This window comes from Ammospiza caudacuta, chromosome 3 (genome assembly GCF_027887145.1).
Source record: "Ammospiza caudacuta isolate bAmmCau1 chromosome 3, bAmmCau1.pri, whole genome shotgun sequence".
Lineage (NCBI taxonomy): Eukaryota > Metazoa > Chordata > Aves > Passeriformes > Passerellidae > Ammospiza > Ammospiza caudacuta.
Genome location: NC_080595.1, coordinates 90,955,680 through 91,057,909, shown reverse-complemented (window position 1 = coordinate 91,057,909; position 102,230 = coordinate 90,955,680). Strand labels below are relative to the sequence as shown.

General features: G+C 42.3%; 6 protein-coding genes across 7 annotated transcripts; 5 read left to right on the top strand and 1 right to left on the bottom strand.

The window, feature by feature from the left end:
- Window positions 1-9,804: 9,804 nt before the first annotated feature.
- On the top strand, window positions 9,805-20,276 carry LOC131555205 (glutathione S-transferase-like). The gene is made up of 7 exons (XM_058801031.1): window positions 9,805-9,863; window positions 14,148-14,264; window positions 14,945-14,996; window positions 18,121-18,253; window positions 18,565-18,706; window positions 19,717-19,848; window positions 19,991-20,276. Exons 2-7 carry the CDS (start codon window positions 14,178-14,180, stop codon window positions 20,111-20,113), a joined length of 669 nt encoding a protein of 222 aa, XP_058657014.1. The 5' UTR covers window positions 9,805-9,863; window positions 14,148-14,177; the 3' UTR covers window positions 20,114-20,276.
- A 3,310-nt stretch (window positions 20,277-23,586) lies between these two features.
- LOC131556129 (glutathione S-transferase-like) lies at window positions 23,587-29,006 on the top strand. The gene is made up of 6 exons (XM_058802546.1): window positions 23,587-23,921; window positions 24,569-24,620; window positions 26,345-26,477; window positions 27,357-27,498; window positions 28,156-28,287; window positions 28,605-29,006. Exons 1-6 carry the CDS (start codon window positions 23,835-23,837, stop codon window positions 28,725-28,727), a joined length of 669 nt encoding a protein of 222 aa, XP_058658529.1. The 5' UTR covers window positions 23,587-23,834; the 3' UTR covers window positions 28,728-29,006.
- Window positions 27,427-37,669, top strand: LOC131556128 (glutathione S-transferase-like). Of its 2 annotated transcripts, XM_058802545.1 has the most exons (8): window positions 27,427-27,498; window positions 28,156-28,287; window positions 32,011-32,123; window positions 32,724-32,775; window positions 34,976-35,108; window positions 35,972-36,113; window positions 36,771-36,902; window positions 37,263-37,669. In XM_058802545.1, exons 3-8 carry the CDS (start codon window positions 32,037-32,039, stop codon window positions 37,383-37,385), a joined length of 669 nt encoding a protein of 222 aa, XP_058658528.1. In that variant the 5' UTR covers window positions 27,427-27,498; window positions 28,156-28,287; window positions 32,011-32,036; the 3' UTR covers window positions 37,386-37,669. The 2 variants fall into 2 exon arrangements, with proteins under 2 accessions (XP_058658528.1, XP_058658527.1); XM_058802544.1 differs by lacking the exons at window positions 27,427-27,498; window positions 28,156-28,287 and adding an exon at window positions 30,862-30,927.
- A 10,684-nt stretch (window positions 37,670-48,353) lies between these two features.
- Window positions 48,354-55,047, top strand: LOC131555217 (glutathione S-transferase-like). Its single transcript, XM_058801058.1, has 7 exons — window positions 48,354-48,421; window positions 49,503-49,615; window positions 50,207-50,258; window positions 52,460-52,592; window positions 53,454-53,595; window positions 54,288-54,419; window positions 54,737-55,047. Exons 2-7 carry the CDS (start codon window positions 49,529-49,531, stop codon window positions 54,854-54,856), a joined length of 666 nt encoding a protein of 221 aa, XP_058657041.1. The 5' UTR covers window positions 48,354-48,421; window positions 49,503-49,528; the 3' UTR covers window positions 54,857-55,047.
- A 2,169-nt stretch (window positions 55,048-57,216) lies between these two features.
- LOC131555229 (glutathione S-transferase) lies at window positions 57,217-67,953 on the top strand. The gene is made up of 7 exons (XM_058801090.1): window positions 57,217-57,383; window positions 61,148-61,254; window positions 62,644-62,695; window positions 62,930-63,062; window positions 63,680-63,821; window positions 66,596-66,727; window positions 67,444-67,953. Exons 2-7 carry the CDS (start codon window positions 61,168-61,170, stop codon window positions 67,564-67,566), a joined length of 669 nt encoding a protein of 222 aa, XP_058657073.1. The 5' UTR covers window positions 57,217-57,383; window positions 61,148-61,167; the 3' UTR covers window positions 67,567-67,953.
- Window positions 67,954-69,176: 1,223 nt separating this feature from the next.
- Window positions 69,177-80,128, bottom strand: TMEM14A (transmembrane protein 14A). Its single transcript, XM_058802524.1, has 5 exons — window positions 79,991-80,128; window positions 78,615-78,700; window positions 76,906-77,007; window positions 70,793-70,877; window positions 69,177-69,795 (listed from the first exon to the last, which is right to left on the bottom strand). Exons 2-5 carry the CDS (start codon window positions 78,688-78,690, stop codon window positions 69,756-69,758), a joined length of 303 nt encoding a protein of 100 aa, XP_058658507.1. The 5' UTR covers window positions 78,691-78,700; window positions 79,991-80,128; the 3' UTR covers window positions 69,177-69,755.
- Between the last annotated feature and the right edge of the window lie 22,102 nt (window positions 80,129-102,230).

Genomic DNA, 102,230 nt, shown 5'->3' with positions numbered 1-102,230 from the left:
AAAAATTCTATGTTTTCCACAGACAGCTAGACAAAGGAATTTAAAATTGTTTCAATCACTTTAAAAAATGGCACTTAGTTTATGAAAAGCTGCTCTGCAGGATGTTACCTTGGTGTTTCATATTTGTTACTTATGGTTCTACATTAATGACATAGCTTACAAGAAAAGACTTGTACTCAATCTCTGATTGCCCTGGTTTATTCCCTTGTTAGCTGTGGGTTGAGAAATAATATGCTGCTGGACACTCATCTGATATCTGATGAACAATTCCCCACTTCAGAGCTCGTCAGACTCCTCAGCTTCAGCAAGATCGAAGTTTTCAGTGCTACAAACACCTTCCCCTCATTGCCAGGTATACAAAGTTTGTATTGACCTACAGTAATTTATCAGCTAATGTAGTGTCAATTGCAATTACAGTTCAGTCCTTGGTTTAATCTCAGATTAGTTCATTGGAAAAGTTTGGAAAACACTGTAGTTGTTGATCACAATTCCTTTGCTAAGTGAACTTTTTCTCCACAAAATGAGGAAAGTTGTTGTGTAATGCTGTTCAAGAGTTCCACCATCAAAGATGCAGCAGATGTAGGAGGTGCCTCTGCCAGTACTTGTTGGAGATAAGCCTAACAGCTGATGGTTATTCCTATTAGTAAATAGAGTGGTACAGCAGCAATGACTGTGAGCAGAAGAACAGCTGGCACTGAAGCCTTGTCATCAAGACTGCATCTCTTTGGAACAGGGCTAACTTCAGCATAACTGAGGGGTGGTTGTGTGGATTGAGTGACACTTAAACAGCATTTGGTGCACTCTTGAAGCACATTTTTCAGTTTAATTTCATCCAGAAAGAATCCAGTTTGTACACTCCAAGATCACACTATGATGGGAGCCGAAGCACAGTTAAGAAATTAATTTTTAAAACATTCTCCTGTTCCAGACCACTAATGTAGACATACCCTGTAAGGCTCCAGGTCTGGCCCAGGTGATGGTTCATTTCCTGATATTTCAGTAAACTGTTGATAAGAACTTCCAATTTTGTTTCATTATTTTTTTACTTATCTTCTTGGTTTGTTTTGAAATGAAAAATACTTAAAGGTGTTTATACATTGTGAGGACTTAATACAAAATCTACAGCCATGTTTGCTTATGCAAGGCTACCCAGTGCTGTGGGTTAACTCTGTCTGATAACCTTATTTTTATATTCCCACGCACGTTTGTCAATTTACTTTCTAACCTGTAAAGAGCAGCAGGTTTACAAACTATTAGTGTGATCTTCCATATTCTGGGTAAACTAAGGATGAAATCGGCTTAAATCTAAGCCTTTTACAGAATATCTTTTTTCACTGAGCAACCTTGAGCCCCAGTAAGCACTCTAGCAGTAATTATTTACAGTGTTAGCTGACTTCAGTAATGCTTTTACAACACATAAGAGCTCTTCAGTTCTATTACCAACCTTCAAGACAGTGGTAAACAACTAAAATGTACAGATGTTTGTAGCTGTTTCTTCTATGTCTCTCAATGTTGCCCAATAATTCCTGGCTAAATATTACTTAACACACAGTAACCTCAAAATTTGTTTCACTCTTACCTGTCACAAATCACTTAGGTGTTAGGCAGTTTTGATGTGTTCTCCAAGAAGGATGAGGGGTTTTCTTCAACTCTTGCTCTGGTAAGACCTATTAATGTACAAATCAGTCTGGGCATCATTCTGATAGCCAAATAAATTATGTTTGGTGGAGGTAAGGGTTGTGATCCTATACAACCATTTTTGGTTTAAAACAGTCTGCCAATGGAATGACAAGTTCATTTCCATTGAAAACACTGGGATAATTCTCACTGATCAACTAGTGAGTACAGGATATTTGCTTTAGTACAAGTTATGGTTTCTGATGACTGTATGGGATCTTTACTTGTACTTGCTGATGTTTTGGTAGATTGCAGTTAATTCCACTGGAATTCTGCTATTTGTTTAAGCACATCTGAACGTGCAACAGAAGCATCACCTATTCATAGGAATTTTTCAAGTCTCCTGCATGGTTCTTATGGCACTTCTTCTCACCTGACTATAGCAACACGGAAAAAAAAAGGCAAGATGCCAGATCCAGGGAAAACTAGCCAGGTCAACTGACCGGAGGACTCTTAACACTGCTTCTAGCAGGCACGTGGCAGATATTCCTATGTTTACTATCACTTACCAATTGCCACCATAAGCAAAACAGACTTGACTTGGGGAAAATTTCTTTATTACCAATTAATATAGTTGGTGAGAAAGAAAAACAAAAACTTGAACACCTTCCTCCCACTCCTTTTCTTCCCAGACTCAATCTCCCTACTTTGTTCCCGACTCCTCTGCCTTCTCCCCTCTTGTTCGTGTGTTCGCAAGGCACCTTCTCCACTGTTTTCCCCTGGCACTCTGCCGTGCAGTGTTTGGCCGCTTGTTAAACTCATTCCCCACTCCCGCCCCGGCCGTGGCTCAGCCGGGCCCTGAGCGGGAGGCGGCTGTGTCCGGCGGGAACCGCTTGTGGCCGGCTGGAACCGGCTGCATCCGGCTGAAACCGGCTGTACCTGGCTGTGTTCGGCGGGAACCGCCTGTGGCCGGCTGGAACTGCTTGTGGCCGGCTGGATCCGGCTGGAACTGCCTGCGGCCGGCTGTGTCCGGCTGGAACCGGTTGTGCCTGGCTGTGTTCGGCGGGAACCGCCTGTGGCCGGCTGGATCCGGCTGGAACCGGCTATGGCCGGCAGGGGCAGCCCCGGCCTCCCCTCACGGAGCCGCCGCTGGAGCCGATGCCCCGCACAGCCGTGCCTGGTTTAAAAGGCTGGTCCCTCTGCGGGTTCCCAAGCGGGTCGCGGGGATCACCGGGCCCTGCTGGTGCTGGCCACGCCTTTGAGGTCCAAGAGAGAGTTCGCGTTCCAGAGCGTGCAGGACGTGGTTCCAGGACGCCTGGACACTGTTGGTGCAGAGGAGTTCTCAGGAGGCTGCACTCGGAACCCAGCCTTGCTCCTAGGAAAGGCTTTTTTATTTGCTGCTAGGGAAAAATTTGAGTCGTAAACAACTCCTCGGCGTATCCCCGGGTTCCCTTTAAACAACTCGGGAGCTCTGGGCGCGGAATTAGCCTGCCATTACTTTTCCTGCCCCCAGGTGGGGCCCTGCGCTTTCCGCAGGGGCCCTCGGTGGGGTCTGGCTGGAGCGAGGCGGTGCAGCCCGGAGCCATCCTCAGCCACAGAGTCCCAAAAGTACACCCGCCTGGGGGACAGACCCTGCTGCAGCAACCTATAAACACCAGATGCTCGGTTTTAACATGTGACGCTTTTGGAGTCCGTGGCAACAAATAATATTATCAGAATGCAATTTATGTGTAAGGCATGGTTAACCTCTGAGTGCCTAAGTGGAAGCACGTCTGCAAGCCGCCCTGGAGTGCAGGGCAGAGAGAAGGATGTATACACACGTTTCCAGCAGCTCCTTCCGGGCTCTGTTTCAGTGCAGATGTCTGTTGGAATTTCTCGTGCTGCAGCCTGTGCCTGTTGCCTGTTCTACTTGCACTATGGTCCTCTGAGAAGAGCCTGGTCCTGACCCCTCTGCAACTACATATTAGGTAGGTGAAGAGAGAAACCAGCTCCTTGGCACTTCACTATTTTCACATTTTTATCAAAGAGGTAAAAGAAAAATTAGCACATTTCATAGCAGATATAGTAAGTAGGAAAGTTGAAACTCAGTGATCTGAATTAATAAACCAGAGGCATTTAGTCTAGTTAAATGCAGTTTGCCTAAATTCCCTCTGATATGAGAGGCAGGAACTCAGAGGAGGAGGAGCAGTATTCACTGAAGAATACAGTGAATAATCAGCCATATGCCAGCTCCCAGTGTGCCACTGACACCTGAAAATGCTTATGTGACCTTGGTGTATAGTGGAGATAGCATCATTGTATGTTTGACTCAGATGCCAGAGCTTAGTACATATGACTCCAGCCCTCCCAGCCTACTTGGATACACATTAGTTCAAGCAGAGAGTATCCTTCACTTGCTTTCTCAAGGATGTAGTTATCTTATTTAACTCTTGCTATTATTCAGCAGACAGTTTTGCTGCAGAACGTTAGTCAAGGGGTGATCTGGGAGACAACTCTTCTGGATTCCTTTGAAAATCTGATTGAACAGTTAGTTCTGAGAAGTTTCAGAATGGGTTGCACAGAGACATCTTTGAAATAAGCAGTATAACTTTGATACTTTTCAGAGCATCGTGTTCTGCATTCTCCCAGAGTATGCCCACAGAGCAAAACACAGCTATGACAGGAGTGTTTGTGTCTTAATTAGACAGGCACACTATTTTTCTAGTGCCATGGTGCTTTTTTGCTAATAGTAACAGGTGCTAAAATGAAGGCAGTGTAGGGCTGAGACTGGAGAACATGTATCTGCAGGATCTGGGGGTCATTTTTACCCTTACCATGTAAGACTTCACTAGTTGGGTAGTGTCTTGTCTCTCCTTGAAGAAAGAGGAATGCCTCTTCAAAACTGACAACTGAGCTGTATAGGTTTGGGCCCCAAAGATGTTTGTGTCTTTTCTGCTCGTTCCAATATAGAAGATTAGGAATCTCCACTTTCAGCAATGAAACATATCCCCATCAACACTTTTCTAACATGAGTGTACGTCCTGTATTTTATTATTACAACTTCATTACCTTTTGTATAAAGACCACAGGCAGTTTCAGCATGGTTCTTAGGCACACCCAAGCCATCTTTCAGTATTGGTGCTGTGGTAAGGACCGTGCAGGTCTCTGTGTACATCCATTCAGTTTAACCTCTCACCCTGCAGGCTGATGAAGAGAGGCCTCTGTGTAAGGGAGCTGTTCCTTTGTGAACTGGGCACTGATAGCAGTCCATAGTGCTGCTAACTAGCTGGGCAAGATGAACCAGATTCCTGTTCCATTATCAAACTTGCATTGCGAACTTCCCTTTGAGAACAAGAGAACAAAAGCACATGAAGGTTTGAAGCATCTGACTCAATGCACTTTTCTTTCCCTTCACTTTTTATGTATCTTGTACTATACTGCCAATTTCTTCGGATATATTTTTTTCCTTTGTAGTTTTTATGGAAATGTAACAACTGTTGTACATGTGCAACCTACAGAACTGACTAAGGATGCAGAAATAAACCTGAAATGAAGGTTTAGATTGTTAATAACTGCATTGCCTCTGTTCTGGAGCAAAACTCAGAAAAGTCATTAGGTTTTTAATTCCTGTAAACATTTTTCCTCTTGAATCAAGCTGGTTACAATTTTTCATATCTGTCAAACTTCTCTGGACAGAAATCCAGCAATTGGTAGAAGCTGTCCTGATGGTAGAAGAGAAAGTGCCCTCCATTCTCTCCAAGTTTCCTTTTCTGCAGGAAATTAAATCAAAGAGTTATGCACACATATACATTTTCAGTTTTGAGGAAGACAGAATGTTTGGCAGTTTCTTGCACTCTTACATAATGCAAATGTAATAAGAGAGAATCAGAAAATACAACCAACAGAGTAAAATACAAAGAATACAGAAGGAAAAAAGCAGAGCTGGGAAATGCATGTGACAAGTGAATTACAAATCAAATCATTACAAAAATTATTAGATGATTTATTTTTTATTTCAGTACGAGAGACAGATAAGGGCTTTCATCTCTCCTATCTTATGATAGAAGTGGAAGAACACAATTAAATAAAAGCAGAAAAATACAAGCAAATAAAAGCAACATTTTCACACTAAGACAGTGGATCTCATTGTTAGAGGATGTCATTGATGCCAGGAATTTAAATGGATGAAAGTAATGTGAAGGATATCATGAACACAGTGAAATCTTGAAAGATACTGAACATTCAGGAGCTAAGCAGCTCTCCAGTGCAAAAAGATTAAACTGTGAAAGGCAGGTTAGCCCAGTATTGATCACTGTGTGGTTTTAAACCTTATGTTGTAGGCTTGTACCATCTGACTTGGATCTGCTTTTCTCTGAAGTTGGACCATCTGCTCTTAGGAAATTGCCTCCTCCCTCATCATCAGCCCTGAGCCACCATCTGATGAAGCTGATTTCACAGGCTTTTGTTGGCTTGATTAAAGGTTTTCCCACCCTATTCTTAGTAGTAGAAAATAAAAATATTCTTTAAACCTTAGTTTAGGTTATTAGTAGTTTTAGTTGTAATAATGCACATAAAGTGAGAGTCTTAGAAAGACCCCCACACCCCTAGACCCCCAGAACACAACAGACACCAAATAGAGGAAACATACACTAATACAAGTTTCTACCAAAATATGATGTAATTACAATACACGAGCTATTTAAGTTAAATATTTTACAATTACATTTGTAAAATATACTAAAGGTCTGTTTCAGTTGTCTTTGAAACCTTGATCTTGCCTATCTCACGCCTTGATAAAGCAGCCCTTTGGCCATGTTGAGACAGATCAATAAAGACTAAACAATCCAAATAACAATGTACTAAAAACCAGATCTCCATTTAAACTCTCCTCACAGCACTACAGTAGGTGTAAATTTACAGTGGGTGTAAATCAGAATTAGGGTTATTGTTTTCAGACTTTCCCATGCCAGTGGTCCAGCTGAGAGTCAAAGAGCTCAGGGAAATATGTGTGAGGGTTACTGCAGGCTTGGTTAACCTTGGTTTGGGCAGTCAGTAAAGCTTCCTGCACAGAACCAGAGCAGTCACTGAAGGTTTGCAGCAAGGCTTGAGTGATTCATGATTTGTTCAAACTATTCATGTGGACTCAAAGTATCTTTATCACAGTGGTGTTGTGTGTCAGCAGTTTAGGAGCTTGCATGTTTAGGAGTGCAATGAGCAGCATGAGGAGAATCCTCCTACACTTCTATGTTTAATTCTTTGGTGGCATTTAGTGTTGTACCCTGTGCTCACCTCTGAGAGGATGCTACACTCAGGCATCATTCCCCAGGCAGCTGCTTGGTGTTTCGTGAGGATTGCAGGGAGATACATTTTGAGAAGACTTTGAACCTACCTCATCTACAGCACAAGGAAGCATGTCTGCAGAGCACAGTGGGAAGGTGACATGCCAGGGCATGGAATGCTCACTAGTTAAAATCTGCCTTTGCCCAAGCCCAGATCCCTTCAGCAGCACCTGGGCCCCATGCCTGCTTCTTGAATACTCATGGGTGTGACTTAACAAATCATGTGTAGAAGAAACTTATTTTCTTTTCTGCTCTAGAGATTTACAGAACACCCATTCATGTTATAGATAACAGCAACCTCCTTGATATGATTACCTTCAGGTTCCAAAGGAGCTTTGTAATTACATTATGAAAGGCTGTGCTGGAAGCAAAATAAAAAGAGAGCAAGGGAGAAAGTCTTTCTGCCAAACAAGAATGGGTAGAAGGGGAACAACAGACAAATCTAGATGTGGCCATATGTAGTGAGAGTCCCTACAAAATCTATGTGTTGGATAAGTGGGTCCTAGTTATTCCAGATGAGCCACAGCTGTGAAGTCCTTAGTTGGGCAGCAGCTGTGGCTTGCAAAGATAACTGGGATAAAAGGGGGGTGGGTTGAGAGTCCAGGAGGAGCACCTGTGAAGCCATGAGGAGCTGCATGTTAGAAAACCAGCTAGAAGGTATGGATTTTAAGAATATCATAACAAGAGTATGGGACTCTAGAAATATGAAGTACAATAAGATAGCAACAATAATTGGTGACCCTGATGTGATGGGGGTATGCAGCCTGAAGAGCTGTGGAAAATAGGACAGCCTGAGAGCTGTAGCAGCCTGAAGAGCTGTGGAAGATTGTGTATTGTACTTGTGTGGTGTATGAGGCCTTTGAGTCATGGGATAAAACATGTATTGTAAAGGAAATGAATATATTGTACTTGAATATCTATAAATAGAAAAAAGGGGGGAAGTGTAGTGAGAGTCCCTACAAAATCTATGTGTTGGATAAGTGGGTCCTAGTTATTCCAAATGAGCCACAGCTGTGAAGCCCTTAGTTGGGCAGCAGCTGTGGCTTGCAAAGATAACTGGGATAAAAGGGGGTGAGTTGAGAGCCCAGGAGGAGCCCCTGTGAAGCCATGAGGAACTGCACAGCAGAGAGGAGCTGCATGGTAGAAAACCAGCTAGAAGGTATGGACTTTAAGAATATCATAACAAGAGTATGGGACTCTAGAAATATGAATACAACAGCCATAGTCAGCAAATCCAAAAAGTATCAGAATGCTTTGCTTGACCACTCAGTCATCCCTGACCCTTAAATTAGGGACCTCTCCCTCCCACTCTTTGCCACCAAGCCTACTGCTGTCCTTGGCAGCTTTTGCGACTGCAGAGCTACAGTTACATGCATGCTCTTCTGTGGTGTCTGTTCCACACACTCAGGTGCATGCTGATATTAAACACCTCAAAAACAGGACTAGATTAATCTTGATTCAGTACTGGATAGGTATGAACAAATGCTCCTTTCCTACTCAGCTATTTCTGTGTGTGCTGCATTCCTACTGGAGCCACATCTGTATTACACGGGGATCACCGTGCCCGTGCGTGGTAGAGCATGCATTTACATAATGTTCAGGTAGTCCAAAACAGGGTACCTATTCTGCCGGCTGGGGATTGTTCTGGGCCTCTGCTGGACTTCTGATCCATATTTAGGAATTTTCTCTAGGGTAGCCTGCTAGTAACTGGGTTTGACATAGACAAAATACAGACACATGCATTTAATGTCATGCTTTACTCAGTATACTATGAACTTATGAGAGAGTTAGAAGTAGGCAAAGTGTAAAGAACCACTATACAGTTGGGTTTTGCTGACAGCATCAACCTCTGAAGCACATAAATTACAAATTTGCAGGAAGCCTCTAAGGGAAGTGCATCCTCTGAAGAAACTGTGAGCAATTACCAGACAGAAAAACCATTACAAAACTCAACCTGAGAGGAAAATGTTACCTGGAGACTTTTGTCCTGAGATTCCCCATAGTGAGGTGCTGTGTTAGTAGAGCCATGGCTGTAGACAGACAAATACAATTTTGATAGCAGTGTGGGTTCTATGAACAGATCATCAGATTAATTGTACTGATGTTTGCTGCAGGGGTGTAAAGCAATGCCCAACATCACATGTGGGTCTGTGCTAGAGGAAAGAACCTTATCTTGGCACCCAAATCCCATTTTCCATTTGCTGTGCTATCCTTGTGTCTGTTCACATCCACTTTCAGTTTTGGGATTTTTAGCTGAAATACAGATAGAAAAGCTGAAACAATTACTTCTCATGGGTAAGAAAATTATCATTTATTTAATCTTTGAGTGTTAGCCATGTACATTCAATTTCAAAAATTAGTGCTATTGCCTTGAGACATAGGGTGGGTTGTGACATAAACTGCTCGTCCATTTTCTATATCAAGTAAGCTTGATACTGTATTTCAAAGTAATTGGGCCCTATTATTCCATACTTTGAGTAACTTCTCTATGCCATACAGCAGCAAAAATAAAGACCTGCCAAATAATTAAATAAGCCTAGAAACTTTAGTGGTTTTTCTTTAAATGATTACTATTACCTTAAATATGACCCAGGAAACATCTATAATTTTCTCAGTGTTTTCAAATGTCTTGCTCTTGTATTTGGGTAAAATGCCCCCAGAATTCCAAGAGAACAGTTAGAATAGATGGCTACCTTAGAAACTGTGAGGTTGGTGTCATGGTGTAGTCAAATCAGCAAACAAAGACTGTCTCTGCTTGGGTGTCAGTTTTCAGACCCATACCTCTTTAAACTGGATAGTGTCAGTTTAAGAGCATTGGAAGGCTTTTTTCTCTTATTGGGTATGGCTGGAAACTCCCCCAAGCTGCAGAGTTTAAACAGCCCTGGGGAACCTGCCTCTGCTGGGTGGAGTCTGAGTTAAGGTCAGAAGGTAAGAACTTAAAAATTCCTTTTTCTTAAAGTGTTTGCATGACTATTTTAATGTGACACAACTAAGTTTTTTAGGGCATCTGCTGGTCTAATGTAAATTCTCTGCTTTCCTTAGTTGGTCTGTGTGCCAGGTAGACTAAAAATTGCTTGAGAGTTATTCACCAGTGGAAGCTGCAGGAGAGAAAATGCCAGAGAAAGGTGTGTTTTAATCAGGAAATTAATTCTGTGGTGCAGTCTAGAGCTGACAAAGGCAGCCATGAAACAACTGAGAGGACAAAGTGCAAGTCTCGAGCACTGTGTTATTTCTTCTGGGTTTGAGCAGGAGAGCTGGTCCATGGGATATGCTGGACTAATCTCAGCTCCAAGGCTAAACAGCACTTCATGCTGAGTGCTCCTGGTTTTGGAAGATGATGATCTCTTAAACTGTTCTTGCGTCCCTGAGATGTGTGCTTACAGAAATTCTGGACAGGCATGTTACTGAGGCTTACAAGGCAGTAGGAAATGGGATAGAAATATGGATTTTAGACAAAAACAACTAAAAAAATTGTATGTAGTCAAATTTTGTGTCGAGGCTTTTGCTAGATGTCAGGGCAGTGTATGCAAGATGCAATTATTTATTGTACTGCAGCATAAGTTCATGACATGAACCAATTCTTCAGCAGTGTCTGGGTTAGTGCAGTAGTCCCCACATGTCCTGAGTAGTGTTTTGGCTATAGGGATCAGATACTACTTAATTAAAATTAGAAGGGTTTCCATGCCTGTTCTCAACAGTCCCTGGACATGTGGCCATTTGTACCTTTTGCAAGAGTCAATTTTCTTCAGCAGGAGAGGTCAGACCTAGCTTTTCAGGAGCAAGAAACACCAGTTCATATCATGGACTACTTGTAAGCCTGGTGGTTTGTACTGTTGTTATACAGTATATGTTAGACCATTTCCTATCTCTTTTTTTTGTCCTCCTGCCATATGGTCAGGCTGATGAATGATAATGCATTTCTGTGACAACTGTAGAACTTTAACAGTTCAGTCATTCATGGAGCATTTGATAATTTCTTCCACAAGAAGTCATAAATCCACACAGCTTCCATAGCTGCCCACTGGCACAGCACACTCCAAATGCATACTGAGAATCAGCATAAATATTTACAGACTCAGAGCAGCTTATAGATCTTTGTTAATGCAATTTATTCAGCTGCTTGTGTGCTCAGCTTTGGACTGAGTGGTGGAGTTTCTGCTGCTTCATTCTCAGTAGTTAGTCAATAACCTGTACTCCAGGTTAATAGTAATGTGACCACCCACAAATAACAATTCCAGATTGGTATTTAGAAACAGCACATCTGTTACATCTGCTTGAGCCTTTTAGGGTTTATGGCTGGTTACTGCACAGCTGTGATGTCATTCCTTTCCCAGGTGGAAGGAGTAGTGTAGTGGGATTTGGCATGTCAGTTACTATCCCAGAGACTGTTTCTTGACCTTCTCGTGCAAACAAGGTGAATGATTTACCACAGTGTGGCAGTCCCAGGACAACTGCAGCTAGCTTCAAAATCTTCAACACGCAGCCTTGTGTGTTGCCCAGTGAGTGGGTCCTTCATCACCTTAGGTTATCAGTATCAGGGGTTTTCCTATTTCCTTGGAAGAGCTGTCTGGCACTGGCAGAATCCTACAACTTCTGAACAGTGTTAGTTTTAATACCTGGTCTTGGAATGTTTTGAATTGTTTTAATATGATTTTCAGATAATAGCTACTCATCTTGCTGAATGTTGCACACATATTCTGTACTTCCCTTACACAAATTGTAACTTATATAGAAAGGCCCAATGACCATTTTTAATTAAGGCAAACAATGAGGAATGGGTGACAGCTATACAAGATTACTTGGCTACTAATAAAGTATCAAATTATTCTATCAAAAATTGATCAACTTTTTTAAACAGTACATCCTGAAAGTCTCTTAGTAAAACTAGAAAAATAGCGGAGGTCTGAGTGAAATCCTGAGGCCTTGGCTTTGTAGGCTGTATCTTTCCCCAAATAAATGAAAAAAAAGTGTTGAGAGTCTGGATGAATAGGTTTGCTTTTTTAACGTAGAAGTTGCCAAGTCTCTAGTTAGTTGAGAGTTGTATCTTCTGATCTTTGGGAATCTCAGGTGTCAGTACTCACAGGGGAATAAGCAACTAATCTGAGCCCACCAGACAGGACTCAGGTCCAGACCCATGAACTGAAAGTAGCTGCCTGTATGTGAGCTACAGGTGTCAGCTCCTGTATAGTCAGTGGAGATGCATTCAGCAAATCTAAAGGTTAAGGCGACTTTTAACCAAAATGCAAGAGGGTTTTTTTGTTTGGTTTTGTTTTTTAGTTTGTTTGTGGGGTTTTTTTTCTTGTTGGTGGGTTTGTTTGTTTGTTTTTGTTGGGGTTTTTTTTTTCTGTGTTGGAAGCTTAAGGTAGGTAAAATCCACTCAGAGCTGACAGAGTTTTTTTAGTTTAAAAAAAAATCTTATGGCAAAATTCAATTCTATGTTTGTCATTGTTCTTCTCACATAATTTAATGCCACATAAAATCTCTTGTTCATGTGAAATGGTAAAATGATACCTGAGGCTTCTTACTCATACTCTTCTTCTGCAAACAAAAGATAATGTTTCCAGGAGGATTGAGGTTCATATACTTGTTATTTCAGTCATTGGCTTTTTTAGTTAAAGGAAAGGTCTTATTTACTGTAAGTTTCTGTGCGTTACAAGTTGGGGCAATGTGTGTTGACATGATAGAGATGCAACGAAGCTGAAAAATGTGATAATGAAAGAAGCACTAGCTAGTTGTTGTGAACTATATTGATAAGCTGCCCTACAGTGAAAAGTAGTTTCTGCATCACACAAGATGCAGAAACGAATAAAACACTGTCCCTAGAGCCAGACATTGTAATTAGGAACAGCTATTCGCACTTTAAAACTGAACATACTTTTTTTCCATCATGTGTATTTGGATTATGTTTATTAAATTACCCCAAATATCCCTATTTATTTTAGTAGCATGACTTGGTTCTTACTGGAATTGCTCAAGGGGGAACTCTCAATCTTGTTTTTTATTTAGGTGAAGTTTGGGCAAAATATGTTCCAAATGTACTTTGTTTTAAGTACATCTACAAAGCGCTGTGGCTTGAAGAAAACATACCACTGGAGTGTACTAGGCCTGATTCAAATAGAAAATGTCAAGTGGATGCAAGGTGTCACAGATGTAATGCTGCAGCTTTGGCTTTAACTCTGGGGAAAACTGGAGTCATCTGGAAATTTTATTAAGTAAGGCACTCTGAGCCATTAGGATATGATTAGAAGATCTGTTTTAAAGGGTTTTGTTCCTTCTGATAATCAATGTATGATACAAACATCTTTGAAGGGGAATGCTATTTGTGTTCTTTCAGTAATTAAGGCACGAAGCACAGAGCAATGAAGGCCTGGCTGTGGAAGTGCTCATGCTGACATCTGAGCACTGCCATCCAGCTGCTTGCCCCGGGTATGCAGCAGCGCGGTACGAACACGCTGTCTCTGCCGTGCTCTGGGAGAGGTGCGGGTACAGCACAGCAGTGACAGCCTCCATGTGCCAGTGCCCCTGGAAACACAGGGCCCCCGTGCCCAGGGGATACTTCTCAGACCACAGGGAGCCAATGCAGCTAGGTTCCACATCTGGCTTTGAGGGACACCTCCATATACAGCAAGGAAATGGGCTGTAGCAATGCAGCTGGCTACAGGAAGATGGCCAAGGAAGCTCATCCTGTTTCATGGAATAAAGGGAATATCAACAATTCATTTACCCCTATTTGAGGAAAGAAATGGACTGCCTATGAAGCTGCAAAATGCACGTATGGCAAACAAAGCTAGACAAATTTCAGCCTACTGGTAAAACATGTTTTCCTTTTCTTTTCAATTATGATGATGGGCAATGAGGTTAGGTGAGTAATTCCCTGAGGATGTGGCAGGATTTTCAGTAGCTTTATATAATTGTCTTCATACAGCAGTGTTGCCCCTGTAGCTAGGGACTCATATCACTTGTTTAAACAGGTCTGTGTTTGCTTACAGTCATAAGAAACCTCCCTGGCAGCACTGGGGAAGGCTTTACAGATTCACACATCTTTCCTTTCCTAGCACTGGCTGTGTGGTGACACTGGCCTGTCTCTCATTTTATGTTTTGAACCAAATGAAATTTAAGCTCCAACAGGTATAGCAAGAATAAAAGGTGCATCTCCTCTCAAAATAACGGTGCTTAAAACACCAGTTTTATGAGATACTGTTTTGTGCTTAGTATCTTTCAGGGAACCAGGAGCTCAGGATCATGTCAGGGAAGCCCAGGCTTACCTACTTGAATGGAAGGGGCCGGATGGAGCCCATACGATGGCTGTTGGCAGCAGCTGGTGTGGAGGTTGGTTGACATTTCCAGTAGAGTGTTACAGACTGGTGTTCTCTACTTTCCTCAGTTGGGGACAATTTAACATGCATGTGGCAAATAAAAGCTGCATGAGGGTGGCTAAATTCTTTTGTCCAGTAGCACTGCACATTTGTAAGTACCTTGTTCCATGGTTGATACTTGGGATGCAAACTCAGTGGCATTTAGAGTTTATTAGAAGTAGTAGCAATCTCCTGATGTAATTAATCGTAAGGGGATAAAATGGGGATTTATTTAAAGGGCCTTTATTAATCATAAGTTATCTAGTTGTGCTAGCAGTCTTATTAAGTTTGCAGTTGCAATGTGTGTATGCTGGGGTGGGGTTAGAAATATTTGATGTGCAATGTGTTTCCCTTGGCACTGGCTCCAACCTGTCTTGTTTCTGTAGATTCCTGCACACTGTTTGAGCTTGGTCTTCAGTTATTTCTGAATCAGTGCACTGATGCAGAAGTGTCCAGGCCCTCCTTCTGCTCCCCATCAGCTGCCAGGGTGTGTGAGGGATCCTTGGGACATCTGCACCTAAACAGTGCAGCTGCAGATCTGGCCCATTACCTTTTGCTTGACTCAGTAATTCTGGGCATGGTTATGTGCTATCACTTAACAGAAGAAAAATGTCCAAATACAGCAGCTTGACACAATTCTCACTCCTTTTTCAGTTTGAAGAAGTTTATTTGGAAACAAAAGAGCAGTATGAGAAGTTAATCAAAGGTAAGATTCCTAACACCTAAGACTTAGTCCTTCAAAATAATTGTCCAGCCTAGCTAAACTTATGGTTTGAAATAATTTACTTGAACCAGTGGAAACTTCTGGGTGAACACCTTGAATAGTGCAATATTAGCTTTGAGAAACCTGCTATTTCCAGTGCCAAATAACTGGTATAAGCTAAAAGCCAGAGCTTCTGTGATTGTGTTTATTCTAGTACATTAAACAGGCAAACACTTCTACTTAATACAACTTACTTACCTATGCTGTTGAAGTTTTAGCATGGTACCTGGCACAATTTTGGTCCAGGGCAAATAGAACTTCCTGAGCCTGAGGTGTGAAGCTTCTCCTAGTTAAAAAGCATGGAGCCAGCAGGGAGACCTGTGGAAAGCCTGGCGTGGTCAAAGCAGCATGCCACAAAGGCTTCATGCCAGCCTTGGGAGCAAGACCAGTTCTTCCCGCACACCAGTGCAAACCCCTAGCCACTGCTCTTGATATCTGGTCAGAAGAAATCCAGCAGTGAACCCCTCTACAGACACCCTGGAAAGAGAAGACCTTCCTGCCAGAATGGAGAAGGAGTTGGGACAGTGAGGAGCAGCAGAGAGTGCATGTGCCCCACAGTTTACCTGCTGCCCAAGACGAGTGAGAAAAACCTCGGAGCAGGCTGGGCTTGCCAAGCCATACAAGGAGGCTTGGAAGAGGTCTTGCCTGCATTGTGGCTGAGCTCAGAAAGAAAAAGCTGTGTCTCAAGAAATTCGGTCAGGGAAAACTAAATTGAACAAAAATAAGATAGAAGTGGTATCAAGTAGATAAGAATTAAATTTGCAGGTCCAGATTGCTGGGACTCTCACAATGTGGGAGGACAGTGTAGTGTACACAAACCAATTATAGCTCCAAATGTAAGAGCACAGGTGCTGAAAGCCCAAATCTCTATATCCTTCACAAGAGTGGGTTATCTAGAAAGAGTGATACTGTAACCAGGATTGTATCTGAGCTTATTGATATCCAGAGAGAAGAATTAAATGGTTTTGAAAAGGCTAGGGAAGTTTTATAAGGAAGATCAAGCATTTTATGTCTATATATTGAGCTTAAGATGGTGAGAACACAAAGAAAAAGGTGTGGTTCAATAGAATGGGTTGAAGAAAGATAGATAAATTAGTCATCCTGATAAAGGGGCCTCTGGAATGTTGCCAGTTGTGCAGGGCAGGACTCAACAGGAGGAACTCTACATTACTTCTCCCTTAAACTTTTTTTCTCTCCCTACCAATATGATTTTTGACAGTTTCCTGTGTTTAGACACTACTACATCATTAGACTGGCCCAGGCATGACTTTTGCCTGTGCCAGCTGATGATCCTCCAGGCAATGCCCCAGCAGTGGTGGCATTGTTCCCAACAGGCAGCTTGCAGAGAGACAGCTCTTTTGGAGGCAGAGAGTTAAATACCCTTGGCCTGTGCAGACCTGTACCTCTTGGCCTGTGGGATCACTAACCTGCTCAATCTGTGCAGCCAAAGATTGCCCAGGTGGTACCTGGGTATCAGTGAGCTCTGCTGCTTGGTTACAAATAGCAGGTGATTGTTTTTTAATGTGTGCTACACAGACCACCTTTGGAGAGCACAGCCCAATCCCTGGAATTACTGGTAAGCTCCTTTTAATTCTGTATATGTATTCTGTGCTGTGAAGCAGTTCTCCCTACAAAATGAGGGAGGAGAGGCAGTCCACTACTGATTTTAAGAGGGACTCCTCTTTTCTGTATATAAGAAACAAATGGTGTATTCAGGCATATTTGCTGCATTGCTTTTTGTCAAGGGCCAGAAAGACAAATTATATTTTTCACTTCACATATTTCTGCTGAAAAATATTCTTCCGGATCTATTAGTTTTCCTATTCTATTGCTCCCTAGATGGGTACCAAGTAATGTTTCTTCCTTAAGGTGCAGAGATGTGTTCTGGAAAGACAAGAACACACATGATCTTTCTCTGAATGTTTACAAGATGCAAATACAAGCTATTTGTTGCTGCAGAGATAACTACTCTTTGAATTTCAACTGTAAATTAATAATGTAGAATGAGTGAAGAATATTAATTCTAGCCCAGCAAGTTATTTTAACAGCTTTGGAGAAAAAGGCAGGCAGATGTGCCTGTTGAAATGAACCTTCCTATCTGAAAGAAGGATTCACCAAACAGATATAAATTGAGCAATTAAAAGAAATGATTGACTTTGAGCAATGCAAGTGGCTGCTGCCTATTTTGTTCTGGAGTTCTGCTGTGATTATAAACAGGGCAGATTGTTCTCTAGATACCATTAGTGTGTAGATGGAAGAGGGAGTGTCTCCAAAAACAGTGAATTAGTCCAGCAGAAAACTGGTCTAGAATAGACTGACTTTGCAATGCTAAATCTCTGTGTGTACTTAGCTCTCAGAACTGTCTCACTGAAAGCTCAGACAATTGCTCCTACCAGCACCAGCAGAAAATGGGACTGTAAAGATGTTTCTATATAGGCCTAAATTGCTGTAGAATGGCACTGAGACTAGGCCTGTAAAATCTATGGGGACACTCAAACTCTGGTCCTGAAGTGACTGTGTGAAACTTATTCAAACACCAACAGCTGTCACAGGCTCTCCTTTAGCTCTGTAGCTTCAGGATGTTTAAAGTGGCCTGACCCTTTCCTGTATTCCTGCAGCTTGGTCTTGCTGCAGTACTGCCCATGTATGTCCCTGTCAGTGAATTGATCTGCATTCAAAAGAATTGGATTTTTTTAAAGTTCAGATTTACTAGGTATCTTCATTCTCCTCCTATTCCTTGGGTTGGAAGTGCTGGTTCAGGCTTTTCCTGCCAGCATGAGGCAGGCTCCAGAAGTGCAGAGGTGCAGGCAGGGCCAACTTCCACCAGCCAGTGAAGCTCTGTCAATGCTGTCAAGCCCAGGGACCAGCTGTGCTGTGGTGACTTTGCTACAGGAGTGTGATGCAGGCTGTTTTATCTTCCCCACAATGTTAGTTGTCGTGTGAGTTGTACAGTTGGAGCAGGACATCAGTGGTCTCCTACACTGCAAGAGAAATGTGCTCAGTGTCTCACTCTCCTGTACACCTTGCAGGAGGAACTAACAGGCTTTCCTTCACCTCTCCACCCTAGATGGATTCCTGCTCTTCCAGCAAGTTCCCCTGGTTGAGATCGATGGGATGAAGATGGTGCAGACCAGAGCCATCATGAGCTACATAGCAGGGAAATACAATCTCTATGGGAAAGACTTGAAGGAGAGAGCCCTGTATGTAACAGCTCCTACCACTAACACAGCAGTCTGTTATTTGATAGCTACATTATATAAGCCAAATTCAATCCTGTAAATCCCATATAAAGGCATCAAAAAGGCTAACAATAAGATTTAACCACTGCTTCTGAAATGCTCCTATCAGAAACAGGCTTCTTTTCTTTTAGAAAAATATTCAGGTTTCATTCATGGCTGTGAAAATTGGCACTATATTGGTGATATAAAATTCCTGTAAGTTGACTTAGTTAATTGGAAAACAGATGAAATAACTTATGTGCTTTTTTCTCCCATCTTCTCCTGACCAATAGGATTGACATGTATGTGGAGGGAATATCAGATCTGATGCAAATGATTTTGATGTTTCCTTTCTCTCCACCTGATGCAAAGGAGAAAAATCTTGAGTCAATTAAGGAGAGAGCAACTAACAGGTACTTTCCAGTCTTTGAAAAGGTAAGTGACAGCAAGTATGTGTCTATCAAACTTGCAATTATCCAAAAAGTTTCTGCAAAATAAGAATGTGTTTGTAGTGTAGGTCAGTTCCCAATCCTCAGCTTTTTTGGCTATCAGAAAAGGGGAAATACAGCAACACATTTTCCTCTCTTTGTTTGCTTGTGTTGTCAGGACTGTGGTATTTGAATATCTGTGAAGCAACATGTTCTCAGCTGTACAGAAAAACTTTTCACTAAAAGTTTTGTGATTATTTTTCTTGAAGGAGCACGTCTATGCTTATATTTGTTTGAAGTCCATCTCTCTGCCATACTTAATTTCATTTGGAAAAGTTTCACTGGAGGAATGCAAAAATCCCTTGTACACAAATCCTGTAGAGAGGAGTATTTTAGTAAAACTACAGTCACAGATTTATAAAACAATAAACCCAACCTATATGATTCATGCATCTGGCAATATTTCCCACTTTTGTAATATTGATCTAGTTTTCTTGCAAAACAATAATAAAGGCTGAACATCACACAAGTTCTTAGCACTAAAATAGTCTGTTCCCAAAGGCAGGGATTTTCTTTAGTTAGTTGTTGCAATTCTGCATTTCTAAGTTTGCTTCTTGATATCAGCATTGGACATCACTTCACATGAAACATCTAAATGGGAGTTCTATGAATTCCTTAAATTGCTTGTTGCTTCCTCCATTGTCCCTATTTTTAATTCTAGGACTGTTACTAGTCTACTGAGGCATGTGGTTTTGTTTCTGTTCCTAGTGCCCATCATCATTCATTATTACTTAGTGACCAAAGTTTGTAGTCTGTGTACTAGAGCACGAAATGAACAAAACTTCATTTTTTTCCCAGCAATAATGAAATTTAGGCTCAGCTTCAGCTGAAAAGTCCACCATGAAATTTCAGATAGAATTGCTGCTCAGCTCTGCAGCTGTGCTGTGAGGTTTAGATGCCAAGGATGCCCATATGCCCCACTCTCATCTGCAGCCCATGTTTTCTTGTCTTCTCCAGGTTTTGAAACAACATGGCCAAGACTTTCTTGTGGGCAACAAATTCAGCTGGGCAGATGTTCAGCTAATGGAAGCCATTTTAGCAGTGGAGGAGAAAGTTCCTGATGTGCTCTCAGGGTTTCCTCAGTTGCAGGTAATTTAATTACTGAGCATGCTGTATTCAGGAGCTAGAGGTCAGTCCTGAAGTAATCATCTCCCCATGCTGGGTAAATCACATTTTTGTGGCTGGAATTCCTCTCTTGCTCTGTTTTTTAATTATTTAATTTTTTTTTTAGGTGTTTAAAACCAAAATGAGCAATATGCCTACAATTAAGAAGTTCCTGCAGCCTGGCAGCCCAAGGAAACCCCCACCAGATGCCCATTATGTAGAAACTGTGTTGAAGGTTTTTAAGAAATGAAAGCCTTGCCACCTTTGGTGAGACCCAAAATGCTGGGAGAGCAGCAACCCCAAACCCTAAACCAAACGAGAAGGAAGCTCAGCAAATTAGTATTGTTTTAGTTAAAGCCAGTACTAGAGGAACAAAGCAACCCATACCAGAAATAAAGCATTCTGTTACGCTGGCAATGTGACAGCAGCTTTTTCTTTATTGATATCAAATGCTTGGCAAAACATGAAAACAAAGGGGTATGGAGGCAAAGAACTATTTGTAGGGTTGGGAGTTTACTAATTTTATAAAAAACAACAATGCAGTGTTAGTATTGGCAGAATACAACTTGTTGGAGAAGATATTTTCTACATTAAAAGAAGCTCAGAGTAAGAGCTGTGGAAGAGAAGAAAGAGAGGACTTGCAGCACCACTTACCCTTTAAAGAAGTTATTTCAAATTTCCATTATCAAATTTGAAGCTTGTGGGTGAATTGGATTTTTAAGGTCCCTCAGTAAAGTTTTTGCAAAACTGATTACTTTTGTCTATAAATCAGGTATTTCAAACCTGAATGATCATACCAGCTACTCCCAAGGTGCTTACAAATATATTACGTCTTGAGAGCAAAGTGTTGTGAAAGCAAGGTGCAGTCTGCTTTGCAGACTGTGGCAAGGCAGAGGGGGTTTATTTCTACACCTTTGGGACAGAACACAGAGCAACAGATACTCACAGTCCATTTAATTTCAAATAAAAATATTACAGCAGACAATAAACAGCATTGTGAAGTGGCCTGATGCAACAGAGAAGCTGCTGCTTAGAAGGAAACTGTGTTCCAACAACTGTCAGTAACCAGATCTGATGCTTAATAGTCTATGACATGAGTGAAGAAAAAAAGAAATTAGAAAAAATATGGAAAAATGAACCTGAGGGAGAAAACAGAAGAATAATATTTCCCAAAATACCTCAATGAAGTGACATTTCCGAAAGTCAAGTTACGAGACAGACTATATTGAACTTAGTTGCCTGAAATCTCAATGGATACTTGTGACCAAACAAGAAATGTCAATGTTGGCATTAAATCACCCTCTGAAGGGGGTGCTCCTCTCCCCTGCCTCTAAGGGGAGGCTGAAGGGACTGGCTTCATCAAAACTTCTAACTATCTCAGTTGAGACACAATCATTTTTGAGTGTTCAGCTGTAACTGAAGAGCATGCTGAGGGATTCCTCCTGAGTATGGACCTATTGGAAAGAGACTAGACAGCTAAACCAGATGTAGATGTCTACAGAGTTAGGTGAGATGGGTTTTCCTAAGTTGTCTACACTATCATTAACTTTTAGGCTTGAACTCATGTTTCCCTACCAGGTGATCACTAGACTCGGGATGTCTCCTAGAGTTTATCAGGGGCAGGCCTACAAATGGTGAATCCAGACAAGTTTCCTAAGAGAGGTTTGGGTTTGTGAAGCAGCCAGATGAACCTTGGTGCACATGTCACTGCATGGGAACTTCAATCTCCTACATTATTCTAGATTCTGTGTCATAAGTCATATGTGTCCAAAAATATGGGAAACACTGTTTCCAGCAGTGTCAGAGGCTGGATGGAAGACCTTCCCAAAATGTAAGGAGGGGACAGAGGGACATAGAGTCCTAACCAGAATGGGGAGCTGCAAGAGGTGCTGCCAGTCAGGGGTCTTCTTCTGTGAGGCCTGGCTCTCCTTATGTACCAAATGGGATAGAGAGTGTTCCACATGGGGACTAGACACCTCCTAAAAGACAGTACATTGCAGTGGTGACTTTTTTTTGATGCCTTGTCCTTCTGTGATTCTACCTCTAAATAAATGATTAAGCTTATTTTATTGTCAAGCATGGAACACAATGATGTAACAGGTACCAACAGTAAAGATTGACAAGATGAGGATCATTTTCGGCTACCAAGCAATCAAGTATGCATACAGGAAGGACATGAAGGTGACAGCCTGCTGTACTGTAACTGCAGGTGATGGCTACAACACTATTACCCAGGTAGGTTAGATAGGCAGGAAGGTACATGGGAATGTATGCTGTATTTGAATGTATGACTTTTTGAAATCTATTGAGTTGTCCAAAGAACGCAGTCAGGACTGCGGAGTGCAGTTTGCCTTCTGCTGCCACACTTCATTTACTGTCTCTTTCAGCTGTCTTTGGTGTGTTTTTTCACTGAGTCAAATTCAGGAAATATAAAAAAAAACAAACCAACCCAGATGTCCAGAGAGGATTCAACAGAAGTCACCTGAAGGAATATGCACTAAGCAAGGCATAGAAGCTTGTGAAAGATTTGAGCTGAATTAGTTGATGTGATTTATGTAAAACGACAATGTGTAAAAAGTAAAAAAAAAAAACCAAAACAAATTAAAAAAACCCTAGAATAAAAGTGAGATTGCCATAGCAGTATTCTTTTAATATGAGTGAGCTTTTCAGCTGTTATAATTATTTTTAGCCAGCATGGTAACAAGCAATATAAATAGGAGGCATATAACCATTTTGTGCTAGCATACGTTTCCAAAGATCATAACCTCTGATTTATTTTACATTTCTACATAGTCAGAATTAGTCAGGAATTTATTTTCTGTAGGTCAGAAGTAGCTAAACAGAGATAATAAGTTTTGTTTGCTCAAGAGACAGAAGTTTCCTGTTTGCAGAGAGCTGTTTGGAACGCTCAGTGTAGGAGGCGCTCCAGAGTTATATAATCTTAAGGCAGAACTGCTGTAAGTTTAGAGTGGGTCACACTGTGCAAAAGGTAAGGAAGTTTTTTGCTTTAGTTTTCCCTCAAATGCAGGGACTTGCACATGAAACTCAGTAATTAAATGGGTTTTATAGAATAAATGTGTGTATGTATTTTCTGTACTAACATGGTTATGTGCACCAAATGTTAATTCTCAATCAGCTGCTTTTAAGGTGTAGAGAATTAAGAAGTACAGATAACAAAAGTGGGGAGTGTTTCACCGCCTCCTTCCTACTCCAGAGAAGCTGACATGTTATTTACAAGGGGAATATGGTGGTGATTTGGCCGTTTTCCTTTTGCTGCTGTTAAAGCTTCAGCTTTGTTGCTGACAGGGTGTCACAGTTCTGAGTGGGGTGGGTGACACTCTGCCTAGAAACTGTTGTTGCTCGAAATTCCAGCAGAGTTGGAACTGGACCAAGCAAGCATTGCCCTGAGGCTGTGCCTGTGGTAAAGGCAAATCTGATGTTACCAGAGGCAAAATTAATTTCCATTTTTTAGAGGTTTGTCTAAAGACATTTCAGAAGCATGGAGTGTTGTAAAAGGGATTGACTGATGGAAAGGATTCCTTCCTGGCTGGTTATAATGGAGCATAAATGGCTGCTGGAGAAAGCAGAGTAATTGCTGAGTTTATAGCATGTATCTGATTAAACAGTAACTGTGTTCTGAGATAATGCCAAAATACACAAATAGCACATGCAGCTTTCTGGTCAGAACAAAACACATTGTGCGCAAAGATTAAAATACTTTAAAATCCTCTGTCTGGGCCAATTCTAAGTACAGAATTGTGCTTAAATATTCTGCATGTAAAGTAATACTTGAAGGCAGAATGATACATGGCAGTCTCTCAATATAATCTTGTACCTCCGCTGTTGATTAATTAAAGTCTTGAACCATAAATCAGTGGTTCCAAACAAGACAATTTGAGAGCCAGTTAGAGATCCAAAACTGTAACCCTGCTTTCTTCATTGCAGATACCAGGGAATCAGGAGGTGGAAACATGTCTGGAAAACCCAAGCTGCACTACTTCAATGGACGTGGCCGCATGGAAACAATTCGGTGGCTCCTGGCAGCAGCTGGGGTTGAGGTTTGCTTCTGGTCTTTTATACTGCAATCCTGTGACAAATATGTGCTTCTACTGCTCCTTCTGAAAAGTGTGACTGAGCAGCAGTTTCAAGCTCTGCCTTCAATGCATTGTTGAGCAGGCCAACAGGGACCATGAGCTTGCCCTAAGCAGGGGGCGAGTTCCTGTCTGACTTGCATGCATCGTGTGCAAAGCCTGCAGGTAGCACCAGAAATGCTCCTCCCCTGTAGCTAGAGAGAGAAGAAATTTAGAACCCCAGCAGCAGAACCTGGCTTCTTAATCTTCTGATTACAGAAGTCAAGCACCTGCAATTCTGAGTGCCTTCAGTTAAATTCCAATGTCCAAAACAGCAAGAGATTATTATTGCTGCCTCGATGTAGTTTGCCATTGAACGTACTGGATATTGTAAATCACAAAGTAAATTTATTACCTCTGACAGATTCTGATGGTAAACCTGAGATGGTGTATGGGAATCTGTGTGTTTCAAGATCCAGGGGTTTCTGTCACAGTTATGGCCAAAGTGCCTGACAGCTTTCAAATATTATTTATGTTTTAAAAATATAATATTGCCCAAAAGACATCTCTTTAGGCCTTCTTTACCTAAAGGCGGAGAGGCTAAATCATGGCAGGAACTTTTCTCCTTCCTGCAGTTTGAAGAATCTTACCTGGAAAAAAAGGAGGATCTGACAAAGTTACAGAAGGGTAAGTTTCCTTCACTTTTAGATAACAACAGCAGCAATAGAAAAATAGGAAGAATCAGAATTGAAATTAGAATTAGAGTTACTTGTCTGAGAACACTTAAGAATTGTTAAATCTTAGTGCCTTAAAAAGAAAGTCTCTTAACTGGATTTTGTACATGAGCTCTCAGGGGTGCCGAGAGAGGTCCTGCAGTTTGATAGCTGATATCATCCACCCAGTTGCTTCAATCTTCACTGAATGCCAGAAGGTCTGAGGTCAGAAGAGACCTCTCAAGATTGCCTAATCCACCTCCCCCACTTCAAGCAAGGCCCCCTCCAGCCACTTACCCAGGACCATGTCCAGCTGGGTATTGCGTATCTCCAAGGATGGAGAATGTACAGCTTCTCTGGACAACCCACACAGTCAAAGAGCCTTTCTTGAAGTTCAGACATTTGACTCTCCTGTGCTTCAGTTTGTGTCCATTGCCTTCCATCCTATGGCCATAGCGACCTTTGTCTTCAGATCATCTTGAAAGTCATTAGCATCTTAGGTTGCCTACAAATTGTTGCTTTATAATCCCTTTGAAAACAGAGTTCCAGATTTCCGAGTTTACCTGTTCCTCTGCTGCATTCCTGCCTCCCAAGGCAACAACCCACTGTGCTGCTTCAGCTTCTGTCTTTCTGAACATGATAATCATGTTTCTTCCCAACCAAATTGCATGTCTGTGCTCTTCACCTGGCCTGTGAAAAGCAACCTGAGCTTGGGTTAGCATTTGCAGTCCTGCTGTCCTGTAGGAATAATGACTTGGTCCCTATGTAACAGGCTGCCTTTCAAAAAGTATTTTAGGACACAAGCATAAAGCTAAAAAAAATGTACACTTACAAAAGGGACATATCATTCCCTAAGCAAAAACTCTTGCTGACTCTCTGATCTGATACCTCTCTTTCTGGAGGTATTTCTTCTTGCTAGGACAAGGCTTCTGCATACTAGCAGAAGAATTGCATGGCTCCAGCCTCACTCCAAGTGATATTTGGGTCTTGCAGGAATCTCATGGAACTCATTTGTTGGTCTCACTTCATGCTTGTATAGATTGGATGCCATTTATAAAGTCAATAAAGTTGTCACAAAGATATTCTATGCATTTCTATTCACTATTATTTATATATTCATTGGTATTCACATTTTAAGTCAGCCAGTGATTAGAAAGTCCAGATGTATTTAGCAAAAGATGACAGAAACGGACTGGACAAGGTTTTTCAGTCCTTCTCATCTCTGTGAACCTCCATGAAAATCACCTGTGTTAGAGCCATGCAGTGCATGTGTTTTTCAATGTGTGACAGCTGTCAGATCTGCATTTGACTGTTGTCTCAATCTGCAATTCCCACAACTTCATTGCTATAGTATTAAGTTATTAACGTGTCACTGCTGCATGGTGAGCATTTTCCACACCTTCCTGTAAGAATGAGGAAGGTTGCTACCAAAAGGGTTGTCAAGAATTGGAACAGGCTGCCCAAGGAGGTGGTTGAGTCACTGCATGTAGACAGACGTGCACTTGGGGAGAGGGTTTAGTGGTGGAATTAGGCATTGCTGGTTTTACAATTGGATTTGATGATCTTGGGATATTTTATCCAGCCAGATTGATTCAGATTCTAAATAAAAATGAATACGTTTGGTTTCTTTGCCTAACACATGTGGGTGGTTCTCACTGAGGGACTGAACTTCTCCTTGTGTTCTTCCCCTTGGCCTAGATGGATCCCTGCTCTTTCAGCAAGTGCCAATGATGGAGATGGACAGGATGAAGCTGGTGCAGACCAGAGCCATTGCCAACTACATATCAACCAAGTACAACCTCTACGGGAAGGACGTGAAGGAGAGAGCCCTGTACTGTAACAGTACCACTTTGCTTGTTAGACCCCAGCTCACCCAGTAGCTCAGGGAAACACAAGGGTATCCAGCTCCCAGCTCGATTCAGTGGGAGAGGGCAGCAGTGCACGAGATCACTGTGACTGCAGCTGATGTCTGCAGCAGAGAGAGACAGCTGGATTCCATAGGGCAAGCGAGCCCAGGAATCATCAGTCAGAGGTCAATGCACTTACCAGAAGAAAGCAGTCAGGGGGGCAGACTGTCCCACTGATGCTGCATTTCATTTTCTCCTGCAGTTGTCAGCAGCATCATTTTACCCTCCTCACATTCAGGGCAATGTCTTTTAAGGGAAGAAAAACCCTTCTCTCTCTAATTACCAGGAATTTGTGCAGATTTCATAACAGTTTATTAAAGGAGAGGACTCCTGGGGCTCATGTTTTCACCTGAGGTATTTCTGAATGCTTCAGTATAATAAGTCCTGGTAAACACATGTGTCACGATATTTGCTAGAAATGGTATGGAGCTGCTGTTAAACTTAGGCTGTCTTACTGGATTTTTAACACGAGTCTGGATGGCACACATGAGAATTCTGTAGTCAGGTTCACAAACCCATATTCCAGACAATAATCAGTCCCAGCAAAAAGTGGGAGTCCTACAGTCTTTAGGTTTCCCTAGGAATTTTGCATTTGCCTTTGGCCCAAGCTCCCCCCTGCCTGGCCCCAGTGCAACTGCATTCCAGGGGGAACTTTGCCAGGGTATATGTGTGTGTGTGGGAGACAGAAGAGGCAGGGATTTCCCAGCATCTCAGTGAGGTTGTGCCAGGAGTTAATTGTGCTCTACGCTTGGTCAGGTCACTACTCTGTGTGTGACCTGACCAAGTGTATCTCTTCCTTTCAGAATTGATATGTACGTGGAAGGAATGTTTGATCTGAATGAGTTACTTATGACATATGAAATCCAACCAGCAGACAAAAAGGAGCAGCATTTTGCAAATATGATGGACAAGGCTGAAAACAGATACTTCCCAGCCTTTGAGAAGGTATGTGGCAAAGAGCTTGTAGCTCAATTGATGCTGTTACCTTGAAGCTCCATCCTGGAAGCACACTGGTTTAATGGAGGAAAACAGAAGAGAAGCTACCCCTGGAAAACCAACGCTCTGGTTTCAGTGGTGCTGGGATTAAGGTGGAGACAGGATACTACAGAGGGGACAGAAGGCACTTCAAATCTGGGAGAGATGTACAGCTGCAAAAACCCAGCACACACAGAGCTCCCCAAATGTCCATGTTTCAGTGTGTGTGTTGTTCAGACAAAAGACTCTACAGCACCAACTGTGACATCAAGGTTCCTACTAAAATGTAGATGGCCCTGTACCATACATGCTGTGTAAAAGCATTGCAGTTCCTCCTGTATCTCATACAGCTGAGCCTTCAGTGCAGCTACAGCAGGCAAGGCAAGATGAGCCCAACTGAGCTGCCAGACAGGAATGTAGAAGTGAACGACCTGATAGATGATGCCTAGGGTGGCAGTGCCTTCAGATCATTGTTTGTACTTCAAGTGTTTGAACTGCATTTCCTTCTTTCACTGACAACTCTGTGCAATATGTGACCCTGCTTTGAAGATATCACATTATTTATGAGAAAAGAACTGATAAAAGAGAGAGAAAAGACATCATCTGCTTCTGGTTCTCTGTTTTTAGGTTTTGAAAGACCATGGAAAAGACTTTCTGGTTGGCAACCAGCTGAGCAGGGCAGATGTTCAATTACTTGAAATCATTTTGATGGTAGAGGAGTGGAAGCCTGATATCTTTGCCAAATTTCCTCTCTTGCAGGTAAATGAATGGGCAATTTGAATGGAGAATGAATTTTAAAGAGCACTGATTTAAAGTGGCTGGGATATTTGTGGGAGTGAGATGGTCAGAAGTGACATGCAAAATAATAAAATATCCTAAAAACTTTTAGCTGGCCCCACATCCTCATTGTTGTTGCCACATTCTGTCACTACAACCGCAAAAGCATAAGAGGGGAAGTGTATAGTTTTTTCTGCAGCATCAAGCTGTGATGTGACTTCCAGAACATGGATAACGTTGAAATGGCTGACAGTTGCAATGATTCTTAAGCACTGTGCTGTTTTGGTTTTGTTTTGTAGAGTTTCAAAGCAAGACTAAGCAACATCCCCACAATAAAGAAATTCCTGCAGCCTGGCAGCCAGAGGAAACTGCCATCAGATGACGATGTTGTAGACAAAGTGATGAAAATTTTCTACTCCTGAGCCACACCCTAAAGCCACAGAAACTCTGTTTCATTGTATTTGCAGATAGTAGGAAGGTGAAATTAATGAAAAGAATGGAAATGTCAAATTAATGGAAAGAGTGAAAAAATGTTTTTGATCTTTCCTTACCAACAGGGCTGGTTTTAGCCTACTGCAGACACTTCAGTGTTAAACTACATGAGTGTACCAGAAAAGGAAACAGTTCACTAAATAGGGTGTATATGGGACAACACAAAATGTCTTAGATAACTAAAAAGCTACCTGAAATAAATTCTTACTATTGATACTCAAAACCCAGCTGTTCATTGATTTCTTGCTGCAACTTCTAGGCCTAAGATCTGTCTGGTTTTGTTTTTCTGCCATTCCCAACAATTGTTGCAAAATTAGGAGAGATTATCCCAAATAGTAGGCCATGTTTTTTTTTTTTTTTTTTTTCCCTAGGAAATTCATAGAAAAGCCTGCATGTTCTGGCTAGATGAGGTAGAATGTTTGGATTCAGCTTTCCTCTGAGCTTAACTTGGAATATCCTGGGACCAGAGCTCCTAGTGTGCCTCTGCTTTGCCACTAGACACTTGAAGTCGTGTAATGCAGCTTCAGCAATGTTTCCTTTATCAGGAGATCTATTGCAGCAGCTAAAAGCCCTTTGCAGACTCTGAGAAACAAATGCTGGTCAGCAGCTTAAAACTTGTTAAGGAAGGATTCAGGATGGTGTCAGGTCTTAATGAGACCCTGGAATGCAGGAATCAATATTGACTTATATCACTGTATATTAAACCAAGTTTAATGCAAGTTGTACTGGAGTTGTTCATTTTAATCACTTAAATCCAGCTCCACTAATGAGGTTATCAAGACTGTTGAATTTTGATAAATATGTGCATTTATGTAGTGAAATGTGTTCCTGTCCATGGCAGGAGGGTTGGAACTAGATGATCTTTAAGGTCCCTTCTACCCCAAACCATTCTATGGTTCTGTGATACTAATTAAACATCAAATAAACCAAGTTTGTAAATGAAAGAGTCAGTGCCCTAAATCCAGCTACAACTAGAGCACTGTCAGTTTTCAGCTGGGCAAACTCAGGGCTCTGTAGCTCTTGCTAAAGCCAACAGTTTCTTCATGAGAAATGTCATGCTGCTGGAACCAGTTTTTTCATTTAAAAAGAAAATAAACCCATGTTTTTCATCAGCAGAAAAGCATGCTAAAAGATGCAGAGAGTTGTTGCTGGAGCTGTTTCTCTCCTGCTTCACTGGAGCATTTGGGCAACACTTGCAGCTAGTGTCCAGTAAGGATCTGAGGGACACAACCCCTCCTACTGTAACAAACCAATTGTTTTGTGTGACACACTGCAATTTATACAACCTCCCTGTGTTACATAAGTGAATATTCCTGCTCACTGCTATCTTTAGGGTAATTCAGCCAAATTCTCATGTATTTTTGGACTTTGACTGCAGGTACTGCCGACATCAATATTAACCACGTAGATTAGATCGGCAGGATGGAGCAAGGAAGATTATTCTGTACTAACTGTCTCAGATCAATACAATTCTATAATGTAAGTACTCAGGAGTGCAGAGAGCAGTTTGCCATCTGATACCACACTTCATTCACTGTCTCACACAGTTCTCTTTGGTGTTGGTGCATATTTCTACTGAGTCAAAGTGAGGGTAACATTTTTTACAGAAAAAAATTCAAAACCAACCCTGCTGCCCAGAGATGAAATTGAGCAGAAGTGTCCTGAAGGAATATACACTTAGCAAGGCATAAAAGCTTGTGACAGATTTGAGCTGAATTAGTTGATGTGATTTATGTAAAGTGGCAATGTATAAAAAGTAAAAAACTAAAAGCCATTAGAATAAAAGTGTGATTGGCATTGCAGCATTCTTTTCAACTGAGTTTTTCAGCCATTGCAATTTTTTTAAACTAGCAAGAGGAGGCACATAACCATCTGTGCTAGGACAGATATTTCCAATGACCATGACCTCTCATCTACCTTACATATTGACATTGTCAGCATTAGTCAGGATTTTATTTTCTGTAGGTGAGATGTAACTTAATAGAGGTAATTGATTTTGTTTGCTTAAGAGAAAGAGATTTCCCATTTGCAGAGAATTGTTGGCAATACTTGGTGTGGGAGGGGCTATAGAGATATATGATCTGAAGACAGAACAGCTGAGAGCTTAGAGTGAGTTCCACTGTGCACAAGGTAAGTGGGTTCTTTTAGTTTGGACATGCAGGGAGTTGTTGTATGTGAAACTCAGTCATTGAATGGGTTTTATAGATTGAATGTGTGTATGTACTATCTTTAGTAACATGGTTATGTGCACCAAATGTTAATTCTTAATCAGCTGCTTCTGAGGTGCAGAGAATTAGAAAAAGAAGTGCAGATACAACAAGTGGGGAGTGTTTTCTCTCACCTCCTCCTTCCTACTGTCGAGAAGCTGACATTTTATTTACAAGGGGAATATGGTGGTGGTTTGGCCATTTTCCTTTTGCTGCTGTTAAGGCTTCAACTTTGTTGCTGACAGGGTGTCAGTAGCTGTGAGGCTGGTACAGGCTGGGCACTGTTTGGGTGTGTTTGTGGCTGATGTGCACACATGGTTCTGAGTGGGGTGGGTGACACTCTGCCTAGAAACTGTTGTTGCTTTAAGTGTCTAACTAGAAACTGTTGTTCCTCGAAATTCCAGCAGAGTTGGAACTGGACCAAGCAAGCATTGCCCTGAGGCTGTGCCTGTGGTAAAGGCAAATCTGATGTTACCAGAGGCAAAATTAATTTCCATTTTTTAGAGGTTTGTCTAAAGACATTTCAGAAGCATGGAGTGTTGTAAAAGGGATTTACTGATGGAAAGGATTCCTTCCTGGCTGGTTATAATGGAGCATAAATGGCTGCTGGAGAAAGCAGAGCAGTTGCTGAGTTTATAGCATGTATCTGATTAAACAGTAACTGTGTTCTGAGATAATGCAAAAATACACAATGAGCACATTCAGTGTTCTGGTCAGAACAGAACACTTTGAATGAAAACTGTTTTGGTTGACTGGTTTTCTCTCTGGGCCAATTGCTGTAAGTACAGAGTTCTGCTTAAACATTCTGCATGTGTGAGTAATATTTGAAGGCAGAATGATACGCGACAGTCTGTCAATATATTCTAACTTTTACCTCCACTGTTGATTAATTCAAGTCTTGGACGATAAATCATTGGTTTCAAAAAAGACAACTTTGAAAGCTAATTAGAGAGTTGAATCCAGGATTGTGAATGTTAATTGCTCAACCCTGCTTTCTTCATTGCAGATACCAGGGAATCAGGAGGTGGAAACATGTCTGGAAAACCCAAGCTGCACTACTTCAATGGACGTGGCCGCATGGAACCAATTCGGTGGCTCCTGGCAGCAGCTGGGGTTGAGGTTTGCTTCTGGTCTTTTGTTCTGAGATCCTGTGACAAATATGTGCTTCTACTGCTCCTTCTGAAAAGTGTGACTGAGCAGCAGTTTCAAGCTCTGCCTTCAGTGCATTGCTGAGAGGCCAACAGGGACCATGAGCTTGCCCTAAGCAGGAGGCAAGTTCCTGTCTGACTTGCATGCATCGTGTGCAAAGCCTGCAGGTAGCACCAGAAATGCTCCTCCCCTGTAGCTAGAGAGAGAAGAAATTTAGAATCCCAGCAGCAGAACCTGGCTTCTTAATCTTCTGATTAATCACAGAGGTCAAGCACCTGCAAGTCTGAGTACCTTCAGTTAAATTCCAATGTCCAAAACTACGGGTTTTGTTTTTTTTTTTTTCCTCTGACAGATTCTGATGGTAAACCTGAGATGGTGTATGCGAATCTGTGTGTTTCAAGATACAAGGGCTTCTGTCACAGTTATGGCCAATGTGCCTGAAAGATTTCAAACATGATTTATGTTTTAGAAATATAAAATTGCCCAAAACATATCACTTTAGGGCTTTTTTACCTAAAGGAGGAGAGGCTAAATCATGGAATGACAATAGAGCTTTTCTCCTTCCTGCAGTTTGAAGAATCTTACCTGGAAAAAAAGGAGGATCTTACAAAGTTACAGAAGGGTAAGTTTCCTTCACTCTTAGATAATACAAGCAGCAATAATAATAATAAAAATAATCAGAATAGAAATTAGAATTGCTTGTCTGAGATCTCCTAAGAATTCTGAAGTCTTAGTGCCTTAAAAGAAAATGGCTTAGACTGGATTGTACATGAGCTCTCAGAGTTGCACACTGCAGTGTTAGGTGATATCATCCACCCAGGTGCTTCAACCTCCACTGAATGCCAGAAGGGCTGAGGTCAGAAGGGACCTCTCAAGATTATCTACTCCACCTCCCCACTTCAAGCAAGGCCCCCTCCAGCCACTTACCCAGGACCATGCCCAGCTGGGTTTTGAGTATCTCCAAGGATGGAGAATGTACAGCTTCTCTGGACAACCCACACAGTCCAAGAGCCTTTCTTGAAGTTCAGATGGGTGACTCTCCTTTGTTGTATTGCACTAAATAGTTCATTTAGTTGTTGTTTTGCACTGGGTGTCTGGTAAATTGCACTGGTCACATGGTCTGTCTCCTTCTCCCCTTTGCCCCCTAAGCCCCAGTAGCAGTGGTTTCTCCCTGGTCTCCTCCTCTCCTCTCTCCCTCCCCACTTGTATCCCACTGCCTGTGGTTCTTTACCTCCACCCTCCATTCCCCGGTTTAAAATCTCCCACCATCAAGCATTCCTCCTCTTTTCCCCTAGGGATGTTGCCTGGATTTCCAGGTGACACGTCTCAAGGAATAAAGTAGGGCTCTGGTCCTGAGGAGAAGAGAGCCTCGAGTCTTTTCCTTTTGTCCTCGTAAAGGCTGGGATGGGTGGGGGTCCAGAGCAGCTGGATGGCACCGAACGGCCCCAGAGATCAGCCCCTACAGTTGGCACCCAGGGGTCGTCTCCCACGAGGTCTCACTCCTTTGCTTCACTTTGTGACCACTGCTTTCCATCCTATGGCCATAGAGGCCTTTGTCTTCAGATCATCTTGAAAGTCATTAGCATCTTAGGTTGCCTTCAAAGTTGTGGTTTTATGATCCCTAAGAAAAAAGAGTTCCAGATTTCCGAGTTTACCTGTTCCTCTGCTGCATTCCTGCCTCCCAAGGCAACAACCCACCATGCTGGCTTCAGCTTCTGTCTTCCTGGACATGATTATCATGTCTCTTCCAAACCAACTGCATGTCTGTGCTCTTCACCTGGCCTGTGAAAAGCAACCTGAGCTTGGGTTAGCATTTGCAGTCCTGCTGTCCTGTAGGAATAATGACTTGGACCCTATGTAACAGGCTGCCTTTCAAAAAGTGTTTTGTGACACAAGCAGAATGCTAAATGCACCCTTACAAAGAAAGACATATATGATCAATCATCTGAGTCAAGAAATATGATTCCATCAAGCAAAAACTCTTGCAGACTCTCTGATCTGATACCTCTCTTTCTGGAGAACAATTTTTATGTCATTCAGGCTAAGATAAGATTTCTCTGTGATAGCAAAAGCGTTGCATGGCTCCAGCCTCACTCCAAGTGATATTTGGGTCTTGCAGGAATCTCATGGAGGTCTCTCATTGTTCCCACTTCATGCCTAGACAGATGAACTGCCATTTATAAAGTCAATAAAGTTGTCACAAAGACCTTTTTGCTTTTCAATTCACTATTATTTATATATTCATTAGTATTCACATTATATGTTGGCCAGTGCTTAGAAAGTGCAGATGTATTTAGCAGAACATGACAGAAACTGGCTGGACCAGATCTTTCAGTCCTTCTCATCTCTGTGAACCTCCATGAAAATCACCTGTGTTAGAGCCATGCAGTGCATGTATTTTCAGTGTGTGACAGCTGCCAGTTCTGCCTTTGGCTGATTCCTCAATCTCAAATTCCCACAACTTCACTGCTATATTATTAAGTTATTAACGTGTCACTGCTGCATGGTGAGCATTTTTCACACCTTCCTGTAAGAATGGGGAAGATTGTTACCAAAAGTGTTGTCAAGCATTGGAACAGGCTGCCCAAGGAGGTGGTTGAGTCACTGCATGTAGACAGACGTGCACTTGGGGAGAGGGTTTAGTGGTGGAATTAGGCATTGCTGGTTTTACAATTGGATTTGATGATCTTGGGATATTTTATCCAGCCAGATTGATTCAGATTCTAAATAAAAATGAATACGTGTGGTTTCTTTGCCTAACACATGTGGGTGGTTCTCACTGAGGGACTGAACTTCTCCTTGTGTTCTTCCCCTTGGCCTAGATGGATCCCTGCTCTTTCAGCAAGTGCCAATGGTGGAGATGGACGGGATGAAGCTGGTGCAGACCAGAGCCATTGCCAACTACATATCAACCAAGTACAACCTCTACGGGAAGGACGTGAAGGAGAGAGCCCTGTACTGTAACAGTACCACTTTGCTTGTTAGACCCCAGCTCACCCTGTAGCTCAGGGAAACACAAGGGTATCCAGCTCCCAGCTCGATTCAGTGGGAGAGGGCAGCAGTGCACGAGATCACTGTGACTGCAGCTGATGTCTGCAGCAGAGAGAGACAGCTGGATTCCATAGGGCAAGCGAGCCCAGGAATCATCAGTCAGAGGTCAATGCACTTACCAGAAGAAAGCAGTCAGGGGGGCAGACTGTCCCACTGATGCTGCATTTCATTTTCTCCTGCAGTTGTCAGCAGCATCATTTTACCCTCCTCACATTCAGGGCAATGTCTTTTAAGGGAAGAAAAACCCTTCTCTCTCTAATTACCAGGAATTTGTGCAGATTTCATAACAGTTTATTAAAGGAGAGGACTCCTGGGGCTCATGTTTTCACCTGAGGTATTTCTGAATGCTTCAGTATAATAAGTCCTGGTAAACACATGTGTCACGATATTTGCTAGAAATGGTATGGAGCTGCTGTTAAACTTAGGCTGTCTTACTGGATTTTTAACACGAGTCTGGATGGCACACATGAGAATTCTGTAGTCAGGTTCACAAACCCATATTCCAGACAATAATCAGTCCCAGCAAAAAGTGGGAGTCCTACAGTCTTTAGGTTTCCCTAGGAATTTTGCATTTGCCTTTGGCCCAAGCTCCCTCCCTGCCTGGCCCCAGTGCAACTGCATTCCATGGGGAACTTTGCCAGGGTATATGTGTGTGTGTGGGACAGAAGAGGCAGGGATTTCCCAGCATCTCAGTGAGGTTGTGCCAGGAGTTATTGTGCTGTTCAGACCTACTGTGTGACCTGACCAAGTGGATCTCTTCCTTTCAGAATCGATATGTACGTGGAAGGAATGTTCGATCTAAATGAGTTACTCATCATGTATGTTATCCAACCAGCAGACAAAAAGCAGGAATATTTTGCAAATATGATGGACAAGACTGAAAACAGATACTTCCCAGTCTTTGAGAAGGTATGTGGCAAAGAGCTTGTAGCTCAATTGATGCTGTTACCTTGAAGCTCCATCCTGGAAGCACACTGGTTTAATGGAGGAAAACAGAAGAGAAGCTACCCCTGGAAAACCAACGCTCTGGTTTCAGTGGTGCTGGGATTAAGGTGGAGACAGGATACTACAGAGGGGACAGAAGGCACTTCAAATCTGGGAGAGATGTACAGCTGCAAAAACCCAGCACACACAGAGCTCCCCAAATGTCCATGTTTCAGTGTGTGTGTTGTTTCACACAAAAGACTCTACAGCACCAGCTTTGACATCAAGGTTCCTACTAAAATGTAGATGGCCCTGTACCATACATGCTGTGTAAAAGCATTGCAGTTCCTCCTGTATCTCATACAGCTGAGCCTTCAGTGCAGCTACAGCAGGCAAGGCAAGATGAGCCCAACTGAGCTGCCAGACAGGAATGTAGAAGTGAAAGACCTGATAGATGATGCCTAGGGTGGCAGTGCCTTCAGATCATTGTTTGTACTTCAAGTGTTTGAACTGCATTTCCTTCTTTCACTGACAACTCTGTGCAATATGTGACCCTGCTTTGAAGATATCACATTATTTATGAGAAAAGAACTGATAAAAGAGAGAGAGAAGACATCATCTGCTTCTGTTCTCTGTTTTTAGGTTTTGAAAGACCATGGAAAAGACTTTCTGGTTGGCAACCAGCTGAGCAGGGCAGATGTTCAATTGCTTGAAGTCATTTTGATGGCAGAGGAGTACAAACCTGATATACTTGCCAAATTTCCTCTCTTGCAGGTAAATGAATGGGCAATTTTAATGTACAATGAATTTTAAAGAGCACTGATTTAACGTGGCTGAAAAATATGTGGGAGTGAGATGGTCAGAAGTGACATGCAAAATAATCAATACCCTAACAATTATATAATACTAGAATTATTATATTATAATCAAATACTCTAGCAATTTAGCTGGTCTCACCTACTCAATATTATTGCCACGTTTTGTCACTACAACCCCAAAAGCATAAGAGGGGAAGCACATCATTTCTTCTGCAGCATCAATTTGTGATGTGACTTTCAGAGCATGGATAACATTGAAATGTCTGACAGTTTCAATGATTCCTAAGCATGGTGCTGTTTTAATTTTGCTTTGTAGAGTTTCAAAGCAAGAATAAGCAATATCCCCACAATAAAGAAATTCCTGCAGCCTGGCAGCCAGAGGAAACCACGAACAACAGAGGAAGATGTCGCCAGAGCAATGAAAATATTCCGCTCTTGAGCAGCTGTCTGAACCTATACAAGCTGTATGGGTATTTCATTGTATTTGCTGATACTGGCAAAATGAAATTAATGGAATTAATGAAAAAAAAAAAAAGAAGTTTAATCTCTCTTTCCTTAGCTACAGACTGATTTCAGCCTACTGCAGACACTTCAATGTAAAGCTACATCAGTGTACCAGCCAAGGAAACAGTTTGCTAAATATGGGATATATTGGACAACACTGGGTGCCTTAAATGAGTAAAGACAATACCTGAAATAAATTCTTACTATTGATACTCAAAACCTGGCTCTTCATTGATTTCTTGCTGCTACTTCTACGCCTAAGATCTGTCTGGTTCTGTTTTTATGTCATTCCCAAGAATTGTTGGAAAATTAGGAGTGATTATCCCAAAGAGTAGATCTTTTTTGCAATACAGCTAGTCTGTAGCTGGACAAATAAGTCTGGCTAGAATATGAAACCTAATTTGGCTCTTCTGGTTTGATAAATAACGCCCTAGTTGAAGAGTGATAGGATAGATTTGAACTCAAACAGAGCACCCCAACTAATCCCTCTCAACTATAAATGCAGAGATATTACTAGTCAGAGTGCTGGGCTCTGTTAAGACCCACACCAAGCAGCAGCTGAGTTCCAGTAGTTTAGAGCTGCCTATAGAAGAAACTCTGAACAATAAAACACGCGGCTTGTTGAGGAATGCTCGGTGAGTCCCTGTTGTGTGTCTGCCTCCAACTAAGCACCCATATTGTAAGAGGTCCTGTATTTTTTTCTGGGAAATGCCAGGAAAAGCCTGCAGATTCTGGTTAGCTGAGGCTGAAAGTTTGGATTCTTCTTTCCTCTGAGCTTATCTTGGAATATCCTGGGACCAGAGCTCCTAGTGTGCCTCTGCTTTGGCACTAGACGCTTGAAGTCATGTAATACAGCTTCACCCATATTTCCTTTATCAGGAGATCTATTGCAGCAGCTAAAAGCCCTTTGCAGACTCTGAGAAACAAATGCTGGTCACCAGTTTAAAACTTACTGAGAAAGGAGGATTCAGGATGGTGTCAGGTCTTAGTGAGACCCTGGAATGTAGGATTTCATGTTGAGTTACATCACTTTATATTAAATCAGATTTTATACTAATTGTAGTCAAGTTGTTCATTTTAATCACTTAGATCAAGCTTCACTGAGGCAAAGTGGAAATTTTCCAGAATAGAAATCCATTTTGATTTAGGTGAAATGTACATTTTTGAGTTGAGTCTGTGGTTAGAAACCGTAGTTATTTAGCCTGACTGCAAGGCCTAAGCTCAGTGAAGTTACTTCAGTGAAGGACAGAGATAAGGGGGGGAGACAGAAGATGATAAAGAGAGACAGAAACTGTTATGGGAGCAGGTCAACCTGACCTAAGAATTCTTTCTGATAAAAAAGAAATAGCGGCAAATGTCATGCGAAATTCATAAAAATTAATATGCATGGACCTACTGTAAAACTGTATGCATATGTATTTGAGAGGGAGATAAAAAGAGACCTGAAGTTCTCAGAGGTACGCATGCCTTTTTAAGGAGAGCAATCTCTGCATGCGTCCAGCGCTGCAATAAAACATACCATTCCAATAAAACCCACAATTTGTGGGGTTTTCTTCTTTTCTCTGCAAAACATTATGGCGAGCCAGGCAGAAGTTCTCTATCCCCGCAGGGGCAGGGGGAATTGACGGACCTCCAAGGTGCACCCTAGGATTTTTTTCCTGGTGGGGCTCCACTCGTCTCAACTTGCCTCCTGCGAGGACAGACAAGGACCTGCTGGCCAGCAGAGGATACGGTATGTACTGAGGGGCCCCTGGGAAAAAAGAGAGATAGGGAGCAAATCACTCAGAGATGTCTGGGTGCTCGGCCTGTGGATGCAGCTGATGGAGTAGCTGGATTAGAGATGAAGGTTCATTGTCTGATAGGGCAGAGTGCTAGCGACCCTTGGGGGTGGGTCGAGTGAACCTGTGTGTGTGTGTGTGTGTGTGTGTGTGGTGTCCGGACACTCTATCACTGTATGGTTAATATATTGTGTGGTTAATTTTATTGTGTCTGTAATCGTGCGAGTGTGTGGTGTATGAAAGAGAGAGCAAACAAGTGAGTTCACCCATGGCGCGGGGCCGTGAGTTCTACCTGTGTTTGAAGTGGCCGGGTGAAGCTTGAGGCGCCGGCTGCAGCAGGCTCTGGGGGCAGGGAGTGCCCTGCAGAGAAGCGGAACGAGTGGAGAAACATCAGTGATGGTATTTATTGTGTTTAAATGTAGTGATTTGTGTAGATTTGGTACATTTTAACTGTGAGTACGAGCTCAGAGAGTTCCTTTGCCCTGGATGTTTGGACTTGATCTCTGGACTGTGTGCTGTAATTTTGATTGTGTCCAGGGAAAGCTGATGTTAGTAAATGCTGAATTATGGTATGCTGTGTTGTGTTGAGAAAAGTAGGCACTTTGAGAGATATGCCCTTTCCCAGTGATTTTGTCTGGTGATTTTCTTCCACTGCATTGTGGTAATTTGATTCTTGGATTGTATAGTGGTGTTTGTGGAGATTTTAGGATTTTGTTTGCAACAAGAGTAGGATTTTACACAGAAAAACTATGGTATGGTGATTTATGTTTAACTATGGTAAAGTGAATTAAAGAAATTCCAAGAATTCTCCCCGCCACAGCAATTCAAGCCTTGGCTCTAGTGAATTTGAGATAAAGGGGGGGGGTGCATGTGTGTCTGTGTCTGCGGGCATATCAGAGTTTGACAAGCACAGCCTTTTTGCAAGGCAGTAAAATGAGTGTAAGTAGACACAGTGCTTATTAGATTGTGCAAGAAGAGAACTAGAAAAGACTGATATTTTGTAAAACAGAGTTTAGATAGAAGAGATGAATGAGTTTATGAGACTTCAGCTGGTACTATAGTAAGTCTGGACTGGGAACAGCCTGCTGTAGGGGATTTAGAGTTCCCCATAATAAATGGAATAGCCTGCCTCTGCAGACAATTCCTGAAGGCCATTGGTACATCAAGAGGCTGGCACGCTGCTTTGGTATTATTGCAGTGCGGAGTTTGTGAGAGATGCTGGTATTGCTGTTCTTATAAGCATCAGGGCACATGCCCCGAGTGTAAATTAAAGTTTTCTGATCAAGCTGATTCAGAACCTAAGATCTTAAAGCTCGTGTGTGGGAAATGACATCTGATACCTGCCACCTGGAGCTGTGTGTGGGAGTGTGGGAGGAAGACTGGGAAACTACTGTGAAGGACATAATGAGAACTAACCAAAGCAAAGAGGTTCCTGAACTAGCCCCTTTTGGGAGAGCCTCACTGGAATAAGGCTGCCAGTAGAGGCAGCTCAGAAAATAAAAAGTTTTATAATACCTCATTGCAATTAATACTGTTTTAAAATGGGAAGGTAAATGGGATGAGGTTTTGTATGCTGATATGTTTTTTGTTTTAAGAAATCACCCAGAATGGCAAAGAGACTGTGGGATCAGACCGCACTCTGGTCTTGGCCCTTGAAAAGGAAAACAAAGCAAGGAGAAGACAAATCAAACGTGTTGTTCAGCATGCAACATAAGATAGCAATGTATGAAGTCAAACAAAGATTATCATGCTGAAATGCAAAGCGATTACAGTTCACAAAATAGGTACATATGATTTGTTAAAGGCTCCTCCTAAGGTAAGGGAGGAAGGATAAAGATGACCTCCCCAACAGGGAAGAAGACTTAGGCTCCAAAAGCATACCCACTCAAACTCATCCCCCTCCTGGCACTTCAATTGCATCCAGAACTAGGATGTAACAGACCCCTCTGTGAGAGGCGGTGAGATCAGAAGAAAGAAAAGGGTGGAATTTTAGTTGATACAGGGGCCATATATTCAGTTTTAAAGCTTTAGTACCTATGGAGAATGTTTATGTTGTAGTATGGGGAACAACTGACCAGCCTGAGAAGGCATACTTTTGCAAACCTTTAAAGTAACATTTGTACTTAGAAGTTTTTGTACAATTCTCTAAACATTCTCAAATGAGAAAGATTACTCTGGAGGCAAATGATATAAAGATGTTAGGCTTAATATTAACAGCCATTGAAATTAAGAAAGACATTGGTAAAGAGATGTTAGAATAAGTAAATAAGTATTTTTGGGGGTATGGGCCTCTGCTGTACCAGGGAGGGTGAAAAATGCCCCCACATAGTAATCAAGCTTAAGGAAAGAGCACAACCAGTGAGAATTGAGCAGTACCCCCTCAAAAGGAAGATAGGAAAGGAATCAGCCCAATAATTGATAGTACTGGATTGAGGGCTGTCAGTAGGATAACAAAGAATTTATACCCTGTGGTAGCAAATCCATATACTTTACTAACTTGTTTAACACCTGAGCTAACCTGGTTCACTCTTTTAGGCCTAAGAGATGCCTTCTTTTGCCTCCCTATCCACGAAGCCAGCCAGAAAATTTTTGCATTCAAACACAGTTCACATGGTCCATGTGCCTGAAGGCTTCAAAAATTCCCCACTCCGATTGGAGAACAGCTTGCAAAGACCCAGAGTCCCGAGAAGCTCCACAAGAGGAAAGGAGGCTGTTGCAGTACATGGATGATCTTCCAGTAGCCACTCGGACGAGGGAAGCGAGAGAAGCCTGGACGGTAAGCCTTTTGAATTTCCTAGGACTCCAAGGATGCAGAGTGTCAGAGAAAAAGGCACAGGTAGTGAAACAGAAGGTAATCTACCTGAGGTAAGAAGTGAATGCTAAGCAGCAGACTTTAAGGCAGGGAAGCCATATGCCAAACCCTGAAACCCCAGACAACGAAGGAACTCCGAACCTTCTTAGGCATGGCAAGGTAGTGCCAGCTGTGAGTTTATAATTATGGACTGCTCGTCATACCCCTCTATGCTCTTATTGCCGAGGGAAACCGAGATCTCCAGTGGACAAAAGAAGCCACACGGGCCTTTCACCAGCTAAAGAGTGCCCTCATGTCAGCTCCAGCTTTAGGACTTCCAGATGTAAGTAAACCATTCTTTCTATTTTTCCATGCAAGGAATTGCCCTGGGAATACTGGCTCAGGACTTGGATCCATACCAGAGGGCAGTTGCTTACCTCTCTAAGCAACTAGATGCAACAGCCAAGGGCTGGCCAGGTTGCCTCAGAGCTGTAGCAGCAGTCGTGCTGAATATTCAAGAGGAACCCAAGTTTACCCTGGGACAAAAATGACTGTGCTAGTGTCCCGCACAGTGTCCGCAGTACTGGAAGTAAAGGGTGGCCACTGGCTTTCACCACAGAGGTTTCTGAAATACCAGGCCATCATGGTAGAGCAAGATGATGTAGAGATAGTGGTGACTAATATTGTCAACCTAGCTTCCTTTCTCAGTGGAAATCAAGGAGAAGCAGTACACCACGATTGCCTAGAGACCATTGAAGCTACCTACTCCAGCTGCCCAGACTTAAAGGACACTCCTCTGGACAATGCAGAGACCTGGTTCACTGATGAGAGCAGCTACATTGCCAGTGGAAAGTGACATTGCAAAGTACACAGTGAATACCTGCAGAGAGGTAATAGAGTCTGGACCCTTACCAACAGGTACCTCTGCACAGAAGGCTGACCCATGTCTTAGAAACAGCAAAAGGAAAAGGAAATAGACATCTATACAGACTTGAATTATGCATTCAGAGTCGTGCATGCACATGGAGCCATCTGGAAGGAGAGGGGACTGCTGACCTCACAGGGAAAGAAGAGACAATCCAGCTGCTGGAAGCATTGCAGCTGCCTGAAAAGGCATATTAAGGCACACCAGAGAGTGAGCTCAGAATTGGAGGAAAGAAATGAGCTGGCAGATGGAGAGGCAAAGAAAGCAGCAAAAGGTGAGACAATTATGGGCAGATTTTCCTCAAAGGTAAGCCAGAATACAATAACATTAATCAAAAGAGACATACAACCACAAGGGGTGGGCTACCATTGAAAGAGAGCTGGTAATCCCTTCCCATTTTCATGGTCACTAGTGAAGGAAGGGCACTAGAAAACACACTGGGGCCTAACTACTTAAAAGCTTTTATAAAGTGTATCTCCTTTCCCAAAATGACCAAGGCTGCCAGTGATACAGAGTGCATTGAGATGAAGTGTTGACTTTGAAGTAGTAATTTCCACAGGCTTTCTAGAACACACGTCTGATTGAAAGAATCGTTGTCAGGAATTTATATGCCACTATCACTCAGGTGAGCCAACAGAGTGATCCTTGCCTCCAGACTAACCCCAAAATACCCCCGGCCAAAACTCGGTCAGACTGGGAGAGGCCACTGCCTGTACAGCAGTGGCAAATTAACTTTTCAGAACTCCCAAGGAAAGGGGGGTATCAGTATTTACTGGTATTGATAGATACATTTTCAGGGTGGCCAGAAGCATTCCCCACCAGAACTGTCAAAACTCAAGAGGTGACCAGGGTATTATTACAAGAAATAATACCATGCTTCAGAGTTCCTGCCACAAAATCCTCGGATAGAGGATCACATTTCATTTCTAGAGCAGTGCAACAGATTAGTAGCCATCTGGGCATAGATTAGGAACTTCACACTCCATGCTGCCCCAATCAAGCAGCCAGGTAGAGAAAATGAATCATTCGATTAAGCAGCAGATTGTAAGACTGGGGCAAGAAGCTAATCTACCCTGGCCCCAAGCTCTTCCACTGGCACTATAGCAAATTCAAACTAAATTCAGGCTAAAGGAAAGCTGAGTCCTTTTGAAATGCCTTATAGAAGACCGTATGGAATACAAAAGCAAATGTCCACCCACTTTGGGGAAGTAACACTGGCCACCTACATGGTGGCTTTAAGCAAACAGCTCAGAGAAATTGAGAAACATGTGGCTGGAACTTGGAGCAGGGAGTTAGATAGCCTGGGGATGATGTATATGTTAAGTCTCTTACAGAGAAGACTTTGGAACCACAGTGGGAGAGACCACTGCAAGTACTTCTCACCACCTTCACTTCAATCAAAATCAAGGAGCAGAATGCCTGGATTCATCACTCTGGAGTGAAGAAAGCCCTAGAAGTCCCTTGGAGAGTGACACCAGGAGACAATGAACTGATACTAAATCTTACTCGGGCAAAGTGAGTATATTGCAGTCGGGGGGTAGTTCATACTTTGGTTTACAGAATTGTTTTGTACGTAATTATAACTGAAGTTTTAGAACTAGAGAGTACCTCTATCCAAAGAAATGCTGAATGGCCTTGGTCCCAGGTGTTTAATCAGTATACTGGATCCATGGGAGAACCTTCTGAGGTAAAAGATTTAAATCTATCCACTGTAGTAATTCATGGAGATCAGGTATATGAGGAGCAGGAATGGCAGGAACAGGAACTGTGGACCCTTCAAAGGATCAGACGAGAAGAAATCAAGGTAGGGTGCCGGATGATAAATGGGACGACTTACGAGAGACCAGATGCAATTAGTGTTGTAACCTCTCCTGGTGTACGAACACCAGGAAGTCTGTGATAGCCAAAGTGAATCAGACTGTTGGTGTAATTTCACCTTGATACAGCCTGTAGAAGTGACTTGCCTTTGGGCTCAGGATGCTATCGGACTTTCATTTAAATTCAAAGTAGGCACTGCACTTTTTACAACAGCAGGGCCTTATACAACCCATACTAGGACTCAAATAGTTCATACTCAACCCAAACTTGAACCTGAAGTGTATGAAATAGCCCCCTACGTAGTGAGGAATGTGGGTGAACACAACTATTATTCAATCCAGAATGGTCTCTCAAACTGTTGAGTTGCTAATGCAAATTAATATCTCAAAAATCCAACCACCCTGCTCCTCCTTCCTAAAAACATCCTTTGAGGGCTGGACAACATGGTTACAAAGACAAGTATATCTCAGGAGCAGAATAAGAAAGGATCTAACTGGGATATTAGGGACAGGATTAGGAGTTTTAAATGGAATTGATTCAGAAATACTGATGAATAAGCTGGCCACTGCAGCAGGTGGCCTAACAAAATTGAAGTAGCCTTTACAGTCATCTCTATTGGCATTAGGAACTAGCCAGTGGCAGATTTCAAAAGTACTGCCAAAGTAAGGAAGTACGAAAAGGCCGGGGAGCAAGACCAAAAGTTAATAGTAGAAGCACTTGGTACAGTTCAAGATAATGTGTCTTTAGCTTTCAGTTGTATACAAGTACAGTTATAGATGCAAGCAACAGCAGCTCTGATCATACAGAGAGGAAATGAAGGAAATTTTCCAGCTGAAATTCAGAAAGTTGTCTGGGATAATGCGATTGATCTTGAAAAGACATTTCAATCCTGGTGGACTATGGTAAATTTCACCTACGATCCTGCTTCTAATGTGACCACTGCCTTTGTGCTTACCATATGTAATGACACTGTTTATGTTATCCATCCCATCATTGCACTAAGATTAAACCATGAAAGAACAATACTCTACCCTTGAGAACATAGAGTATGGGCACAAAAGATGAATAAAAAGTGGCAGACAATAAACTTGGAATCCTGCATTACTAGACTAACAATGAGATTCATTTGTGAAAGCAATACTATTAATGCCCAGAATGTGTGTCTAGACACTGAACAGAGTATTTGCCACTTTGAAGTTCATCCAGTCACTGACCAGAGAACTGTGCTCGTATATACTGGAAAAGAGTGTGTGTGCCTGAGAACTGCCTGTGCTGCTGTAAAAATTGATAGCGATGATGTTATTTTGTCTAGTAGAAATCATTCTAATTTCTGTATTTGTAATTTTGTTAAGATTATAGAGTGTGATTTTTCGTACTTGGCCCCAGTGACATCCCACCAGATGATTAAAACCAATTATACAATGTATCATGGGCTATCACCTACCCCTATTGGGAGGGACCTTACATTAGTAAAACAATTAATTAAGCACCAAGACCTACTAGAGATCTTGAAGGAAATCCAAGAAAGTGGAAAGAAAACCTTAATTACTGTCCAACATGACAGAAATTAAATAACTAGAATTCTGCCAAGAATAAAACAAAATGCAGATCATCACTGGTGGGATGTGGTCTTTGGGTGGTCACCAACTTCAAATGGAATCTCTAATAAGTTGCGTCATCCTACTGTAGTTTTGTTAATATTAGTTAGAATAAGTTTAAGATTATCCATTAACAAATGTTCAGCACTGAAGTACACTTGTTGTCAAAGGAATTTGTACAAAGTAAAAGAATTTACTTCCTCCTTTTAGGAAAGGGGGAAATGAAGCAAAGTGGAAATTTTCCAGGATAGAAATCCATTTTGATTTAGGTGAAATGTACATTTTTGAGTTGAGTCTGTGGTTAGAAACCGTAGTTATTTAGCCTGACTGCAAGGCCTAAGCTCAGTGAAGTTACTTCAGTGAAGGACAGAGATAAGGGGGGGGAGACAGAAGATGATAAAGAGAGACAGAAACTGTTATGGGAGCAGGTCAACCTGACCTAAGAATTCTTTCTGATAAAAGGAACTAGAGGCAAATGTCACGCGAAATTCATAAAAATGAATATGCATGAACCTATTGTGAAACTGTATGCATATGTATTTGAGAGAGAGATAAAAAGAGACCTGAAGTTCTCAAAGGTACGCATGCCTTTTTAGGGAGAGCAATCTCCGCATGCGTCCAGCGCTGTAACAAAACATACCGGCTTTACAATTTTCACAGAGTTGAGGGGTACTTTTTCTTTTCTCCGCAAAAAATCACTACTAAGGTTAACAAGACTGTTGAACTTTGATAAATAGGTGCATTTAAGTGGTGAATTGTGTTCCTGTCCAGGGCAGGAGGGTTGGAACTAGATGATCTTTAAGGTCCCTTCTACCCCAAACCATTCTATGATTCTGTGATACTACTTAAACATCAAATAAACCAAGTTTGTAAATGAAAGAGTCAGTGCCTTAAATCCAGCTACAACTAGAGCACTGTCAGTTTTCAGCTGGGCAAACTCAGGGCTCTGTAGCTCTTGCTAAAGCCAACAGTTTCTTCATGAGAAATGTCATGCAGCTGGAACCAGTTTTTTTCATTAAAAAGGAAATAAACACATGTTTTCAGCAGCAAAGCATGATGAAAGATGCAGAGAGTTGTTGCTGGAGCTGTTTCTCTCCTGCCTCACTGAAGCATTTGGACAACACTTGCAGCTAGTGTCCAGTAAGGATCTGAGGGACAAAACCCCTCCTACAGTAACAAATCAATTATTTTGTGCGACACTCTGCAATTTATACAACCTCCCTGTGTAATTTAAGAAGAATAATCCTGCTCACTGCTATGTTCAGGGTAATTCAGCCAAATTTTGCATGTCTATGTTGACCTTGACTGCAGGTACTGCCGACATCAATATTAACCACGTAGATTAGATAGGCAGGATGGAGCAAGGAGGATTATTCTGTATTGACATTTTGAAATCAATACAGTTGGCAAAAGAAAACAGTCAGGAGTGCAGAGGGCCGTTTGACTTCTGATACCACACTTCATTGTCTCTCGCAGTTCTCTTTGGTGTGTATTTACACTGAGTCAAATTCAGGGAAATGTTTTTGACGAAAAAAATGTAAAAACCAACCCCAATGTTCTTTGATGAAATTGAGCAGAAGTGTCCTGAAGGAATATACACTTAGGAAGGCATAGAAGCTTGTATCAGATTTGAGCTGAATTAGTTGATGTGATTTATGTAAAGCGTCAAGGTGTAAAAAGTAAAAAACAAAAAAAAAAACATTAGAATAAAAGTGTGATTGGTATAGCAGTATTTTTTAAATCTGAATGACCTTTTCAGACACTATATGTATTTTTAAATGGCAAATAGGAGGCATATTACCATTTTGTGCTGACACAGATACTTCCAATGATCATGATCTCTCATGTATCTTACATTTCTGCATTGTCATCATTAGTCATGAATTTGTTCTCTGTAGATGAGAAGTAACTAAACAGAGAGAATTGGTTTTGTGTGCTTAAGAGAAAGAGGTTTCTCATTTGCAGAGAATTGTTGGCAATACTTGGTGTGGGAGGGGCTATAGTTATATAATCTCAAGGCAAAACAGCTGAGAGCTTAGGGTGAGTTCCACTGTGCACAAGGTAAGTGGGTTCTTTTAGTTTGGACATACAGAGAGTTGTTGTATGTGAAACTCATCATTGAATGGGTTTTATTGAATAAATGTGTGTATGTTGTTTCTTTACTAACATGGTTATGTGTACCAAATGTTAGTTCTTAATCAGCTGCTTTTGAGGTGCAGAGAATTAGAAAAAGAAGTGCAGATACAACAAGTGGGGAGTGTTTTCTCTCACCTCCTCCTTCCTACTGTCGAGAAGCTGACATGTTATTTACAAGGGGAATATGGTGGTGGTTTGGCCGTTTTCCTTTTGCTGCTGTTAAAGTTTCAGCTTTGTTGCTGACAGGGTGTCAGTAGCTGTGAGGCTGGTACAGGCTGGGCGCTGTTTGGGTGTGTTTGTGGCTGATGTGCACACATGGTTCTGAGTGGGGTGGGTGACACTCTGCCCAGAAACTGTTGTTGCTTTAAGTGTCTAACTAGAAACTGTTGTTGCTCGAAATTCCAGCAGAGTTGGAACTGGACCAAGCAAGCATTGCCCTGAGGCTGTGCCTGTGGTAAAGGCAAATCTGATGTTACCAGAGGCAAAATAATTTCCATGTTTTGGAGGTTTGTCTAAAGACATATTAGAAGCATGGAGTGTTGTAAAAGGGATTGACTGATGGAAAGGATTCCTTCCTGGCTGGTTATAATGGAGCATAAATGGCTGCTGGAGAAAGCAGAGTAATTGCTGAGATTATAGCATGTATCTGATTAAACAGTAACTGTGTTCTGAGATAATGCAAAAATACACAAATAGCACACGCAGCTTTCTGGTCAGAACAGAACAGTTTGAATGAAAATTGTTTTGGTTGACTGGTTTTCTCTCTGGGCCAATTACTCTAAGTACAGAGTTCTGCTTAAATATTCTGCATGTGTGAGTAATATTTGAAGGCAGAATGATACGTGGCAGTCTCTCAATACATTCTAACTTTTATATCCACTGTTGATTAATTAAAGTCTTGGACGATAAATCATTGGTTTCAAAAAAGACAACTTTGAAAGCGAATTAGAGAGTTGAATCCATGATAGTGAATGTTAATTGCTCAACCCTGCTTTCTTCATTGCAGATACCAGGGAATCAGGAGGTGGAAACATGTCTGGAAAACCCAAGCTGCACTACTTCAATGGACGTGGCCGCATGGAACCAATTCGGTGGCTCCTGGCAGCAGCTGGGGTTGAGGTTTGCTTCTGGTCTTTTGTATTGAGATCCTGTGACAAATATGTGCTTCTACTGCTCCTTCTGAAAAGTGTGACTGAGCAGCAGTTTCAAGCTCTGCCTTCAGTGCATTGCTGAGAGGCCAACAGGGACCATGAGCTTGCCCTAAGCAGGGGGCGAGTTCCTGTCTGACTTGCATGCATCGTGTGCAAAGCCTGCAGGTAGCACCAGAAATGCTCCTCCCCTGTAGCTAGAGAGAGAAGAAATTTAGAACCCCAGCAGCAGAACCTGGCTTCTTAATCTTCTGATTACAGAGGTCAAGCACGTGCCATTCTGAGAACCTTCAGTTAAATTCCAATGTCCAAAACTACAGGTTTTTTTTTTTTTTCCTCTGACAGATTCTGATGGTAAACCTGAGATGGTGTATGTGAATCTGTGTGTTTCAAGATACAAGGGCTTCTGTCACAGTTATGGCCAATGTGCCTGAAAGATTTCAAACATGATTTATGTTTTAGAAATATAAAATTGCCCAAAACATATCACTTTAGGCCTTTTTTACCTAAAGGAGGAGAGGCTAAATCATGGAATGACAATAGAACATTCTCCTTCCTGCAGTTTGAAGAATCTTACCTGGAAAAAAAGGAGGATCTGACAAAGTTACAGAAGGGTAAGTTTCCTTCACTTTTAGATAATACAAGCAGCAATAATAATAATAAAAATAATCAGAATAGAAATTAGAATTGCTTGTCTGAGATCTCCTAAGAATTCTGAAGTCTTAGTGCCTTAAAAGAAAATGGCATAGACTGGATTGTACATGAGCTCTCAGAGTTGCACACTGCAGTGTTAGGTGATATCATCCACCCAGGTGCTTCAACCTCCAATGAATCCCAGAAGGGCTGAGGTCAGAAGGGACCTCTCAAGATTATCTACTCCACCTCCCCACTTCAAGCAAGGCCCCCTCCAGCCACTTACCCAGGACCATGCCCAGCTGGGTTTTGAGTATCTCCAAGGATGGAGAATGTACAGCTTCTCTGGACAACCCACACAGTCCAAGAGCCTTTCTTGAAGTTCAGATGGGTGACTCTCCTTTGTTGTATTGCACTAAATAGTTCATTTAGTTGTTGTTTTGCACTGGGTGTCTGGTAAATTGCACTGGTCACATGGTCTGTCTCCTTCTCCCCTTTGCCCCCTAAGCCCCAGTAGCAGTGGTTTCTCCCTGGTCTCCTCCTCTCCTCTCTCCCTCCCCACTTGTATCCCACTGCCTGTGGTTCTTTACCTCCACCCTCCATTCCCCGGTTTAAAATCTCCCACCATCAAGCATTCCTCCTCTTTTCCCCTAGGGATGTTGCCTGGATTTCCAGGTGACACGTCTCAAGGAATAAAGTAGGGCTCTGGTCCTGAGGAGAAGAGAGCCTCGAGTCTTTTCCTTTTGTCCTCGTAAAGGCTGGGATGGGTGGGGGTCCAGAGCAGCTGGATGGCACCGAACGGCCCCAGAGATCAGCCCCTACAGTTGGCACCCAGGGGTCGTCTCCCACGAGGTCTCACTCCTTTGCTTCACTTTGTGACCACTGCTTTCCATCCTATGGCCATAGAGGCCTTTGTCTTCAGATCATCTTGAAAGTCATTAGCATCTTAGGTTGCCTTCAAAGTTGTGGTTTTATAATCCCTTTGAAAACAGAGTTCCAGATTTCCGAGTTTACCTGTTCCTCTGCTGCATTCCTGCATCTCAAGGCAACAACCCACTGTGCTGGCTTCAGCTTCTGTCTTCCTGGACATGATTATCATGTCTCTTCCAAACCAACTGCATGTCTGTGCTCTTCACCTGGCCTGTGAAAAGCAACCTGAGCTTGGGTTAGCATTTGCAGTCCTGCTGTCCTGTAGGAATAATGACTTGGACCCTATGTAACAGGCTGCCTTTCAAAAAGTGTTTTGTGACACAAGCAGAATGCTAAATGCACCCTTACAAAGAAAGACATATATGATCAATCATCTGAGTCAAGAAATATGATTCCATCAAGCAAAAACTCTTGCAGACTCTCTGATCTGATACCTCTCTTTCTGGAGAACAATTTTTACGTCTTTCAGGCTAAGATAAGATTTCTCTGTGCTAGCAAAAGCGTTGCATGGCTCCAGCCTCACTCCAAGTGATATTTGGGTCTTGCAGGAATCTCATGGAGGTCTCACATTGTTCCCACTTCATGCCTAGACAGATGAACTGCCATTTATAAAGACAATAAAGTTGTCACAAAGATATTTTTTGCTTTTCAATTCACTATTATTTATATATTCATTAGTATTCACATTATATGTTGGCCAGTGCTTAGAAAGTGCAGATGTATTTAGCAGAACATGACAGAAACTGGCTGGACCAGATCTTTCAGTCCTTCTCATCTCTGTGAACCTCCATGAAAATCACCTGTGTTAGAGCCATGCAGTGCATGTATTTTCAATGTGTGACAGCTGCCAGTTCTGCCTTTGGCTGATTCCTCAATCTCAAATTCCCACAACTTCATTTCTATATTATTAAGTTATTAACGTGTCACTGCTGCATGGTGAGCATTTTCCACACCTTCCTGTAAGAATGAGGAAGGTTGCTACCAAAAGGGTTGTCAAGCAATGGAACAGGCTGCCCAAGGAGGTGGTTGAGTCACTGTGTGTAGACAGACGTGCACTTGGGGAGAGGGTTTAGTGGTGGAATTAGGCATTGCTGGTTTTACAATTGGATTTGATGATCTTGGGATATTTTATCCAGCCAGATTGATTCAGATTCTAAATAAAAAGGAATACGTGTGGTCACTTTGCCTAGCACATGTGGGTGATCCTCACTGAGAGACTGAACTTCTCCTTGTGTTCTTCCCCTTGGCCTAGATGGATCCCTGCTCTTTCAGCAAGTGCCAATGGTGGAGATGGACGGGATGAAGCTGGTGCAGACCAGAGCCATTGCCAACTACATATCAACCAAGTACAACCTCTACGGGAAGGACGTGAAGGAGAGAGCCCTGTACTGTAACAGTACCACTTTGCTTGTTAGACCCCAGCTCACCCTGTAGCTCAGGGAAACACAAGGGTATCCAGCTCCCAGCTCGATTCAGTGGGAGAGGGCAGCAGTGCACGAGATCACTGTGACTGCAGCTGATGTCTGCAGCAGAGAGAGACAGCTGGATTCCATAGGGCAAGCGAGCCCAGGAATCATCAGTCAGAGGTCAATGCACTTACCAGAAGAAAGCAGTCAGGGGGGCAGACTGTCCCACTGATGCTGCATTTCATTTTCTCCTGCAGTTGTCAGCAGCATCATTTTACCCTCCTCACATTCAGGGCAATGTCTTTTAAGGGAAGAAAAACCCTTCTCTCTCTAATTACCAGGAATTTGTGCAGATTTCATAACAGTTTATTAAAGGAGAGGACTCCTGGGGCTCATGTTTTGACTTGAGGTATTACTGAATGGTTGAAATTAATAACCCCTTGTAACGACATGTGTCAAGATATTTGCTAGAAATGGTATGGAGCTGCTGTTAAACTTAGGCTGTCTTATTGGATTTTTAACACGAGTCTTCATGGTACACATGACAGTTTTGTAATCAGGTTCACAAACCCATATTCCAGACAATAATCAGTCCCAGCAACAAGTGGGAGTCTACAGTCTTTAGGTTTCCCTAGGAATTTTGCATTTGCCTTTGGCCCAAGCTCCCCCCTGCCTGGCCCCAGTGCAACTGCATTCCATGGGGAACTTTGCCAGGGTATATGTGTGTGTGTGGGACAGAAGAGGCAGGGATTTCCCAGCATCTCAGTGAGGTTGTGCCAGGAGTTATTGTGCTGTTCAGACCTACTGTGTGACCTGACCAAGTGGATCTCTTCCTTTCAGAATCGATATGTACGTGGAAGGAATGTTTGATCTGAATGAGTTACTCATGAAATATGGCTACCTACCACCAGACCAAAGGCAGGAACATTTTGCAAATATGATGGACAAGACTGAAAACAGATACTTCCCAGTCTTTGAGAAGGTATGTGGCAAAGAGCTTGTAGCTCAATTGATGCTGTTACCTTGAAGCTCCATCCTGGAAGCACACTGGTTTAATGGAGGAAAACAGAAGAAAAGCTACCCCTGGAAAACCAATGCTCTGGTTTCAGTGGTGCTGGGATTAAGATGGAGACAGGATACTGCAGAGGGGACAGAAGGCACTTCAAATCTGGGAGAGATGTACAGCTGCAAAAACCCAGCACACACAGAGCTCCCCAAATGTCCATGTTTCAGTGTGTGTGTTGTTCAGACAAAAGACTCTACAGCACCAGCTTTGACATCAAGGTTCCTCCTGAAGTGCAAATGGCCCTGTACCATACATGCTGTGTAAAAGCATTGCAGTTCCTCCTGTATCTCATACAGCTGAGCCTTCAGTGCAGCTACAGCAGGCAAGGCAAGATGAGCCCAACTGAGCTGCCAGACAGGAATGTAGAAGTGAAAGACCTGATAGATGATGCCTAGGGTGGCAGTGCTTTCTGATCATTGTTTGTACTGCAGGTGTTTGAACTGCGTTTCCTTCTTTCACTGGCAACTCTGTGCAATGTGTGACCTTGCTTTGAAGATATATTTTTTAGGAGTGAAGAACAGAAAAAGTTATATTTTATATATTTATATGTTATTTTATATTTTATTAACATAGAAGAGACATGATCTGCTTCTGTTCTCTGTTTTTAGGTTTTGAAAGACCATGGAAAAGGCTTTCTGGTTGGCAACCAGCTGAGCAGGGCAGATGTTCAATTACTTGAAGTCATTTTGATGGCAGAGGAGTACAAACCTGATATACTTGCCAAATTTCCTCTCTTGCAGGTAAATGAATGAGCAATTTGAATATAGAATGAAAGGAAAGGACTGCTCATTTAAAGTGGCTGGGAAATATGTGGGAGTGCGAGGGTCAGAAGTGACTTGAAAAATAGTAAAATATCCCAAGGTCTGTAGCTGGCCTTGGCTACTCGTTTTTATATTTGTGGTATCTTTTTATAATCCCAAAAACAAAAAAGGGGGAAGCATATAGTTTCTTCTGCAGCACCAAGCTGTAATGTGTCTTTCAGGGCACAGATAACATTGAAATGTCTGACAGCTGAAATGATCCTTAAGCACGGCGCTGTTTTGATTTTGCTTTGTAGAGTTTCAAAGCAAGAATAAGCAATATCCCCACAATAAAGAAATTCCTGCAGCCTGGCAGCCAGAGGAAACCGCTAATAACTGACGAAGAGTTACCAAAAGTAATGAAAATTTTCTACTGAGTCTAAAGCTGCAGAAACTATTCCATTGTGCTTGCTGACATTGGGGAAATAATGAAAACACTGAAAACCAAGTTTTGATTCTACCAGGAAAGGCAATAGTTCACTAAATAGGGGGTATATTGGACAACACAGAATGCTTTAAATAACTAAACAGAATACCTGAAATAAATTCTTACTATTGATACTCAAAACCTGGCTGTTCATTGATTTCTTGCTGCTACTTCTATGCCTAAGATCTGTCTGGTTCTGTTTTTCTGGCATTCCCAAGAACTGTTTGAAAATTAGGAGAGATTATCCCAAACAGTTGGTCATAGTGTTTTTTTTCTGGGAAATGCCAGGAAAAGCCTGCATGTTCTGGCTAGCTGAGGCTGAAAATTTGGATTCTAACTTCCTCTGAGCTGAACTTGGAATATCCTTGGACCAGAACTCCTACTGCACATCTGCTTTGCCACTAGACACTTGAAGTCGTGTAATGCAGCTTCACCCATGTTTCCTTTATCAGGAGATCTATTGCAGCAGCTAAAAGCCCTTTGCAGACTCTGAGAAACAAATGCTGGTCAGCAGCTTAAAACTTGTTAAGGAAGGATTCAGGATGGTGTCAGGTCTTAGTGAGACCCTGGAATGCAGGAATCCATATTGACTTATGTCACTGTATATTAAACCAAGTTTAATGCAAGCTGTACTGGAGTTGTTCATTTTAATCACTAAATCCAACTCCACTATTGAGGTTAAATAGACTGTTGAACTTTGATAAATATGTGCATTTATGTAGTGAAATGTATTACTGTCCATGGCAGGAGGGCTGGAACTAGATGATATTTAAGGTCCCTTCTACCCCAAACCATTCTATGATTCTGTGATACTACTTAAACACCAAATAAACCAAGTTTGTAAATGAAAGAGTCAGTGCCCTAAATCCAGCTACAACTAGAGCACTGTCAGTTTTCAGCTGGGCAATCTCAGGGCTCTGTAGGTCTTGATAAAGCCAACAGTTTCATCATAGGAAATGTCATGCTGCTGGAACCATTTTTTGTCATCAAAAAGGGAAATAAACTAATATTTTTCAGTAGGAAAGCATGTATTACAGAGGGTTGTTGCAGGAGCTGTTTCTCTCCTGCCTCGCTGAAGCATTTATACAACACTGGCAGCTGCTGAGTGCCACCCGAAACTTGGGCTGTGGGTACTGGCTCCATGCCATGAGGCCTTCTCTGAGGATGAGCTCCTGGCATGGCCATGTAGTGTCAGGATCCCTCACAGATACCCCAGTTTATGGCCGCTCAGAGCCTGAGCCCCTGGCACAAGGAGTGCTTGCTTGCCTTGCACAGGGCCTGCAGCCCCAGCCTCCCACAATTCACACAATCGCTGCTGCCTCAGGGGCCTCCGAGCCTGTCCCCTGCTCACGGTGTCCCAGCCATGTCCCTGATGTGCAGCTGCCTCGGAGCCAGCCCAGTGGAAATGTTGTCCAGAAAATTTAGGTTTGTTACCCAGTGTGCAACAGACCAATTATTACACACTTAAATGAGACATTGACTATTAATTTCAGAGTTGTGCAAGCCTGGTTGCTTGGTGGTATTCCAAAAATCAATAACAAGTTTTTACTATTTATTCATTTTAGCAAGTAAAGGCATTAATGTTAATTGACTACAAGTTGTCTGGTTCTCTTAATAATCAATATTCTCTCTTCTATTGGTTAATGCTTCTCCCTCTTCTCATGCTGATTAGTCTACATGCTCACTGTGTCTTCTTGTCTTCTTTTGACTTGGGTTTCTTGAGTTGGTGGGCTGTGAGTCAGCAGTGTGGGTCTCTCCCTGCCAGAATTGTCTTATACCCGTTCAGAGCTGATCTCAGCACAGTTGCTGAGTGGGCTTTTTTAGTTTCTTCCCTATCTTGGAAGTTCTGCCAAATGCCCTCGTGCCCCATAAATTCTGTATTTTATGTATCCAGTATCAGAGGTACATTGTTCTTTCCAAGCCTTGTTAAACTCCCCCTAGGTTTGAGATCATTAAAACATGTTCAACTCTTAACAAGGCGATTCTCATGACAAGTAATTTCTCTTTCCCACAACTGGACTTCACTTAGACCTTGTTAGGTAACTGCTCTCTGTTTCACAGATTAGAACTTCTTTCTTGTTGATTAGGCTTGAAAGTATACAAAGATCAAACATCAAAGCACATCCCTCGTCAAGAAAATGTTTACACATTCCACATTTTGCAACAGAAACTCGGCAAGACTGCAGGGACAAGGCTGGGGGGGCTTTTCCCTGAGCGGCAGCGCTGGGGGACGATGATGCGCCCGGCGGGGCGGGCGGTGGGCACGGCGGCAGCCGAGGGGAGGAGCGGCCGCCTGACGGGGCGGGAGGATCGTGTGTGGGGACCGGGCGCTGTTTGTTGCGGTGCCGTGTCGGTGCTGTGGCGGCGGAGCGGCTCGGGCACACGGTACTGCGGCGGCGGGCGGCGGGCGGCGCCAGCCCGGTGGAGCGAGTGGTTCTGGCCGGGTCAGCGCTCCTGCCCGGAGGGCAAAGGGCGAGGTGCGTGACACACCGGCTGGCCCGTCCTGCCGTGCTGCTCCAGGGAGTTTGTCCAGGGGTTATTCCCCAGCTTGTCTCCTGCAGCAGGGATCGGGACGGGCGGGAGGGTGGGCACAGGTGGGGTTTATTTGTGTTTGGCACTGGGTACGATCAGCGAGGAAGCTGAAGAGAAACTGCTCTTTGGAGTGCAGGTTTTGCAATCTCTGGGAGTACTTTGCCTTTCCCCTCGTCCGGACGCTCCTCCTGGCTCCGGCTGGAGAAGGAAGCTTTTCGAAGCCGGACTTGGCCCGGGCACAGCGGAAGCCGCCCGCTGGGGAGCAGCTGCGGGTTAAGGTGGTCCGGAGCGATGCAGCGCTGCGCTGTGTGGAGCTGCCCCTGCGGGACGGGGTCGAGCAACAAAGCGCTGCAGAGGACTGCTCCGGGGCCCATATCCGGCTAGGAAGAAAGTTTAAGATCTTGGTTCAGATTATGAGCTTGCTGCTAAATTAATTTTCTTGTTCCTCACTGAAAGGCTGGTGCCTGAATTGTTTTGGAGAAAACAACATGGGGTGTTTTTAATACAGCGATCACAGCAGTAGCTGCCTCTCTGACACCTGCGTGGCTGTGGTCCAAGGAAAGTCTGATGTGTTAAAACATCAAGAAAGTTTGTGATTAATTTTCAGGTCCATTCTTGCTATTCAAGAAAGACAGTTTACCAATTTTGTGACTCTTTTATCACTGCTCAGTATTTTACAAAGGGATATTCATTGCAGAGCCATAAAAGGGTCACCAGAATAGCTTGCAGCCTTATGTAAGTGTTCAGCCTGAACCCCCAGTTCGGACCTTTAGCAGTGCTTTTGCAGGAGGATATTGCTGGCTTTTCAGGGGATACGTCCCGGTTTTCAGTGGAGCACTGAGCTGAGACTGGCAATCAGGGCTCTGTGTGGGCTGAATTTTATCAGCTCCAGCTCTGCTTTGTGGAGAGGTCAAGGATGTTTGCTGTTTCTGCCTGTACTAGCCTGTCCTTACAGTGTGTTTCTCAGCCTTGGTCCCACTGGACCTCCCACTGCTGGAGGTTGGAGTGTTTGTCCATTCTGTGAGGGTTTAAGTGCAGTTCTCCCCTCTGGTGAAGCTGAGACCAACACCTACTTTCTGAGCATCAGGGAATGAAGTATTTCTGAGGTATAGACAATTAGGAGCTCTCTTACTTGTTACAGTGTAAGTCATTAATGGGAAATAGAAATGAGGTTTAGATCATGGTCCTGTGTGTGTAGGGCCTGGTAGGGAGCTGTGGCAAGTCCCTTTTTGAGTGCCTTGTTCAGGTGTCAGCCAGGCGTCCAGCAGTGCTGGAGCAGATGCCAGCTCCACTCGAGACACAATCCACTGACAAGCACAACCTTTGTATCAGGGGAGCTTTGCTACAGGGACTGAGCTGTCCAGGGACACAGACACTGCCAGGGTGTGGTGGTTTTAGTTTGAAACTGGGCAGAAATCCTAATTTTGTGTGGTGGTTTTGGTTTGTTAATTTGAGATTTTATTGACTTTGAGATTCTTTTGGTTAATGTTTTAAAGAGTGTGGTGGGTTTGGTGTTGGTTAATTATTAATGTATTTATTTTTTGTTGTGAGGTGGGATTAGGAGAAAGGTAAAGTAGGTTTAAAATTTTAAAAGAGTGTAAAGAAAAGTTTATGAACAGTAACTAAAAGAAAGAGTAATGAGAATTAGAACAAAATTTTTAGAATATATATTTTAAAATATTTTTTTTTCTTACTGATAATGTCAAGAAACAAAATAAAATAGCTTAATATTTTAAATTTTTTTTTTTAGTTTACTTAGGGAGAGAAATCTTTTTTGTTAATGTTATGGAGACTTTTCTGCAAGAAAAAACCCCAGTTTTCTTGTGTTTTGTTAACGAACAGTAGTTGTTCAGGGAAATTTGTAATTGTGAAGTTCTTATTTTTTATAAGCTTTCTTACAGTTTGTTTATGGGTTATGTTGATTTATGGGGTATTGTTTTAAAGATGAGTTGCTAAAAGGTAAAAGTTTTTATTATTTATTTTAAAAATTATTTTTATTTTTAAAATAACAGATTTTTTTCTTTTTTTCTTGGGGGTAGAGGATTATTTTTTTAAAAACTTTTTATGGGATTACTGTTATTTTAATATTTGTTTATTTTAATATGGAGGGTTTTGTTTTATATTAATTTGATTTTTAAATTTTTTATAGTTTTAGGTGTTATAAGGAAAAAGAGTTTTTTCTCTATAGTTTATAAGAGGATTTTAGTTTTAAAATAAAGGTATTTCTTTATGTTTTTTCTCTGGATTTGATTTTTTTACTGACTTGGATGTTTTTATGGGGTTTTTTGTATGTTTGTATTTTGAGGGTTTTTTTCTTATTTGAGGGAGGATTGAAGGAGGATTGAAAGGGTTAATGTGTTGCTTCGGTCTTGTAAATGGTTACTTGATTTGTTGGTAACTTGTGAAAGAGAAAAGAGGAAGTTCTCAGGGTGTTTGTCCTGTCTAGGTTTTTAGTGATTGGAAGCTTTGTATTATTTAAAAAAATTCCTCTCTTGTTAAACTATGACACAGGGCTAGGTGGAAGCTGAGCAGTGGTTTGGAAGAGCTGCATTTTGGATGGGGGCACCTCTTTCTCCTGTGAGTCATTGCTGGCAGAGTGATGGCTGAGTGCTGTAGAGCCTGTGGAAGACAGCACCCATCACAAAGGACTTCAGTGGAGTGGCCCAGGGATGCAGGCTCCCCTGACACTGTTGTGCTGTCTGTGCCTCTTTATTGATGCCTTGGGATTATGGCCAAAATTTTTACTTTGTGGCTCAGCTATGTATTGTGAAGTCAATGCAAGCATAAATAAAAGCCTGCCTGTGAACTGATAAACCTTTGGCTTAACAATGAAGCATTCTGTCAGTCTGTGCCTCTGTCTTATGAAATTTGCTTCATTCTTCTGTGACCCATTAGGGATAAGAGTACAGTGTTAGCTTTGTTTCCAGCACCAGGCAAGCTCACATCAGCTGCCCGTGTCATACAGTGGCATGTGACTGCACATGGCAGGGAAATTTGAAAGGACCAAGTGTTTCATCTCAGCACCATCATCTGATGGGCTGACTTGAGCCCCCTGCTGCCAGGGGCGTTGCCCAGGCCTTATCTGCCCAACAGAGGTCAGTTCCTTCCATTTGGTTTTTGATTTTAAAGTTAAATTTTCAGGGCAGATAGAATATAAATCTCTGTTACAGTTTGACTGTAGCAGCTGGATAAGGAATGTAGAAGCTCTGGTGATATATGTTGCTTTTAAAAGCATATTTGTAAAGGCACAGGAGCTCAGGGCTCTGAATTGTCATATGAGAGAGGTGAAAACAGTGCTGGTGACACTAGTTTGGTGTTCTTTGGAAGCCATTCATTTGATACAGTACATTTTTCAAGTATGGTACGACATGTGACAAAACCAACACCTACTGAAGAGATTGCATCACTGCAAGGTTAAAAATGTGCTAGTTCAGGAGTACCCTACAGTTCTGCTTTGGTTGTAAAACTCAGTAAGCTGTTCGAACTACAATAATATATTATTTAGGAGATGCTTATTGTCTTGATGTGGCTGAATGGCTGCACATTCTGGTACTGTGTAGTTTTTCTTTTATTCCATTCATTCACAGGAAACTTGGTTGCATTCTTCTACTTTCTCATTTATCCAACTGTATTTAATAGTTTGGAGTGAGACATTCAAAATGCTAATTTAAAGCATGCTTCCATAAGATTATCATCTTGATTTTATCAGGAAGCAAGAACTCTGAAATCATGGCGGGGAAACCCAAGCTGCACTACACCAAGGGAAGGGGGAAGATGGAGTCAATCCGATGGCTGTTAGCAGCAGCTGGGGTTGAGGTTTGTACCTTTTTTTTATAAAGTGACTTGTGATTAAATTAGGTATCCTCTGGAAGGGTTTCCCAATCGCATCTGTGCTTAGGGATATGCACATCATGAAAAATTGTGATGCAGAATGCTTAGATTGAGTGATACACTCTTGTGTTTTATTTCATGTATTCCTTGAGCCATAGTTACACAGTGAAGAGATTTTAACATATAAAGAGAATTGATGGCTGTCATTTTTGAAACATACTTTAAGATGAGATTGTAAATTGTCGCTACAGACAAAACGGTGACTTTTTGCCAATGCTCATAACTTCCCTGTATCTCATGAGTCTTCTCCACTGAAAGACCATGCATACCACGTGAAAACTTATGAACATTCTCTCCAAAGAAAGCACCTTTTGTTCTTTGGGTCAGGACCTGAGTAGGATAAATCAGCAGATCTGCCCCAAAGGCAGTGTTAGGGGACCTATCTAGATTCACATAAGGTGAAGGCCATGCTATGACATCTTAATTTCTACATTAAGTTTTTGTTTGAATATGTTTTTTTGAAACTATTTATACTCTGTTGGAAATAAAAGGCTTTTTTAAATGGTGCTCACTTGAGAATATTGCTGACAGAGAATTTGCAGAACACAAGTGCTGAGGAAACCAAGATCTTGTCCTCGTTCAAATGTCCTTATTAAAAAAAAGTCCAGTGGATTAAAGATGGAGATAAATGCTGTGTAAGAGAGGCATAATTTACAAGAATTTTCTCAATATTTCATGTGGCATCAGCTGCTTTTTAATTGCATTATTTGGTATCAGTTTATGGTTCATGCAGGTGACTGTGGTCTTTATAACGAGGAAGTTCTTTCTGGAGCTTAATGCTTTGTACAGTCCTGTGGGGCTGGGGACACCAAAGTCTTGGGTTATTGTCTCTGCTGGAGCAGAGATGAAGTGGAGGATCTGTTAAGGAAACTTTCCTGTCTGACCATCCAGGAGCCTGTCCATCAGTCCTTAAAGTAATTCAGCCTTGGTGCAACAACAGATAACATTATGCCTCCAGGGTGGGACCTGGAACAAAGGAAACTGCTGATCTTTGGTACCCTCACAGTCTAAGTGAAGCTTTGGGGTCATGGGCTCCTGCTGTGGCTCACCTGGCCAGTGCCACATGTCCCCATGCCCTGTGTTGTGCAAAGGGAGGCAGTTCCCAGCTCCTGCCTTGGGCTCCCAGGGCTCCATGAGCAGCTGGAACTGCAGCTGCTCCCCCAGTTCCTGGCACTGAATGGATTCCTCACAGGGTCAACACAATGAGAGAAGTGTGGAGAATAGTGTGGAGAGGTGAGCTCTAACTGCCAGCCTTCCTTCCACTTCTCCACTGCCTTTGGAGTGACAGCATTGTTTTCTATTGTTGCTTTTCAGTTTGAGGAAGAATTCATAGAGACAAAAGAAGACTTAGAAAAATTGCGCAATGGTGAGTCTGTAAACCGTACCCTAAAGAGAAATTCTCACACACAGAACAAAAGAACAACAGGAGGTTTTTTTTTTAAGACCTGCAATATGATCTGACCTGTAAAGAAGAACTTCTTCCTTGTGGATGCTTTCATCCCTGAGAATTAGAAATGTCTTGTTCTCTTACCAGGTCTCTTCCTTATTTTCAGTGTAGTATTTCAGCAGCCTGAGTAGCTTGATCTTTTTTCTTCCCTAGATGGAGTGCTGCTGTTTCAGCAGGTGCCCATGGTGGAGATTGATGGGATGAAGATGGTGCAGACCAGAGCCATCCTCAACTACATTGCAGCAAAGTACAACCTCTATGGGAAGGACCTGAAGGAGAGAGCCTGGTATGGTAACGGTGTGCCACTTACTAACACTCCTCCATGCCTGTTAATATTTACAGAAAGAATGTTGCTGTGAAGTATCTGCAGTAAATGTGAGTATACCTAGCAGACTGTCACTTACTGTAGAGAGTTTATTTTGTGAGAATGGAAGGGCACCTCCAGAGACTGTGGAGATTATTACGGACTGGCAATTTTTAGCCAGCATCCTCTCATGATTAGACCTCAAAACTAATTTTTTTTCCCTGAAGTGGTTTGCATCTGCAGTCTTTTCTCCCACAGCATAAATGAATACATTATTAATGGAAAACAGCATGAATTCCACTTTAAATACATTACTTGCAGACTTTTTTTTGCTTATTGCATATACTGTGAGCCTGTTTTACAATTTGTGCTTTGAAAAAAACTGGAAGTTTTCTCAAAGTGGAAGAACCAAGAAAAGAAACCAGTGTATTACATTACAGTGTATTACTCAGTGATTACTCTGAAGTAATCACTGAGTAAAATGTTTATTATTCTCTAATAAACATTTTACTCAGTTATCACTTCAGAGTTGTGTTTCAGGAAAAGAATCAAAATGGAAAGTTTGAATGATATATGCTGAACAAAAATATTTGTTTCAGGATTGATATGTACGTGGAGGGAACTACAGACCTAATGGGAATGATCATGTATCTCCCTTTTCAACCACCTGATACAAAAGAAAAGAATCTTGCCTTAATCATTGAACGAGCTACAAGCAGGTACTTCCCTGTTTATGAAAAGGTAAGTGATAAATCACCAGCAGTTCACAAAGACAGTGAGTTCTGGGCTCCCCCTCCTACCCCACTCCCCCACTATTCCCACACAAATACTTTCCAGAAGGCAAGTGACAGTAGAACTTTAGAAATGTATGATTGAGCCAGTATCCAGCAATGTGAAAAGAGGGCCACAAAATAATTTTTGGGGTGGTTTCAGTACTGGGTCTCTTTGCTGTCTTTCTTTTCCAACCTAGCTTAGTGGCTGATGGCTCCCAGTGTTTTGCCTAAATGCACCATTTCAATCCTTGCGCCAGCCTTCAGTACATATTGTCTGGAAGTGTAATGTGTTACAGAATTGTTAAGGTTTGAAAAGACCTTCTAAAGATCATTAAGTCTAATTGTCAACCCAGCACCACCACCATATTCACTATCAAACTGTGTCCTCCTGTGACACATCCTCATGTTTCTTGAACACTTTCAGAGTTGGTGAATCCACCAGTTCCCTGTTCCAGTGCTTTGCAACCCTTTACATGAACAAAAATTTCCTCAGATCTAATCTGGTGCAACTCGAGTCCATTTTCTCTTGTCACCGGTTGTCTGGGAGAAGAGGCCGGCCCCCACCCTACTACAATGTCTTGTCAGGGTGTCGTAGAGAACAATAAGGTGTCACACTCAGCCTCCTTTATTCCTGCTATTCAAAGTAAAATATCTTTGTGCTTTACAGCTAAGGATCTAATTCTATGATCTTCCTTAAATCAATTGCTTAAATGTATTCTATTTAGAGACTATGATTTTCATTCTCTGAATTGCTACTTGGGCATCCTTAGGTGTGCACAGAGAGGCTCTGCAAGCAAGATACATGTAGCACAGAAAGCATAAAGCAATTATTTACTGGCTAGCATGCACCAAAGAGCCTGAGCTGTGAGGGAAGGCATTGCTGTGCCTGCCATCCCCTTAGAGCACATGAGGAGGCTTTCTTGGCTAGGGAGGAGTTGGTCAGGAGGGGGTGGATTGTTCTTTTCTTCTCCCTGGAACATTGCCTGGATGTTACTGAACTGCCATTTTCCACCAACTTGCTGTTTGCTTTGTTGTTTTATTTCTTCTGTAAGGATATTTTAAATTTTTTTTTGTGTTAAGATTTTCTTGTTTGAATTGATCCAGCTGTGATCCTCATCTCACAAGTTTGCTTCTGTTTGTAACTTTTCCTTTGGTGCCAGTGGTTTTTCAGGGCATAGTGGTCTCCTCAGAAATCTGCCAAGGGTACAAAGCTGTGCTGTTTCTGAGCTGAACTGGGTTTCCTGCTTGAAGCCTTTGTTACCAGGCAGCTGAAGTCCACTCAAAAACTACAGGACTTGATGCAATTTCATGTCCCACTTTATTAGAGCCTTAAATTGCACAAACAAAACCCACAGAGGCTGCCCTGTAAAATAACAATGTAAATGATAATCCAGCACTTCTGTAATCAGAGTTCATATATATCCACTCCCGTACCAATGGAGGGCTGTGCTGGGAGATATTGATTACACACCCAAATCTTTCAAAGTCTGATATATATTTTAAGTTACTAAACAATAAAAATGCACCAAAATTCTCTAAGCCTGTGCTTAGGTGGCATAAACTACTGTAGTGATATGTTTTAGCATGTATGCTCCATGTAGGAGAGTCTTTAAAGTAACCCCTATTTGCTAATGTAAAGACACAGCTGAACTTTTCCATTATTTTAGCCTAGTTAATTTTGTTAAAATGGTTAATCATTTTCTTTCTGTACCAGCTGTTTAAGATGTCTATTGATTCAGCTTCTCAGGGTTTGCAGTCTATGTGTTACTCATTTTGGAAGCTGACAGGAAACATACCTAGCTGTGAGAGTTCACTTTAAACACTCAGCAGCCAGATGGAGCAGCAAAAGGCAATATAAAGCCCAGCAGGCAATCAGATGCTATGTTTGGAGTTTCCACACGGTGTGATAAACAAGCTGTGCTAGACCTTGTTAGAGCAGAGTAGGAAGTAACTATGTGAAGGGATCAGCTGTGACTCTGCCCATGATTGCTGCCTCTATGGTAGAACTGGCAGATGGGCCTGGAGAAGCAGTTGGCTTCCAGGGTCACAGACTGATGTCTTACTGCACGTTTGTTAATTTGGAGTAGCCTTGGTGTGACTTAGGCACAGACATGGCCTTCTCTTGCTCCTGATGGGAGGGTGACAGTCTTCAGGTCAAAGGCAGGCTGGAGAGCTGGTGACTGCTCTGAAGCTGTGCTGCAATGTTCATCTTAACTTGTCTGCTACACTTGTTAGATTTGGCAGGCTGTGATTCTTGCATCAGCAGTTTGCCATAAAGGAGTCCTTCCTTATGAGATAAAGGCTGGGAGGTTGTATTCCTTCATTCTGGACGTATTTCAAACTGTAATCAGCAGACTCAAATTTTGCTGAAACATCTGGAAATTCACTTAACTTTTTTCTTAAAAATTAGAGGTGTGCTTACATGTAAACTGGCCTGACTACCTCTTCCAATTACTTTAGTCCTGTTCCTTTTGTGTGATTAAGTCTTTCTTGTAGTACTCGACTTGGTATACAGCTACCTGGTGCAGTAGGTTAGAATGAGAGATGGGACTGCACACACTGAAACATGAATTCTGATTTAATTTTTTGTTTAAAGAATACGTATCGCTTTCTGACTTCATAGGTTCTTGCATGGCTTTGCTCTGCTGTGTTTTTGCAGAAATCTGTCTGCAATGAAATACCTAGATAAAATAGTTACATCCCATGTGAATTTTTTTTTGTTTATTTGTTCATACTTTATAGGCCTTAAAAGATCATGGACAGGATTATCTTGTTGGCAACAAATTAAGCTGGGCAGATGTCCATCTGCTGGAAGCCATTTTAATGGCAGAAGAATGTAAGCCTGATGTACTGTCTGCATTCCCCCTGCTGCAGGTCAGTAATCATCTGCTGTCAATATGGGAAGTAACAAATTTCACTGACTGTTGTTGGAAGATAATTGATGTTTACATATTTTGAGCCATTGCACTTCTCTGGTCTGTTTGACTACAAAAACCTGCACTCAGTGCACTGCCTTGCCCCAGAGCTGCTGGGGACTCACCTTTCTCCAGTTCTGCTTTTCCTAGCTGTTCTCAGCTGGCAGGAATTCACTCACTAGTGCTACCAATTTAGTCCTTTAACTGCTACTTCCATGTCTTCAAACACAGCAGCAATATCCAGAAGGAAAGTCTGTGGCCTGATGTGTCTGCAGTTCCTGTCCTTTACTTTTTGCCAGCAAAATTATATTTTTAAGAAATCATATACAAAGAGCAGTTCAGTTTCCTATATCTTGACTTCTGTAGTGCTTTGCACTGAGATATTCCTGTCTTTGCCTCTTTTTTTTTTCTCAAATATATCTGCAGGATTGCTATGTGGAGTTTTTTCTTCCAGTTTTTACTAGATGAATCCTAACTCTTTAATATTAATTTTTCCCATTCCCATCTGGGAAACAAAGGTATAGTATCAGCATTACAGATCAGAAAAAGCTAATACCTTTTACTGTTTAATAAGTATGTCTGACAAGTGAAAATCCAAGTCACCTGATCTTTAAACTATAAAGGATGGAATTATCATTTCCTTAATCTCACTGGCATTACTGTTGCTTCTTACAGGCTTTTAAAGGAAGAATCAGCAACATTCCAACAATCAAAAAATTCTTACAGCCTGGTAGCCAGCGGAAGCCACCAACAGATGAGAAGTTTGTTGCTGTTGTGAGGAAAATATTCAATATCTAATCTGATGAAAATAACCCAACTGTAGTAGATTACCAGAGCTTGCTTTGTAAATTTCATTGATGTGCTCTGCAACTTGCATCATATGGCCAGTGTTGAAACCATATACTCTGAATACACTTTTAAATTAGAGTAAAAGGCTAATTTGGATCTGTTGCATCTAGAAAGAAGAATTTCATGAAGCAGTTATATGAAATAAAATATGCTGACACTTGGTGTGTGTTCAATTATAGTGCATGCCTGGTAGGGTAAAATGTTCAGTTGTAGCTTCTGGAGTACTGTAGAAATGCCACATGATCCCCAAACCCATTTTAATAAACTGCCAGACTGAGGAGTCACACCCTGAAAACTGAGAATTCATTTAAATTCAGGCCTAGAATCTTCTGGGTTGGTTCTTCAGGAGGTCTCCTAGAAAGTTCACTGTCTGCCTGCTGTATTTCACAGCTTAAAAATTAAGGAAATAAAAACTTTAAAAATAAAATTAAAATTCATGATCCTTTTAAGTTTATGGGCAGAAGTAAAAAACTTTTCTAATCCCCACATGGATCTCTTAGGAGTGATTTTTTCACTGAAAGATCAAAGTCCTTGTGTTTAATTGGCCTGCTGTGATTTTCATCTGCTGAGAGCACTTATTCCCTTGCTTTTCTTTTTTGCTGCTTGGCTGGCTGGTCAGTGAGGCAAATGCCCCTTGAGTGGTTTTTTTATAAGGTTTTACATTCTGCAGTCACTTCCCACAGTTATAAAGCCAAGTGCACTGGCTGCTTACCTTTTCAGTGAGTTTTACCTCAACAGTGCTTAAAGCATGCACTACTCTGTCAGATTCTTTACCCTAATTTGATGAGAACAATCACTGTTCCCTTTAAGAACATTCCCATAAGCCATCCTTCTTTGCACTTAGTTGTTTCTCCTCAGCAGGACTCCAACTGATTAGGCAGTCAGCCAGGGTATGTGAAGACTTGCTGCCCAGCAAAGTTAACTCCTTCCCTGACTTGTGCCTAAGAAGAGCCATGTGCATCTCAGAGGTACAAACCACACTGCCCCACTGCTGACCTCCCAACAGGTTTACATTAAGATTACCTCAGTAGCTGGAAGCAGTGCTTTGCCCAGCACAGTACGTTTCACTGGGCTATTCCTCTCTTCCAGACAAGTGCTATGATTTAGGAACCATCACAAAGGAGGTATCATGATACACAGTAACCTTCATAAGCAAGCTTTGTGTAAAAAAATTGAAAAGCAGCAAAGTTTCTGTTTGTCTTCAAGAGGGCACCCACCCATACTGCTTCCTAACAATTTTCCTTATATTCCCTGTACACCAGAAGACAGTCTTAGCCAAGCTGTGAGACTTCAGGAATATTTATTTTGTACACAAATCAAAGCAACTTCAATCCCTGAATAGTTTGTGACTGAACAACCTCTTCTGCTTACCAGAGGGGAGTTCAGCAAGATAATCTGTGAGAGAATGAATGGCAAACCTGTCCCAGAGTACTGAGAGCTTGCAACCTCTCTGTGCAGCATGATGACAAACCTCAGCCATGGTTCATGTCACTGGCAATTTACAGCATGGAACATGTTTTAAACCACTACTGAGTACACAGCAGAGCACCAGACTCTTTCATTGACAAAATGCCTCACTCATCTGCTTAAAAAACTGATAAGCTTCAAACCTGTTACATTTTATTTGAGCACTGATTTTTTATATTTAGAACCGGGAGAACAAGAGCGTGGGTTGGAAAGAAAGTTGTTTTTTTAGTGCAACACAGTACAGGCCCAAGACTTTTTTGATTTAGAACTGATTGTTTAATCTTAGAAACTACAAAATTATACTTCAATGCAAGATAGCTTTTTAGCATAAACATGTATTTATAGATATTCTTTCAGAGATACAGTGCAAGAGTAATTCCATTTCCTGGGGCGCTCTGCACCCCTAAAAGAGATCAAACTTACAAAGAAAAATCCCATGAGTTAATAGACTGCTTAAATGAAAGTAGATCAAAATATAAGAACAAAACACTTGCTTTAGTTTTTAAAAAAGCTTTTAAAATATCAACAACATATCAATAATCGATTAACAGGTACAGATCTTTTACAGAAAATATAAATGCAGCGTAAGACTTGTGTTCAAACTTGTCTTTCAAGTACGGAGAGCATGTCTGTTTGGTGGTCATGGCAGTCATATTCAGTTCTAAATTCTCCTACAGCAGCATAAAAACAAGCCTCAAAATCATCAATAGGCTGAAAAAAAAACCAAAACAAGAAAACATAAATATGGCTGTCATTAATAAAATCAGTGTAAGTCATCATTAAATAACAGTGCATTCATAAGTAGCTGACACTAGAGTCTCTATTAAGCTGTCTTTTCAGGTGTCCAGATCTCCAGTCTCAGTGTCTAGAAAAACAAAGCCCACCTAGGCTGGAAAAGCAATCCACAATGGACAATAACACTTTCCAGTATAAGTCCCGATTCTTAAATTTTTAAATTGCTTCTGATTTTTTCCTCCCTGTATATAACTGAAGTAAAACAGAATGGTGTTATATTAAATCTGTAATATTAAAATGAAAAAGCTACAGTTATTATTCCTTCAGGAGATGGGGATTCTGATTTACACCTGGAAAATGTTTTGCATTACAGACTATTTGGGAAAAAAGTTTTGAACTCACTTCATAATTTAATTCCAAATTAATAGATTCAGAAAATCATATTTTCCAGAATGCTGAACAGCAGCAATAAAGCAGCTGGAACAGCCAGAATTTTTTTAAAATTTGCATTAATACTGGCCAAAGTTCTTAGGTCAGGTCTAAAATGTCCTGGCTTTTAACAGTACTGTGCTTCCAGTAGTTTTGAATGCAGCACTTCTAAACCAAAGTGTTAGCCTATTTTTTTTAAGATGACAGTGTTGTATGAAATTAGACTAATTTTATATGTATGTGTTTGAAAACACTAAGGCTTATCTAGGTTGTTCCAAAAGCCTTATCAATATGTATTAATATTTAATTGCTGCCCTCTCCTTTCTGTGCTGAGAAAGTCACTTCTCACCAGCTGTATCTGCCTAGTAAGATGAAAAAGCTGCTCACTGGAAACAGGACTGTGACCTCCAAACTAATTTCATTTAAACTGTGTAGTTGCTGAATGACAGTGACTTCCACCGACAGTGTCTTGAATAGGGTGTGAAAGGGAAACTATTTGATAACCTGTGAAATCTTTACAATAAGATCTACAATATGTATTTACCTCAGGCATGCTACTAGTCCTGGCATTAATTTCTTGGACCTCTTGAACCTCATTCCCATTATAATGGTCAAAAGAAAAGATGAAACTGTAAAAGACAATTCAATATGTTTATGTTCTCACTTTTCTCAGTGGACCACTCAGGAACATGCAGAGTTATCAAAGGCCATTTCTGTTTTTCTGTGAACTGCAATTTAGTGAAACATTAGATCAGAAACAGAGTCTATAAAAACATTCTTGCTTTTCCAAAATACACCATTATGATTTCTTTTAGCTACAAGTAAAGCTTCCATGTGCAGCACAATGCTGAATCCTATTCCATGAAGACTGGGTAAGTTTGTCAGTCAGTCAATTCTACTCACCCATATCTAAATTCATGGGGATACCAACAAAGTAGAAAGAATCTTGGCCATAGCAGTCACATGAATATTGAATTACAGGAATAGTGTCTCATAAATCCCACCAGTCTAGATCATTGCAGATGTTTTCAAACTATTCAAGGAGCTAGAGTAGTCAACTTCTTATCTGTTTTATTTTTAGGATATTAGCTCTTTAATTGCTGAGCCTTAAAAACTATATTGGAAGGTTTGCCACCTGGTTTTGCTACAGAATATGGCTATCAACATCTTCTTCATGACTACAGTTCCTCTGGAGCCTTTTGCTATGAGGGAACCTTCCTTGCCTGTGGGCAAGAGGTGGGCAGCCCAAGAGGGCAATAAATGCACCACAAGCAGCAGAGAACAACTATGAAAGAAACTACAACTTCTTCCTGGAGTAGTCTAATCTAAAAATGGAGGCACCATTGAACTCATCAGGCATAGGGATTTCACTTTGAACTATGGCTGCAGAGTGCTACATAAATGAGAAGATTGAGGAGAACACATGAAACTGCAAAGATAGCTACCTTCATTAAATAACTGTCACTTGAAATGCTTTGTAAAAGTGGGCAGAGAGGCAGGACTTCTCATGAGCAGCTGGGCTTTGTCACTTTCACAGCCAAAGTAATGGCAGTCACACAGATCTCCTCCCTTTTTATGGTGTAGTTAAACCATCTGGCTAATTCTCTTCAAATTCCACTGTCTAATCCTGGGGCCAGTCGTGTGTTCATAGGTGTCAAAAATTAGTTTTAAACCCACTTCAGCATACAAAACAAGCCCTGACAGTTACAAGTATCTTACAGAACTCTACCAACTATGTGCACTCATCAAAGATGTGCTGCAAAATAAATATTATGCTCCTTTATCCATTGCTCTTATTTTCTAGTCACATAGCCTTGATCCTCTCAGGAATGTCTCAAGGAGTGAGTATTCCACAGCATGTGTCTTGCCAGAGTCCTGAGTATATTTACAGTTTATTACAAACTACAAAGCATATTCACTCTGTAATGTTCTTTTTTCCCCCATTGGCTTTTCATACATTCCAGAGACTTTTTAATGCATTCAGCTTTCAGACCAGATTTCAGAAAGTGCTATACATTCACTGTTTCACCTTAAACCAAAGAAATTCAATAAATCAAGAGCAATTCAATCCAGTGAATCATACACAGATCAGAATCAACTTGCATTATGAATCACAGAAGTTCAAGGCTGGAAGAGACCTGTAAGATCATCAAGTCCAGCCCATGTTCTAACTATTCAACTAGATCATGGCAGCAAGTGCCACATCCAGTCTTTTTTTGAATTCTTCAAGGGATGATGACTCCACCACCTCACTGGGTAAATGATTCCAGTATCTGACCACTCTTTCTGTGAAATATTTCCTTCTTAATTCTAACTTACATCTCGCTTGACGCAGCTTGAGACTGTGTCCTCTTGTTCTATCTGTTGTCGCCCGGAGAAAGAGACCGACCCCCAGCTCACCACAGCCACCCTTCAGGAAGTTGTAGAGAGCGATAAGGTCACCCCTGAGTCTCCTTTTCTCCAGGCTGAACAACCCCAGCTCCCTCAGTCGTTCTTCGTATGGCTTGTGTTCCAAGCCCCTTACTAGTCTCGTTGCCCTCCTCTGGACACGCTCAAGCAACTCAACGTCCCTCCTAAAGTGAGGGGCCCAGAACTGGACACAATACTCCAGGTGAGGCCTCACCAGTGCCGAGTACAGGGGAAGAATGACCTCCCTGCTCCTGCTGGCCACACCGTTCCTGATACTGGCCAGGATGGCATTGGCCCTCTTGGCTACCTGGGCACACTGCTGGCTCATGTTCAATCGACTGTCAACCAGCACCCCCAGGTCCCTTTCCACCTGAGCACTGTCCAGCCACTCCGTCCCCAGCTTATATCGGTACAGGGGGTTATTGTGGCCAAAGTGCAGGACTCGGCACTTGGACTTATTGAAGTTCATCCCGTTTGATTCTGCCCATGCGTCCAACCGTTCCAAATCTCTCTGCAGAGCCCTACACCCCTCTAGCAGATCTACACACTTTCCCAATTTAGTGTCATCAGCAAATTTACTAATAAAAGACTCTAAGCCCTCATCCATGTCATCAATAAAAATATTGAACAGAACTGGCCCCAGCACAGACCCCTGAGGGACACCACTGGTGACTGGTCGCCAGCTGGATGCAACACCATTCACCACCACTCTCTGGGCCCGGCCATCCAGCCAGTTCTGAACCCAGCAAAGGGTATTCCTGTCCAGACCACGGCCAGTGAGTTTGTCTAGGAGTATGCTATGGGAGACAGTGTCAAAGGCCTTGCTGAAATCCAGAAAAACAACATCTACAGCCTTCCCTGCGTCCACTAGCCGGGTTACCTGGTCATAAAAGGTGATCAGGTTAGTCAGACATGATCTACCCCTCCTAAATCCGTGCTGGCTGGGTCTGATACCCTGGCCATCCTGCAAATTTTGCATGATGGCGCGTAATATAAACTGTTCCATTATTTTGCCAGGTATAGAGGTCAGGCTGACTGGTCTATAATTGCCAGGATCTTCCTTTGCACCTTTTTTGTGAATGGGTATCACATTGGCCAGCTTCCAGTCATCCGGAACCTCACCAGTGAGCCATGACTGTTGGTAAATGATGGAGAGTGGCTTTGCAATCTCATTTGCCAGCTCTCTCATTACCCTGGGGTGGATCCCGTCTGGTCCCATAGATTTATGAATATCCAAGCATTTCAATAGTTCTATGACAGCCTCCTCTTGGATAATGTGGGGACCATTCTGCTCCCTAAAACCATCAACCAGCCCAGACGGACGGGAGTCTTGAGGGCAAGTCATCTTCCCATTAAAAACCGAGGCAAAATAGGCATTAAACACTTCTGCCTTCTCCTCGTCTGCAAATACTAACTTCCCACCTTTGTCCAGTAAAGAACAAAGGCTGGTCCTACCTTTCTTCCTACCATTAATATATTTATAAAAACATTTTTTATTATCCTTAACAGTAGTTGCCATCCTGAGTTCAAACTGAGCTTTGGCCTCCCTAATTTTTTTCCTGCATACTCTAGCAGCCCTCTTGAATACTTCCTTGGAGACCTGACCCTTCTTCCAACGCTGGTACGTCCTCTTTTTATTCTTAAGTTCCTCCAAGATCTCCTTTCCCAGCCAGGTTGGATGTTTACCCCGTTGACTGATCTTTCGGGATACAGGAATGGTTTGTTCCTGCGCCCTCAAGATCTCTGTTTTGAAGTAAGCCCACCCTTCCTGAACTCCTTTATTTTTAAGGGCTGCTTCCCAAGGGACGCTCTGAATTAATCTCTTAAACAGGCCAAAGTCTGCCCTCCGGAAGTCCAGTGTAAGAGTTTTACTGGTGCTCTTCCTGACTTCGCCAAGTATTGAAAACTCTATTATTTCATGATCACTCTGCCCCAAACGACCTCCAACCATCACACCTCCCACCAGCCCATCTCTATTTGTAAATAGCAGATCTAATGTAGTCCCTTCCCTGGTGGGTTCATCCACCAGCTGCAACAAAAAGTTGTCCTCCACACATTCCAAGAATTTCCTGGACTGCCTCCTTACTGCTGTATTAAGTTCCCAGCAGATATCTGGTAGGTTAAAATCACCCACATGAACAAGGGTTGATGATCTTGAAACATTGCCTAACTGCTTATAGAATAAGTCATCTACTTCTTCTTCTTGATCGGGTCGACGATAACAGACTCCCAATATGATATCGGCATTGTTGGCCTTCCCCTTGATTCTTATCCATAAACATTCAACTCCTTCTTCCTTTGTTTCAATTTCGATGGCATCAAAGGTTTGCTTAATATGAATGCTACTAACTCTTCCATACTGAGATTTGAATTTCTAAATCTACTTCAAACACATAAAAATGCATTAAAGTAGCCAAGAAAACACAGAGCTTATTTCAGGTGAAGTAAGAAAATGCCTGAAATAGTAATTTATAAAACAACTAAGATAATTTGCCTGGGGTACCCCTTGGCTACATACTCTTTGTACGTAGGACAAGTTACAACACCCTCACTATCAAGGTCTTGTAGTAGAATATTACCTAAATTACTGTAGGAGAGTCTTGCATAGGTGAAAACTACTGTCAATAATTCTGGCTTGGATGGATGGGTTGTTTTTAGATTTCCTAACCTTCTGAAGGTTTGGGCGCTTGCTTTATTTTACATTGTAATTTACTGTAGTGGTTTCTAAGTTCAGAGTGGTCACTTCCATGCACTTAATTTCCATCTTTCATTTGTGCTCTTGCTGCTTTTCACATTTTGGCATGTTAGGCACAAGTGAAAACATTCTAGTTTTCTACAAAAGCAATACACATTTGTAATAAAAGCAATTAAAACATTTCTTTGTAAACATTCTAAACTAAGACTGCTTTAAAAAGTCTTTGTTCCTTTTACTTTATGTAAGAAAAACTTTCTAAGGCAGTTGTAGTGAACTCTATCTCAACTCATTGCTGTAACTTCTGCTAAACAAGTACTGTACATTTCTCCAGCTGAGAAACTCCTCACATGCCTATGACTACACTAAATGTAAAACACTGGGTATTTTAGATATCAGACATTCAAAAGCACATTAATGGAAAATTTTGTATTAGTCTCTTCAAGACCTGGGAATTGGGAAATGGGCAGCATTTATAAAGTTTTAATGAGCCTTCCATAAATTCTGCATCTAATTTAGTGACTAAATTGACCCATAGGAGTATAATAACATACACTACTTAAAAGCATCTCACACTAATGTGATTATAAATGTACATATATTTAGGGCTATGTCTTCATTCCAAAAAAAGTTTTGGGTTTTTTTTTAAACAGTGGGATAACTTAATCTGAGCAAGGTCATGGTGGCAAAACTGGAAATCCAATTTAAGGCCATCTAGGAACAGATCAGGTCCACAATTACCACCTTTAATACAGAACTTGCTGGGAACACTTTGCTGTCAATGCTACTCAACATTTTTTTAAAATAGAAACTTTTATAACTGTGATTGGTGCAAAGCACAAAGCCAGAATGAACAACACACCACAAATTCTAAGCTGAGAAAAACTAATTGTGTACTCACACAATCTGGATTAAATGCATTTTAAATGCATTTCTGCATGTGAAACCACAGCCTAAACCACCTTTGCTAAAACCATGAGTGAGACAATCTCCCAACAGCTCTTATTGCAAATTTACTTGTGCAAGGTTTATGTCCCCCAAAAGATTTTTAGATTTGTAGATTTTTGCCACCATGAGGGTTTCATGGCAAACTAGCTGCCATGACAATTATTGCCCAGTCTGTATCCTGTCTTCCTTAGCAGCAAAGGAAAACCCCTAAGTTGAACTGTTCCATTCCCTGGGAGCTGAGGATACATTACTTTATGCAACAGTGGATCCCCACTTCCTTTATTGCTCAGATTGCAAAATTCAATCTGTAATGATTTTATTATAGTACTATCTCCTGTTTATCAGCTGGATTTCACAATATGTGCAATGTTAGGCAAACATCTCATAAAAGGAGGTGCTGCCAGGTGGTAACACACACCTACTGGCTTTGTGTCAATGATCTGCCTTACCTTGTAAATGGCTCCTGATGTTTCCAAGCTAGGCTGAAGTGCTGAACTCTAGTTAAAACCCAACATTTAAACCAAAGCAATACCCAAAATTTACTAGAAAGAGAATTTTACATGCAGTTCAGGATGCTGTTTGTTTGTTTAATGTAGTGAAACACTTACACAATGATATCTTCACATTTCTGGGATCACACGTTACACAGAAAGCTCCATAAGCAGCCACAGAGCCAAAGGTGAGTCCAGCAGCTAAAGAGATTTTACTACCTGCAAGAAACCATTCCAGTGTTATTTCTCAACACAAGGTCTTTAAGCTCAATCTTTATACAGCAGCTGTCTCTCTACAATAGAACTGATTTTGCCACATTCCTGCTTACCCAGTGTGAAGAGAGAGGTAATATTTCTGTAACTGGGTCATTATAATGTGTGGGATTAGGGGCAAAGTCAACTAAGTTAGAGGGAGATGATCAAGATCCAGTAATACTTGCAACTTGGGAAAAATACAACCCAAAATTTGGCTGTTTTCTCTATCACACTTAAGAAGGATTTTTGTAATTTCTCTGAACTGTATGTTCATTTTAACTATATCTTAGAGCACTTAGGAGTCTACAAAAATGGTAGAAATGTACCAATATATATAAAGAGTAAATTGGAGAACATGTGTGGTCATAATGTCAGGCCTTTCAGTCTGACATCAGTCCTGGACAAAGAAATGCTATCACCAACATCCCATTTAATGAATAAAGAATGAAAAAAAAAAAACCAAAAAAATGGCAGTGAGGATGAAAACAAGGCTTCTAAAAGTACCTTGATATCTTCTTGCTATTGAAAAACTGATTCATAAATCTCAGATATATCCCTAATATTTTAAATTTCTGAACAGACATTTGTTATATGATAAAAGTGTAGAATCTGCACAGCAGACCTTATTTGGATTAAACTGATCCCCAAATGTTTATAAATAAAGAATTCAGATCCCCGATGCCATTTAGTTCCCAATCCTTTTGAGTATTTTTAATCAAGACTTTGCAAGAAAATGTAAGTCATAACCAATAAAAAATTATCTAGATCTGCCACAAGCATCGATCAAGTATTAAAGAGTGAAGAGAACAGGTGAATGGGATAGTCAGTGAGTGCAGCTGGCTGCAAACACAAAACCACAGCGTTTCCAGAAATTCAGATATGAAGCCGTGTCTCCGAGAGCAAGGCATGGGCACACTACGAAGGGAGACGGTGGCCCTGAACCACAGGAATGATGACGGACAATGGCACAGGGGCGGTGACCGATGCGCTGCCGGGGCTCTGCGGGGAGCGGACGGGAACGCGCCCGCAGCTCCCGCCCGCCCGTCCTCGGAACCGCTGCGACCTCTGCCGGGCGCTGAGCCGGGACACGGGGCCGCAAAACCCCTGCAACACCGAACTGCGCCTTGTGGTACGCTGCCACCTAAAACGGACTCGTTAGCTTACTGTGAAAGGCACCATTCTAAAGTACCAGAGAATTAACCATCATGAGTAGAGGGCTTTCTCCCACCGCGCATCTGGAAATGTCAGAATCAAACCTGGATTTCTCTGTAGAAAATAAGCTTTAATCAAGGATATACTGTGCTCAACATAGGAATGATTGAAAGGTGATGAAAAAGCCCAAAATGTATTTAAGGTCAAAGATAACATGACAACCACCACTCTTTGCCCTGAAAACAAGCTTACTTAAATGCTTAAGTTGGCCCAAGAACATCTCATGAAACTCAGTGCATTTACAGCAGCATGATGGATGTAGAATGCACCTATGCTAATTACAGCAAAGTTTTAATGTCTCACAGTGCACAGAAGAAATCAAATGCTTCATTTCCAAATCCTTCTGTCCCAGTACTAACCTTTATGGGTGTATGCTACAACTCCTCCAAACACCAGCAATGAAGCATATGCAAAACCAATCCAGTCGACAGCCATGGTCCCAGCCCTGGAAAAAACCAAATATATTGCAACTGAAGGCAAACAAATTCCTTCCTCCTGGTAAAAAAGAATTCATTATTTAATGGGTTCTAAATAACACTACACTCTCCTAAGTCATGTTTGGCATTGTGTCAAAACATTCAGAAGGTGAAGGTGTGCCTGCTGGCTATTGCACCATCCTTTCACTAACTGCTGCCCTTCCTCATACCCCACTATAGGGGTATACCATATTTCCATTAGGAGTTTTTTTGGGATATATGTGGCATACATTTTTCCCAGCCACAAATACATGTATGCATGCAAAAAGCTTGACACCATCCAAAGCATGTTTAGTTGCACTTGTGTCACGCTGCTAAGCTGAGAGCACACTATGGATACGTACAGGTCTTCTGAGTGCTCAGCTCAGGGCTTGCATCTCCTTTCACCAACACTAGACCTGGAGCACTTCAAGAGGCATGAAACAAACACTGCACCCGGCAAAAAATCGAATTTTTAGAGTCTATTCAAAGTTTCCAGACAGAAACTTAGGCTCTTTTGGGAAGCTACACATACAGGTACTTTATCCTGCATCAATGCCCCTTTTATTTCACCTTTACATTTCGATGCATTGTCTGAAGTTAGGCTTCTGTTCCACAGAAAGCATTTAATGCTCTGTTGTGATGCTGGTCCCTACTTCGCTGGCAGTGCTGTGTAAAGGCAGGAATGGCAGTGCTCAGCAGCCAGAGAGCCCCGGCAGCACCACGGCCTCTCTCCCATCAGCGGTGGGACACACCTTTGCCCTCCTCCTCCTCCCAAACTAATTAAGCACATCCTTTTTTATACCTCAGCGTCGGTGCCCTTGACCACAGCGTTAAAGGGTGCTAGCAAAGAGTGCTCACTCAGCATTTCACGTCAGGCCTTTAATATTTAAAGTACGCAATTCGCAGCGAGCCCACTCCTCCCCAGGTCGTAACCCCTCAGGACAAAAGGTGGCTTTAGGGGGCCATGGCCCCCCGGAGACCGAGGTTTGCACAGGCGGGGCCAGGGATGCAGGGGACACGAATTCCCAGGCCTTTGATGTGCCTGGCCTTCGTGGCCGCCTCCCGCCCAGGCCCCCAGCCCGTATCTCGCTTCCCAGCGCCGCGGCGCAGCCCCCGGGCGAAGGCAGGCACCTCCGGGGGGCAGCTCCGGGGGCATGCGGCCCCCAGGCGGAGGCGGCCCCCAGGCGGAGGCAGGCGCCTGCGGAGGGACGGCCCCGCGCCCCGCCCAGCCGCCCGCTCGCCCCCCGCTGTCCCCCGGCAGCTCAGCCCCGCCGTACCTCGTCCTGCCGCGCCGCCCTCCGACCTGCCCCGGCCCCGGCCCCGCCTCCCGCGCCCGTCGGGCTCCGTGGGGCGCCGGCCCGGCTCAGCCCCTCGGCGGCGGAAGGAGGGCGCCTATCGCCGTCATGGCGGCGGCTCGGGCCGGGCCGCCCGCAGCGCCGCCGGCGGAGCGGTGGCTGGGGGCGCTCGGCGGAGCTGGGCCGCGGGGGACAAGCGGGTGGCAATGAGCCGGCAGGGCCCTTGCGGCCAGGGGGGCAATGGTATCCAGGGGTGCATCGGGAAGAGCGTGTCCAGCGGGAGGTGATTCCTCCGTCTCTCTCGGCCCTAGTGAGGCCACATCCGGACTGCTGTGTCCAGTTCTGGGCTCCGCAGTAAAAGAAAGACATGGAACTACTGGGGAGAGTCCAGCGGAGGCCACAAAGATGAGACAGCATCTGGAGGATCTCTTTTATAAGGAGAGGCTGCAGGACTTGAGTCTGTTCTGTCTAGACAAGAATGAGAGAGATCTCATTCATGGGTATAAATCAAAGCTGGGTGTTGGGAGGGCGGTGCCAGACTTCCTGGTGGTGTGCAGCAATAGGACAAGGATCAATGGCCATAAACTAAACCACACAAAGTTTCAGCTCGGTTGGACAGAGCATGGTACTAGTAATGAACTAGATGGTCTGTATGGGTCCCTTCCACCCCCAGCAGTTCTGTGAGTCGTGGCTATGCTGGTGCAGTAGGGCAGCACCCTCTGTTGGGGCCCCTCAGTTACTGTGCCCTGCTCCAGGGTGGGCATCTCCTGCTTGAGACTCCTTATCCGGTCATTCAGGCTCTGGAAAGGTCCATGGATATTTTACTCTTTAAAGGCCAACCCCCCTTGTCATGTTTGGGATGGAAGAATTAACGAATGGAGTCCCATCTGCAGATCCACTTGTCCCCAAAGTGCGCCCATTCCACAGAGACAGGGTGAGGGGCTGCTGCCTGCAGCCCCCACAGTCGCCCTGTGACTCAGCAATGGGCACTCATTGCTGTGTCAGGCACCCTTCTGCCCCCTCCCCCTCTCATAAGCAGGTTCCTCTCTCTCCTTGCTTGTGTATTTTCAAAGTCTGAGAGCTGCTGCATGAAGCCAGGTGAGCAGGCACGTAGGCTGAATGCTCGGATGTGTTTGTCAGGGTAAACATCAGGCACAAGCCCTGACTCTCTGATACTAACCACGTAGCTCATTTATGAAACTGCTTGATGTGGTTATTTTAACACCCTGACTTCTTGTCTGCTAGCCCTTTTTGCTGGACCTATTCCACTGCAAGCTATTTTTGTCCATATTTTGTCCCCCTCTGCAGTGTTTCTTCAGCTTTTTCTCAAGTGAGCGATTCTTGACCAGCACAGGACGTGTCCTTCGGGGGTGATACAGGGGTGCCTGTGTGCAACGTTCCCCACACTTCCCTTGTTCCCACAAATAGACTGAGCATAAACATGGCCACAACAGGGAGAGACTCACAATGCCATGTGATAGGACTTGGATACCTGCCTCCTTCAGGGGTCACTTGAAAATCTCTGCCAGAATCCTGTGTTTCCTTTAGATTTCTTTGCTTAAAGGTGTGGGAGTTTTCCGCTCCAAAGAGCTAACTGGAAAGCAAATCAACATTCTCATTAGCGTAAACGTATCTAATTTCCACTCCTAACATTCCATTTGTTTTTTTCTGGTAGTGTTTAACTGCTGCAATACAAACCCACTCCATGTGAGCTGTCCAAGTCTGTCTGCTCAGTGGAAAACAGAACTGCTCTCCTTATCTCACCACAGTGTCTGTGGGAAGGAAAACTTAAGGTACACCAACTTTGGAAAACAAACATAGGACACTTGAGGGCAGGATGGCTCCAAAATGCAAACAAAAAGTGGATTCATAAGCTGAAATCCAGAGAGTGGATTTCTTGATGAAGTATTACGAGACTTGCGGCTCTTGAAAAACACAGTAAAATAAACAGGGAATTAAATGGAGCAGAACCATGCAATTCTATTTGTGGGGATTCCAAAGTGCAACAAATACAGCATCTTTTGGCACCTCTAGGATAATGACCAGTTGTGTTCACTGATTCAATGATACTCATCACTTAATAAGACTGGGTAACCCTGAAGTCTGAGTAAAATTTGAATTCACATAATTATATGCTGCTTATTATGTTCCCTTCAGTTTTCAATTACAAAAAGTATTTTTGTACTGTTTTCCCTAAGGTTTTGCTTAACTATTGTCTGATGCAAAATGGTTGCTGTATTTTACAGCACAGATGGGAGGTTTTGAATAGGAGTAGAATTAATTAAATTAGTTTTTGGTAGCATGACAAATCAAACACCTCAGTCCTTACAGAGAGCTCTAACAGAGTTAGCAACATACCCAGTGTTACTGTTGCTGTGTGCTTTCTAGTATAGTTTTCACTTGCTTGTTACTGCCAATCTGAGCTGAAATTCCCCTGTTGGGTGTCTGCTTCCAGCTGTTTTATTTTAGTTTGTTTTGGTTATTTTGTTTTGTATTATGATTTGTTTGATTTGGTTTTGGAAAGTTCCATTTACAACAATTGAGCCAACTTCAAGGATGAATTTAGGCAAAAATACATGGTTTTGTCCATTATAAACATAGCCATTTCTCTGAACAGCCCCTAGCATCTCTTTGCTTTGAAAAAACAAACTTTCAAATCTGGCAAGAAAATTGTCTTAGTTTCAGGGATATATTTTTCCATCTTCAGAAAAATGTGACCTGAAGAGGAAAAGAGTTAAAAGTGTTGAGTGGAGGCTTCTTAAAATTGTACAGCCCTGTCCCTAGAAAGTTTCACCTGTATTATGAGTTACCTTGTGTTAGCCCCAGCTAGAGTCTCACCTGAATGTAGGCATTCTTCCCTGAGAAAATCTGAGCTGGTGCCTTGCTTTGCTTATGTCGTGTCTAAAACAAGAAACCTCTAAGGGGCTTGTGTAACACAGCCCATCTCTCTCCCCTGGAGCATTTTTGCTGAGGCTACCTGTTGTTAGAGAAGGTGTTGGCAGGAGGAAGCACATGAAAGACCCCTGTCTCTGGTGAGATGTTTGTGCTTTTTGTTGGTCTTCCTGTATTAAGGATAAGGGCTACTCATAATTGTAAGCTTCCAGTAAGCTTTATTGCTAACTGCTTTCCCAGAATATAAAGTGATTTTCCAGAAGAGATCTGGAGTGGAATGGTGTCTCTGAGTGGAAGGAATGGAAGAGTGCCTCTGAAATCCCATAGACAGAAGAAAAGATACTGAGATGGGGAGAAGAGAGCAGCTAAGCACCCTGAGACAGGTGTCATTCTGGAATATTTTTGTGCAAAGGCTGTTCTCATTGGGTGGGATTATGGAAGAGGAAGAGGAGATAAAATACTGAAGTGCATGTTCAGAGGCTTCGGGTTTAATGATCTAGTTAATCAAGGAAGGAGTCAGTTGTTATATTCCAGTACAAAAAAGCAACTGTTAGGTATAAATTCTGTAAGCTTTTATATAGACACTCATAGGCAGATAAGTGGTGGGAAGGACAGTGGTGTCAAAGTAACAGAAGCTCGTTTTAAAAAGCTGAGGAGGTTGATGCACAGACTGATGTACAGCTTTCTGGGCTGACTTTGTGGGTTATTACACTGCAGTTCTGAGGTGTCACTTGAAAATTTAGTATGAAAGCTTAAATCTGGAATCATCAATCAAATAGTAAAAGACAGAGACACTGTTTTTTAATAATAACTATGAAGTAACCTGGCAGGCAGTCGCACAAATTTAAGGCCTTTTCTATGAATTAACATGGACTAAAGGTTGCAAAGGAAAAAGAGATGGGTTCTTGGGCAGTGATTTCAGAGGAGATGGTGCTCAGATTTTACAGGTCATTGCTGCCAAAAGGGCCTCGTCATTTCCAGTTTTGTGTTCCAGTCTGTTAATTTGTGAAGCAATTGATGAGTTTTGCTCCATCTCTCCCAGTCCTCAATGACTGAGTCAACTCAGTAGCCTGGCAGAAATATAACCAGGCAGAAAAGTTTACCACCTTTTGCTGAATTCATTCAATCAGTCATTTGTTTAAATTAGTTATGTCAGGAGTCTTTATAAAGCATCAGAACACGAAGGAAGAGATGGGATTGCATGACCAGCTGGGGGGCTGGAGAGAGTCTCTGTAGGCATCACCAAAAAACAGTGAGATAACCTGAAGCTGTGCATTTTCTTTGACTTGTCAGGAAGCTTTGCCTGCAAGAAACCATTAGGTATGGCACCAGCTGAAATTCTTGGTAAATCTGGGGAAATGCAACCCATGATTATGGTTGGTCAGTGGTATCTCAGGAATCTTCCCAGATGCTGAGTCCAGCAAACACTGAAAAAAGGTGCATGCCCACAGAAACCTACCTATGGGCCTTGCAAGCTGCCAATATCCACAATATTAGTGTGAGAAATTAGGTTCTGGCTACCTGTAAAGGTGGAGAGTTCAATAGTAACAAAATGCAAGAATGGGGTTGTGGTATGCAGTGGTTTGAGAGAGCATATATTAGATTGTTTCTGCTCACCAGGCATAATCAAAGAGCTGTAGGTGGTGTTGAGAGTGAGTGGTTAAACTGCCTTGGCTTCTGCTCAATGTAGTGGTTTCATTTTCCCAGCTGAGTTCTCAAAAGCTGATAGATTTCATCTGAAGAAATGGACGTTTTTCTCTTCAATATCTCAGGAATTCTTGGTCTAACTAAATCAGATTAGGACCACTATCTGTTCTCTGCTACTGATATATCCACATTTTCCATCTTTATAGTAAGTATGTGGATTTTAAAGTAGTTCATGAAGTCAGAGTGAAACTCGAAGGGATTTCAAAGTTATTTGAAGTGGCTTATTAGTCATTATTTGGTGTTTTCAGCTGATTGAAAATAACTCATGAGGATGAAAGTTTCTTGGGTGAAAGAAGGGATTTGTGTGTATGTGTGTGTGTGTGTGTGTATTTTCAGATCCTTTCCCTAGTATTTGTCATCCTATGATAGACAGCAGATCTCTGATACCTCTCACCACTATGTGCTTGTACAGAAGGGTCTGTTTTCACCTGCACATACTGAGAGACAAGTTTTTCAGACAACAACTCACTGAAGGACAGAGGCACAGAGGCATTTGCCCTCTCCAAGATACACCAAGATACACCAGATACTCCAAGAATTATCAAGAATTACTTAAAACCTGTATGTGCCTCAAAGCTTCCTGGTCTAAAAAACAGTTTGAGGCTAGGGAAGCTTTAGGATGAAAGTTCATATATAAATGCCCTGTCCTTACTCTTTCCTAGACATCAGTTCATGCCTGCTGTTGTAACTCTTTCTCTCCTGCCCTTGGCCATAGACCAAGACAGGAGCATGAGCTGGCTGAACTTTGGTCAGGCCCAGTATGGGCAAGCTTGTGAACAGGAGTATCTCCACATCATAGGCATCCTCCAGATCATCCTCACACTAAAAAGAAGGAAAAGTAAGATACAACATCCCTCCCAGATGGAGGAGCTCTCTGAGATCCTAGCTTTTATGGGGTGCAGAGAGTGTGGCTGAGGCTGTGATTTTGCAATAACTTATTTCAGTTGCTGAATTCCCCATTCTCAGTCAGTTCCTTGACCCACACATTCAGCAAGCTCTATGCTGAGCCATGATGATAAATCATCAGAAAATTTAGCTCACTGCTGACATTTTTGTTCTGAAACTGCAGTCTTAGATCTGATCCTTAGAGATGATCTTTGCTTATGTTTTGAAGAAGGGACTGAAAGATGGAGGGACAGTCCCACTCAAACTCACATCCAATACTCTCAAGGATCAAATACAAGGAAGTGAAGCTACTCACAGCATGATCCTCAGAATGCATGTAATCAGGATTTATACAATTAAGGCAGTGGGTAGAGTGAATAAAGATTGATGTTTTCCAAATCATCCAGAAGTAGAAGTAGGGACAGTTGTTGAAACTAGTAGGAAATTGGTTTAGAAAAGATAGAATGGAATATACTTTTTTGTAGCAGATATAATGAACTTGTGGAATTTACTGCTGGCAGAGGTTTTGGAAGCAAATGGGTCAGCACACTGGAAAGGAGACTAAACAGTTAAATGGACTACATATTCATAGGCAGATGCAAAAATAATTTAATAGGGATATGCTCCCTAGCATCCCTAATATGATGATTGTGGATGCTGGAGGAGAATAAAGAAAATTTATATGCCTGGCTTGTTCTCTTTAAATAGGATCTCTTGTTATTAAAGAAAGGATACTGGGGATAGCTGGATGTTGGTCTAACCCACCACGACATCCTTTATGTTCTTTTCAGGGCTCTGATTTTGTATCTACAGGTATGTGAGGATAAATACAATGCTGGTAGGAGTTTGTATTTTAATTTTTGAAGATGATACCTCAGGGTTCTCTTACTTCAGTAAGACCTGAACCATAGGCTGCTAAAACTGCTTTGTACGGTATTAAGGAAACATACACTTTTAATACAGTCCACATAATATCAGTGCTTAGATAGGGACTCTTAGACTGAACTATAGCCCTCCTGATGTTGCACTTTCCCCTGAGATCCTTTTGCTTTGTCTGTGTAGAACTTGATGAATACTCATGTCTCAGGAAAGATTTTGTAAGTTGTGATAGAATTTCCCCCAGGATATCAGTGTATTTTGGAAATATTATTTGATAGTCATCTGTTGGAAAATATCTAGTGCAGCTGAAGGAGAGAGAGTGCCAGATTAGACAGATTACTAGGCATGAATCCCAGCCCTTATTTGTGTGAGTACTCCTTCTGCCTTTAGATAATCTCATTAACATCAGGAGTATTGCTTACAAATGTACTACTGAGAAAAAGTGGTGAACAGGCTTAGGGCCTCAAAGCAACGTTCTTTTTCCAGCACTTTCCTTTTGAAATTCTGACCTTTTTCTCATCAGAGTTGGTACATCCATAAGGAGGACCACCCACTGCTCAGCAGCCTCGGGTAATGATTACCAACCCATCTTTTACATCTATCAGAAGTAACATTTTTAAGAGTTCAGATGTTGTTTTCCTTCCCTTTCCTAAGCTCTTCCCACACTTAGAGATACACAAGTACTGTGTTTCATGCTTGGTTGGTTATGAAGCCAGATCTTTTGTCTCCTCTGAGGGTTTTTTTGGTGCTCCTCCAGTGCAGATGAGCCAGGAACCTTCCACAAACATGTGCTAGAGGAGCCCCCAGTGGGTGGTGAGACTGGTATCTCATGGTGGTTGTCATCAGGCAGCGTGGGTTAGGATATGTCTTGCCAAGCCTGCCTGGAGAAGCACAGCTCAGTGAGACCATAGGGATATTGCCTAATAACAGCAGTAACTTAATTTGAGAAAAAGAGAAAAAAGCTGTCTCCATTTTTTTGTGGCTGAGGATACCCAAAGGAGTACTGCTGGGAGTGCAAAGGGAAGATTATGAGCATCAAATGATAGAAAGTGGTTACATGTCTACTGTTGGGTGCAATTACTCATGCTTGGAAAAGATGAAGTAACTTTTCTTTATACACCTAAAAGAAGAAGCCAAGTTAAAGTACTTACATAATTCAGCCACAAACGTTAAAGTGTGAGATAATGCCAACAACACTGCAACATAAAATCCAGATTTCAAGCCAAACACCCATGAAGGAAGAAGAAGTATTCCATGGAAAATATCATATTCTTGCAGTCTTTCTGACCACAGAGTTACACTCATTATGGTAAAGCTATAATTGCAGCCTTGTGAATAGAGTGCCACAGACAATGGCCTGTCAGTGTTTTTCCACTATAAACTCTCATGTGAGGTTTGCAATTTTGTGAAATACAATTATCTTTGGCTGGGATATTCAGCTACATTCTCATCCCAGAAACTGACCTTTTTTGTGTGCATGTTTGTTTCCTTTACTGAGTTGTTCAAAGTTCATTGTTTGGTAATGTTTGAGCCTTTCTGATTGCTTGGCTGCTTGTGCCTTATCTGTACTCTGAGGATGTGTGGGGAGTTTGCTGTCACTGGTAGTGCATCAATGCTTTGTAAAATTTAGGGCTGTGAGGCTGTTGCAGAGTCCACACTTTGGACCAAACTGCCTACATTTGTAGTGATGTGGTTTGAGAAAGTCAGGGCAGTGGGATTATAGCAAATTAGCACTGACTAGCATACCCAGGCATGCACAGCTAAACGTGCTTTAGGGAATACTAGAGTATATTATTACAGCTATGGAAGGAAGGAGAATTGGCCAGGCCAGCTAAATGGGTAAAATTGTAAAGATTTGTCTGTTTTAAAGAAAAAGAAATTCTTAATTGATGTTTCAAAAAAGTCTTCTAAAACCTGTAGGATTAGAGAACCCCTGCAACATGCAAAAAACACTTTTGCAGTTCTGATTGTGGTAATAGAGATCCAAATCAGTCTAGTTCATTTTTTTCAAGGGGGAAAATACAGTGCTAACATTGCATGCTGATTCCCAGATTGAGGTATGTTTAGTTACAAGTGCTAGCCATGTAACACCTGCATATGAACTCCTGTAGAAATAGCAGATCTGAAATAACCATATGTGTAATGCCTTACTTAAAAATAATTATTTTGAGAAAAATATCACATGCACTTAAGAGATCTCACCTGCAGTTAGATACAGTTCAATAAACATGAATTTATTCAGTGTCAATCAATGCTCTGGAAGAAAACATGAAATCCTTGTGCTACAGAGATCTCTGGTTGCTTCAGCAACTCATTACAGGTTGTGGGGTAAAGCTGCTGAGTTCACATAGTTTAAATAAATATGAATCAAAGCAGTTTATTGCTTTATTAGCAGAGTGTAATTATACAGCAATCAGTGAACTATGGAAACGAGATCAGTAGTACAAATAGGCAAAGCATGCTAGAGATTTCTTCTATAACCAATCTGAGAAATATGCAGGTACACATAGGCACAGAGTTGTATGGACCCTCTCAACTCATGGGCAGTATGGGTTACAAAAACATCCCTCTTCCCAAAGATTGCAGATTTCCCTGTTTACTTGTCTCCTGTAGGAGATGTGGATCCTCTATCTTTTTACAGATCCCTGAAGTTCCCTACAAGTTATGGGCTGAACCACACACCCTTTAGATAGTTGTTTCCCTTCTGAGGTCTGTCCTGTTATGAGTTTTCACACTTCTTGAATAATTTTTTTCAGTCTGGCTCCTGCTTTGTGTCAAGTATTTTTGTAATTCCCCAGTAACTGTTTAATCTGGCTGATGATCATCTTCTGTAACATGATCAGTTTGGGCAAATGCTGGCTGGGCAGTTGGGTGTGTTTCATCTGCAGACACACACAGATACTCAATTCACACACATCTTCATCTTCAGGGATGACATTACCTATGCCATTTGTCCAGGGCATGCTCTGCATCCCTGGCAGATCCATGCTGAGGAAGGGCCCTCCTTGGGAGGTGCATGGGCCACAGGAGCAGGGAGAGGAGCAAGGGGCATGGCCAAGCTGCCTGCAGCCATGTGGCTAGCACTGTTCAAACCAGAGTGACTTCTGTTCTGGATGCATCCCCCTCAGTAGATGGTAATGATAAGTGGGCAAGCAAATCTATTTCCAGAGTCCCTTCATGCTCCAAAATCCAAAAATAAAATTAACAGTTGCTTTACTAAATGTGTTTTGAACACCTATTATGATTCTCAATAAAGGCATCATAAATGGGATGGAAACAGCAAATTGGATCATTGGAAAAACTGCAGAGAGACCATCTGGACCTGGAGCTTTAATGGATTGTAAAGAATTTACATTTCACACTCCCACAGTTTACATTTTTTTAGGTGATAAAGACATTTGGATAATTTTATTTTTTGGGTGTTTTACATAAAACAAAGAGCTATGATTGAAACTGGAACTGGAGTCAGGAAATAACTTGATTGTGTACAATGTGGTAAAGTGCTAACAAATACCCATGTGCTACATGATTAATTTAGTATAAATGCCAGTTGTGGATTTGATTTGTCAGCAGTTGGCTTGGGTTTTGAGATTACTGGCCAATAATTTAATTGATGATTTGATCTATAACAGAATCTCAACTTTTGGGAATGAAAGAGAGTTGCAGTGATAGTGAAATGCATTAACTATATGCAGAGCTGTTAGCTGCTAGAGTGGATACTGATACGTTCTGGGGCCTTCATGCAGCTGGTGAATAGCCTACAGTATGATTTATGGTGGTAAATCAGGACAGGGAATAGAACCAAGTGACTGCTATTGTTTCAATATGTCTTCATGCAGTGTGTTTGAATTGTAGATACAGAGGCAAAGCACACTCTGGGTCTGTCTATAAATACAGCTGCAAAGTATGGCACTGCTCTTGCCTCTGAGTCTGTCTCTAATCTGTGTTCTTGGCATATCAGCACTGGGCCGTAGGGAAGGGCCATCTGTCAGAGGTAATTGAAAATGGAGGCACTGACCATCTGTGGTATTTGAAGTCTCTTGACATTTTTTGTGAGCTAAAGGATAATTCATTGTTAGAATTTATATTGTGTCTACCTATTATCATCTACATTTTTCAAGGGAATACATTACTCTTGGTCTGTTGTCTTTAATTTCCATTGCCCATCTCTTTATGTTACACAAACCTATTTTTCACCCCTCTCTGCAGTTCACTCTCAACAGAAGTGACCCCTGTAAATCTTTGTAAGTTTGAGAATTTTTCAGAAGATGTGCCATGTAAATTACAAGTTACTGTTATCACTGGACCAAGCAGAAGCTTCCCTCAAAACCTTAAGATTTGACCAGGCTAAAATGGAATTAGATCTGGTTTCTACTTTGCAAAAGTCAATCAATGCTGTATTACATTGCTTTCCCATTTTCCCTATGGTGTAAATGATTTAGCAAATGGAAAGGCCAGCTCTATTCCAAAGAAAAGATGTATAAATGTGTATAAAGGAGTGCCTGCAGACTCCCTTTATATGCACAGCTATAGCTGTTAACACTAAATAATAATGTACAATGCTTGTGGGATCAAACTCTTGATTACATTAAGAAATTAATAAAGATTTGTAATGCTTATTTTGCATATCAAACGGCTGAATTTTATTTAAACATTTTTAGGTGTGTCAGTGTGAAAGAAACCAGCTCTGTCAGGTACACAGACACACACACACAAAGAGTAAGTTTTCTTTCTTCCAGAAAAAAAAAAAAGTTGTTGGAATATTTTTGTTAACTATGCTTCTAATCCAGGCATTTAAATACTGTACATATGCTGAGCTCACATGAAGAGAAAGAAAAGATATAGAGAATTTTTATTAAAAATGCACTCCCAGCAGGATTTGAAGTACACTACTTTGAAATACAAAGCCAGAACTTTATTATCAAAGCCAAGCAAATTTTCTGAACATATTCAAGGTACTGTTAGGGTAAGTGAAGGAAGCCTGTGAAGTTGCTTGGAGTTCAATAGTATAAAAACTAAAACACATTTATGTTTCAGCAGATGGTTGGCAGAAATCAGAATGGAGCCCGTTTTTTTGAGCAGGATCTGCATGCGCACAGAATACAGAGAGGAGAGACTAAAGGGTCATTTTCTGCACAGCCTTGTGCTCTTTCTAGGCAAACACTCCATCAGCGTTCGGCAGTGGGGCTCTGAGGATGGGATGCAATATGGAGCACAGAGCAGCTGAGTATGAAGGCTGTGTATTTGTGTCCCAGAGAAGCCAGGCAGGGGATACACCAGGGTATTCCACCTTTCCCCATAGCATCCTCCTCTCCCATTTCATCTTCATACTGCAGCGCCAGGAGAAGAGTGCAGCATATAGGAGTTGCAGAGTAGAGAATGCAGAGGCTGCCCATGGCATGCTCATCCCTGACACCTTAGAGTAATGGTGGTGTTGGCAGTCCTGGCCCCTGCAGTGTGCTGAGGCTGCAGTGCTCTGCACACCTGCATGAAGCAGCATGATTTGGACCACAGAGAGTGCTGTGGCCATCTGCCTGTTTATTTTCAGAGTTGGAAGCTGGCAGCTGGTTGTAGAGCTGGGAGGAAGGTGACTTTGTCACCTCCCTGTTCCTGCCACCTCCAGAGCTTGCTTCTAAAGGCCTGAAATGAGTTGCCAAAAAATTTCACTGAAAGACTGACTCTTTCTTAGGGTAGAAGTGTTCTTCTCAACTACCAGAGACTGTAGACTAACTGGCTTTGGTTTCCAACAGGAAAAAAATTTATTTGGATTTTAGTGGTATTTTTATTCCCTCAGAAGCGTTTTGAGGTAGAAATAACTGCATGAATCCTGTGTTAGGATAATTAGTCTGACACAAACTAGCTATCAAATTCATCACCTGAGGGAGTTTCTGAGCTATTCTTGGGTACCACATTGCCTCACAGAAGCTTCTTCTGTCTGTTGCATTCCTGCTGCTGTTTGCTGTCTCTGAGGAAAGGAAGGAATTTGCACTTTTTTAGGGTTTGGTTTAGAGGCTTTATAGAGGGAGGAGGTAAAATTGGTTCAGAGCCTTCAACCACAGACTCTATGAAATGCTTGTGTTTCCAGCATGGACATGGTGCTCGTGGTCAGAGTCACACTTCCAATACTACAGTGAAGGAATGTACTTCTGCAGCTTCTAATGCTCTACCACTGTTATCTCTGTCACCATCATCTTCTGGGACTAGAAGCATCTAATTTCAGCCCAGTCTGTCAAAACCTCTGGTGATCTGAATTCCCTTTTTATGCCTTTGCATAGAGCAATATCTTAGCTGCATTTGATGACAGTGGTTTTAAAAGATAAGGAAGCAAATTCTCACTCTTGTTTATGATTTCAGACTCTTTTTGATAAAAAGGTTCAGTGCGCCCACATTTAAATGTAACTTAGTGTTCTTCCTTCCTATTTTTGAAACTTACTGTGCATGTATATTATGGAAGACGGATGTTACTAGCACAAAACAGTGTGCTTGCTATCTATTATACCATGATATATTTACTGAGAAAATTTCAATAAATAAACCACAGGCTTGAACCTCTGAACCCTTCTGAACCAGCTGATTCCCATGGTGGGTTTAGGAGTTTTTATGGATGGATGCTGTGTTCTCATGAGAATTTTACTGAAGCTCATAGACTCGAAACTGACTAGCAAGAAAATTTATGAGGTTACATGGGAACGATCAGATCTTTCATTCCAACACCCTATGAGTTTATAAAATGAACCCTTCCTTAAACTGTGCTAGAAGAGTGTTATTGCAGCTTTAATAAAATACCTCATGTTATCAATGATTTCTCATCAGTCAGAACCACTGGTTAATTTTACCAACTTTTCAGTTTTCAGTTATTCTAGATTAGAGAGTTCATTAAAGGTTTTTTGCTAAAAAATGTGGGGGGAAAAAAAGAAAGAAGGGGGAAGGTCATAAGTTACTAAAGGCATCAAAGAACCCTTGTCAAGATGGATAATAGAAAGGGTGAATAGTGTCCACTATGCATTTGCTTAGCCTCTATTCTGTTTATCCTCTTGAATCCTCTCTAAAATTCCTCTTGTGATTTTGTTTAGGTTTAGAACAATCTTGATGTTCTGTAGCTGCTAATTATCCCACTTGAAATTTAACTTAAAATGTTATTTTGCATCATGTGATTGAGCTGGAAAGTTGCCTAATCCAGGAGTTGAGGTCTGTGCTGGTGAACTACAGAGGAAGTGGTCTAAGTAAGACTCCTTTCTGGGGATATTCCAACATTTTATTACATTCTGTGTACTAATGAGTAGAGAAAAGGACTGTGAGCCCGGAAGGGCAGAGTTTTAATCAAATGACTCATGATATGGCCCTCGGCAAAATACGTGACCTTGTAATTCAGTCATCTTAGCTGTAACAGTGGGTAAAAATAGGGGTTCAGTGTAGTGTTCAGGCAGAGAAACAGTTGTGCCTGCTTCAGCTGCATTCAAGGTCTGCAGTTTTTTTCCTCCTATGGAATAGATACAATGGGAAGACAGAAGATCTCCTTTCAGCTGCTCCAGAGAAGCTCAAATCCAAGAGGACATATTTTTCCGTGAGCAAGAGCTTTTAAAACTGTCAGATGGTGGTCAGTCCTTTCCTCTGTCTGATTCACCTGTGAGTGATCAAATTTGTTGGCCATGGTGGTGATCAGGTGCCAGGGAGACCAGGCACAAGGAGGATGAAGATGCACATTTTGAATGGTTGGTTCAAATCAGGTAGAAATTGCTGGTGCAGTTTGCCCAACCAGACAGAGCTAGGAGACTGTCTGGACTGCATAGTTTGGGACACTGATGCCCAAAGGCTGTTCTTTAATTGGTACATGATGTGCATCAGATTTCCAAGTGGCGCTGGAAATGCCGGTTTGGCCACCAACAAGCTGTGGTTGTTTAAGATGTCACAAGCCTTGTTTTAAATCAAGGGTACATCTTTGGTACTTGGCTGGTGCTGTGCTATTTAGGAGCAGCCTGTTTCTTCTGCTGCTTCCTTCAGCTCTGTGTGTTAGTCCTTATGGCTGTCTTGGATCGGGGCCCCAGAACTCCACCTGGGAAGCTTCAGGCTCTCAGCAGTGTGTGGAAGCACTCACCTGTCCCCAAGATCCTGTCAGATAAAAGGTGCCATACAGAAATATCAAGGAAACCTATTGTGTGTCGAAATATTTCAGGCCCTAAAAGAGGAAAAGGACTGGTTCACTTTGCCAGATTTGGAGCCACCCATTTTATTTCAGTATCACATTACACACTGCATTCTCATTGTCTTTCAGAAATGTGAGGAAGAAAACTTGGGGATGTTCTACTGCTCACCTGATCTGCTTTCACACCTTAGAGACCTGTTGTGATGGCAGAACAGAAGGAGATGGAGTATCCTTGGTTCTTAGCCTACAGACTTAGGAGAACTGCATTTTCATATGATTGTTTAAGCATAGGGAAAACATAATAAATATGTCCCATATCTCTAATCTTTGCTATCTCAGAACAGGAAGGAATGGGCAAGGTAGATACTGTAGTGCCTTTTGTAAATCAGTTGATCTGTGTATTTTCACATGTTTATGCAGAACAGGTTGACTAAGCCTCTTGTGCTCCAGAGAGAAAGTATCCTTGAGCTAACATTTTACTGATCCTGTTAAGATTAAAATAGGAGGAAACTGTGTACAAACAGGACTACAAATCATTGAAGTTATTAAATAAGAGCAAGACACCAGGTTGGCTCAAAACCAATCTGGAAAGGCTCTTTGCTGATCACATCTGGCCTAATTTTTTTTTCTATCTTATGTACTTTTATGAATTTGGTTATCTTCTCTTTGACATTTCACATTCATTAGGTTTCTTGGTTTTCTGGTTTGGTTCATGTGAGCACAGCAGTTTGGAGTTGGATCATTATTCCTCAAGTTCTGCAGCAGTTAAGGAGCAAGTGCAGAAACACTGTTTTATTATTTAATAAGGTCTTTACATTTTTCTCATGTTTATCAGCCCATGAATCCACAATGAATACCATGAATCAACAAAGAGGTTCATTTTATATCTCTGAATCACCATCAGATTCTCATGGTACTATGTTGCAAGTAATGCAACTGTTAGGAATGGGCCAACAACAGTTTGGGTATTTGGTGTCTCTGGCAAATAAAAAATTTGTTCCCCTCATAATTGTTCCCTTCAGTCATATTGCTGATTATCTGTATCCTTTTCCTGACAGCCCAGCAGAGGGGATGGCTGCTAAGCCTGTATCTCTCCTAGAACTGCCCTACTTTGCTCTCTGAACAATTATTTCAGGCTCTGGCAAACATCTGTTTGCACAAGCAGCTGGCCTGGTGCAGCGTTCTGGCTGACACTGGCATGCTTTTACTGCCTTGTTCAGGTCAGCATCCTGCCCTGCTGCCTGTTTGCCAGCTCTGGCTCTGCCAGCTCCCCACGCTTCTTCAACCAGGGCTGCAAAACACAAAGCTTACTAGTAATTGTTTAGTGGCTTAGAGGTAGTTTTAAATGTAGGAAAACAGATTTGATTGTTGTGACCTAGCTAGGAATTATGATTTCAACTTGTCCTTCCAAGTGTGCTTCACTATTTTAGATATTTTCTAGTAAGATATTATTTGACCTTTGTACTATCTGTCAGTGATGAATCTCTGGCCTAATCTAGGATTGTGGTGCCCTATTCATCCATCCTGTTTATCTGCTAGCAAGAAAAGCACTGGCTGTTCCCTACCCATCCACAAAGAAGAAAAAATGCCAAAGGCCTTCTCATTAGCAGAGTTCAGGCTGAGAGAAGGGATGATCTGAGCAGCATTTCAATTTGGAGAACTTCAAATAAAATAAAAAAAGAGGAACTTCTAAAGAATGTTTTCTAATTATGGTTTCTGCTGGTTTTTGGAGTTGGAGTTTGGATTAAAAGAATGAGAGAAGGAATCTCCTATTCTTGAGGTATTGATGTTGTGGAATTGCACAGAAATGTTTTGGAAATACTACTCAGCCATTTTCTTTCACAGCCAAAGAAAGAAAACCCAAGGGAACTGTTGCCTTCCTAATTGTGGAAAAGTACAGGCCTGCAACTCAAACATGCTTTTCCCATCTTCATTTAAATTATTCATTATAGTTTAAACTTATTTCCATAGTGTGGAAAACAGTGGATAAATTTGAACTCTAGGTCATGAAAGATATACATATGAATATTTGCAGAAAATGTCCTCATTGGGTGCTGCTTCAGAGTATCATTTCCATTTTAAAATTCCACATCCTTAGGACAATTATGTCAAAGAAAGTTAATTTCATCAAATATAATTGAAGTACATAAAATGTTCTTTAGATATGTTTAAAAATATAGTCTGATAAAATCGCTTTCTAATGGCACTACCATTTTATTATTTATTATTTTCAGGCATGTTTTTGTTGGCATTTTCATCTATGTTTGGCCTCATTTTAATGAACTTTTAACTGCTTAATAGTGATTATCTGGAACACAAGAATCAAAGGTAGTTAAAGTTCCTCAGACCTAAGAAGAATACACAGAAGTACTGCTCAGCATTTTATACAGTAAGCTGTGGAACAATGAGCTATAATTATCTCCTGTTAAAACAGCAAAATAAGAAATATGCCTGTTTAGGCTTGAAGTTGGCAGCTGTTCACAAGGTTGAGACAATGAGAAATTGTGGAAATTCATAGCCTTATTTTTCCTTCATGCCTCTTCTATGTCAGTTTTTTAGGTTGTGTATGGATGCTTAAAACTTAGTTGCTCTGGAAGCTCTGTATTTTATCCCTTCATTGTTAATAGTGATAGCCTGAAGCCAATAAAGCTCAAAAAGATGTCAGTTGTCATTTTTCTAGGCACCAGGCAAAACACAATTCAGCCTAACATAGTAGTTACGTACAGTTCAAATAGATGGGAGAAAAAAGGAGGCGGCAGCGTCCTCATTTTACAGATAAGGAATTAAAATAAATTTAAAAGATGGCAAGTGTATGGCTCATCTTACTGACCTGAGCTTCAAGTTAGATGCTTTATCCCGAGCTAGCTGCTTGAGCCCCTTTCCTGGCAGGCACAGAAAGCCCTCACTAATTTATCCCATCTCTCTTAAAAATCTATATTAGAATGGATAGAATGGGTGATCCTGTGGTGAGGCTCTTGCTCTGTCTCTCCACTGACTATAAGGGAAGGCAGAAGTGAAAAGTTTTGTCCCCAGTCCTCTCATTGCAACTGGAGAGACTTCACACAGGACTCGGCACTTAGTAAACATCATCTTATTGGGCTCTGCCCATCCATCCAACCATTCCAGGTCTCTCTGCAGAGCCCTCCTACCTTCCAAAAGATCAACACAGGCTCCCAGATTAGTGTCATCTGCAAACTTACTAATGGAAGACTCAATCCCTTCGTCCATATCGTCAGTAAAAATATTGAACAGAACTGGCCACAGCACAGACCCCTGAGGGACACCCCTGGTGACTGGTCGCCAGCTGGATGCAGCACCATTCACCACCACTCTCTGGGCCCGGCCATGCAGCCAGTTCTGAACCCAGCAAAGAGTGGTCTTGTCCAAGCCCTGGGCTGCCAGCTTCTCCAGGAGTGTGCTGTGGGAGACAGTGTCAAAGGCCTTGCTGAAGTCCGGGTACACAACTCCCACAGCGTTTCCTGCATCCACCAGACAGGTCACCTGGTCATAAAAGAAGACCAGGTTGATCAAACATGACCTACCCCTCCTAAACCCATGCTGGCTGGGTCTGATACCCTGGCCATCCTGCATTTTGGCCACAGTAACCCTCTGCAACATTACAGGCTGGGGATGCTGAGGCTGGATGGTGCCCAGGCAGAAAGGGACCTGGGGGTACTGCTCAATAGCCAGCTGAACACGAGCCAGCAGTGTGCTTGGTGGCCAAGAGGGCCAATGGCACCCTGGCCTGTGTCAGGAATGGTGTGGCCAGCAGGAGCAGGGAGGTCATTGTTCCCCTGTACTCTGCACTGGTGAGGCCACACCTGGAGTGCTGTGTCCAGTTCTGGCCCCTCAGTTTGGGAAGGACCTTGAGACACCCGAGTGTGTCCAGAGGAGGCAACGAGGCTGTGAGGGGCTGGGAACACAAGCCCTATGAGGAATGACTGAGGGAGCTGGGGGTGTTTAGCCTGGAGAAAAGGAGACTCAGGGGTGACCTTATCACTCTCTACAACCCCTGAAAGGGGGCTATAGTCAGGGGGGGTTGGTCTCTTTCTCCAGGCAGCAACCATTGACAGAAGCAGAGGACACAGTTTTAAGCTGCACCAAGGGAAATATAGGTTGGATATTAGGAGAAAGGTTTTTACAGAAAGAGTGGTAAAGTACTGCAATGGTCTGCCCAGGGAGGTGGTGGAGTCACCATCCCTGAATGTGTTTAAAAAAAGATTGGATGTAGGACTCAGTGCTGTGGTTTAGTTGAGGTGTTAGGGCATGGTCTGGACTCTGTGATCTTGAAGGTCTCTTCTAACCCAGTGATTTTGTGAATATGATTCTGTAAATATGAAACACAGGAGGTGCCATCAAAATACAAAGAAACACTTTTTTTCTGTGAAGGCGACTTAGCACTGGCACAGATAACCAAAAGAGTCTGGGGAGTCTTCATCCTTGGAGGTATTTGAAAGCCAGCTGGATATGCTCCTGGGCAGCCAGTTCTCAGTCACCCTGCTTGAGCAAGCGGGTTGAACCATACCATCTCCAGATATCCCTCTGTGTCGTGGGTTGACAGCCTTTATCCCAGTATCGTGTGTTGTGTCTGGCAGCTCTGCCTTTTCTCTCTTCCCCCCCCCCCCCCGGCCGTCTTGCTGCGGCGGGGCGGGGAAGAGAGGGGGGAGTGTTTGACCAGGCCTTTTTGCTTTTGGCTTTCGCTGCTTGGCTTGGCTAGCCGCTTTGCTTGCTTGCTTTCTGCTTTTTTGTGCTGTTTTTTTTCCTTTTCTCTTGCTCCCTCTTTCTTACCCTCCCCTGAAGATACTGGACCGGCTCCGGACGTGACCTGAAGACGTCCAGGACATCCGAAGCTTGCAGAGAAGCGCCGCGCCCTCTCAACACACAGTCTGTTTTTTCTGTTTTCTTTTCTTTTCTTGTGTTGGGGAGTGTTCTTTTGTTGCTTGTAAATAAATAGGTTTTGTTTTCCACTTTGCTCCTCCGAGAAATTCCTTCCCGAACCCGGTGTTGGGGGAGGGGTGGTTGGAGGTTTGTTTTGTTTTTGGGGGGCTCCCTTTTGGAGATTTCCCCTAATTTGTCCTAAACCAGGACAATATACTTTTTGGTGCGTTGGCCGGGAAAAAGGAGGCCAAAAAACAGTGGAAAAAAAACCTATAACAATAATATTTTGGTTTTGGCTATTTTGTGGGCATATCGGTGATTCATAATGTCATTTGGAGTGGAAGCTTGCCGGTCGTTCTGGTCCCTAGGGGTTTTTGAAGTTTTAATACTTTTGTGGTCCCTGGGGTTATTTCCTTACCCAAAAATAGCTCTGATGTTGGCCCTAATAAGTAGCTTTTGTAAGCGGGGGGCACTAACCAGAATAGTCATTGTGCTGGTCTTATGTATGATGATGTGTCGGATAAAAATGCTGGACTTTATTTCAGGAATGTATGGACTGTTATTATGGTTGTTTACTCAGTTTGTTTGGGGAGAAGAAGGGGAAGGGGCTTTTCAGCCTTTGTCTTCCTTCTTGTCCTCCAAATTGTTGACATCTCTATTAGAAAATACTGAATTTCCCCTGAGTTTGAAAGAAACCATCTTTCTGGCATTTAATTTATTAAGCCTTTTCTATACTGTCTGGAGTGTGTATAAAATGAAGACTGAGATTTCTAGAGGGGTTAGAGACACTCCTGACTTAGGAGTAAAACAAAGCAGGAAAAATCTTGACTGGAGTGGGAAATGGGAGGACATGGGCCAGACTTTAAAGGAATTTTCTGATCCTATGGACTGGGACTTTCCATCTGATCAAATTCAGAATCCAGTCGAGGTGGCAAAGTATTTGAGGGAGAAGTGCCATGGTAACACTAAGGAAGAAAGGATTACTGCAGTGAGCTGGGCCTTGGCATTTGTTTACCGTACTCTGCTAGATACTGTGGAGCAGCAGATAGCAGAAAGGGAACAGGGTGATAAGTTAGTTACTACCCCAGTGACCCAGGCTGCAGCTAACCTCCCAGGCTCCAGGCTAGCAGCTGCATCAGACAGTAGGCCCCAAACAATGGCTGTTGCAGCTAATACAAGAGGTGGAAAGTGTAAAGGCAAGACCGATCGAAAGGTGGAGGATGATGAGGATGATGATGCAGGAGAAGGACCCTCACCAAAATCAGAGGCCACATCAAGGGGCACAGAATCTGGAGCTAATATTGACTCCTTTTCTCTGAAGGACCTCAGAGGCCTAAGAAAGGATTACAGACGACAACCTGACGAATCTATAATTAGTTGGTTAGTCCGCCTTTGGGATGCTGCAGGGGAGGTTACGATTTTGGATGGTACTGAAGCGAGGCATTTGGGATCCCTGTCACATGATCCTGTCATCGATCAAGGTATGATGAGGGGGGCTAACCCTCACAGCCTCTGGGAACGGGTCCTAAGAAGCGTAGCAGAACGATACCTGTGTACGGATGATCTCTATATGCAGCAGACACGGTGGAAGACCATAGAACAGGGGATCCAACGCCTGAGAGAGATGGCGGTGGCAGAGCTCATTTTCTCAGATGACACAACAACTAGAAATCCGGACCTGGTACCATGCACACCTGTAATGTGGAGGAAACTCGTGCGACTTGGGCCACCTGAATACGCTTCTGCCCTAGCAATAATGAAGCGGGATGATACATATGAGACTGTGCTCGATATGGCAAAGAAGCTTCGAGCGTATGCAGATGCTGTGCATGGCCCAACTCATGCCAGAATTGCAGCAGTGGAAACCCGACTGCAGAAACTAGAGGATAAAATTGAGGAGAATCATAAGAAACTCCGGGAAGAGATTAAGGAGGACCTTATTCAAATCTCAGCTGTACAAATTAGAGGTCCTGGTGTCCAACGCTGGCGCTCCTTTGATGGGGAGAGAAGGTACACCCCACGGACTGAGTTATGGGCTTTTCTGCGTGAGTCTGGAGAAGACATGAGGAGATGGGATGGAAAACCCACCGCTGCTTTGGCACAACGGGTGCGTGATTTGAAGAAAAGAGAAAGTATCACCAAAAGGATAGCAGCTCCGGTCGCTCGTAGCCGAGATGTTAAGTATAATGATGACGATGACATGTCCGATCCCCTTGAAGGAACTTCTAAGGCATATGCCCAAGGAAAGAAGGACAATCTGGCTTAGAGGGGCCCTGCCTCCAGCCAGGAAGAGGCACGGGAGAACCGGGTTTTTTGGAAGGTGTGGATCAGATGGCCTGGCACATCAGAGCCACAAGACTATGAAGCGTTGGTTGACACTGGATCACAGTGTACCTTAATGCCATCGGAACACGTGGGGACAGAACCTGTTTCCATTGCTGGAGTGACGGGAGGATCACAACAGTTGACTTTGTTGGAAGCTGAGGTGAGCTTGACTGGGAAGGAATGGCAGGAACACCCGATTGTGACTGGTCCAGAGGCTCCGTGTATTTTGGGCATAGACTTCCTCCGGAATGGCTATTACAAAGATCCTAAGGGATTCAGGTGGGCTTTTGGAATAGCTGCAGTGGAGATAGAGGGTATTAAACAATTGAACACCTTGTCTGGACTATCAGAGAACCCATCTGCAGTAGGACTCTTGAAGGTAGAGGAGCAGCGAGTGCCAATTGCCACCTCAACAGTGCACCGCAGGCAGTACCGGACGAATCGAGATGCCGTGATCCCCATCCACAAAATGATCCGAGAGCTGGAGAGCCAAGGGGTGGTCAGTAAAACCCA

What these genes read in the sequence shown, in the direction of transcription:
- LOC131555205 (XM_058801031.1), top strand. Translation starts at nt 14,178, where the DNA reads ATGTCAGGGAAGCCCAGGCTTACCTACTTGAATGGAAGGGGCCGGATG. An exon ending in TGGCAGCAGCTGGTGTGGAG is followed by an intron (nt 14,265 to 14,944) that starts GTTGGTTGACAT and finishes CTCCTTTTTCAG; the next exon opens with TTTGAAGAAGTTTATTTGGA. An exon ending in GTATGAGAAGTTAATCAAAG is followed by an intron (nt 14,997 to 18,120) that starts GTAAGATTCCTA and finishes TCTCCACCCTAG; the next exon opens with ATGGATTCCTGCTCTTCCAG.
- LOC131556129 (XM_058802546.1), top strand. Translation starts at nt 23,835, where the DNA reads ATGTCTGGAAAACCCAAGCTGCACTACTTCAATGGACGTGGCCGCATG. An exon ending in TGGCAGCAGCTGGGGTTGAG is followed by an intron (nt 23,922 to 24,568) that starts GTTTGCTTCTGG and finishes TCCTTCCTGCAG; the next exon opens with TTTGAAGAATCTTACCTGGA. An exon ending in CCAAATTTCCTCTCTTGCAG is followed by an intron (nt 28,288 to 28,604) that starts GTAAATGAATGG and finishes TTTGTTTTGTAG; the next exon opens with AGTTTCAAAGCAAGACTAAG.
- LOC131556128 (XM_058802545.1), top strand. Translation starts at nt 32,037, where the DNA reads ATGTCTGGAAAACCCAAGCTGCACTACTTCAATGGACGTGGCCGCATG. An exon ending in GACGTGAAGGAGAGAGCCCT is followed by an intron (nt 35,109 to 35,971) that starts GTACTGTAACAG and finishes TCTTCCTTTCAG; the next exon opens with AATCGATATGTACGTGGAAG. An exon ending in CCAAATTTCCTCTCTTGCAG is followed by an intron (nt 36,903 to 37,262) that starts GTAAATGAATGG and finishes TTTGCTTTGTAG; the next exon opens with AGTTTCAAAGCAAGAATAAG.
- LOC131555217 (XM_058801058.1), top strand. Translation starts at nt 49,529, where the DNA reads ATGTCTGGAAAACCCAAGCTGCACTACTTCAATGGACGTGGCCGCATG. An exon ending in ACTTCCCAGTCTTTGAGAAG is followed by an intron (nt 53,596 to 54,287) that starts GTATGTGGCAAA and finishes CTCTGTTTTTAG; the next exon opens with GTTTTGAAAGACCATGGAAA. An exon ending in CCAAATTTCCTCTCTTGCAG is followed by an intron (nt 54,420 to 54,736) that starts GTAAATGAATGA and finishes TTTGCTTTGTAG; the next exon opens with AGTTTCAAAGCAAGAATAAG.
- LOC131555229 (XM_058801090.1), top strand. Translation starts at nt 61,168, where the DNA reads ATGGCGGGGAAACCCAAGCTGCACTACACCAAGGGAAGGGGGAAGATG. An exon ending in TAGCAGCAGCTGGGGTTGAG is followed by an intron (nt 61,255 to 62,643) that starts GTTTGTACCTTT and finishes GTTGCTTTTCAG; the next exon opens with TTTGAGGAAGAATTCATAGA. An exon ending in GACCTGAAGGAGAGAGCCTG is followed by an intron (nt 63,063 to 63,679) that starts GTATGGTAACGG and finishes TATTTGTTTCAG; the next exon opens with GATTGATATGTACGTGGAGG.
- TMEM14A (XM_058802524.1), bottom strand. Translation starts at nt 78,690, where the DNA reads ATGGCTGTCGACTGGATTGGTTTTGCATATGCTTCATTGCTGGTGTTT. An exon ending in AAATGTGAAGATATCATTGT is followed by an intron (nt 70,878 to 76,905) that starts GTAAGTGTTTCA and finishes TGTCTTTTACAG; the next exon opens with TTTCATCTTTTCTTTTGACC. An exon ending in GGACTAGTAGCATGCCTGAG is followed by an intron (nt 69,796 to 70,792) that starts GTAAATACATAT and finishes TTTTTTTTTCAG; the next exon opens with CCTATTGATGATTTTGAGGC.